This window comes from Polyodon spathula, chromosome 4 (assembly GCF_017654505.1).
Source record: "Polyodon spathula isolate WHYD16114869_AA chromosome 4, ASM1765450v1, whole genome shotgun sequence".
In the NCBI taxonomy this organism is placed as follows: Eukaryota; Metazoa; Chordata; class Actinopteri; order Acipenseriformes; family Polyodontidae; genus Polyodon; species Polyodon spathula.
Window position 1 is genome coordinate 3098692 of NC_054537.1, and position 144179 is coordinate 3242870.

General features: G+C 37.3%; 3 protein-coding genes and 1 long non-coding RNA gene across 8 annotated transcripts in view; 2 read left to right on the plus strand and 2 right to left on the minus strand.

Annotated features, from left to right (window-relative positions):
* Nucleotides 1–11068: 11068 nt before the first annotated feature.
* Nucleotides 11069–27809, minus strand: LOC121314059 (protein canopy-1-like). Of its 4 annotated transcripts, none has more exons than XM_041246869.1 (6): nucleotides 27725–27809; nucleotides 25208–25311; nucleotides 23968–24083; nucleotides 14730–14948; nucleotides 13296–13392; nucleotides 11069–11416 (listed from the first exon to the last, which is right to left on the minus strand). In XM_041246869.1, exons 2-6 carry the CDS (start codon nucleotides 25305–25307, stop codon nucleotides 11376–11378), a joined length of 573 nt encoding a protein of 190 aa, XP_041102803.1. In that variant the 5' UTR covers nucleotides 25308–25311; nucleotides 27725–27809; the 3' UTR covers nucleotides 11069–11375. The 4 variants fall into 4 exon arrangements, with proteins under 4 accessions (XP_041102803.1, XP_041102805.1, XP_041102806.1 ...); XM_041246871.1 differs by having other exon boundaries at nucleotides 25208–25308; nucleotides 27725–27803; XM_041246872.1 differs by lacking the exon at nucleotides 27725–27809 and adding an exon at nucleotides 27257–27314 and having other exon boundaries at nucleotides 25208–25308.
* Nucleotides 27810–43437: 15628 nt separating this feature from the next.
* LOC121314060 (RNA-binding protein 33-like) lies at nucleotides 43438–99475 on the plus strand. 2 transcript variants are annotated; one of them, XM_041246874.1, is made up of 19 exons: nucleotides 43438–43596; nucleotides 46507–46585; nucleotides 47509–47557; nucleotides 51001–51074; nucleotides 51791–52121; nucleotides 54027–54143; nucleotides 54989–55157; nucleotides 56195–56403; nucleotides 60351–60624; nucleotides 61423–61481; nucleotides 64592–64712; nucleotides 68666–68994; nucleotides 70666–70920; nucleotides 71166–71492; nucleotides 72993–73652; nucleotides 85415–85627; nucleotides 90194–90376; nucleotides 95290–95378; nucleotides 95546–99475. In XM_041246874.1, the coding sequence occupies exons 1-19, from the start codon at nucleotides 43578–43580 to the stop codon at nucleotides 95592–95594; spliced, it is 3606 nt and encodes a 1201-aa protein (XP_041102808.1). In that variant the 5' UTR covers nucleotides 43438–43577; the 3' UTR covers nucleotides 95595–99475. The 2 variants fall into 2 exon arrangements, with proteins under 2 accessions (XP_041102808.1, XP_041102809.1); XM_041246875.1 differs by having other exon boundaries at nucleotides 85418–85627.
* A 14671-nt stretch (nucleotides 99476–114146) lies between these two features.
* LOC121314061 (sonic hedgehog protein A-like) lies at nucleotides 114147–122886 on the minus strand. The gene is made up of 3 exons (XM_041246876.1): nucleotides 122510–122886; nucleotides 118372–118633; nucleotides 114147–115022 (listed from the first exon to the last, which is right to left on the minus strand). The coding sequence occupies exons 1-3, from the start codon at nucleotides 122813–122815 to the stop codon at nucleotides 114325–114327; spliced, it is 1266 nt and encodes a 421-aa protein (XP_041102810.1). The 5' UTR covers nucleotides 122816–122886; the 3' UTR covers nucleotides 114147–114324.
* Nucleotides 122887–142364: 19478 nt separating this feature from the next.
* Nucleotides 142365–144179, plus strand: part of LOC121313785 — a 6865-nt gene continuing 5050 nt past the window's right edge. Inside the window, exon 1 of the long non-coding RNA XR_005950038.1 lies at nucleotides 142365–142540. This is a non-coding gene — a long non-coding RNA (uncharacterized LOC121313785). The remainder of the gene's footprint in view (nucleotides 142541–144179) is intronic.

Consider the following 144179-nt stretch of genomic DNA (forward strand, 5'->3'; position numbering starts at 1 on the left):
TATTTTGTATTCCAATAATATGGTAAAAGGAAAGAGTTTGGTTTGTAAACTAGTTTAATAATGGAGTGAATAAGACTTTGCTACCAAATGTAATTTGCAAATTCGGTGATAAACATATATGTTATTTTGATCGATTTCATATTTACACGTCTGTACATCTTGTTTACAATACAATTTGCTTGCTATGCCTATATGCTTCAATTTCCAATTGGCCGATTGACGTCCTTATTTCTTTCTCATCTGGTCTCACAGAATTTGCAGTGATAACATTAAAATATAATGGTCTGAGAGCGGTCTAGGCGCGCTACAATAACTAATTATATTGCTTGCCAGGAATTGAAAAGAACAGGAAGCACAAAGGGACGAGGGCCTGGAAAGACTTCAGGGCTGCCTCTGGGTACTTCGACAAGGATAAACAGCGTTAAACCCCCGAGTCACGTTTTTAATGTTGTATAAACTGAAAAAGTAAAGGAAATCAAACTTAGTGAATTCAAATACTCACTGGTCTTTGGAACACGTTTCACTGTAAGGATCGTTTTAAAATCAATGCGTGCAGTATAGACAACGAGACAGCACAGTCATTTACTGTGGAGAGATAACAGCGTGGAGCCCTAGCGAGCCGCACCGCTTCTTATAATCTGTTTATTCTGGGGTGTTTCCACTGCTTATTTATCATGCAACAAGAACCTCTTTCTGTGAATGAAGGCGTTTCTTTCTGTTTGGGGCCTTTGCATGGAAGCTGCAGTTTGTTACTGGGAAAAATGAAGGTGTTTATGAATAGATCCAAGGTATTTATGATGGCAGTTCAGATGAAGGGTTAAGTTGCTAGACTATCCATACCAAATTGTGGACATTTTTTTTTTTATTATTATTATTATTATTATTATTATTATTATTATTATTATTTTTTTTGTTTGTGTGTGTGTGTGTGTGTGTGTGTGTGTGTGTGTGTGTGTGTGTGTGTGTGTGTGTGTGTGTGTGTGTGTGCGTGCGTGTGTGTGACTTTACATGTGGTTTTATATCTGAAAAGTGTGTATGAATTTTAAATCCACCAAACTAAACACACTTTGCCTTAAAGGTTCCTTTCAAAGACGAACTTTTTTTGAATTTCTTTATGATACCGAACTGTGCTAAGAAAACAAAACAAAAAAATATGATGTTAAATGCATACTAGTAAGAACAAATCGCCTTTTATTTTAATAGCTGGTGCGACAAAAATGAATTTTGAACAGTAAAAAAAAAACTATCGAGAAATATGTTAAAATATTTGTGTTGAATGAAACACAAGGACGTTTTATTTTATGTGTTTATGTTTTAAAGTATGCCTTCTTATAAAAAAAAAAAAATTATAATGTACATAATTTGTATCATGTATGTTTTAATTGTGTAATGAATTGCCTCTCATAAGTGGACACGCAAATAAAGGTCGAAAGTGATTTGCAGTACATTGCTGTCTGTGTATTGTCTTGCAGTGTTGATAACAGTTCAGCCCTCTGTGGCAAGCTGAAAAACTACCCGTTCTTCAAAATGTGCTTTTCCTATTAAAGAAGGTGTAAACCACAGTGAAAGTGCTGTGTGTGTGCATTCGCAACGCTATCGCTGTTCTCGGGTACAGATAGGGCGCCGTTGTTTGTTTGCTAAATTATTTAAAATGGGAACATGAAAAAGAAAAGAAAAATAAAGCATGTATAAAATATTAGCAAGCAATTGTAAGAACATATCACGAACGCGTACAAGCGTAAGAACATATCACGAATGAGTACAATTGTAAGAAAATATCACGAATGTGTACAATTGTTTCGTCAAGAGTTTTAAATTCAGTAGTTCGTATTTAAAATGTCAAACTTGATTATTTTTTGCCGCAGTTTATATTTCTATACAAACATGCAAGCCGCTGTTTTATTTTTTTTTTAATTTTTTTTTTGAGTGTGCATTTTCACGTCACTTCCCTCGCTACAAACAATAATGCAGAAATAGACTACTATGGTTTACGTGCGTATTTAACATTACAGTTAATGGTAGCCTGTTGTATTGGTAATTATGTAGTTTATTGGAACCTTCTATACAGTATATATGTAATATATATATATATATATATATATATATATATATATATATATATATATATATATATATATATATATATATATATATATATATATATATATATATATATATAAACATATAGGCAATTCATGGATAGTAGATCGAATTCGTGCATTTTACCATTGTGTTACAATGTGACTCATCATTGTTTACTGGCTGCTTTAATGTGATAAGGGTTATACCCATTAGTCAGTAGGAAGTGTTTACATTGAAATATCTTACATAATATCAGCTTATATTATATAGGCGGGTAAAGTGGTGTCTAAGGGAACCGTGATAAAGGCATCGTGTTTAACGTCATGTGATAGCAATGTGCTTCAATAAGGAAGATACAGTTGTGTATTCACAGAAGTACTATTTTTAGCTTCAAATTTCAGCAATCTATTAGGCTACTTGTTATTTACAGATTGTTTCTGATAGGTCCGTGCAGTGAAAACAAGAACTGCGCACTTTTAATAGAATGTGGAAAATTATGAAGAGTAATTGAAGGCTTCAGCTGCATTATGTAATTATTGTAATCTGGATTTGTAAAATAGTTTTTGGAAAACAACGGAACGTAAAGAATGACTCTTCTCATTAAGAAACATTACAGAGTGGCCTATAGACCAGCTCTAATAACCACCGTTGTCTGTGTAGGAACACACGAATATACATACATAGCTATACCGAGAGACAAGACGTGCGGATGATATTGTTGGGGTTCATGATATGGGTTTAACAATATATGTGGTTATTAAAAATACATCTACAAACAGATACATGAAAAACAAGAATAATAAAAACTTCGGTCCCTATGATAATAGGAGAAACTAGACAGACAGCAGGCATTTAGTCCAGTCTACGTGAACACGAACACTTCAAAAGCAATAGGCGGGATATTCTGCTTGCTTTCTGAAGTTGCGGTAGTTGCAGGCAGGTGTTTCGCGTAAAGCTAACGTGTTTTGCTTTTCAAATCCTATACATTCTCTTGGTATATAGGGCCCACGGTTTGTTTTTCAAGTCCTATACATTCTCTTGGTATATAGGGCCAATGGTTTGCTTTTCAAGTCCTATACATTCTCCTGGTATATAGGGCCCATGGTTTGTTTTTCAAGTCCTATACATTCTCTTGGTATATAGGGCCCATGGTTTGTTTTTCAAGTCCTATACATTCTCCTGGTATATAGGGCCCATGGTTTGTTTTTCAAGTCCTATACATTCTCTTGGTATATAGGGCCCGTGGTTTGTTTTCCAAGTCCTATACATTCTCTCGGTATATAGGGCCCATGGTTTGTTTTTCAAGTCCTATACATTCTCTTGGTATATAGGGCCCATGGTTTGTTTTTCAAGTCCTATACATTCTCTTGGTATATAGGGCCCACGGTTTGTTTTTCAAGTCCTATACATTCTCTTGGTATATAGGGCCAATGGTTTGCTTTTCAAGTCCTATACATTCTCCTGGTATATAGGGCCCATGGTTTGTTTTTCAAGTCCTATATATTCTCCTGGTATATAGGGCCCATGGTTTGTTTTCCAAGTCCTATACATTCTCTCGGTATATAGGGCCCGTGGTTTGTTTTTCAAGTCCTATACATTCTCTTGGTATATAGGGCCCGTGGTTTGTTTTTCAAGTCCTATACATTCTCTTGGTATATAGGGCCCGTGGTTTGTTTTCCAAGTCCTATACATTCTCCTGGTATATAGGGCCCATGGTTTGTTTTTCAAGTCCTATACATTCTCTTGGTATATAGGGCCCGTGGTTTGTTTTCCAAGTCCTATACATTCTCTTGGTATATAGGGCCCGTGGTTTGTTTTTCAAGTCCTATACATTCTCTTGGTATATAGGGCCCGTGGTTTGTTTTTCAAGTCCTATACATTCTCTTGGTATATAGGGCCCGTGGTTTGTTTTTCAAGTCCTATACATTCTCTTGGTATATAGGGCCCATGGTTTGTTTTCCAAGTCCTATACATTCTCTTGGTATATAGGGCCCATGGTTTGTTTTCCAAGTCCTATACATTCTCTTGGTATATAGGGCCCGTGGTTTGTTTTTCAAGTCCTATACATTCTCTTGGTATATAGGGCCCGTGGTTTGTTTTTCAAGTCCTATACATTCTCTTGGTATATAGGGCCCGTGGTTTGTTTTCCAAGTCCTATACATTCTCTTGGTATATAGAGCGAGTAGTTTTCCAACTGTTTTAAAAGCAAGACTGAAACGGTCAAGTTAACAATATGATCAATAACATGTTTAAAACACAGGGTTCATGAAGTAATTAAAACGTGTGTTCTTGGGTCCAGTTAGTTTTGCAATCAGTTAATAAAGAAGACGTGAACCCCTAAATGAATGAACTCATGCTGTTTCCCCCCTCAATAAACACGAAGTGAATAATAGCTCCAGGAATTTTACAGTTATGAGAATATGTATCTCATGTGCGGACCTATGATGAGCTGAATCAATAAATAATTGTCACTAGAATGACAACGTCTGAGAAACTAAATCTAATCACTGAAAGCAAAGCGTGATGATTTCTTTCTTATGACAAGTGAATTATACCTTAGCATCTTATGCAGTGTCAAGTAGAAGACATATTTAAAATAAGTGTGAACTAACGCAGCTAAACAGAAACACGCGCCCGACAATTCATTGTTTGTAGGCTGTGTGACAACCCTGCAGGTTCCACCACTCGTCAGGTGGAGGTCGCATTTACAGAACAGAGTGTGGGTTTTGTGAAGGAAACTAGCGGGAAAAAGACAGCCCCAGCAAATTAGATCAGTTATTGGGAAATGAACGTGCACCGAAATAAGTTTAAACAACAGGCAAGCATGATGTGCAGCTTTCGGTACAGGCACATTAACCTTAGAATATATTTCAAAGACATTAAGAAGTATTCAATAATCCATAAACTCAAGAAACTTGGGAAATAGGCACCAAAATCATTAAAACTTAACAACCACACCATTGAAGTGGCCTTTATAAAGCTATACCACTATACCAGAATGTATGTCCAGAATGGAAAGCCTATCTCTAAGCTTTGCCAAAGGTTATTGCTAAAGTTCAATATACATGCATGTTTACTCATTACTTTCTATTCGTTTAACAATTGCAGTGTATGAAAACAACGTATTCCCTCTTCATGAGCAAGAACAAAGGCGCAGCTTTGTGTACACAAACGTACATTTTAATGTAGATGCAATTTACAAAAGTTATCTCAACTACAGCATTCATTCCAAGCGTTTGAGATTTAAAAGTACAAGCGGCAAACATGTTGTAAATTGCATGGACATTATTTTATACCTACAACAATACTGTATTTGAAGCTTTATTATGTCCTTGTTTTGTGCAAGAATATTATGTTTGATTTTCTTTGCACCAAGTTCAAGTTTTATTGGCAGTCAATCTTAGGAAAGTCTGTAAACAGCATGCAGCGGGTCTGCATGTTCACTTACGAAGCTAATTACCGGTAAGATATGACTTTTCATTTTGTCGATCTCCAAATGTGCTATTGTTCGCGTTTTATGTTACACTTTGAATGAATGTAGTTGGTCTGTCTTCAATGTAGTGTTATTTGTTATGTGCTAAATTCTTTAACAATTTAAATTAAAATTAAACTGAAAGTATATTAAATGCATCTATAAATGAACTAGTTTTAGTTTTATTATTATTATTATTATTATTATTATTATTATTATTATTATTATTATTATTATTATTATTATCAACAGCCAACAACAACAACAACTTAACAAATGTTGTACAATCAAGCAAGTGTGGAACTCAATAGGGTTTGTTTATTATTGTCGAAATGGCTTCAATAAATGTATGCCAAAGTAACATAAGTGACCGAGTTTATTATAATTGTGTTATGGTAGACAGACAAGTTTACCTGCCCATTGTACAATTTGGAAAAATTGCAAACGCAAAATAGATCTGCAACAAAAGAGGCAGCCTGCGAGGACCATTTCCCAGCATTGACCTGCTCTTCAATGCTAAAAAAAATCAGATCTGCATTTCTATTCTTGCCCAGCTTGTATGTGGAAGTAACGCCCAACGGCCAGTGACTTGAAGAGCTCTGCGGAGAGAAAGGCCTGTGCCGCTCAGACACTCTGCTCTATGCGGAGTATGAATGGAGTCTGTGGCCTGGAGACCCTGGTGAAGGTCAAAGCCTTCTGTCACAGCGGCAGGTGGTTCATTTCCTCTCCCCCTGTCCGTCAGCTCGACACCTCTGAATTCAACACTGGCTTTTGAGGAATCTCATTGAAACCGTATTTTTAAGTTTTCAACTCCAAAACATTTTTTCTTTAAAACCGCAATTAATTAGCTATGGCAAGTTTATAAGCCCAAAATGTGTGAAATTGATAGTGGTGGAAGTTATCTGGAAACCCCCCCCCCCCCCCCCCCAAAAAAAAAGGTTGAAGCCTAGTAGCTTTCATGTATGCGTGTTTAGTTTAGTGAGGTGTTTTCATTCTCCACTTTTTTTGAAATATTTTCCCAGATGTAACCCAATGTTCATTAGCCACAGCCCATTAACACGTTCTATCAGCACCAGTTTTTTCTTTGCATAATATCAGCATAGGGGGTAAGAATCTTTACTCTTACATGCCTAAATAACTTTACTTTACTTTTTAAAAAAAAAAAAAAACAACATCAGGAGGATTGATGATCTGATTTTAATTGTATACACAGTAAAACGTTACAAAGGGGTTTACCTAAACCCCTTACAGCGATGTTTACAGGCTTCATTATAGACCAACTTAGATACTCGGTTTCTAAGATCGTTTTTTATTTCACAAAACAAGTGCTAAAGCTTTTCTTCAAAAACAAAAAAAAAAAACCTTAAGAATTTCTACACAATTCCACACGTGTGTTATCGTGAACACCATATAAAAACGGTTGTCATTAGGTAAAATTCAATAGAAATATTTTGCAGAAAAGTTTGTGAATCAAAAACACTTTATCAGAAAAACACTGATGTCTCTTGTCTGCCTTGAACACAAAAAGCCATCCTGTACCCTCCCCCACAGAGTTATTTATCCATAGTTTTTAAATGCTTCCTAGTCAAACTTGAATATGCAATGAAGCACTGGAGCTTTGTGGCGGAAATATAATTAAAGTGGTGAAAGATGTAAAAGGTGAAGAATGGGGATGACATCAGGCCAATTTCACACTTGGCACTCAGATGGCCAGGCCCAAGCCAGGCTCTTGCCATGCAACACAGATCAAAGCACACTGCCACTACCAAAAAGGCAAAGGAGACTTAAGTATGCTAATCCCCAGGACAAATATATTTTAATCTTGTTAGAATACAAGTTAATGCTGCAGCTCAGTGGTTGAACTGTGTCAGAGTAGAGAGAGCCACTTTCCTATAGTTCTGAATGAGGTAGACCTCCTGGTTCATTCATATTGAATTTAGGTAATTTTTATAAAAAACAAAAAACAAAATAGTCCACCATCCAGTCCACATCCCCCTTTTAAAGAATTAATTTCATTAAAAACTCCAGCAGGCAAGTTAAGTGCCTTGTTTGAAACCCCCGCTAAGGCACATAACATGCATAGGAAATGAGTATTTAGTGGTCCAGTTTGTAGAGCCCATATCAACAGCACCTTGGCAACCCTTGATCTGTCATGTATTTACATTGAAGCCCCGGACTTTGAGAAGAGGCTGTGCATACAATGAATTATTTAAACAAGTTACACATACAACATTGTGAAGTCAACAACAAATCACAACGCAAGTTTATACGGTCACATTGATATGGATGGATAATAACACTGATTCACATGCACATAACAGACTGGAATATTTATTTGGTTGGGGCGTGGGGAGCACAGCTAATGCTTTTCTTACAAGAGATACATGACCACGGCTCCATCTTTAAATTCTCGTTTAGCTCACTAATTTCATCAGAACAAATGATGTTAATGCAGCCCGCTTTCTTGATAATCAAGAGCATTATAAACTTTAAATCCAGATTTATAACATTTACAAACCAAATGCTGCTACAGTATCTACGCTTTAAAAGCATTGACATATTTGTAATCTTGTTTTTTGACAATTGGTATTTCTTCAATGCAAATGTTTCACTTTCATTCAAAACTAGCGTTCAAACTCTTAGACTCTGTAAAGGAGTTTACTTTTCATACAAGTAAGGCTAGATCCTTTATAATATGTGTATATTTTCTGTTCAGTATTACTTGATCAACTCATTTCTCAACTGCAAAACCAAATAGTTTTTTTTATATCCCCTCAGTCATCACATGCACAATTGTACCATGATAAGTTTCCTATCTATGGATCTGTTTTATAATGCATGTGTTTTTTACAAAGTTAGGGCAGGGCAACTTCTCATAGAGTTCACACAAACTCTTTAAAAATTTCAAAAATAAAACATACAATGTGTGATCAAAGGGGTTCTATCAACAGCATCTCAAACTAGCATGCCATATTCATCATCAACCCTAAACATTTTCTGATCTACCTTCGAAATAGGCTAAAAAGTGATGAAGCGAATAGTTGCAACCTCTGGTTTTAGAACTTAATGAGGCATTCAAACAATATTATTTATCCCCAGTGATTTGACTTAAGATATTCTACAGGGAAATTTGGCCTACCTGTAGAAGCAGAGCAAGAAGACTTCCAAAAGAAACAGAAGCCGTGTCAATATTCCTATGCAGGCACAGACAGGGACAGTCAAGTGAACACAGAGCTGTGTGTTTGTAGTTTCAGTAAATTACCAGGTCCGATCAAGTCAGCAAAGATCATTAACCCCTTACTGTCTTTGGCAGTTTGGGGTTCAAATATATTAAAGTGCATACTTTTGAGATGTAATTCAAGATGTTGCATCTTATGTATTTGTTTGTTCTTCTGCCTGCTTGTTTTCACTATGGTGTATGAAACTCTGCTATAATTCACAGTGATTTAGACTTGTGTAACAAACCTCTCAATTAAAGGGTTTCCCCCAGAAGTTCTGGCAGGTAAAGCATATCACTGGCTTTAAAATCTTACACTTGTTTACAGGCCTTATCCAAAAGGAATATCCTTACAGTGGAAGTGCAGTTTTGTACTAGGGGTTTGACTTACTACTCTTTTAGAAAGTTTAGAAAACAAAAGTGTGGCTTTACAATTTGCATTCTGTAAATTTAAATGTCTTATTCTACACATACTGCAAGTCTTATATTAACAGTTACACACACACAAGAAAATGAACCTGATTGAAAAAGTTATATCTAACACATTACAATGATAATGTATTCATTCCCCCCCAACCCTCATACAGACAAATATATGTGTTATTTCTCACAATAAATTATAAAATGTGTTCTGGATTGTAACAGCTGTTGTGAATTCTTGCTAGCTAAGTTTACAACCAAATTCTAAACACTAAACTAAAATGAATGCATCATGAAAACAGAAAAAGGAAATGTCTACAGATCTACCTTGAAATACAAAAAAGAAAAAAAGAAAAAAAGAAAATAAAGCTGAACACAATAGATTTCTAAAAAAAAAAAATACTAAGAAAATCACATTTTAAATTAACAAATTGTATTTAAAGTTTAAAAGAGAAAAAAAAAAAACATTTGTATCTCTTAATTTGTCATGTTATGAATGCCACCATTTTATTAATTTTAAACTAAATGCATTCCATTCTGGTATTTGAAGGTTCTTTAAAACACTAAAGCATTGCCAATTGGTTACATTTTTGCAGCCTTTTAAAACTTAAATGAAAAGATGTTTTACGATTAATGGACTTCCATGAATGCAAAGTTTAAAAAGTCCAAAGCTAGCAATCATTCGAAAGCAGCAATGCTTTGTGAACAATGGGATGAACATTTTAACCTTTGCATTGTCATTATTCCTCACCTTTCTTCTGCACTGACCTTTCTTCCTCGACTATGCCCTTATGAGGACATACTGTGTCAAGTTCAAAAATAATAGGATAATCGTGACCCAGCCTCTTCAAAACAGCTTTTGTATACACAAAATAAAATGTACATTTATGTTGAAAAAAGGTTTGACTTTCTTACAGTATTTTCATCTCATTTTTTTTAAAACACATAACATTAACAGCGTTTATCAGTACACAACTAGAATACTGGTTGATTGGTAACGATTCAATTATACACAAGCTAACACTCCTTTACTACTGATAGTACGTTCAATAACTCTTGGCAAATAGGAAAGTGCTATACTGCCTGAATACCAAACCCATTTCATGAATTAAACAGAGCTCAATGATTGCTTTATAAAGGAGAGGAAAATAGCTCTGGCAAAATTATATATCCAAGTAAAGCACAGCAAATAAATTAAATGCAGCATTTATTTATTTATTTATCTATCACGGTACTAATACATGTTTATTACGTAGTTGTAAGAAAGTTTACCACAGTGAGCATCTTTTTAATATTCTCTGGCTAAAAACGAGGGCTTACATTTTTAATTTATCCAATTAACTATAGTCTCCAAATTAGCTCACATCATGGGCGCTATTAAAAAGAGCACATCCTCAAAAAATGAACGTGCAAGTTAAACGCTTTGAGAAGAGGCTGTACCATTCTCTTCTCCATGCAGGGTCCCTGTTTGGTAGATGGATTTAATCATTTCTTTACACAGTCTTACAATATATTAGTTTAATGTCTCATCTTTTTCATCAATACTAGATATTTAAATAAATACCTGTTAAGGTTTATGAAATCGTAAGAATTATGGAATATACAGTTAAAAAAAAAGGTACTCTCAAAGTAATGTCAGTAAAGATGAAAGCCCCTATATTTGTCTAGTATTTTCTTAATTAAAATAACTATTTTAAACCCTAATCATCATCAGTCCTAGACCATTTTATAACCTGTATTGGTAATACAATAGGTTATATGTAAAAAAAAAAAATTGCGTAGTGAAACATACAGGTTAAGAATTAAAATCCTTTAAATGTTACGGCCAATAAAGACATAAAACAACTCAACATTTTAAACTTTTATTGAATGAACAAATCCAAGTTCTTTACATGTGGACATTATATACACGTCTATAACCATATGATCTATCAACTAGGTCAGCAATAACATTGTTTTCATGGTCAAGTTGTTTCTCAATATCATAATCATAACCTAGTGGCTAAATTTAAAAGCAGAAAACAAACCGCTTTTCAAAATCAAAATTCTGTATGTTTAAAAAAAAAAAAAAAAAAAAAAAGAGTTGGTCGTCATTAGAAGTCCTTTTATTTCTCTTTGCAGATATGCAACATTCTTTTCTTCTGCTTAAACACTCAGGATCATTTTCAGTACAATACCTGTGCATTATAATTCAGCGTGGACGGCAAGAGAGCCTTTACACAGATCTGAGAGAGGAGAAAACATACATAGATTATACTTTAATATGAAAGAAATACATTCGCAGGGCTAATAATGAAACAAATTATTATCTCTTTTCTATTTGCATTTTGTTTGAGAACTCAGTCTGCGTCAGGTGCAAATCAAGTGCAGTTAGACTTTTTTCAAAGATATTTTCAAAGAAATGAAGCATCATCAAATCAATTTAAAAAGCTCTGAGTTAGCAGACAATCGTGTAAAACCAGGTCTTGTACAAGACAACACCCACAATGTAAATATGGGCAGGAAAAATGGAAACAAAACTGTATGGACTAGGCCTACTTCAAAACAAATCCATGGACTAGGCCTATTTCAAAACAAATCCATGGACTAGGCCTACTTCAAAACAAATCCATGGACTAGGCCTATTTCAAAACAAATCCATGGACTAGGCCTATTTCAAAACAAATCCATGGACTAGGCCTATTTCAAAACAAATCCATGGACTAGGCCTATTTCAAAATAAATCCATATACTAGGCATATTTCAAAACAAATCCATGGACTATGCCTATTTCAAAACAAATCCACGGACTAGGCCTACTTCAAAACAAATCCACGGACTAGGCCTATTTCAAAAGAGTGGCACTATACCAATGAGCATTAACCAGGGCACTACAACACTGACTGGATACTACAAGGCAAGTCATGTTTGCTCTTTGATTTAACCATTCATTCATATGATACATTAAAGCTCACTGCATCAGACACCAATGATGAAATAACACATATCTTGAACAAAAAATATTGATTTTGTTACCCCAATAAAACACATGATATTTCCATAGAGAAGAAACATTTACAAGCAAGTCCCATATAGAGCGCTACAAATCTTACATGTAGATTCGTATTGTTACAGCATACGTTTTAACACAATATTAAAAAGTTAGAGTTCAATATATTAGGCATAATTAAAATGTGAAAGCCGACTGGAAACATATAAAAAGAATTACACAGGGTCGCCAACAGACTAGAAATATAGATTTTCATTTCTTCTTAATCTGTGGACCTTCACAATGTATTGGTTTCCCTCCCAATTACATACAGCAGTTATCTGTGTACCTGGTATGTCTGAGATTTGAGTCCCCACCCCCAACAGTACAACACAACCGCATTGTGACAGCAGTGCTTGTTACTTTGAAAACCCCACTTGTAGGGTACTCTAGAGAAGATGCAAGTTAAACACAATATAACCTCCCTTCTGTCTTATCCGTTTTTAAGTTTAACATGTTAATTTAGCAACAATATGTTATCAGTGTTTTACCACTAATAATAATAATAATAATAATAATAATAATAATAATATAAAAATAATACACCTTAAATGTTATTGGGCATATCTTTATTTTAAGATCACTTAGTACAATCACTATGTTAATCGCTATTCTTGTGTTACTATAACGTTTAAAGTCTGCTTTACATTTTAATGTATGAACTGTTTTTTGGTATTATAATACCAATTATGATTCACTAAATGTATAGTTTCCTATAAACTTTAAAAAAAGTGTGTATTGTTAAAATCTCACTGAAGTAAGAATTTGACAGCAGGATTTAAAAAAAAAAAAAAAAAAAAAAAAAAGATACCTAAATGTTCTAACATATATTACATGCACTGTATTTTTGGTCTCCTAATTTTAAATTCAATGCATTGTGTATAATATTTATTATTGCTCTTAACCAATTTAAAAAAAGGACAGATGGACATGGTTTTAAACCAGAACACAAGAAGCCAATATTTGGATTCCAGCATTTAGAGACTGGTTTCTGGTATGACGCTGCTAGTTCTTCATAGTAATACTGCAGCAGGGAAAAAGCACAGAGCTCAAAGAGAGCACCAGCATTGCATTACCTGTTATATCCCTGCACAGCTTGCCCACCACATGGTCTGCCTCTTGGGCGTATAGTGAAATGATATCATCTTCATACTCTTCTACTATGCTTTCACACTGTGAGGGGAGAATACAAATAGACAGATTTACACACTACAAGCCAGTGGAGGCGAATCATCTTCACAGGGTTGCTCTGAAGTGCGCCATTGCACACAGAGGGCATGTCTTTGCAACCCGCTGCCATTTTATCTCTGCTGCTGTTGAACCATTATGTTGGAATCAGTCTGCAGCATCAACAGCGCGCAGCACATTTTGCTGCTGCACAAAGTTTTTCTAAAACATCTGAAATGAATGTGCACCCAAAAAAAAAAAAACACACCTTAAATAAATAAAAACATTTAAACTAGAAACAGGAGAAAACTCAAACTCAAAACTAACAGGACATCATTGTGTATTACATTGCATTGACTATTATTAACATTATCTTTAGAAATCGGTGTAGTCTTAGACATAAAAAAATATGAATTGAAAGACCCCAAGACACAGTCTTTTATGCAATTAAAGCCTGGTTGCAGTTTCCCAGCATTAACAATGGTAAATTACAGCACTTCTTTGACTGGTATCCACCATTTAAACTAACCAAGAGGACAGCGAAACAGTTCAAGAATCGTGGTTCTCAAACTTGTGTAAATGCTGAAACAAAACAGCATATACCATTTGTTTCAATTGATTTCAAGTAATGGCTTTATTCCAATGTATGTCTGATTAAATAGGAACTATTGTCCTTATTAAAATATACACTTTATTAAATTAGCAAACAGGAAAACCTTTAAGACCACTAGTTTAGTGGACAAGAATTTCCTCAAAAATCAAGAACTTTATTGTTCTTTTGGAATGCATATTTTATTATGTCTCATGTTTATAAAAGTTGAATGAAATTCACTTCTTATAATTACTTTAATATATTATCTGCCCGATTTATAAATCAGATTACAATTATTATTTTAAATATATGCTAGATTCAGGAATACACATGTTGTAATAAATGGTTGAAATTAGAAAACTCAATTCAAGCATGTGTTATTACAAACTGTGTATTCTTTTACTCAGGCGTATATTTTGTAATGAAAGTTTGTCCTCACATTAACAGTGCTGTACCCTCATACCATGGTGCCAATATGGTAGCAGAAATTGTGTATTGCTTGTTCAAAAGGAAACTGGAGTTATATAATGGTTACATTTGGCTCTAAACAAACATTTTTAACAGTGATACTGTACTGGAAATGTATGTATAATATAGATCCATTACAAACAGTACAACTAAATACTAAAGACAATGTCCATTTTACCAAGCCACATTAAATCAGTCATTGATACAGTATTAAAAAGACGCATACGCAATATAAAATCAGGGGTCTCAATCCAAAAACTAGAAAATAAATAGAGATCCTTACCGCAAATTTCAAAGACTGTGAACTGTCTGGTCCATCACCAAACTGAAAATGTTGCAGGTTTCCCAGCATGCTTTTGTCAGGATCACCATCCCTTGGAGCAAATCTCTTATACAGTTTTTCTTTAGTGTCCGGGTCAACATACAAGGAATAATCATTCATATGATTGCAAACCTCTTCCATTAGCTCAGTTAAGTGAGTCTCTGACCTTGCAAATGGGACCTTGGTGGAAAAAATATGTAGCAATTAATGAATCAACACATCATTAGAATTAAGATAAAGAATAAACACTACTGTTCCAATCGCTTTGTAAACACAACTTTATAGATTATATCAATTTTAAAATCCATCACTATCAATTGTATTTTCTACCTAGATCTAAAACTGTTGAAAATAATACATTCATGCTCAAACTTCCAGAAGGAGAAATTATTATTATTACCTTAATTAATTCTCTACATATTTTATTTTTTTTATTTATTTTTTTATTAAGAGATGTGATCACTCCCCAGGGTTAGCACCAAGAAAATAAGTTTCCAAAATGTCACTTTTCACAGCATCTACTGATTCAGTTTGTATTGCTGAGCAGCTGGGTCATGTCTCTGCCCCCTCTCTTTTTTTGCAGAGTTTGTGTGAAACACATCCAGATACTACCTATACTCTCAGTGTGACTCTCCGAAACAACTGCACCAAAGGTCAAAGTGCACCCCTTCCCCCTGGTAGCAGGACAAAAAAAGTGTTCTGTCGTCTAGACAGGTCAAGGTGCAAGATGCCCCTGCCCCCGGAAGGGGGTGTCAACTGAAGCCAAGTGCAGGGTAAACAGAAGAGATGCATCCGCTGGCCTTTGAAGGGGGTTCATCTTCACCCTCCAGTGATCAAAGTAGGAAGTTCTCATGTCAACCCTGGTCACAGGGGCTGGATTGCGGATGAACTATTTCTGCAATGTAGATATATCCAGACTCCATTGTCTTCTTTCAGACACAGTGTGGACCCTTCCGGTCCCAGTGATTACATTATGGACACTTTCACATGTGTGCCTCATTTCACAAAGAGGTCTCTCCTTGCTTCACTACCATCTGGTCACAAATCAGATAAAGGCCCCAGCTTCAAAAATAAAGCACCGAGTCCAAAATTGTTTTATTATTACTTTTTATTTTTTTGGCAGCAATGAAACAAATAATATTTTACCCTTTTTTTTTTTTTTTTTTAACTGAGACGGATTAAAAGTTAAATAATTAAATTGAAATTACCACTCTAAGAAACGGATTTAATTGTTTAGGATATATGCATGACCAGTTTAAAAGAGATACAAATGTTTCTTAAAAGCGGCGCATTGTGTCAAAACTAAAATGCATTTACATATGCTGATATACAGATGCAGTGAATGTTTACATTTTCTCCGATCATAAATTCCTATAAATTGTTTACAGTACATTCTTCATATTTTCCTTGCAGCTTCCAATTTTTTTGTACTGCATCCTCTACTGAATTTTTAAGATCACGAAATCTGGAAAACGGCTGTGAATTAAATTCCTCTCCTTAACAGTCTGAAGGGTTTGAATAGGACCTGTCAATAAAGAATTTCCAGAGGAATAAGAAAGGGCTTGGATGTTCTCACACAGCAGAAAAGGCTTCTCAGAGATACTGCCCTCCATTGAATTCTCATTGGAAAGGCAGCCATTATGGAAATGCAACAAAACAATCCAGAAGCACATTTTTTGTAAATGCAAAGCCCTAATAGATAGTGTTTGTTCTGAATAGGAAACATATACAGAACTGTTTTACACAGACTAAAGGTTAGTCTACAAAATCGAAGAAAAGAAAATATATAACTACAAATTAATAAAAACAAAGACATTGCTAATGTGCCAGATTTTCAATTGTCTTGTCAATTTTAGCCATTTCTCCCACAATGTTATTAACATTAGTGCTAAAAGAAATTCACTAATAAATTAAGGAAGCTTTAAACAAAGAAAAGTTTTTGGTTATGTCCTTAATATAACACAGAAAGACTTCAATACTTGATGGGCATTCAACTTTTTTGACTCACAAATGAAACTAATTATAGCGCAGATTATCACACAATCAGTTTGATTTATTACACTGTACATCAAATTAATATCATTAACGCAACACTTGAGAGAAGTTCACATTTTGGGGTTCACGTTTTGTAACTGAGCAAGTTTTCTGCCTTGTATCAAGGGATTTTGAGATTCATTTAAAAAGTTCAACCAGCACCAAGAAATAATCAGAACACTTTAATCCATGTAATCTTATACAAGCACAGGGCATTCATATTTATACTACACTCTTACATGCCAATATAGAAAGAGTATTTGCTGCATGTGTCAACAATGAGGATATTGCGGGATGCATTGCTGAAGCACAGCTACTTTGCTGTAGGGTAATTCATGTGGAATATATGAATACACAGTCTCACTTGGGGATTTTGGGAACTATAATTAGCATTTATTTCAAATTAATCCACTGTGAGGAACAGTGTATAAAATTTCCTCATACAATATGCAAATCAGTTCAAGGTTTTTTTTTTTTTTGTTTGTTTTTTATTGGCTGATATAACTGGACAGAAATAACGTTTAAATTCCAGAGAGTCGTATATAACATTTAAAGAGATTTCAGTCTGTGCGTGAAATTAACAAGAACGGATGGAAACACCTGGTGCTACAGAACAAGATTAGTTTATTACATATAACATACTATACAAATGTACAACTGTAATTCCGTTGTTTGTGGAAGGGATTTGTGAGCAACAGTAGTTCTCCAATATGCAATTATGATCACACAAAATGCAATACTCTTGGGATATACAGTCTCGCTCTACTGTACAAAAGCAGTACATAATTTCATCAACAAAACTTTGACAAGACTACAGGGTCCATCATCTAAATAAAGTGTCATATTCTATTTTCATTCACAACGACTCAAATACACCCCCCACTCCATACATCGCTGGTGTCGGGGTCCAATAAAAATCTGCTATATATCGAGGGCTGCGATATAGCGAGAGACCCATAGAAAAAACAAATAGATTAATAACAAATACTGTACAACCACTCCCTCATTTTATCGGGGGCATCAGGGTCCAGTACAAGTCCTCTATGCACCCGCTTTTTCTCACTTTAGTATAAAAAGCAGCGCACCGTTTTAATTCGTACTGTGAAAGGCAATTGCTTCTCATCAACTTCAGTCTCCAATTAATTTCATGAGTCTTCCTCTCCTTTCTCAAATGCCCAAACCCGAGGCATTGAAAGAATCCCATTCTCAACACATGATGCTTGTTGTTAGGGAGCGGACGTCACAGCCCTGTGGCTTTTGCTAGTGTATTGCTGCTGCCACACGTGAACACCTGGTTGGTTAAAACAAAAACTGCTTCAACAAGTAGATATTTAATTAGCTTTATGTTATTACGCGTGTGTGTATATGATAACAGTATGGTATTAATGCTTTGTTTTTAATTGTTCTGTATATATTTGTTTGTGGTGTGCAGTATGAAATAAAACAAACAGTAACTCTAAATGAACTTGCCTATGTATGTTGCAGCTAAGGCATGCTCAGCAAGACTGTAAAAATGGGAAGCCAACTCCAGCACCGCGATATAGCTGAAACCGCAGTACAGCGAGGGGAGATATAACGAGGGGTGGGTGTATTTAAATAATAAAAGCAGATTAGTGCTATGGACTGAAAACACCTGTCAGTACTGGGCAATGTAAACAGGATCCTGGTCCACCCACATCGCCTGTGATTTCAATTCATTGGTCATCAAGGGCCCTGCCTCATTTCATTTACCCCTCTCTCCTGGCACTACTTTCAGTAGTTTCAATAAGAAAAACAATAAATAGCACATTTTATAATTATTCGAAGCATTCAAAGACCAAATCTTTGGTCCCTTGAATTTGTCTGCCAAACTTAAGAGCAGAGAGAAAAAGAAAAAAAGAAGTTTAGATTAGGTAATTTGACCATGGTGAGAAATTCACACTTGTCCTGAAGCCAGTCCTAGGTTTCAGAACTTCACTTGTTTAGGTATATAAGTGAAATGAACAGATGCCATTAGCAATTCGGCCCCTGCAAAATGTACTCATGGCACTTCTCACAGCATGAATAAATCCCACCCCAGTCTTCAGGGTTACCAATAGGAATTGTTCATGAATCTCTAGCAGTGGAACAATGTATTTAACAAGGGTCTGCTTACACAAACCTCCCATACTTCATTAAGAGTAGTGCTGAAAGCCAGGACTGAGTGCAGAGCTAGCGTTAGTTTCTAACATGTTTATTTTACATATACAGTCAGCACTCGGATATCCGTTACCCAGATACACGCGAGTCGCATTTTACCGCACCTGTATTAAGAAAAATATATATGAATGCGCTTACCCAGCGTACGTGATTTCCGACCCCGTCACCAGTTCTTCGATGTTACCATGTACTTGTTTATTCACAGCCACATGATGCCGCCCCCGACATTCCAACTCAGTCCGTCTATTGTGCAGTTACACAGTGAACGAGACAAGCTATGGTAATGTAAAAGTTAATCATTAAAACAGCTGTGGACGGTGTGATGCATTTTATTTTAAATCTGTGATATTTACTTGCTTATGTGTCATTTTTATTTGCAGGTGAACTGTGGCATTACGGCCTTATCACGCAGCACTCTATTCTGCACTTGTGAATACCGACTGGATACCACTTTAATTCTGGAAACTGGAGGTTTTTTTTAAATCTTTTGCTAAATTGCATTGCCTTTTACATTTTACGCAGTTCTATGCATGGGTGACGTTTTAATTTCCTTTTGCTGTTGGGTCGTTAATGGGGAATTTTACATACTGCTACAATACGCACCAGATTTGAAAGCATGTACTGTATTACAGTCCACAGCAGTCTTTTGGCAAATGACGATTTTCAGAATCATACCGTTCTGAATTAAAATACTTCTGTTAAAAATAGTACTGTACCAACAAAACCAACTACAGTACATCTAAATGGAAGCCTACTTTAAAACACAGTCCTTTCAGATATGTAGTTTTTGATATGGTATCTTTGTCTTCCCTGAAAAAACAGCCAAGGATTGGAACGGGCCACAATGAAATAACCAGATATGCGTCACACTCGTTTAACCATCACTGAAGTCAACATTTTATATATATTTATAAATTATATTCATATATAAATACATGGTATTACCTTTTGTGATTAGTGTATTCAGTTATATTAAGGTTAGTATCCTGGATTTAGCACGCTATCTCATTTTCATATGTAAAACGGCCCGACTGCAGAATTAGTTTATAAATGTTGGTATTTAGAAATTTTGATAATTAAAACAATATTTTGGTGATGTCACGATCACCCATGGCAGCATAAATCTTCAAGGAAAACATTTTAACCCCTAAATGGCAGGTGAATATAGTTGATTCGGTCAAAAATCCACATATACTTGCAATTAATAATGTGATCAACACAAGTGGTGTTTTATATTTGAAAAATACAATTAAGCATGCTTAAATAAAAAAAATTAAAAACACAATGAAATTTAAATAAAACTATAGTTTCAAAACACTAAATTCATTAAGGACATTCTCCTGAATTAAAAAAAGAAAGATATATCTATGTTTTCAGTTACAAAGTAAAAACAGCGATGTTTATAAGAAGTATAGGCTTCAATCAACTCTAAATGGGATAGAAACGTCCCTTTGGGTGTCCCTGAGGTGCATCAGTAAAGCTTTTATTAGTGTTAATCTTGTTTGTACACATCGCCTGGAAATAAAGACAGCCATCATATTTCTATTGCAGAGACAAAATGGATCCAGTAGTTTTGATTTCTGCACATCTGCATGCTGCCATCAAATCCGTGGAAACACATTCAGAGTTTCCAAAATACACATTGAGAAATAGTGATGTCGACCAGTTAGAAGCAATTACAGCTCATTTCATGTGCTTCAAGGAAACTACAATGAACTCTGTGTCTGCAGTTAAGAAGACTGAATAAAAAAAAGAAAGTAGACAATACGTTTGTTCCTCACAGCACAATTGCTGACAGGTTAGGTGTTTTTAACTGTAGAATTGGCAAAACTAAATACCGATATTTGAGTCCTCACTCAGAACATGGGGACCCTCATACAGTGACATACATCATACTGCCTGATTTCACATCAATCTTCACCAAACTTATCATAGAATCCTACCTCCTTATAGAAATATCAGATTTAATTTGGTTATTATCCAATAAATGTTCGACTTTATATGAATATTTTAAAACTGTTCTCATGCACTCCACAAAGACACATCCCTTTACTCCATAGCTGCCTAATGAGTGTGCACAACACATACTGCAGAGGGCAGTAGAGTGAGTGTGCCCAACACATACTGCAGAGGGAAGAATAGTGTGCACAACACATACTGCAGAGGGCAATAGAGTGAGTGTGCCCAACACATACTGCAGAGGGCAGTAGAGTGAGTGTGCACAACACATACTGCAGAGGGCAGTAGAGTGAGTGTGCACAACACATACTGCAGAGGGCAGTAGAGTGAGTGTGCCCAACACATACTGCAGAGGGCAGTAGAGTGAGTGTGCTACTGCAGAGGGAAGAATGGTGAGTGTGCACAACACATACTGCAGAGGGCAATAGAGTGAGTGTGCACAACACATACTGCAGAGGGCAGTAGAGTGAGTGTGCACAACACATACTGCAGAGGGCAGTAGAGTGAGTGTGCACAACACATACTGCAGAGGGCAGTAGAGTGAGTGTGCCCAACACATACTGCAGAGGGCAGTAGAGTGAGTGTGCACAACACATACTGCAGAGGGCAGTAGAGTGAGTGTGCACAACACATACTGCAGAGGGCAGTAGAGTGAGTGTGCACAACACATACTGCAGAGGGCAGTAGAGTGAGTGTGCACAACACATACTGCAGAGGGCAGTAGAGTGAGTGTGCACAACACATACTGCAGAGGGCAGTAGAGTGAGTGTGCACAACACATACTGCAGAGGGCAGTAGAGTGAGTGTGCACAACACATACTGCAGAGGGCAGTAGAGTGAGTGTGCACAACACATACTGCAGAGGGCAGTAGAGTGAGTGTGCACAACACATACTGCAGAGGGCAGTAGAGTGAGTGTGCACAACACATACTGCAGAGGGCAGAGAGTGAGTGTGCACAACACATACTGCAGTGAGTGTGCCCAACACATACTGCAGAGGGCAGTAGAGTGAGTGTGCACAACACATACTGCAGAGGGCAGTAGAGTGAGTGTGCCCAACACATACTGCAGAGGGCAGTAGAGTGAGTGTGCACAACACATACTGCAGAGGGCAGTAGAGTGAGTGTGCACAACACATACTGCAGAGGGCAAGAGTGAGTGTGCACAACACATACTGCAGAGGGCAGTAGAGTGTGTGCACAACACATACTGCAGAGGGCAGTAGAGTGAGTGTGCCCAACACATACTGCAGAGGGCAGTAGAGTGAGTGTGCACACATACACATACTGCAGAGGGCAGTAGAGTGAGTGTGCCCAACACATACTGCAGAGGGAAGAATGGTGAGTGTGCACAACACATACTGCAGAGGGCAGTAGAGTGAGTGTGCCCAACACATACTGCAGAGGGCAGTAGAGTGAGTGTGCACAACACATACTGCAGAGGGCAGTAGAGTGAGTGTGCACAACACATACTGCAGTAGAGTGAGTGTGCAACACATACTGCAGAGGGCAATAGAGTGTGTGCACAACACATACTGCAGAGGGCAGTAGAGTTATTAAGTTACATGGGGTCTGCAGTAAACTTAGTTTATTACACATCGTCACAACCAATCAGATCGCGCCATTGGAGTGGGGTATGTCACGATACACTAAAAATTTTGATTTTTGTTCAGTGCATGAAATTGAAGCTGAATAAAATATTCCATCACTTACGAAACTGTCCAGACTACTGCAGAACACAGCAAAGGAAAAAGCAAAAAGGTCTAGATTTATTCATGTATGCGAGAAAAATATGAATAAATCAAAAGTACAAACACGTTTTTATTTTTGCTTGTTTTTTTTTTTTTTTTTTTTTTTTTTTAGGCAATGGTATATAATTAAGCAATGAGTTGTTTTTAAATGCAGTGAACATTCAACATGTGGAATGTTTACCCATTCGCTCTTGAGAATGCCCATAAATGCAATGTTGATAATGCACTAACAACTGAGTGTGAAAAAGAATGCTCCAATGAGATTGTTATTTTGACCCAACAGAAGGCTGTAAGAACATGATACTTTGCATGAACTCTGACAGTTTGGTTCATGACAAAGTCCAACATATTAACCTTAAACAATACCCTATGTTTTATTTGTTTAGTCTGATATAACCCACTTTCACCTATATTCTGTGTATATGTGCAATCCCCCTCCCACCCCTAAAATACAAAAAAGACAAAAACTGCAAATCAGAGTTTATCTTCATCGTTCTAACCAGGGCCTGTACATAAACATTACATGAGCTGGGGTGACATTTGTCCTTCACATGGGGTTTATTTGGATTAAAAAAATAAATAAAAATGTATATATAAGTCAGATATTTATATGCATATAATAATATTAAATTAGCCAGTTCTCATGTGGTTGAGAACTACGCCAACCAGGGTGTAATAAACATAGACAGACAGGCAAGAAACTGAACCTTTTTGTCCTTGTCTGGACCAATCAACGGTAATGGAGGAGGGCACAGACAGATCCAATTACTGCTTTTACATCACAGGTCTGCCCACTGTAACAAGTGAATCTAGCACCAGCATATTAATACTGGGGAGCCTTCAAAGAGAAAAAAAAAAACAAAAAAAAACAACACCTCCTGGTATCACGTTTCTCCTCTGTATAAAAGGACTTTAAACTTTGTATTGCTTCATTTTGGTTTTTATTGGTTTTGATGCTAAATATGTGCCTGAATTCTGTAATAGTTTTCTTTAAACACCTACATCCATTTGTACTTTAGGGTCAAAGACCAAAAAAGGAAACAAACATGGTTAAACAACAGTGTATAGATACTAAAAAATTGGCCACGCCCCTCCCCCCAACACAAACACACAAAATAAAGAAATTCACTTTCATCCCAGAGGATGTAAATGCAATTTATTTTAGAATTTACCCCCCACAGGATTAAGGTTACCATATCAAGGACCACTGCTGTTTAGATAAGTGGCTAGTGGCTGTCCCTCATTTTATTCTACATGCTTGCATAAAATCATTTGTACCTCACTGTGTTTCTGGCTTCCATCTGGAGCAATTCTAAAATTTCCTACTTGGATTGTCTTCTTTGGATCCACTTGTTTTATGGAGTAGTTTAGCTCATCAACTATTGCCCTGCAAGCTAAAGAAACAATATATAATATGCTCCATTAGCACAAGGAACAATGTAACGGCAATGAAAACAGACTAATTAGGCAAAAGAAAACAATGCTGACTTAGCAATTGAGGCTCCATTGTTGTGATTCTTCTGTCAGTTTCTCATTGAATTTGAATCAGTGTCATTATGATAGAGTTCCCAGCTAGTGCACTGTAGCACCAACAGCCCCAGTAAAACAGCCACAAAGGGGTGGTGAGTATTTTGCTTATTAGCTGGGCACAGTAATGTACAAAATGCCAGGCTTTAACTGAAAGCCCTTAAATGTGCAAATGAGCGAATATAAACATGATCTAATATCTGATTTCAACTGCAACTCTTAATTATACAACCCAGAAAACATGGAGCAACACTACCACAAACAGCTGAGAATGAGGTCAAACCAGAAAAGGGGAGGGGGTTGTGAAGGAACAATGCACCTCTAATCAAAACGGTTTGTAAACATGAATTACAGTGGAAGGTACAAGGGGCATACTGTATGGGTACCACAAATAAAATCATGCTAACTTTCATATTTTTGCAAGAAGGTGGTCAAAACAGGTTTAATATTTCCCGACAGGTTAGAGCTGGTCATCCAAATAGTCATTTTCCTTGTGATACCTGAGTCACTGTTTCAAATGCTCAATTCCTTCTGTGCAGTACCTTAGAGGTTAATGGGTAGACATACTGGTACAGCTACATGGTTTCTAGAAATACCGGTATGTTACTTGAACGAAGGCTATCTGCACCTGGGATAAAAGGTCCCATGTAACATCTGGTCATTTTCTTTAAACCCTTATCTGTGTCAAGGTAGAAATCCATAACTTATTTTTAGTAGAACCTAATCATCATCCAGTGTGATAACAACCAGCAAAGTGGGCGTCTAACGACAACTTCCAATGGTATGGCTATTGTTTAAATATTGTACTTTAACTGGGGAAAAGCCTTTGGAAATTTTACATTTTTGAAGATTTCATCCAAGATATTGGTGCAGACCCATGTGAAAACACAACATCCATTGAGGCTGTACTAAAACAGTTGCACAGTACTAAAATGTACATTTATTGAACACAACAAAGTAAAAGCAAGAAAAATCTAATATTTTCACTTACCAGAACAATACAATACTTCGTCTTTTTTCCCTTCTACCTTCTCAGAAGAAAGACAGAGTACCATTAGCAAAATACCAAACTGAATTATGAAGGACTCCATTCTGCTGAAAAAAAAAAAAAAAAAAGGAAAAGAAAAAAGAAATTAGCATTGTGGCGATTACATTTATTTTTAAATGTTGTGTTTTTGGTAATGTCATTTATATACATGTTAGATAACCTGTTAAATTTAAAACAATTGTCTTTTCTAAAAGAAAAAAGTATATTATACTATAACACAATTCTTCAATCTCAAGAAAATGTGATTATTCCTTATGGCCATAAAGTTAAAAAAAACCAAAAAAACAAAAACTGAAGGTTGGAATATTCAACAAAAAAACCAAGACAAGGAAACACAAAACATCATTCTTGCAGAAAGCTGAAACGCAGTACTAATGAAGTGATGTGCTGAGGCTGGCAAAAGAACAAATAAGCATATCAGTGCAAGCAAGCGATAATAATTTGTTCTGTCAGAGTATATTTAAATTTAATGTGAGCACACCCCACTGACCAATCACTTTGCAGTATGTCCACTGCGTTCACAAGAGTAAAAAAGAAACCATTCAACCGTAATTGGACTGGTACTTTGTACTCTTTTTTTTTTTGTTAATGAACTGCTGCTAGAAGGAAGCCCCACACTTAACATTATAACAAAAAAGTAGCAAAAACAAACAAAAACAAAAGTTTAAGTCTGTTGTCAAACGGTTTTCACCATCAAGACCAAAAGCAAATGAAACAGGTATTAAGATAAAAAAAAAAACTTCTGCCAGGTACGCTATCATTGACACGAGCATGCACAGCAACCTATTTTTGGATCCGTTTATTTATGGATTTATATATTATTAGATGGCCTATCCTTGTGTTGTTTCATAATTCTCTACATATAGAATTGCCCAGAAATGTTAGAAAAATGTATTTAATAAACAGTAGATTGAGCAGAACAAGGCAGCAGTATACAGTGGGTCTCCCTGCGATACTAATGACTGGCACTACCAGAGCATGCCATTTGGTGTGCATGTCTACGACAGAGGCAGGTGGTGGATTTCACACCCCAACAAATCACAGGTTCAGCTTCCAGTCATTATAGGTCTCGGGGACACAGGTGCACACACAGCCTTTCTATTAGTGAAGGTGGATGCACTAGCGCCACCAGTGGAGTACCTACAGCCCTCTCTGTCTGAGACTGCATGTTTTCCTCGCGGCCAATTAAGCAGTCTGCTCCATTCACACATCCCTTCTAGGTTTGTGATAAATCACCTTGTAGGTCATGCCTCATTACTGTCACAGTATTCAGTACATTTAATAGCACATGGAGGCATTGCACTGGTGCAATTGCATTGGCGTGGGCATGTTTAATTTCAACAAACCTGTTAAACGGCCTTGGAGAGAGGCTGTACTGATTAATACAAGTAACTAATAAAACTAATTAAAAGTTGTAGGCCCGGAGACAAAGACAGCACTTGCATGAAGATTCCACTCTCTGTGTCACACTGTCATGAATTCCCCCCTTTAACACACACCTATTCAGAAGTGTCCTATTAACATTTTAAAGTGTCCTTTACAGAAAACTATCCTTTAGTATTAAAAGGAACCAAAAAAACAAAAACAAAACACAGGTAGTATGTTAATCAGATAATGACCTAGTCATGATGTACAGAGAAACATTCTATGTTTGGGGGATATGGAAAAGAGAGAGCCAGGTATCCATTGACAGTAAGACATGTTAATGCACCTGCACTCTCTACAAGCACTGGCACGTGTTTAAACTTAAAATACTTTTAATTTTTACTTATGATATATATATTAATCATGACTACAAACTGTACTTACTGAATAAATTACTTGAATACATTGTTTAAATAAATGATTTTATTATTATTATTATTATTATTATTATTATTATTATTATTATTATTATTATTATTATTCTGGACCTGGAATTACACCTCGTTTATATACATGTCGATAGTATAATGTATTATACATACATTCGTACAATATAATTATACTTACCTGGGCTGGTGTGACACAAACTACCTCGAGTCTGATAACAAAAACTTTGCCACTGCAACCGGTGAATTTATAATGAAAACAAAATCGCTCTTTTCTTCAGAAAACAAGCAAACAAAGCTAGGCTCGTTGGTCTGTCTGTTGTGTGTGTGTGTGTGTATGTGTGTGTGTGTGTGTGTGTATATATATATATATATATATATATATATATATATATCTCTATCTGGAGACCTGTATTTGCTATATTTCACAATCAGCAATGACACCAACCACAGACGCGCTCTACTCCTGCGTTGCCACGGCTATAGGAAGTGTCGACACTTGCTTGACCGACAACTAAAAGGTCCAACAGAATTGCAAAGCAGCGGCAGGTAACCAATTGAGATGAACACAGAGCGGGCTCGGGTAGTTAGTAAACTATCAAATGACCCGGATGCAGGCAAGTTAATACTAATCCATGTATGTACTTACTTTTCGAATTTAGGGTTAAAAAGCCTCAGTTCTTTCGACTATTAGTTTGTTCATTATTCCAGGATACTAATGACAGTCCTTCTGACCAACTGCTGAACAAGAAATACAGTATGGCGAAATATATCTTAAAACAACGAGGTTTCAAGTTTCAGTGTCGAGGAATGTTCTTAGTCCCTCCCTGGAGTGTATTTAAAGAGACAGGTACGAGGTACGCCTCAGGACAGGTTTGGTGCATTCATGGAATGCGGGTGCCTTTGAAAGAAAAGAGCGAAAAGGCGCTTGTAAAACGGCGCTGATTTTAATGCACTCAATCCTGTTGTGCTTGCTGACGCAACATTATGAGAATGCAATGGATTTCCTGTTGTGTAGGCTTAGTTTTGTCAGTTATACAATTTACTGGGAGCGTGTGGCAATTGCCAACAACACAACCTCTGCTGCAGATCTTTTCTTAAGTTTGTGAGAGGCTTGTTTTCAATCCAAAGTAAAGGTGAACCATTATTAAGACATAAAGATAACACTTTCCATGTACACATAAATAATGACACTTTACAGCATGTTGTTTATTATTATTATTATTATTATTATTATTATTATTATTATTATTATTATTATTATTAATCCTATTAGTATGCTAGGTATCAATGTTATCATCAGTAACAGTAATGATGATACGAATAACACCTGCCATCCTTTGGTAAACGTGTAAGGTGATAATATCTATACCTACCAATGAAAAAAGAAAAAAAACAAAGACTTTTTTTATAAAGTCATTAAATACATGATACAGTTGTGTATGTCACCATATCAAACGACTATGCGCTTGCAGGACACTTACCCAGTTGACAATACATCGTCTGCAGTGAAGCGGTGCCCATGGCAACAGATTGTAAGATACAGACACAGTGTTGCTGTGTAATGTGATGCTTCCTGTGAGCAGAAATACGTTATGCAGACCTACTGAATTGCATCCCTTTCCATCTGGATGACTGACCATCCAACGCCAGTACCGGTATGGTACGTAAAGTGTATAATGCATAGGCCTACAGCACTGTGCTAGAGGAGATTGCTCCAATTAAACAAAACATGGGCCTAATATAGGAAAACAAACATTTAAAAACATCCATTTGTTAATCATCTTTTTATGTTCTTGCACCTTATATTATTATTATGTTTAGTTTAGTTTTTTTAATTCCCAGTTCTGTGTACCTGTTAATACGTTTAGTAACTGTATTCCTACATAAATTCTACATTTCTTAGAGGAGACTCACCTGCAATGCTGCAATATGTAGTGCACATGTTTTAAGAGAATATATATATATATATATATATATATATATATATATATATATATATATATATATATGTGTGTGTGTGTGTGTGTGTGTGTGTGTGTGTGTGTGTGTGTGTATATGCATATTCATGTTTCCAGTAAGTTTTAGCTAAAGGTCAGGACAGAAGACCTGTCTTTTGGTAATAGGTTTGCAGGTGCTTCCATATACATTGGATGTCTGCACAGACTGCTACACATTGCATATATTATTCATATATAAAACTTAATAGCATTATCTTTTGATTCAGATGGATTATTGTTTTGATACAGCAACTGTATATGTGACTGTACCCAACGCAAGCACTTTGATATAGCAACTCTATCTGTGGCTGTACCCAACGCCAGCACTTTGATAGAGTAACCCTATCTGTGACTGTACCCAACACCAGCACTTTGAAAGACTAACCCTATCTGTGACTGTACCCAATGCCAGCACTTTGATACAGCAACTTTATCTGCGACTGTATCCAAAACTAGCACTTTGGTACAGCAACTCTATCTGTGACTGTACCCAATGCCCACACTTTGATAGAGTAACCTTATCTGTGACTGTACCCAACGCCAGCACTTTGATACAGCAACCCTATTTGTGACTACCCAATGCCAGCACGTACACATCATCTAACTTGTGATTGTTTGTGGTTTCTTTTAAATTTGTCCAGTCTCTAAGGACATTTCAAAAGGATCAGGTTTTCCCTGAGCTATGTATAGGCACACTAATTCCCTCACATTTACTGTGTGTCAGCACCTCAACACATACTGCAGCTGATTAGAATCAGCACCCCACCAAGCACTTAAACAAATAAACACCACTGGAGAAAGGGGGAGGTCTGTAGTGATACAGGAAAGATAAAGTGTCTTCAGATTATTAGTGGTGCTTTAATTATAGTGTCACTTATATGACAGGGGACTACTCATAAAGATGAAAGACATAATGTGTGCAGAAACCATGCATTTTTGTTCTTTAGAGAGATCCTAAAACAAAAATCATAATTATAAAAACATGACGGTCATCAGTTATAGTATCAAGTAGTATGAAAATCCAAATGAATAATAATAATAATAATAATAATAATAATAATAATAATAATAATAATAAATAATAATAATAGTAATAAAAAAATACGCAGCAACTAAGTAGAAACTGTGGGATTATTTAACCTTGGTTTTACCAGCATTTATTAGTGCACCAGAACATAAAATCTGTAACAGGAATTTTTCAGGTTTCATCTGAAACCTATACATGCAGAGCCCACTGCCTTCCAGCTGCTGGTTGAAAGTGACACTAAAGAAACAGCTGTTAACATGTTAATATTTTATAACCCAATCTCTTCTCCTGTCTTATCTTAATGAATATTAATGAACTGTATGTTAATAGAGATCCATGGGATGCCCTAGTAAGACATGTAAATGGCTGTGCTTTATCAAGAATGATACAGCAAATATTTTAACAAAAAAAATAACACCTCCAACCCTACTGTGACCATGAGCATGAACTAAATGAGTTCTAGAGTAAACAGCATCACATGTACTGCTTGGGTGTATGTTGATTTCCTTTTGTGGTGTTTAAATCTTCCTGACTGAATGTTTTCTTAGTTTTTTGTTTATATCTCATTTTGTAGCATTGCTTTTTTCATACTCTCAAGATTGTCTAAACTGGGAAGCTCAGAGTTCTCTCTACACAGAAACTTGTCGTCTTGCTCTGATGCACAAAGGGGTACACTAAACAGTGGTGAATCTAAGAACTGCCATCCCTTAACTCAGTATCCTGCTAGTGTTTTCCACCAGGGGTAATGTATCAAAATCAATGGCTACATTAAAATGACAGTGGGATTGGGAGGCAGGTTTATACATTTTAGAAAAGCTGGTTTCATTAGCTCTGGTATTCTCTGCAATGCTTTTACACACTATTGATGATCTTCACCTCCTTCTAATGTAATGCATCTAGCAGTGGAGCAGCGCAGCATATATCCCAAAGCACTGCGTCGCTGGCATTGCAATACCTTGAACAGCACAGCCCTGCTTCCCACTTTTCTGTTACAGACTGAATGACCTCTGGTTTTGTACTCTTATCCTCTACATCTGCATGGACTGGATCTCAAAGAATAGAATGATATCACTAGATCTATCAAAGAACCTTCCCACTAGCCACACAATCCACATTGCATTGTTATTCCTGTCCGTAGGGAGAAACATAATGTAACCGATGAGTCACAAAATCATTTTCTGTTTTATACTAAAAAATGTAACCATCCCTGCTGCCTTCAACCTGCTTGCCACTCTGTTTTGCTAAGAATAGAACATCTGGAATGCTGCTGTCACTGTACCGCTGCATTGCAGCAGTCAAAGGTTGGAAATGTCATCTATCGACTCTGGTGTAGCTCAGGTGAGCAAAACAAACATTAAAGTGGCCATGTCTAATGTACACTTTTGAATGAACACACACGTTACGACAAGCATGTCTGTTCATTTTAAAAAGAATCTGGTTAGTTAAGAACATGAATGAAGGCATTGCTGTGACTCCCTGTGGATTGTGTTCCTAGTGGCAAGGCTCTTTCATTGATCTAGTGATAGTATTCCATTCTTCATGATGTGCAGGTGGAGGATAGAGGAGTACAGAAAACAGTGTCTATAGCACAAAAGTGGGAAACAACAGGGCTGTTGCACTGCATTTTTGGTCATTATTCAAATTCCATAGTTATAGGCATTAATGACATTAAAAAGTGAATCAACATAACTCATTATTACCCACTGTATGTACATGTAAAAAAAAAAGTTTGACATGCAAACAGATTCCTTTATATATCCCCAGATTATGATACCCTCAATCGCATGTGGAAGTACTGTATGTTCAAATAACGTTTCATCATAAATGAGTGTCTCTAGATATACGAAATGTCCAGGGAGCCCAAAGCATTTTGGTGCCCCATTCTCTCACGATTTTCTACAGTTTAGCATCGTTGATAACTTTTTAAAGAAACTGCTGCATGAGCACCTAGGAACTGCTCTGATTGTGTGAGATGATTTTAAGTTTTTGTCTTGAAACAGTCATGTGTAAATGGGTTGCTGGCTTTGTAAATTAGAGCATTAATCTCAATGGAGAATTTCCCTGGTTAAAAAAAACAAAAGATATAAATAAAACTAGTATTGTACCAAGTGTAAAAAGAATAAGAGACTTGCACAACAGGTAGGCTTTATGGAATGATTCTGTAGGCTACAACCCCCTAACTGATAGTAAGTTGGTCTATGTTTCATTGTCATGTCACATGAATTCATTACTGATAGCACTAGCTGAGCCAGAAATCAGCCCAGACAGTTCTGCTGCAGCATGATCCACCACCGGTTACTGCTTTAGTTGCCCTTGAGGCTTGAGTATAACCATAGGTCCTCTATTGGATTATATTCAAGACTAATCCAAGGCAATAACTGTTGGTTTCTCCAGTGTCGTAACTACCTAAGTAGTGTTTGGCACGTTTTTCAATGTAGGATCTGAAATCGTGAACCAAGCAGACTTTCTCCACAAGGCAGGACATGATGAACCAGGATATTGTGGTACTGTGCTTGTGTCATTTTTCTGTTAATCTCTGGCAGATCTCAGAGTGGTTGAAAAACAGCTACAGACCATGGTAGAAGCTGCTGCCTGTTTGACAGCACCAGTGTGATCTCTGAATTAATACCCCTAGTATATTGCTTTCTCCCTGTTTCCAGCTCTTATACTCTCTGGAAAACAGCAACCGTTTTGCCTCTTCTTGTTTGGTACTAGTGGCTTTTGACTGAAACCCAGATGCCAGGCTGTGATCACAGACTAACACCCTAAACACTGGGTTTATTCACCTGAGGCTGCCCGTTACAATATATTGTAAATGCACATACTATATGAAGCATGTCTGAAGAGTATTAAAACACAATGGGGGTTGGCTTGTCATGGTTTCCAAACCAATAAAGAAGACTGTGGGTCCAAAAGCAGTTCAAACAGTTTCATTTTATTTTGTTTTTTAATTGCATTCATCTTTTAAATTCCTGTATGGGGAAATATCAGTTGTCTTAACTAACGTGTTCTTCTTGTTGTTTCGGTTCACTTTGTGTGTCATTAGTACTCAGAGAATCTTAAAGAAAAAGATGAACTTATGTGTATTAATAAATCCTACACATGGTGTTTCCTATGTCCACTAGGGGCAGCGTGTTGCAGGGGACAGGCTACACACTCGTGAGCCAGCTGCACTTGGAGAGAGGACATGTTTGAGGATGTGATGTCTGAAACAGAAATGGTATACAAAATGAAAGTAAACAACAACAAGAATACACTAGTTAACCTTTACTGCCCAGGGTTTCCATACCCGTTTAATGCATATTCTCTCAATGTCAGGTATACTGGACACTGGGCAGCAAAGGGTTAAGAAAATAAAGCTGTGATATTTCATACCTATACCAGATGTTTGCTAGGAGAGTGTTGGTCGCCACTTCTCAAAACTGACCTCTAGACTAAGAGAAGGTCATCAGATTACATTGCTCAGCATGACACTTCCGTGGTAAATGACACCAGCTGTAACCGACTCATCTTGCCTATTGAATGTTAACAGATTGGCAGCTTTATTATACTGCACTGAAAGAATCGATCTCATGAACAGGTGCTGCACTTGAAAACCAGTGAGACATCACGCTGGTTTATCAATCTGGTATTGAAGAATAAAAAATAATGCTGGCTCAACTTCTGATCCTCTGATACCTTTCAGCATCACAATTCACTGCCTGTCTTACTCCAGGAAAGTCCCTGTATAGTTTCCTAAATTAAAAATCTTACTTCTTATCCTCTTTATCCTTCTGGCTTATAGGTATTGACCTTGAAAGGCTCTGAAACAGCCTGTTCCATGCAGCGGATCACGTAGCGGGTTGAACACCACGGGTGTGGTCTAGTCCTCGGCTGTGTTTCAGCTCCACTCATATTCTTTGTATTTCTCTGTTCCTCCTGTGAGTTTCATTTCGGTTCAGTGGTCTTGAGCAAAGTCCCTTTAGTCGAGCTTAACGAACTCTAGCAATTTTCATTTTAGTTTGATAGCCTTCATAAACAATACCTGAAGCCCCAAAAGGCCAGAAATGTAAGGAATGCTGACACTGAGTAAATTACTTACTTGCCATCACTCCCTATAACCCTAGAGCTCAGTGTCTTTCCATACTTTCTGACGTGTTCTTGGGTTTAGCAGGCTTCATGTTCGACTGACGGATTGATGCCATGTAAATTGATACTGAATTCAAAATTAAATTGCAGTGTATTAGAGATGACTAGTAACCACTCTTCAAAGTTTTGTATATAATGTAACACTTGCAAATTGAAACTTGCAAGGATAAAGCCAAAGACCAAATTAAAAATATCAGTTAAAATACTGTTTGAAATGGTTTCTTACAAATTTCTACCAGTGATTGTAATATATTCTAAAAAATGTCCTTTTGCCTCTGCTCTTGTTTCAAAATATCCTACAGATCCCTGGGACTGGCATACATGCATTTCAACAGTGCTCAATTCAATTACCTTTTACCTGAGAAATGGTACTAATAGAGTTGCTTTGGAGCACTGGTTCCTTTTCAATTTAAATTAAGTCAACAACATGCAAAACATTGGCATCTGTTTTTTTTTTTTTTTTAAATCGCAAGCAGTTGTTAAATATCAACACTTCACATTGTTTTAAGATTTTGCAATTTGATAAACATTATACTGAATGTGCAGTTCCTTTTCAAGTACGAAATGTAACCATTACTGAATGGGTATTTCCCTCCTAAAGACTCAAATCCTGAATATTATATACCAAAGCTGCTCACTCAGCCTCTGATGCAGGCATGACCACGCCCCTAAAAGTACAGCGTGCAAAGATCTCAGTGCCATTTTTTCCTTTCAAGAAATGACCTGATTGGAAAGCCTTGTTCAGTTAAGTACTTTGTTACTTCTGTCACTTTATATTTAGCATTTGTTGTGTTTTACACAAATTATATTTAAACTAATTGCTGTAATAATTTTCTATTACATGTATTGTGTGCACTACAGCAGCATTCCTGCTAGGAAAAACTGCAGCCTGTCACAGGGACCTGTTGCTAAATATTTTACCGGTCACCACACAAGATGAACCGGCTATGCTCACTCTACACATACAGATATTCAAAATTACACGTAGAAAAAATCCTTGTGCATTCATATCTTTGATTAAACATAAATGAAAACCATTAAATCATTTGTTTTCAAACGTTATTGATATTTTAGCGTACGTATTCGCTAAACCGGTAACTTGGAATTTCATTTTGTGTAATCAATGTCACTGAGTAACCAGTTTGCTGCCTCATGACTGCCTTGCTTTATCGCAGTGCTTTTTCATGGTAGCTTGCTGCTTCAGTGTAAGTATAGCTAGAATATGGTCGCTGCACTTCCCTGTGTGCTGGCAGGGAAGAAACTTGCATATTAACAAAGCCTTTAGTAAATCAGTTTTTACATGCAGCTTTTATGCAAAACTGGCAAAATATTTTGTGAGTGCCATCGATATTTTTGTGTCGTACCCACACAAACTTTTTCTCAGGGTTGTATGATCTCTTTATTTTCTTGCTTGTTGAAGGCTTTGTAGTAGTTTCAATGTCTTCTGGATCTTCAGGCATGTCCAGTTATGTTTCTTTTTCACTTGCAGCTGTATTTGAAGCAGCATTTCTGAAAAATGTCCCTATCAGTGTCTGACGAGACATATCGTCTCACAGCAATCGGAATCGGTTATAACGCAGAAAGGTAATGGCTCCCATTTCCCACATAATGCAATTTGACTCACAAACATTGGGTGAACATTCCAGATATACAGTACAAAGCATGGCAGACAGCAAAAAAAAGTAAATTTGTTAAAATGAAACTCGATGCGGTGGACAGAGTAAGAAAAGGTGAAACTCAAGCAGTAGTTTCAAAAGATATAAATGTTGCAGAAGCTATAATTTCATGGATGGCTAAAAAGATAAAGATAAACTAAGGTTTTCTTGATAAGATTGACTCCAAGAGGGCTGCTGTAGGAAACAAAAAATGGGGTGCGCTAAAAACAAGAATTAGACTGCTGTATTCGCTTGGTTTCGGCAGGAGCATCAACAGGGAGGCAGGGGGGTGCCCACATCAGCGCAGGCAGAGCCGAGTGAGAGAAGCTGCTTGTTTGGGCAGGGCAGAGCCCTGCGTGTAAACAGGGGGAAGGGCAAAGCCCTGTTGGTAAATGTATTATTTTGTCTTTCATGACCAATCCTCGTCTCCAAGTCCATTCTGTACTGGTAACATTTCGGACTTGAAAGGGAATGTTAGGTTAGTATCGTAAACCTGGCTCCCTGAAATAGAAATGTACCATTAACCATTAAGGCCACTGCGTCCATGATTGTAGCAGGCTTGAAGGAAAAATGACGCTGAGATCTGTGAGTGCAATCCTTTTAATACCTTGGGGTCGGAGTTATGACTGCGCCACAGGCTCAGTGAGCAGCTTTGGTATAGAATATTCAGGATTTTGGTCTTTAGGAGGTAAATACCCATTCAGTAATGGATACATTTCTGTTTCAGGGAACCAGGGCTATGATAATAATCTAACTTTTTTTTTTTCTGATTAGGATCTAGGTTGGTATTGCTACTGTGTGTGTGGAAACTGGAAGAACCCAGGAGTTGGCCCTCACGTGCTCCTTTCCTTACCACCTCCCCTATTCTGCTCTTTGCTGGTGTGATAACTAAGCCTTTAATACTAGAAAAGATCATAATGATATTCAGCACAAGGCAAGGGGTTGTGATCAATTCCTGTTTTTCAATTGCAAAGTCCATTTCCAATTCCTTTTTAAAATAAATTCCCAATTCCAGTTCCTTTAATGGAATTGATATTTTAGAGACATAATAATTGTTGTGATTGTTCAGCTGCTTTCATTTGAAGCCAATTTAACTGACTAACAGTGACTTTTATTTAAGTAATGTGTTGCCACTGTGAGAAGCTAATTTTAAGAGAAAACTGCTAATTGCCATTTTGATTAATGATGTGTTGGAATTGAAAAACAGGAATTGACCCCCAGCCCTGATCACAATCCAGACATTTGTTAAATGTTTGTTCAGGTTTTCTACAGATTCACAATGGGATGCATCACTCTGAAATCACCAGAACAGGGGCGTCACTTAGAGTTCACCAGCTCAAAACGAGAATAAAAAATAAAATAAAAAAATGAAAACTACCAGTGGCGCGAGTTTAGCTTTTCGTTCCCCTCTTCGACTCAGTAACTTTACATTAGTTGAATGGGCACCAGCTATCATTTTGCAATTTTAAATCATCTTAGTTGCTTGACGTGATAGATCTTATAAGCTAGGCTATTCATTTTTACTGACAATTCACAAAACAAATCATAAACACTTGACCAGAAATGTTAGTAAAATGTACCTCTCTCTTTTGCTTTTTGTAACACAATGTACACAACAGCTGCTATCGTTAATTTTGAATTTCAACAAATGCTAATTATCGCGATAACTTGGGAGAAGCTGTTATGGCTTTTTTCTTCAGGCAGAACAATTTTAAAACATAGTAGCACTGCAGCTTTTGGCAAGAAAAAAGAGAATGTTTCATTCAACCACGTTAAAACTAAAATAAAAAGGTTTTTATATATACAGTGCCTTGCAAAAGTATTCAGACCCTTCCTATGGTGTCCCATTTTGTGAAATTACAAAATGATGCATACACATGTTTTTAAACTTAATATTTTATTCAAAACTTGAATGTTCAAACTGAAGACTTCTAAGGGTAAGATAAGTTACAGTAAATCTCAACAAAAACTAAAGAGAAAAAACTGAAATATGTTGATTGTATAAGTATTCAGACCCATCAACTCAATATTTGGTGGAAGCACCTTTGGCAGCAATTACAGCTGCAAGTCATTTTGGGTAAGTCTCTACCAACTATGCACACCAGCTTGGTGCAATTTGTGCCCATTCTTCTTGGCAGATTTGCTCAGGCTCTCTCAAGTTGCTTGGGGATCACTTATGGACAGCAGTTTTCAAGTCTTTTCACATGCTCTCAATAGGATTCAAGTCAGGACTTTGACTGTGCCACTCAAGGACATTCGCTTATTCTTAAGCCACTTCAGTGTAGCTTTGGCCTTGTGCTTTGGATCATTGTCCTGCTGAAAGGTGAATTTTTGCCCCAGTTTTAAGTTTTTAAGCAGACTGAAACAGTTTTTCCTTCTAGTATTTGCCTGTACTTTGCTTCGTCCATTTTTCCTTCAATCCAAACACGTTTTCCAGTCCCTGCTGAGGAGATGCATCCCCATAGCATGATGCTGTCACCACCATGCTTGACTGTAGGGAAGGTGTTGACTGGGAGATGTGCTGTGTTGGGTCTGCGCCAAAGGTAACGCTTGGCATTTAGACCAAAAAGTTCCAATTTGGTCTCGTCTGACCACAACTTCTTTTACCACATTTTTGCAGGATCACTCAGGTGCTTTGTTGCAAACTCCATGCGGGCTTTGAGATGGCTTTTCTTTAGTAATGGCTTCCTTCTTGCCACCCTGCCATACAGGTTGCTTTTGTGAAGTGTTCTGGATATTTTTGACTGATGCACATTTTCTCCCATCTCAGCCACTGATCTCTGTAGCTCTTTCAAAGTTGTTGTTGGCCTCACCCGGCTGCTCAGTTTGGAGGGACGGCCTGATCTAGGTAGTGTCTGGGTGGTACAATGCACCTTCCATTTCTTGATGATTAAGTAGACTGTGCTCACAGGGATATTCAGTGACTAAGATATTTCTCCTGATCTGTGCTTTTCAATGACTTTATCCCCTAATTACTTTGAACGCTCCTTGGTCTTCATGGTTGAGTCTTTGCTTGAAATTCACTACCTGACCAAGGAACCTCACAGAGACAGGTGTTTTTATTCTGAAATCATGAGAACCACTAATATTGCACACAGACAGAGGCCATTCAACTAATTGTGTGGCTCGTTAAGGTCATTTTGTAAACCTGAATTAATTTAGGTTTGCCACAGCAAAGAGTTTGAACACTTATGCAATCATGACTTTTCCATTTTTATTTCATATTATCTATTTATTTCTTTCTTTTTGTGTTTGCTTTGAATGTGTGGAGTAGGTTGTGTATAGAACACATAAATTCCTACTTGTGTCATGACTGCAATCTTTAAAGCCAACAAAATGAAAACTGTGTGTGTATGTGTATATGTGTATATATGTGTATAATATATATATATAGAGCGCTGGAAAAAATTAAGAGACCACTGCAAAATTATCAGTTTCTCTGGTTTTACTATATATAGGTATGTGTTTGGGTAAAATGAACATCTTTGTTTATTTCAATAAACTACTGACAACATTTCTCCCAAATTCCAAATAAAAATATTGTCATTTAGAGCATTTATTTGCAGAAAATGACAACTGGTCAAAATAACAAAAAAGATGGAGTGTTGTCAGACCTCGAATAATGCAAAGAAAATAAGTTCAGATTCATGGATAAACAACACAATATTAATGTTTTAATTTAGGAAGAGTTCAGAAAAAAATATTTGGTGGAATAACCCTGATTTTCAAGCACAGCGTTCATGCGTCTTGGCATGCTCTCCACCAGTCTTTCACATTGATGTTGGGTGACTTTATGCTACTCCTGGCGCAAAAATTCAAGCAGCTCGGCTTTGTTTGATGGCTTGTGACCACCCATCTTCCTCTTGATCACATTCCAGAGGTTTTCAATGGGGTTCAGGTCTGGAGATTGGGCTGGCCATGACGGGGTCTTGATCTGGTGGTCCTCCATCCACACCTTGATTGACCTGGCTGTGTGACATGGAGCATTGTCCTACTGGAAAAAACAATCCTCACAGTTGAGGAACACTGTCAGAGCAGAAGGAAGCAAGTTTTCTTCCAGGACAACCTTGTACTTGGCTTGATTCATGCGCCCTTCACAAAGACAAATCTGCCCGATTCCAGCCTTGCTGAAGAACCCCCAGATGAGTCCAATTTTCAGCTTTGCCCAACACCTGGTCGTCTAATGGTTAGACGGAGACCTGGAGAGGCCTACAAGCCACAGTGTCTCGCACCCACTGTGAAATGTGGTGGAGGATCGGTGATGATCTGGGGGTGCTTCAGCAAGGCTGGAATCGGGCAGCTTTGGCATGAATCAAGCCAAGTACAAGGTTGTCCTGGAAGAAAACTTGCTTCCTTCTGCTCTGACAATGTTCCCCAACTCTGAGGATTGGTTTTTCCAGCAGGACAATGCTCCATGCCACACAGCCAGGTCAATCAAAGTGTGACCAATTGTCATTTTCTGCAAATAAATGCTCTAAATGACAATATTTTTATTTGGAATTTGGGAGAAATGTTGTTAGTAGTTTATAGAAATAAACAAAGATGTTCATTTTACCCAAACACATACCTATAAATAGTAAAACCAGAGAAACTGATAATTTTGCAGTGGTCTCTTAATTTTTTCCAGAGCTGTGTGTGTGTGTGTGTGTGTGTGTGTGTGTGTGTGTGTATATATATATATATATATATATATATATATATATATATATATATATATATATATATAGAGTTTTTTTAAAAAATCTTTAACTCTTGTCTGAACCAAACAATATTCCACACCATATAAAGATACCGGTAATGTGCATTGCATGACTGAACTGTTTATCTGGCCTCTTTTTTTTCAATTTGAAAGTGTTTTGCTTGGAGGTATGGCAGAGTGCTATATAGTATATATGTTTTCTGTTGCTCTTCAAGTGCAAATATGTTTTTACCTGACATGTCCAGTTTGGCCACGATGGTGTCCCAGCCACCTTGCTTGTTTAGCTTATCCTTATAATCTGGACAGGTTGAGGGCATTTTTGTACCTTGAAAATCAGTCTTCCGTTCACCGTCTCTCATAGTGAGAATAACGTCACACAGCACTTCCGCTGATTGGTCTAGATCAGTGGTGCACAACTCAGGCCATGGAGGGTCGGTGTCCTGGTTTTAGTTCTAACCAGACCCTAAATTAGTTAATTGGACCAATTAAGCTTCTAATTAGGTCCAATAAAGTACTTTGTGCAGTTGGAATAAAAACCTGCTGGGACTCTGGCCCTCCAGGACCGAGTTGTGCACCATTGGTCTAGATGGAGATTTGCCATGCGGTATTTTCTATAAATCCTCTGGTTTCTATGCCATGCAGTTTTCCGCCGTGCCACCTTCCCGTTCTGCGCTCAGTGTAATTGCACCTATTCAAAACAATACATTCTTTTTTTTTTTGCCACACGGTTTACCGCTTTCCGCTACCGCGCCCAGTGTAATCAGACCTACACTTCAATGCTTGTAGTGTATTGAATTACTCAGCTTCTAATTTGTATATTCGTTCAGCAGTTATATAAGATAATGCATACCTGCTAAGCCCTGTGCACTGTTACACTGCACTAACACGTGAGCTGATATTCTTCAGGGGGAATGCTTTATTTTACATGTATTAAATTCAAGTGAATACATTACGTTTCAAAGCCTGGTTTTAAAGCCTGCCTGTGAATTGTAAGCTGCTTAAAAAAAGAGACGTTTGCATCTCAATGAGTATAATCCGGGATAAATAAAATAGTTAGGTCTTAACTGATGTCCATGAATGTAAAGCTAAATGTTTCAGCCAGTCCTTAGCATGAGTGTGTTTCTGTGTAGGCCAACACCGTGTTCTCAATAGAAGAATGGGATTATTAATCTTTGATGCTAATGTCTTTTTCTTTTTTGCTGTAGTGTGGCAAAATTCTCAAAAACACGAGCGGTACATTTTATAAAATGCATATCAGATTGCTGCGAATAATTCTGTCTGGAATTTGATAGCTATCACACATGCAGTTTTGGTATATAGTTTGGTAAATAAGTTCACAATGTGTATGTACTGTATACGTCTAACTTTCCATATCCATATTTACTTATCATATTGATCTGCCGTTTGATCCTGACATTTCCATATAGACATATCTATTAATAACTGGTATAAGCCATGACCTGGTTGATGCAATGTTTTTTGCATGTGGATAGAGTTTACCCTGGTATAGGTCAGGACAGTGTTGTAAAGAAGCACATGTAATGCTGAATATTACACATAACGAAGCATGAATGAAGAGAAAGACCTAGTAGTAAAACATCCCTTATTAAGTATGATAACAAATCACTACAGCTGTGGCCAAAATTTTAAAAGATTGAGACATCATTTAAAAAAAAAAAAAAAAAAAACAAACAAAAAAACCTATGTGAACCATAATATAGATATTTTATTTAACATCATGTAATCAAAGAAACTACAGTTATATTGTAAAAGTCTACTGGAAGCCATAACATTTCTACAGTACTTCATGTAAGATTTTGAAATGTCACATTAAGAAAAAAAAAAAAAAACTATATGGAAAACTACAAAGTGGTATGTAATTCAATATGTTAAGATCAAATTATTCAGTAGGTTTCAATCAACTTTTCTGAAACAAAATGATGCAAAACCGTTGGCCATAGCTGTACAGCAGAGCTGGCCAACCCTTGTCCTGGAGAGCCGGAGTGTCTTCTGGATTATGTTCCACTGAGTTCTCAATTGCTTAATTGAATCAGTTATTTTATTAATTGGTCAACACTAACATTTTTTTCCAGTTCTTTAGCCATTGACGATTTACAGATACCCAGGAAACCTGCGGGATTGTGGCTCTCCAGGACCAGGGCTGGCCGTACATCTGGGTCATTTCAGACAAGAGCTTGTGCCAATGTTTTATTTTACACCGAAACTTTAAACTAAACCATATCCTAAAATCAGAATAACGTCAAAGTGAATGGGTTTTATTAATTGGATTCATATTATTCAATCGCAGCCAATAATTGTTAAATTATACATATTTTTACTATTTTATAAAACAGCAATAAACAAGGACCAGTCAATCAGTGAACACATAAAATCAAATGCACTTAAAAAAATACACTTACTAGTCGATTTACCTCTCTCTTGTGAACATGCACCGCACAAACATTTACCTGCGCCCATTGTCCGAGCACTGGTGCCTTCAGCAGTTAATCATTAAATGAACTGAAGCATTAACATTCGAGACTGGGAAAAGTACATCAAATCAGTCGTTAAAGTGAAGACTCGAAGCAACTTAACAAAAAAGATGACTTGCTAAAATTCTAAATGCGCCTATATACAAACAAAAAAAAACAATGTCATTAAATTTTGAACTCAGCAGTCGAGCCTCGTACCGGATATTTCATTGCTTAACTGAACAGCACTTCTTTGAAGTAATTAAAGCCCTAGTTTATGCAACTCTGGATTGCTGTGAAAGAGCAACCCCTCTCCCAAGACCTGCGCACGCTCGCAGACTGCACTGCGCCTTCCCTGTCCCAGAATGCACCGCTGCCAGCGGCAGCCGGCCATGTTTAGGTTATCTTGAAACTGCGGTAGAAGAATATACACAAAGCCTCGAATACGGCTGCTTTTTGGTTTCCTTACTGTTCAGACGTCATTTTAATGCACTCTGGTGTTTAAGACGCCCTCCAGTAAAAATGGCTGCGAGTGCAAAAGGTATGGGTAATATTTCAATACAATATCATTTGTAAACAAAAGTGAAGATTAGACGAATGACCCGAGTGGCGACGGTCTCAAACAAGCAGGGTGAGGGCCTAGCGTTCAGCAGACGACTGAGCTCAGTTAGCGTCTTTCGGGTATTCGTAGCTTATGGTCATTTAGTTAGTTTGAATGTTGTTCAACGTAAAACACATGCGATGTACACTATATAAAATGTTTGCAGGTTGGGTTTAGTTTAGCTACTGCGAGCGTGCATTGCTAGAGTGCTACATTCTGTACAGCCTACCACAGTGTATGTTGTGAGGATTACAGTATCCTACTCGATTTTGACTTTGTGTATATTTGTGTTCGCTGGTTGCAGCTTGAAAGTTAATCTTATTTTACAGAACCTGAATTGACCCTTTTTGTTGCATGTGGGCTAAGCAAGTTTTTTGCACATTTATAATTATGTAGATTTTAACACCTGATACCTGGTCCCAAATGTACATTTAAAAAGTAGCATTACCAAAAATAAAAATAACAGCATTGCAGAGATGGAAATAAGACTTCCATTGCATAGCAGTTTGATCCATTCACCTCAGCTTGTTACCTACTGTGTCTAATCAAGCTTGTAGTAAAACCTAGAATGGGAGAAACTGCTATGCAATAAAAGCCTAATTTCCATCTCTGGTTTGTTTTTCATACAGTGAAACTCATTGCTCAGCAGTACTGTACAGGCTTTTGGGATGTAGCCAACAACTAGTTGCTCTATTTACAGATTGACGCTCTAGACATACTACTGTGGAAAGTATGTCTGTATATTTAAAGATAACAATTTATTTTGTTTTCAGTCAGCAGCCTAGACAGGGCTCCAGACTAGCATTTTTCCAGAAGCCAATGGCTCCAAGTCCAAAAAAAAAGGGTCGGCAAATACAACTGCCACTTTAAGAGCAAGTTGGTTGTTGTTAAGACACTAAAATGATACTAACACATTAGCTTATTTTACTCACTTGTTGAATAGGTAATCTAGGCAGCTGATGACTGTGATGAACTCTGCGTTTTATATTTGAGATATCTTGCAAGGGTTGTGTAGGGAATTGGTGACTACACCTCTAACTGTGTCCATTTGTATGGGAAGTGGCATGCTGCAGCTTGCGTGCGCAGTGTAGTGGAGTCCTGGTCTCAGTCTCATAAGAACATAAGAACATAAGAAAGTTTACAAACGAGAGGAGGCCATTCGGCCCATCTTGCTCGTTTGGTTGTTAGTAGCTTATTGATCCCAAAATCTCATCAAGCAGCTTCTTGAAGGATCCCAGGGTGTCAGCTTCAACAACATTACTGGGGAGTTGATTCCAGACCCTCACAATTCTCTGTGTAAAAAAGTGTCTCCTATTTTCTGTTCTGAATGCCCCTTTTTCTAAACTCCATTTGTGACCCCTGGTCCTTGTTTCTTTTTTCAGGCTGAAAAAGTCCCATGGGTCGACACTGTCAATACCTTTTAGAATTTTGAATGCTTGAATTAGGTCGCCACGTAGTCTTCTTTGTTCAAGACTGAACAGTTTTCAGTGAGTCATAGACATAGTCATAGACTCACTGAAAAGTTTCAGTGAGTCCATTCTGTCATTTACTAAAGTAAATACACCACAGTAAACACTGTATCATATTGTAGACTGTTATATTCATTGTTACAGTCTGGAAGCTAAGTTTAGTGAATGACAGTTTTTCTGCTGCAGTCAAGTAAGCTGCAGTGTATTTTTTTTTTCAGGAGTACCCTTCCTAATTACAGTCCCACCTATTTGTGTTTTGCTGTCACTGTTCTCAATATTCAGTTTGAGAAATAACAGCAACAGCTGACCTTGTTTTAGTACAAAACTCTTTAGGCACCCAACAGTTTGAGTGCCAAAGACATCATTGGTTTATTGGAGTTCACAAAGAGAACTTTTCAGCTTGATACAGTAAGCTTTGATTTTTTTTTTTTTGTTTAATTGATCTTTTGCTGCATTTCAGCCCTTCATTATAATACTGTTAATAGCATGTGTGTTTTTGTTTTTCGTTCTTATTAAAAAAAAAAAAAAAAAAAATTGAATGCAACATTTCATTTAAAGCAAATGTACTCGCACACGTTTGATCACCACCACAACTGGTGCATGAACCCGTGGTTCCCATATTCTGCTGGTGTTAATACAGAACCTCTGGACTTCCAGGCATTTGTGTTTGATCAGATTCCTATCTCATCCCTCTCACGCTTCAGTTTATGCATGCTTTTTTAACTTTTACAGACCGACATCATAGCGCATTCATAAATATTGACACAAGTATGGAATTAGTGCAACATAATCATGTTGTTTGGATCCAAACAATTCCTAATCTCTCTAGTTGCCCTAGCTGAAAGAGCACTGCAGCCATAATGGCCATGAATAGACATAGTCCATACATTTTGAGGGGCATTGCGGTAATTACTGTATGGCCGGCGTTCATTTTGAGCCGTGTGTGTATGTATATAAATTACAGATTACAGGATATGAGCAATTTAATTTACCAAGGTTTGAGAATTCTTTAGCTGTTGTTTTACTTATAAACCGCAGAGGTCACCCAAACCAATCAATCGATAGTGCTAGTATTATTCAAGGTGCTCGCTAAACTGGCCTTGTTTTTTGGTTTGAGACGCAATGTAAGGTTTGTAATACTTGCTGGTATTATTGCTTATATGTTATTCGCACATGCATAACGAACATGTTTCCAAAACGATTCGAGTGGAAACATAAGGGGAAACACAAAACATATGATTTTTTTCAGTACAAGTAAATCTGAGCTGCATCTTGTTTTAAGCAGTCACAAGTTAATTAAGGTTCAGTGTGCATGCTGCATGCAAAAATGTTGGTGATCCTGAATGTCAAGTGTCTCAAAACAGATTACTCTGTTTTACAGATGACGAGTTTGATCAGTTTGACAAGCCAGGGGCTGAAAGGTCAAGGAGAAGAAGAACTGGAGCAGGGGACATGGACAGGTAAAGTAAAATGAATTACTTGGCATAAGTGGAGCGGGTTATTGTTGTCATCCCAGTTCATTTCATGATGGAAAACATGTTAAATTCGACCTATGTTCCTGCATGTTTAAATGTGTGGCCTTAATGGATTTTTTTTTGGCTCAAGGACTTTCGCCAAGTTCTTGCTAAGAGTCACGTTGTGTGTAAAATATGAGGCTGGAATCGAGTGCCTAGGGAATACAACAGATCTCTTTAGATCGACAGTACATTAGTTTAGGGTCATCATTAATAAGATGGCAAAGTCAGATCTGTCAGCCAGTGATGATAACGTCTACTGCTCGCTGTCTGTAACCTACACTGAAAACATGAAGTCATTCAAAACTATTTTAAGCATATGTGCACGCCAAAAACGTATATATAAACTAAGCTTGTCTCATACCAATTAGAGGAATCCTAATGATTAATTCAACGTGGGACTTGTAGGCTATACCTATTATTAGGGAGTAAGGTGTCGCTTGACTCTAGGCGCAAAAGGCTGTCAAATTAATTTCAATTTTCAAGTATTAACAGTAGAGCACAAATCAATGCCCGTCTAGTTATTTGACAGTTTAGTGATACTTTGTTGTGGAAAAAGACCGAAATTCAGGGAATGATTACTTGACAATGTCTAAAATGTTTTTGAGATCAAGATTAAATCAAAATAAAGGCACTGCCATAACAGCTTTGGCAGTGTCATAAACTTTGATTACATTTATGACAAGCTTTGGTAGCGTCAAACTTTGAGTACAACAGGTGTTGTAATGATTTAATGTCCCAACTCAGATGAAAGGATTGAAAAGACTAGTTAATTAAATCTTTTTTTTTTTTTGTAGCTGGTGACAAGTATTTGTGTAAAAGAAACTTGATGTTATAGTTCTAATTGTCATGTATTCTTATTTTTACAGTGATCTTGAATACGACTTGCTTGATGATGATTGGCTTTCTACTAAAAAGGTTCGTTGCTGTGCAGTTTATTCATCAGCCTATGTGATTGTGCTCAAAGATCTAACATTTACTAGTGTTGATGGGAGCGGGGAAATAGTCAGGCTCTGCCTTTTCAGTAAAGCCTTCTCTGCCCCCAGCTGGCAGTGTCTTTGCCTGCAGCAGGTGCAGAGTCCAGGCAAGGCTGTGTGGACTCTAGATGGCACTTCTACTACTTAAGGAGTGGTTATACCTGGTCTTTATAAATGTGTATTTATTTGTTTATTTACAAGAAAATGTCACTAGAGCCGATATTTTCCACACAGTTTGTCAAAAACCCTATTGAAATATGGACAGCAGGGACATTACGCATTTAAAAGATTATTATTGTTATTATAAAACCCAAGATTATGAGAATCCAGTTATTCAACTATGTGTATTATTGTCTTAAGTTTATTTGAACAGACCCCATTGCATTAATAAAAAAAAAAAAAAGGCTACACGTTTACTTTGGAATTTAAATCGTAAACCGATCTAATTTAAGGCAAGAAAATGTAAAAAATGTAAATGTTTGTTTGATCAAGACAGGTTCTATATTAAGGCCCTGTCCACACTACATAACCGATCTCGAGAACCGTACTCAAAACTGTTCTCATTAATCCAGGTCAAAGCATCCACACTGAAGTACTGTTTCGTGTTTAGTCGGGCTTAACCCTTTGTGGTCCTATGTTGGACCAGATCTGGCGTTACAATTTTACCTTTCCAGTCCGATGTCGGACCCTGTTTGACATTATCAAAAAGACGTGAAGCACAGGTCTCTAGTTATTTTCTCTCTGGAAAACTCAGAGAAAACCTTTCAATGGCCAAGTGAGAAAAGGGTGTGGGGTGGGGGGCGTATCTCAGCAGTAGAGCTAGCCACTGCACCTTTGAGAAGTCAGACACATAACAAAGGAGGTAGCTGCTTCCACATCCAGCGCTCAAAGAATATCATGGACATTTGTAGAGCTTTTTGAGATGATATAGTAGCACTGTACTATCCCTGATAGTACTGATAGTACTGATCTCTGCAGTAGTGATCCCTGACCCCTGAGGTGGTCTTGAGTACGGTATTAAATGCTGCGTATTGTGGATGCAAACCGTATTTAGCACTTAAGCTGGTTTAAATGCAGCTAATATGCTTTAAAGGCATAGTGTGGACAGGACCTAAATCACACTGTCGAATTGTACCTCATTTCCATAGTCAAACCAACTTGATTAGCCCCCATGATTGCCCCCCTTGTCCTGCATTTCCATGTTTTTGTTAAACTCGAGAGTTTTGTTAAATTCGAGTGCGTACCTGAGTTCTTTGGTACCATTTTACTATGCAGGCTGGCCTGACCTTATTCGGGCTGAGCAGGAAATACGTCGCTAATCGTGGAATCCTGTGTCTTAGCAATAAAAGAACCCCAACATTTAACATGAACTTGCATAATCATGATGAAACGTTATCACTGATTACTGTTTGGAGAGATCAGTTCATTCAAAATCAGCTTCAATGATCTTCTTGAAATAAAAAAAGTGTTTCAAAATGTAAGTCAAGTTCTGCTTTCTGTGGTTGTGAGTAGGAATGTGATCCAATGCAGGGAAAAAAAAACGAGGACAGTGTCAATAATGATGATACAGTAACCTGGTTACCTGGTTACTATCTGGCCACCTCTCGCAATAACATGAGTGAGACTTGTCCTTCTCACGTAATAACTCGAACTCAGGAAACCCTGGAACAGCTACTTTTTTAGCCAACTCGCATTGCACCTCAACTCGAGTTTTGGAAAATTCAGGCTAACCCGGGAGCGCTTGAGTGCACTCGAGTTGGCTTGATTATGGAAATGAGGTATTAGTATTGATTGGTATTCAGTAATTGTGTAAATGAGGGAAATGTTTGTTTTGTGTTTTACAATTTATACTTTGTGTCTTTATTAAAGGGGAATTAACTTGGAAAATGAGTATCAGCACAGACCCTTGCACTGTACAGTAACTACTGTATAAACATGAAGACCAGCATTTATATTAACATACGTATTTCTAACAAAGATCAAACAACATTCTAAATATTTAACGTCTGAATAACTTATTAACTCTCCTAGTACTGATAAAATAAGGTAGTTTGTAGAAACCCTTACGGTGTAGTCATTCTTTGCACATTTCAAATCCCAAACAGTGAGAGTGCTTGAGACCCGATTGAAATGCATTTCTCTGCATTTATTTTCAGTCATTTTTGAACAGTACAATTCTGTGTTATCTTCTAACTTGCTGACCTGCATGACAGTTTGATGTGCCAGTGCTTAATCTGATGTGGTCAGAATGAAATTCATCACTGCCGCTGCTGCTGTCGTTGCTGCTTGTGTTATCCATGTTGTCATGAAACCCTAATGTCTGTGTGTCTTTGTAACCTCACCCTTACATTATCATATGCTGCTCGCAATGTATTACCTTCCTGACATTGTACAATTTTAGTACAGTACTCTTTTAATGTGGCTTTTTTATGTGATTTTGTGCCCATTTGTTTTTAATAAAGTAGGAATTGAATGCTGAACCCATGCATTGTTTATGATTTGTGTATCCGGAGGTATGTTAGATAGTCATTTTTATTCCTTATCTTTTAATGATTCTACATCAGATACTATATTTTAAACCTTGTGACTGAACTTGACTTGTTTACACAGATTGTGGTACATGTACTTAATTGAAGACTATTGTGTATTATCTTTAAGCAAATAGTGGTGCCTTATAATAAGTGACAAAAACATTAAATAATCACAAGATGCAAGAATGTAACAAGGTTATCTGTATTCAGTAAATATTCATTTATATTCGAAAAATGCTAATTAAATCAAACCTAGCCACACACTAATTAAGACTGATGTTAGTTAATGGAGAAATGATTTAATAACAGGCCAGTGCTTCTGAGATCTGCAAACTAATGCAGTGAATCCCCTGCCCAGGGTTTGAAATCAATCCAAGATTATATAAAAAGAGAGCATTTTCACGAGAGTGTTAAATGATCAAAACAATGCGGTTACTATATCAGAGTGCAGCATATTTCCATGGTAAAACATTATTGGCTATAAAATTCTTAGTAATAGCCAGCACTGGGGACTATTGGACTGCAATGTATGTAACAAACAGTGGATTTTTAATGGTTTAAAAAAAATTAATCTGGGTGATGATACAGTACAACAGATAGTGATAAAGTTGTGATTGTGAATTGGCATGTACAAGTGTTACTTAATGAGCAAGATGTAAAGCTTGGTTTGACCAGATTTTCCTATAACCAAATCATTTAAATGATTCATGCATATTACAGGCGAGGGAGACACTTGGGTGCCTGTCGCAGTAATTTTGCTTCAATAAGCAATTCATAAAGATGTTAGTTTTGTCTGTCTGTCTATCTACTTATTTTTTGTAGCTTCATGTAACCCTTTTTTTTTTTTTTTTAGAATCCGTCTGACTTTTCTGATGAAGAGTTGAATGATGACCTTCTGCAAAGTGATGATGACGATCAGAACATGAGGTATAGATTGTACCTGAATTCTAGGCACTTGAGAGAGGGAGAGGGAGAGGTATCTATATCTTGGCACTCCATGTTCAGTTTGTAAAACATTTGTACAGCCCCTGTTGAGTCCTGGCTCACTGCCATGAGTAAGGGCTGTGGGCTTCTTCCCAGACTACTGTAAAATGAAGTTGTAGTGCACTTGAGTGCAGCCCCTGCCAAACTGGAGAACGGGATGGTAAACTAGACCAGAGTGTGCTGCAGCTGCACTGCCATGTCATTCTGCGGGTAACGTGAGAGATCAGGGGCCACTGCATGCCCGGTACCTGCAGAACAGCAGTCACAGTATTCAAATAAGTAATAGGCTGGATGGATTGCAGATAGTTTATTTCTAATTGGAAACGCTTATGTTATACATTTTGAAATTTAATCTTAAACATCCCAAATGAGACTTCTCCTTTAAAACTTGGAAATAAGCTCTATAAAGCTCAGTTTTGCTGCTTATTACATCATATGATTTCACCATAGAGAGGCAGCTGGTTTTCAGATATGGTTGATGTATTAATGAAAACAAATACATTTAGACAAATGTTTGGATGAGCTGTCTATCGATGCCAATTTATAATAAAATTAAAGCTTATAAAATAATTATAATAAATGTGATAATACAGTGGGGTTGAATATTTCATAATGTCCATGATTCTGTGAGTAATTTGTTTGTTTGTTGTGTTGTACAGTTCCCAGGGAGTTGCCATTAGCCTCAATGCTACAGCCGGTCTGGTTACATCATTTGACGTTACAAAAAGTGATCACGACCATTCTTTGGATGAAGCAGAGTACAGAGAAAGCGGTGATGAAAATGTGGGTGCTGAAGACTATGAAGGGGGAGAAGGGTTAGAAGGAGTGGAGGGCTATTCTCAAGAAGAGTATGCAGAACAGTACGAAGCCAGTGACACAGAGCTGGCAGGGGACCACATGGAATACACAGGAGAACAGGCGGAGGAAGAAATGTACAGCGATGAAGTGTTAGACATTGAAATCAATGACCCTATGGATGATGAATTTCAAGTAAGTCCTCTCTATTGTATCTCTAAAGATAACATTGCTTTCCTGCCTAGGTTTAGGGCTAATTTCAAATCTATTTCTGTCCCATGGGAGGGGGGAAAATTAGATCCATTATCACTCTGCCAGTTTTTTATCTGCGCTCTGACAAAGTTTGTGTTGACAGCTTGTTTGGCGGTAGGTAATACTCTTCTGTCGGGTCAGAGCCTGCATGGAATTGTGACCTTGAGGGCTGTATCCTGGTGAAAAAAAGAGCTGCTTTGTGTGGTGGAGATAGGCTGCCAATTGTCAGAGGTGGTTAATGCAAAGGCTTTTATCTGGGCTTTAGACAATATCTGATAAAGTCCTGCAAAGGTGAAAAGATTATTGACCTCCTTTAAAGACATCTTTTAAGGTTTTAATATTGCTGAAATGATTGATGCTTTTCTCTATTCATTCATTTTTTTAAACCACATAACAAGCTGAATAAAGAGATTAACTCATAGATGTAGATGGTATATCAGGTACGGTCCATTTATCATTACCTACAAAATAATGCCAAGACCATTTTTGACAAAGATGTATTGCTTCCTTTTGCTATTTAAAGATAAACATTTGACCTTTTCACCACCAATGAACAAAACTGCTTAAAAGTAATTTTGAAAAGTATCTGTTGTGTGTAATGGCTCAGTTTACAAGGGCACCGAAGTGCTGAAGCTTAACGCTTCTGTTTACTGGTATTTAGAGGTAATATCTGGCACAGTTTAAGGGATTAAGCCGTTTTTCATAAGGGGAGGAGTGTACCCTTACTGCAGTGGTGTTACTCTTATTTGCCTTTCATTGCATAGTGTTAGAATAGTCATTACATTGAGTGTGTGTGGCACCTTACTTTGTCCTAATGCCCTACAACTTGAACTTCAAAAATTATATATATATATATATATATATATATATATATATATATATATATATATATATATATATATATGTATATATATATATTTATGTATGTATGTATATATATATATATATATATACATATACATATATACATATATACATATATATATATATATAAATATATATATATATATATATATATATATATATATATATATATATATATAAAATGTCCATTAAAACATATGTTCCTTTTGTCTATCTGCAGTCGGTTGTTCTCTTAAACTGAAATGTTATGGGTTTTTCATGCAGAAAGTGATAAACACAGCATTCTCTTTACCTTTGTGTAACTGAAGATGTATATTCTTGCGGATGAGAATAAGAGGTCTCTGTACTGTAATTCATGTAGGTTGTGTCTACGTTTACATCTGTAACTGGGATAATATATTTCCAACACCGTGTTGAATTCTTTGTGTACACTTTTTGTGGCAATGAATCAATTCCAGGGGATATGTGTAAAATGGAATTGGTATCTGAGATTTTCAGCATCTGTGAACTACAGTATTGGTTTTGTGTATATGTAATGACAAATCTCATTGAATCTCAATTATGGAAAGAACAAGTGTTTCAGTAACATACATCCCTCATCCCAGCTCAGCGATGGAAGACTCCCATTGCATTGCAATTGGATCCGTTCCTGGTTTTACAATGAGTTTAATAAGACACACTTGAGCTTGTTACCTGTACACCAGGGGTGTTCAAGCATGTATCAAAACCTGGAATTGGTGAAACTGCTGTGTAATAGTAGTCTTATTTCTATCCCTGCCGCTATACACCTTTGTCTGTTATTTGTAACACTTTACGTGTATCATCAACCACACATAGAGAAAACACCTCCACAGAATTTGTTCCACTTGAGCTGGAATGACCCTTATATGATTGCAGATTGATTTTAGTTTTAAGTTCTATCCATCACATCGTTCTAGAACTGATTTTTTGCAGCTCCAGTAAGTAGTGTGTTTGTGTCTCCAGGATGAGGACTACTCCCAGTCTTACAGTGGTCAGCAGACAGTCCTGGAGGTGGAAGGGGAAGCTGAAGAGCAGGAGATGCATGTGGCTGTTCAGGAGAGGGGCATTGAACCCGAAGAGGTTGGCTGTTAGGAAGTGTTGTGACTATTGTGGCGATTTACCATCTCCAGCACATATTTGAACTTTGGTACTTACCACACAGCAAGCTGTGAAATTCACTAAACATTTAAATCTAATTTCAGTTTTTTTTTTTTTTTTAAATTTAACTGTTACAGATCTAATACAGTCAATACCATCTATGTACACTAAACAGGTGCTGGCTTTGCTAATTGTCTAACACCAACAGTAGCTTGTTCAGCTAAGCAGAGATTTTTTTTTGAAGATAATTAATAATACTGAGATCAGATATACTATGCTAATTTGGTGGGAGGGAAGTAGTAAGTAGAGTGTAAACTGTTATTGCCCATGCAGTTGAGTGGTAACAAGTTTTAGATTGCTTTTCTGTGCTTGATTTAATGATTGGAGTGATCAGGGTTGCATATGGTACATTCCTGGTATGAAATTGTCCATGTTTGCATGGGTTACGTCAAAGCTGAACAAGCATGTCAGTTATGACCTCTTGCCTCTAAATTAGGGGGTCAGTAAGTGAATTCTGGGAGGTCAAAATAGTAACAGTTGCTGGAAAGCACAGTGGAAAGCAGCTGGTTTTTGTAAGGCTCATACAGAACAATGGGTAATAATAGCTATATGAACAAAAGAACAAAACAGAATGTGACACCTTGTCATTAGCTTCTAGGGGTGTAAGATTCAGTTTCTTTTTCTAAACCATACAACTTTATGATAAAACATATTTTATCTAACATATTTAGAAGTTTGACAATTGCTTAATGCAGAACATCACAGTTGTTGTACTTGTAGCTTGTTTGCAGCTCATGTAAATGTTTCAATATACAATGACTTGTCAGGTAGAGAACGAAACGGAACAGGAGGTAGAGGCCAAGGAGGAATCTGATGAGGAAGAAGATGAAGACGAGGAGTCCTGTCGACTCCGGTTTAAAACTGAACGAAAAGATGCAACGGTCATACGACTGTCCGACGCAGCCAGTAAAAGAAGGAACATTCCAGAAACCTTGGGTATGGAAAATTAAGACTTTAATAGTATTAAGTACTTTAGTCAGGGCAAAAGCAGTTCACTGGTTTATTTTAATGATTATTAAATTCCAGTTTCAAAGTGTGAAATGTAGCTTTAAGTCAACTACAGTTTTATTGTGAAATACTTTTTTGCACAATATCTTTGTCTTATTTTAATCTGCCATGGTATTGCTGTGTGTGTGTGTGTGTGTGTGTGCTGTTTTCATGGAACATGTGTTTTTTTCCATGTCATTTTTATTTGTTACAATATGACTGAAACCTTGGCTACACCAATAGAGACACCGCTAGAGCCAAACTAACATATGAGGCATGTTACAGGGGAATAAGAGAAACAACAAAATAAAATCTTAGTTTTGTAAATGAGGTTCAGTTACCAAATATTGTTGGGGCTGAATGCAAGGAATTATCTTGCTAATAAAAAGAAAAGAAAAAAAGACATGCCTGTTAAAGTATTACATCTCCCAAGTGTGAAATCTTGAAATAGCTGAAGGAAAACATTTAACAAGCCAATTGACATTTCAGCTAAAGTTACAAATGCAATTTCCATTTTGTCACATTTTGGTGACCTTGTGTGACAGCTTATTTCTATTGGAAGAAAGCACTTCTTTCTTCTGATTAAAGGTGTCGTCTGAAACCATTCTATTTCTGGGGTAGTAAAATTAATCTTGACATTTAGTGCAGGGAAAATAATTGCTGATTCAGTGTGTGTGGAGAAGAGCTTGCTGGACATGGTTTGAGTACAGAAGGCTTCTTTGTATATTTTTTCCCCCAGTCATTATATTTCAGTTTACCTTTGTCACTGCAAAAAATAAAAGATATAGATGTTAAATGTATGTGGTTGCGGTACAGTTATTGTACGCCACCTACAGGCAACTTAAGTATGTATATAAAAATATAAAAATATAAAAAAAATTTCTCTTTTGTTAAATAACCACCAGACATACATGAATGTTAATATGTCTAAAGACTGTCTGCCACATGTGGTCTCTAATCTTTACCCTGTTTGGCTTGAATTTCAGAGCTTTCTGAAGAAGCTAAAGCAACGCTGATGGACTTTGAAGAAAAAGAGCGTCAGCGCAAGCAGGGTCGCTTTGGGGGATGGGGAAGGGGGAGAGGGAGAGGAGCTTTCCCTGGCTATGAGCATGGGAATTTCAGGAGAGACGCTGGGGGCAGAGGAAGAATGAATGAGCAGAGGCCTCCATTGATGCCCATGCCAATGTCTTTGCAGGTAAAAAAAAAAAATAAAATAAAAAAAAAAATAAAAGCATTATACGCCAACAAATTTTCTGAATAATGGGTTTCTGAAGTGCAAATGTTCTTTGAAAAAATGTGTATCTTGATTTATTTCTTTCCCTATGTGATTAGTCATGACTCACACTTTAAATGTTATACTTCAGGTTAAAGGAGTGCATTTTCTATTGTTTATTGCATCATTTACTGGTTATGGAAGTGTTTCTAAGGATATACAAAATGTCAAAATAATTATGCAGTTAATTTCTAAAACCCTCCGTGGATATCCTCGGTGATATTTGCCTTTAATATAGGCTGCTGTTTGATTGCACGATTACATTTTGTCAGTCTGCTTTTGTCCTTCTCTTGGCATGTCCTTTTGGAACAGTACTGTTAGTTTGCTTTTGAAAAAGTCAATTAAACAAGGTCTTTCGCCCTCTTATCCGTGTTGATATATGGATTATACTAAATAACTTGGCAGTGGTCCATTACAGAAAGCATTACATGAAATTAAATTTGTACTTTGCCCAGGATTTAGTATCTTGTGCCTTTTTTTTTTTATTTTATTTTTTTATTAAAAATCTATTGGAGCATATAATCCGTTCATTTGGACAGTTCATGCACTTATCAATGCCTTTGAAGGGAGTTTTTGTAAACTGAGAGAAATGCATTTTGTTCACTAGAAAAGAGATTCTTGCTCACACAGAAGCATTTATTGTGGCGTTTAAGTTCTCAACGGCAGGCGAGGGTGGCATGATACGGAGTCATTTTTATATAGTTCTGTTAAATTTTCTGAAAATACTTTATCCTGAGAGATAGGCATTACTCAAAGACCAAGTGCTTTCTTTGATTCATGATCAGTCATGGGCAAGATTCTCAGAAAACCATGTTTTTTCAAATTTGATCTTTTGTTTTGTAACAAATAGATTAGGGTCTCAGTTCGGTTATGATTGATTTGTTTTTGTATCAACTCTTTCCGCTGTTTTTGACCTCCTATCAGTTTTCAGTAAAACCGAAATTAAATGCAAGGCATCTGAACATATCACTATTGCACACGTTTTAACTGTGACAAATAAGCTCAACACAGTGTTACTGCATCACTCATACCAGTGTATTGTACAATTAGACAAAGTGTAAAAAAATACAGTAATGTATTGATTGACACAAAACTTTATGTATTAATTTCTTGCAAGTCACGTCTGATTGGTGGTATTTATACAGTACATCTGGGTAAGGCACCTACCCTTGAATTCAGTTAATATGCCAATAGACATCAAAGTGATAGGACAAACCTAAACACATTTCAATGCATGCGTTTTCTTTCAATATTGTTGCATTTGGCTGTTTTAGCCAGTTTAAAGTCATTATTTGATTTTTACTAGGTCTACATGGAGTAATTTAACAGATGTGACACTCGTTTTTTCTTTTTTAAACTTCCAACTTCCGCTGTTCAATTCTTAGGGTGCATTTTTTTTTAACAAAAGGTGTAAACTAGTGAACACAGACTGAGTGTTTGCGTTTGCCTGCAGGGCTAGTAGCAAATGCATCGAGGGCTGTCAATCAGTCAGGTAGGTCTTGTCATAACTTGTGATTTGTTATGATATACAAATTAATGGAAGTAAATATGAACTGTCTACATGCAGAAAAGTGTGCAGTGGCCTCCTGAAAATGCCCTCTGGCATTGTGCAAAAAAACTGCAAATGCTTTTTCATTATATCAAAAAAAAAAAGGTTCGGTTTTCTATTTTATCTGGGTCATTCGGTTTAGTGTTTTATGCAAGCTTTGGTTCTGGAAAATCATAACCATTGCATCCCTAAATTGGACATTTAATAGAGCCGGTATCAAAACTTTTTAGGGAAATAATGGATCCCGTTGGAGATCTGTTCAGGTGATCCGTTGTTATATATTGCCTTATTAGTAATGAGTTTTTGCAAACTTTAAAAGGGAGGGAATGTCAACGAATGATCATTTTCCTAAGGAACTGTCATCATACTTAAATGCTGAAGTGCCTGTACATGTTCAAATCTATATACGGGTTTGATAGGTTACAGTGAAGGGACCTGTATCCTCATATCTCATAGCCGCTTCAAAAATAAACAAATAACTGACATAAAAGGCCCATGCAGTCAACCATCAGAATATATGCCTTTTTAGATGAACTCTTTGGTACATCTGGCAAGTCTATGAACTCTAGCTTTTCTTGCATACCTTTATACAGACAACAGTTAATTAAAATGTCCTTCACTTGTTTTTTTTCTGAGAATCGTTGGATAATTATGCTAATTTGCCCTTCATTTTAATGAATTTTGGTCTACTTGATAGGTACTTCGAAACACCACAATTTCTAGTGATAAACGTAGCGTATTTTACATTATGAATACCAACTTAGGAGTGAATTATTTCAATCACTTTTTCCTCGTGTCAGGCCAGTCTCTGTTTCAGGACAGATGTGAGTGAAAACTGTCTTGATATCAGATGGGTTTTCGGAACGTGAGTTTGAAATGGCAAGACTAAAATAAAGCATTCTGCAGGAACGTTGCTTGCTTGTCTTGTCTTCTGTTCCTAACATTATTTCTGCTCTTTGAGACAAGTAGATACGAGCTGTCTGACTCGCAGACATTTATTCACTGCTGTCTTCAGTTGATCTGCTCTGTACTGTGTTGCATGGTCAAGAGTCGAGCTTAATAATGCACATAGACAGCTCAGAAGAAAGTCATTTCCTGCGTATACCAGAGCTGGCCTTTGCTCATCTATACATTAAACGCCTATATATATATATATATATATATATATATATATATATATATATATATATATATATATATATATATATATATATATATATATATGTATGTTAACATTTTTATTGTCTTTTTACCTCAATGATGTTGCCAGTCATTTTTAACCCTTTAAGGTCAAAGGGGCATACATGTTCCATAAATAAAAATGATGCTAGCTTTCTTATTTTTCCAATGAGGAGCACGAAACAAGATTTAAAATTCACTAACAGGTTGGATCTGGTCATCCAAATTGTCAGTTTCCTCCTCGTGATACTTGAGTCACACTCAATTTGATTTTGATTTTTGACTGCTTGAACAACTCCTCAATTCCTTGTGTGCCTGAATGGGTTAAGTTGTTTGTAGGACTGCAGCGAAGGCTACGTTTTGACCTTCGAAGGCTTGGAACACATTACCAGAATTTAAAAATATGCTCTATAGAACAGTAGTCGTGTAAAAACAGTAGTCGTGTAATTTAAATAAAGCACATGTTGTTTATGTACACGTAATTGATGCTGCTTGCGCTAAGTACTGTAAGCTTGCATTGCAGTAGCACCTTTTTTTTGCGGCCAATAAAAGAACTGCAGCTGACTTGGGCAAATCAAAGCTCCATTGAACAGTGACCGTTCCAAGCGGCTTATATATAATAATGAACTTATGGTTGTCAATTGATCCCAGAGATTGGCTGTGCACAGTCTGCATTCAACTTTCAAGTAATATTCTTTATACAAATCAAAAGATCGAATTTTGTATGCGAGTGACATTTATTGTGTGATTTTATAGTATTCACACATTGTCAAATGGTTTCTGTTAAGAGAAAGAAAAAAAACATACAGTGCGTGAATGCCTCCTAACGAAACTTCAAAGGTTTTGTACTACCTTTTGAATTCCTAGGTAGCAACTGAACTTGTGAGCACAGCCCTAGTTGTTTGTAGAGCAATTAGTCAAATATTGTGCATAGTACTTAAAAACAACTGCCACCCTTCAAACAGAGCATATCAAAATTGAATTCAACACAATATTAGTAACATGTGACAGATGTAAATATGCCATTAGATATCACTATCAAAAGAAATGACCAGACAGGCTTGAGGGAAACGAGATACACCATTGATTTATGGAATGGTTGTACCTGCTGATTTTATTTTATAATTTCTTTTCCAAATAGCACTCACCCTCTAGGATGACCCACTATCAGCAGCTGCACCATCAACAGCCACACCACCAACAATCTCCCAGAGGCCATTTCCAGGAGCAGAGCCAACAGAGACAGTCCCCTCAGCCTCTGATACCTTCCCATCCGTACCACCAGTTGTCTTCTCCACAAGGAATACTCATCCGTCCACAGGCAGAAGGATCCTCACCTGCACATTCTCCACAGCAGCCCAAGAACATTCATATCAACCCGCACTTCAGAGGCCCAGTTTCCTCTTCTGTGCAAGGTTGGATAGTTTATTCTTTTAATAAGTCATGTCGATTATGACCAATGTGAAAATCGACTTGTAGCTTCTGGTTACATCTGAAGTACAACCATTTTTATCTTAACGTATTTTATCCCAGAGTATTTGCATGTCTAGAGAACTGTTTATTTGTAATTAAACTTGGCTAGGACCAGTGTTGAGCTTATTAGTCTGTCTGACAGTCTTTCTGTGTGGGTTATGGAACAGGCTTTAATATTCTCATCAGTTGTGAACCTTTCACACTGAAGTGTCCATCTGGGTAGAAATGCGAAGGGGTTAGGGTTGGGGGGTTCCTATAGGGCAGAAAGGCACGCTGTATTGTGTCTGCAGTAATGACTGATAAAGGGGGAGGATTTTTCTCATTTTATTATTCCTCCCTTCAATGAATATAAACCTAAGATTAAAGCCGTAAAACAAAACCATCCTTTTTTTTATCGGTTTGTAGACATTCGCTGATGCATTTTAGCAGTTCAAAATGATCAGACCTAAAGGTTTATGTTCTGTGACCCTTCTTTTTTTGGACGTGCATTCCCTTTATGTTAAAATTATATTAACCCATCCAAGCTCAGTGTTTGTATGTTAGTATTTAATTATTCATTTGTGCAGCTAAAACATGTTTGCTTGCTTTTGACCTCCCCGGACCCCTCTCCCCTCCTTTTTTAAAAAAAACAAAATAAAAAAAAAAAAAGCGGAATTAATGTGCAGTGAAATTAAAAATGTTTGTGTGCAGGAAAGGCTGAACTGTAAAGATATCTAATGGGCTCTTCCCTCTCATTGCAGTGCCCTTGATGCCTGTGCCAAACCAGCCCAGGCCTGCTGTGGTTCCCCAGAGATTTCCAGTGAGTAGCAGCTGCTGCTTCTTTTCTAATATGATATGGATTGCATGTGTCTTTTGTAAAGAACTATTATTATAGCAATTAAGTGACTGCCCTGGCTAAATACTGTTTGAGAATCTGTAAACATTGATATGCGAATGCACAACTGGAAATGTTTGATATGAGCTTTAGGCACTGATGGGTTTCGGGGGTTTAGTTAATGCTGCTTGCAAGTGAAGTCATGGGTCGGCACATAAAGCAACCTGCAGAATCAACCATGGAGAACAAAGAAATTCTGAAGGCTTTTTTTTTTTTCCAAATATGTCTGAAGCAAGAGCATATGTCATGAACTGCTTTTCAATAATGGTGGTTTAAAAAATAAAATAGTTATTACTCTAGCAATGCTAAACTATAAACTGATTACTGTATTTGAAAACAGATTACCAAATCTGCTGCAAATGTTCTTACCAGCTACCAGGGTGGAAGGCATCAGGTGTTGATTGACACATCCTGGGAAGAGCTTTTTGTAGTGATTTATGCAAATCAGGTTGAGCAGAGAATCTGCAGCAAATTGCATTTTATTCAGGTTATAGACCTTGCAGAAATTAGCTTGAAGTTTGTACTTAGTATTGCACTTTCATTTCGATTGTTTGCTTTTTTCACCAAATGTTTGCAAAGCCCAGTAATTACGGCAGCCACAGATAGCAAAGGAATGATGGGCATTTTCTCTTATCGGATCTTTTGGCAGAGGAGAGCAGATGCGGCATTAGATCCCCCCCAGCTGTCAAATGCTGTCAGGCTGGCATAGGAAAAATGCAATTTAAAATGCACGTGACAAAATACCCAGTATCTTCCATTTGCCAGTGGGCATCTGATTAATCATAATTACCATACATTATCATACTATCACATTTAATGGTATAAGTAGGTTCCCATCTGCAGTTGGGCTGTACAGTACTCAGTGTGTTGTCTTAGTGGAAGTGTTGTTTAGCTACGAACCCCGACTTCCAAAATGATTTCCTTTAAATTGGTGGTCTGCAAATAACTAACAGTATTTATCAATTTTCTCAAGCATGAAGTAGCAGAAATCTTCGGTAACTTCTAGTTTTAATATATAGTACAAGACTGCTCAAATGTGGTCCTCTAGGATTTTATAGGTATTATTTAATAACCTGATTAAGACCTAGATGTGGGTTAAAATGGTTATAATCTAGGCTACAGGTCGGACAAAGACAGGAGGCTGCCAGATGTTGAGGACTGGAATTGGGTACACTGATCTAGTGTATGGTGACGTATAGACCAGATGATTTGAGATGTTACTCTGTAATAGTTTAATATAATAATGCATTGGGTGAATTGCAGGTAGGGTTAAAATATTTTGTTGGTATTTGTGCCGGAAGACTTGTGAATCACAGTGGTACTGACCTAAGGCTGTTCAGTCTTTTCCGATCCAGGATCTTGTTCCAAGCATGCCCTTAATTATTGCATTGAGCAGTCCAGAGCCTTGTTCCCACCAGGTATTTGTTTGCTTGCTTGCATGGACTGAAAGAGCCACAAGTGATTATCACTGATGCATCATTACAGGATATATTATCTGTGTTTGCTCCGCGTCAACCATAGATGCCCCCTGTTTTACTGCAAATTTAATTGCCACATTTGTCTCAAAGCACCCTTTTGTTTCAGTTGACTCCTGTGTATTCCTTTTAAAATGTATGCAGGATTAGAAATGAGAAGGCTGCTTCGGTTATTATCAAATTCTGGAAATGTCTGCAGTATTGTATAAGTATTTAATTAAACTCTATTGTGAGTATGAAGCTGACCTTTTAAAAGAACTGATAAGATGTACAATAGCTATTTGATCCTCTTACTTGTCTAGCGCTTATGGTAGCCGATTAACTTTCTTAAGCAACTTATGTAAAGTTTTAGCTCTGTTTTCATTCCCAGCAAGAGTCATCAATTGTGGATGAAAAGTTGGATTAAGCTGATAGCATCAAGTAATTAACAGAAGGTGGGAAGAAGTAAGAGCAGAATTTGCGTAAGGATCATGTGAATAAAGGTTCATTTCTTAACTCAGGGATATTTAAGAGGATAAAAGAGAAAGCTAAGTGGCTCCTTATTTCTTGAAAGGATTAGAGGATTGTTATCTTATTTTCTTTGAGTAGGTAGATGGGATTACTCTTTGTGTATGTGAGCATCATGTTCATTGTATAATGAATGCAAGGCAAGAAAATTAGCAGTCGCCAGAAGCAGAATTGCTACAGGATGTTTGTGTATGCTGCACATGATCTGACATTTAGGGTTTTTCTCTCCTCTCCAAATGCAGTTGCTTTCCTGAAGGATATGGATATGATTCAGAAATGTGATATAATTATGAAACTGATACATGTTGCTCCTGCTCCGCTTAATTTTTTCAATAAATTGTATAGCCTAACTCACTGTTTTTATAATGTATGCACTGAGCTAAACCTTTAGAGTCTGTACCAGTGAGCCTTACATATCTGTAACATTAAATATATGTGGCAATGACCTTAAACTTGAGCTCATATTTCATTTTATGATGATAAACATTAACTACCTTCACTCTTATCAGAGTTCCCCAGCTGTAAATGTTTACAGAAGCCTGTACAGAAGGAACACTCCAGGACTAGAACATGACCATTGAAAACCCTATTTGTAGATATGCACTAGGCATTTGCTGTTGCTTAAGGCTGCCACACACTGTATAGGATGCGATTTCTCATGGTGTGACTCGACACTTGCTACAAAATATTACACACTAGAGACAACACTGATGATCAATACTGGTCTGTTTTTGTATCTAAGCCATTGACAGGTTTCCTGTGTAGACAGAAATTGAAGATACTTTATACTCATGTACAAAAGAATAATTTTTGGTACAATTTATTCCAATACTAGGAATCTTCATCTATTGAAGATTCTTGGGATGTGTGATTTACAGATATCGATATACATTTAAATTATCTCTAAATACACACTCCAAGTATATCCAGCTCTTTGGGAATGTACATTCTCCTTCATAATTCATAAATGTAAACACTCAACTCAGTTAGGGCGAATGTGACAGGTGGTTACGCGCCAGTTTACTGTATTTATTGTTGCTGTTTCTTTTCCAGGGTGCCCCAGAATTCCAGCCGCCTGTCTCTGGAAACTTTAATCAGCCCCCAAGGCACCATTCCCCTGAACCCTGGAGAGGACCCCCGCAACCTCAAGAGAGGGAGCCTTTCTTTATTGGAGGTAAGCTGAACACGCCTGCATGCTTGTCTTTGTTTCCCTGGCATTTGCATGTATATCTAGAGAACTGTTTATCCAGTTGTGGTGAAGTGTGGGATATGATATTGATGATTGATCGCACACCTAATTGAGAGTAACACATTATTAAGCGTATAGGAAAGTAGCGTTGGGATAAACATGTGTCTTCATGTAACCAAAGCCATTATAACACTGCATTAAAGTAAAAAATATCCCAAATATCCCGGTTGCAAAAGTCTTACTTTACCCCCATTGAATTAACTCCAAAGCATTTCAGACAAAAACAGTACAGCAAACATTTTTTTTCTTTTAATCCCTGCCATTGTTGTTTCTTTGCCATAAAAAGTGGCCAAAGACATTTTCATAAAGCAATAGGATCACTGAGGTTTACTCATGCCTTTTTTTTTAGCTGAAGCAAGTGAAAACTTGAAAATTTTACTTGAATAAACCCTTGAAATAAAATAACAGAAAATAGGATCACAATATAAAACAAAAGCAAAACATTGATCACTATACATAACATTTCCCTTGCAAACTGGGCCACTGTTGGAAAGCTTGAAGTATTTTGGAGTGATGTACCTGCACCTGTATCCACCGATTCTGACTATCTTCCCAAACCTGAAGCAGCACCTGTGACTTTAGTAGAGATCACTGTTTGGCAGCTTTGCTTGTGTGTGCATCCTAATCTGGACTGTTTACTTCTTACTGTCAAAAACTTTTTACATGGGGGATCAAGAGCATCTGTTGACATATTAATCCCTTTCATCACAGAGAGCTCTTTTTTCACTTGCCATTTTAGAAATTGTAATGCTAATTGTGGCAGTGTGTTAAATTGGTGCAAGGCAAAACCAGATGTGATGTGCATTTCTCATTTCTATCAATTCAGTCATTTCTAGCAGACACAGGCATTGTTTTTGCCTTACACTATTTTGATGTACTTAAACAAAACTATGGATGTGTCCCAGCACTATCAGAATGTTTTTGTAAATCTGCAATTGCTACAGCTTCTACAACTGCTTGGATCTCAAACAAAATTGTTTCTGATTCACCTCGGGCAAAACCTGATTGTGTCCTTCACTTTGACCTATGGGCTCAAATTACTGCTATAGTATAGTCATGACCCCCCCCCGCCCTGCCGGACTATAAAGATCTAACACTTTGAAATTCTGGCTCAAAACAAAGTGCTTCAAGATTGTGCAAGTCCAGGTCGGTCAGTCTGAAAAGAGAATTGAACCCCCTTTTGTGGCAGTAATTGTACAAAACTGCTGTATCACTACCATGTTGTCAGACTATTTAATCAGTGAAACAGTTATTAGGCAAAGACATCCCTAGTACATGTGACCAATTATTTCATTGCTGTATTAAAACTAGAGAATGTTTGTTTTTATTTCAGTTTAATACTGTGAACATATTTCATTTTCTAACAGCATCCATTACCTGCCTATATTGAGTAAGATGAGCCAGTTCTGACTAATCTGACACGCAGTGAATGGTACAGATGCTTATATGCACTTGAAAGCAAGGAATATCAAAAATAGATCTTTTACCTCCTGTAAACCAATACCTGGAATGGATCAATTAACTGAAATGTCAATTTTGTTTTCATTGATGGCTTCCTTTCTTCTTCCTTTATCTTGTTTTGTGTTTTTTTTTTTATAAAAGCCCCAGATCTTTGGACACACTTGTTATGTAGGACTCTTGACATTTTCAACAGGACCTCTGAAATTCAGAAAGGTGGGTTCTAGACCCTTAAACCAAATTCTGTAATAGTTATTTTATTAATCAATGTACATATTTATTTTGTTGTTTTGCTTTAAAATAACTAAAAATGAGACTTAAAGCTGCCCAACATGTGTTGAATCCTCTATATTCTAAAATGAGTAGAAACTGTCAACTATAATTTTTCCATGAAGCTAAATGCAAAATAAGTTGCAGTCAGATATATTATATATATATATATATATATATATATATAAATAAAAAAATCCCGACACCCAGCTTCTAAGCAAGCGATCTGTTCCTTAAGTTTCCATCAAGGCTCTTTGAAGGTTCGTCGGGCGGCATTCACATACTGTCAGTTTTTTTTTTTTCTGTTAACAACAACCGTTTGACAATGTATAAGTACTACAAATCACACATTAAATGTGATCTTTGTGTGTAATGTTTAATACTTAAACAAAAGTTGTTGTATTAAAATCCACTACCAGATCGTTATACATAGCACCTCTTTATCAATGACGCCGACGCAGTGCATTGGAGCAAGGTATAATGCCAAAGCACTGGGGGACTTCCTATAGCGGCAATATTACTTCAGTAAAATATATACTGAATACCTAGTGTACAAGGCGAACCAAGTGTTTGGTCGAATAAGTCTAAAACATAAAATATATGCTAACTATTTTTTTTTTTTTAGAAAACTGAACAGAGTAGGCTAAGGCACCACCCTTTCAAATTATAAATACCAGTTGAAAGGTCTCAGCAGAGGTAGACAGTGTGCAAGAAATGGGTTTCAGAAAGATACAGACAAAAAGACAAACCGGTGAACCTCTCGTTTATCTACAGTTTGCTACAAGGTGTTTTGGAGAAAATGAGCATTTATTTTCAAGACTGGGGTGGGAGCAGGGGAGTAAATGTTATAAAGGTACATTGGGGTACCCTGCATTGTGCAGAAAAAGTTGCATGTAAAAAAGTGTAAATGTTCTTATTTTATGTAGGTTAATAAATAATAAAAATAAATTAGCAAGAGCTGTATGTGAAGATCCCAGCCGAGGATTACAGTAACACCCGGTTTGTGTTTGGAACATGAAACTGTTCAGCAGCTGAGAACTGGAATGCATATTTTTTTAAACAGTTTTTTCTTTTTTTTAATTTTGTACACAAGTTAGCAATAACAAGACACATTACAAGAAATGTTAAGTATTTTATTTTTTCAGCCGATAATCATGATAATCGATAACACGACTGCGTTATTGTCCAGCACTACTGTATATGTATGAGTATCGCAAGCAGCATCAATTACATGTACATAAACAAAGTGTATTTTTATTGAATTAAAAAAAGTGATTACTGTTCTATATACGTATTTTTAAACTACCTGTTAATGTTTTATTCAATTTATAAGGATTGCCTGTACGATCATACGATTTTCAATTAAATTAAACTAGTAGCTATGGTGACGTCACCAGTAAATTATGAAAATTGGTACCTGTGAAGGTTTGAACCTTCCTTTGGTTATGTGTTCCGAACCTCCGAAGGTCTAAATGTACCCTTCGTTACAGCCCTGTTTCTGTAATTTAGTACTGTGCATCTGTCCAAATGTGTCATTGTGAACTGTAAAACCTATGTGTTTGGATTTCCCGAATGTGTACGCAAAGCTTGTGGATTTTAAAAGTATTTTGGATTTGCCACTGCGTTGCCTGTCTAGGACACTAGAATAGCATAGCGTAGTACTTCCCTGTCTAGCTAGGTAGCAGCTAAAAAAGACAAGAAAAAAGTAGCTGGTTGTGATCAAAACGAGAACTTTTTATTGTACTGCTGCTGTTGTATCTGTACTGCTTACTAGTCAAGTCTCTGAATACTTTAAAGATCATTCTAACTGCTAAGATCTTTGTTTATTCACTTCCCGGTTTCCTTTCTGGTTTCCTTTGCTGCACTGTTGTGGTTGAATTACTGATTCCTTTCAGTCTTCTGTTTACCAGGACACTTTTGACAATGTGACAAAATATATCTCGGGAGACTTCTCCCGGATGAAACCTTCTTTAATTAAGGAACTAATTTATAATTAGCCTTTATGCCTAGCTGATGGTAATGCATACAAGATGTACACATACTGTATGTTTCATTGTATTCAGTGCAACAGAAGTAGAGATGTCACGTTTGATAAATTGAAGCAGAGCAATATGGCACAGTGTGTTTAGAAGCATTTTTGTTGTTTACAGAGCCAAGGTTCCCAGGACAGCATATGTTTGAACAACAGAACCCCCCTCCACTCATGAATAACAACCACCCTTTGCCTGGCCAGAATCCCATGCCTTTCAGCCAGCAAGGGCCTGGTTTTAACCAGCAAGGGCAACAGACAGTGTTTCAACGCGAAGGACCCATGATGCCAAACGTCCATCCTCCGGGTCCCATGGGCATGTCTCACTTCACCCAGCCCGGACCTGCCAATCCCAGACCTTTTACTCCTCCGAGACAACACTTTCCACAAGGCCCTGGGCAGCCCTTCCCATCACCACATATGCAGCTTGGAATGCAGGCACGCCACAGAGTAAGTGAAACAAAGTAAATCAGGATTTAACATTGGTGAATAATGAAAATGCTTGTTTGTTATGTATTGTCATATATTGGTCAGATGTTACTTCTGGAAGATTTTTGTTACTCCAGCTTATAGTATATATAGATACTTCAACTTTTATCATTTTATTGAATAGTTCAGTTGCTCCAGTATATATAATCAATTAGTCAATCAAGGTTGGCATTATCACTTGTTCCTGGTAGTGATTACACCTGCTTCTATAATTTACCAAGAAGCATTTGGTTCTGACAGATTTGAAAGGTCAGAGTATCATAAGATTTTTCAAGAACCAGGAACAAGACTAGAGCAAAACGACACGCCCCTGAATGATTGCAAACACAAAAAAGCAAAGTAGTTTTTTTTCTTCATCTATATATATATATATATATATATATATATATATATATATATATATATATATATATATATATATATATATATATATAAATATATATAAATTAATATAAATATAAAAAATAAATAATTACATTTGTATGTCTTCAGGAATGGTGTACCCTTTATTGATGTGTTCAGGTAAGTATTTTGTAGAAGTGCCATCCAGTAGGTATAGACTGCCCTCTAGTGTTTGTAATTGACACAGCAGGGGTTCTGTGAGAAATCCCACTGTTCTAGAAGTCCTATAATTTGTATCAAATTCCACACCATTGTTCTGCTTGCAGACTGTACTGTAAAAAGTTAAACATTGGAGGAAAAGTTTTTTTTTTTTTTTTCGCCCCTTCAAAAAATGGTGTCTGTTAGGGCAATAGCACTAGAAATAGCATTGTTTTCAGCCCGGCATACACGTACCCCTGGGGCTTAATTGTTAGATATCACAGGCGCAGTCCGCACACTGATTTCGTATTAGATTATCTTGTAGACATTTATCAATGATAATCGATGCATTGATGTTTTAGTTTTCAAAATTAACAAATGTTATTTTTATAACAGAGGTTCTGATAACTAAAAACACCATTGTGCATAATAGTTCAACAAAAAGTTGAAGTTTTACGGTACTTAAGATTTGTCTTTTCTAAAGCGTAATGTAGGCTTGAAGCGTGTATCCTAGCAACACGCAAATCTACCGTACTAGCACTAGAAGGTTTTAATGCAAACCGGCAACAGGAGACTTAAAACTGGGTATTGATTTGATGCATCAGTTCACCAAAATGTAATCGAAGCTCAGAAAAATTTAAGTGAATGTGTGTGTCTAAAGAGATTCTGTCTCTTACACTGATATACTGAGATACTGTCTTTTGACTCTGAGTCTGTGCACTCAGACTTACAGTTAAAAGTTTTAAAAACTATTGTTTGTTTGGTATTCTGTCCTAAACCAGCAGTTTGTCAGTCTCAAACTTATACATAAATTATATATCAAATAAACAGCAAGAGATTAAATGTGTTAATCAGATTATCCTGCCTTGTATTGAAACTGTGGTATCATTCAGTGCGCTACAATTGTAAAGGGGTACTTGAGCAGAAATCGCTGGACAGAAGGGGTACAGTTTCAAAAAAGGTTGAAAACCCTAACATAACCCATTCTTTTCTTTACCTTTACTAGGAACAAAAGTTTTTTTTTTTGTTTATTAATTAAAAGTGAATCTGTTAACTAGTGTGAATTCCTAATTGTATCGTTTTGTATTTAAGGGGCCGATGCATCCTCCTCCGCATTCTCAACCCTCACACCATGAGCTGCCAGCTTCACACCATCACCATCATCAGCAGCAGCAGCAGCAGCAGCAGCAGCAGCACCCCCTGCACTACAGCCACCCAGGTCCACAGCGCCCCCTGCACCCCAACTCGCAGTCTTACTTCAGACCTCAGCTACAGAACATGCAGCAACAAATGAATCTGCGAATGCAGCGCCCCCCGCTCCGCACAGGCCCAATAAAACCCAGACTTGTGAGTAACAGGGTTTTAAAATAACAGTTTGAGAAGCGGTCATTCCAACTTTAATTGTGCATTGTAAATGTGGTGGTTCTTTTTGCGTGATCGTGTCAGATCATCCAGTTGTCAAATTTTTTCACTGTTTTTATGAAAAATATTTTAAATTAAAAGCTCAAGCAGTCTTAATGCAACAAGAAAGTAACATTTGTTTTTTTAGCGCAGATGAAGTTTTAATTTTCGTGGTTTTGTTTTTTCCTCAGAACACACTGCCTCAGTCTGTAAATAAGCCTCCAAACCAGCAGGTACAAGCTTTGCCTCCACGCAACAGTAACCTGCGTGAGCTCCCTGTAGCACCAGCTAATGTGAACATTCACAATAACCGTCCGATGTCGGCTCCTGCTGCGCAGGTGAGGCCTGTTGCCAGGCATATGCAGAATGCCAGGTCAATGTCCGGAGCCAAGGTGATGCCTACTGCCAGGCCCCAGCCTACTGCCAAGGCCCAGACAGTGCCCAGAATGGCAGCGAAGAATGTAGTCAAAACGGATACTCCAGTGGCACAGCTTAATCCTCCACAGACAAGTGAAGTGGTCAGTTTTATTTTCCCATTGATCATTTTGTGGATGATTGGTTTTACAAAAGGCATGCATTATGCAGCACACTTTTTTGTTTTTGTTAGAACACTTTCATGTTCATTCCCATGTAACATAGCTGTCTATATGTTGCACAGTTACAAGCAAAATGTTGCAGGATAGACATTTAGAGTTTAAATGATCATCACAGTTTTTTTTTTTTTTTTTTAATTCACACTGGCTGCAAATCTTGTTAGCTTAGGTAGTCCACAGTTAAGACTAAAATGGCTGGTTTCATAGATCCAGAACAGCACTTTTAAAAAAAAAAAAAAAAAAAAAAAAAAAAAAAAAAAAAAAAAATGTGTTTTGTCCAAAATGATTGCAGTCTTTGTTTTGTTTTTTTCCTCATACAAATGTGGTTTTGAGATTCAGTTAGCTCTTTGTCCTCCATGTTTGGTTACTGAGCAGCTTTGTAAGCAATCCAGCCCAGGGGAAATGGATGTCTCCTCAGCTAGTTACAGAGAGGGTATACAGAGGTGACTTAAAGCTGAAGGAATGGCGTTTAAACATTGCACAGCACTGCTAGAATGTTAATACTATCTTTAACAGTAGGCAATGGATACTGTTAAACTCAGCAAATAAAGTTCAAGGTCGGGCAGATTGAGTGAGTGCTGGTCATTAGACCCAATTATTAAGTCACAAATGAGATGGATCTCTGAGAATGCAGTTAGGAAAATCAATAGCTCTAGTCACAGTTGTTTCAGGTGGAGTGTCTTCTCAATGTGTGGCTTGTCAGAAACATGAGGTTTGCGATAGTTTTCTTTTGTTGTGTTTCTTGCACACCTTGCAGGCTTTATATAGTAGTTTTTATTTTAGCGCTTTAATTCTGTTTTGATGTGACTGGTATAAAGGGTTTAACCCTTTCATGCGTGAATTGTTTTTGTCGAGCTGAAGAATGGAAAATGAGGTTATATAATTAAAAAAATAAGTCCTTTATTGAGTATACATGACAACAGGATGAAACTTTTTTTAAACATATGTATTGGTAAGTGGGATTTTAATGTCCTGTCAGTACTTTAAGAACTCTAAACCCCACATAGTGAAAAATAACTGATTACGGTGGAGGAATGTTTGGCCTCAAACATCAAGACATGTTTTTTTTTTTTGTCACTTATATAAACGTAGAGCTGATGCAAAGTTTTTCTTGTCTTTTTATCACTGCAATACAGAACCGTTATGTTAACATACGGCACTAACATAAAGCGGGACCTTAAGGCTGTTGCCTTCGGTATAACGTCTCTTAAGACATGAAACACACTGGCCAGATTTTTTATTAGTTAGTTTCAGCACTGAAACTTGTTACATGGCTTTGTTTCCTTACCAAGCAAGTTTCCGAACAACAGTAAATCCATTTGCTATGTACCTTTTTACTTGAACCAAATAAGTAGCATTGATGAAAATGATTTGCAAACACGGAAAAGTGTTTTTCTAAAATTGTCTGTTTTGTTTCTTTATAAGAACCCGGATGAGGATGAAGAAACAAGGGTATACCGTTTAAAAATAGAAGAACAAAAACGGTTAAGGGAGGAAATTCTCAAACGGAAGGAGCTCAGAAGACAAATGCAGGCTGGTGTAAGGAAGAAAGAACTGCTTGAACGCATTACACAGCAGCCTCAACCACAGCTAGCAATACCGCTACAGACACCACCGCCACCTTTACCACCCTTTGTACAACCACAACAGCAGCAGCAGCAACAACCAGGCTCATTGCAGATACCTTCAAATGGCGTTACACAAACACCCCAGCCTGGTGCTCTACCCCGGCCAAACATAAAGAACCAGTTTCCGATGAAAAAAACACAGGCTCCGGGGCTTGGGGTTCAACTGCAAAATGTAAGACCCCAGCAAGCTGGGCTCAATCTACAGAGGAGAAACGTGAATCCGCTAATTCAGAACAGACCGGGACCCCACTTCCAGACCCCGCAGGCTCAAGCGAGACCTGCAGTAGTGGCAGCTGTGCCAGGACTGCAGCAGAGTGCTCAGGGGGTGTTTGGACAAGGCAGACCCCAGGAATTGAAGCCTGGTGTGAAAAGGACTGTAATGCAGAGATCCAACAGTGGGAGCGGAGATGGGCCACATGTTGGTGCCAAAGTCAGGGTGGTCAAGCTGTTGGGAGTGGTAAGTTCATTTTTGTGTGTTTTTGTTTTTTTTATTTATTTTTTATTCACCAGTGGTAATATCGCATCAAATCTAAGTTCTAGATTTGTTATCACATGCTTTTTTTGTGTTTGATACAAATAGGATCATGTTAAATTTAACGACAGTTCGTTATCTTTTTTTTTTTTTTTTTTTTTTGCACAATTAAAGTCGGATCCTATCTGTTTAACCTGTAATTGGTTAAATGTATGTATGAAAAAAAGTAAGAAAACAAATAGGTGTGATATAATATGTCTGAATTTATGGTACAGTTACATGAATGTTCTAATTTGATTGCAGCTAAAAAGTTTCAATTACTCCAAATCCTGTATGGATCTTACATGGTAACGCGGAGCTGGAATAAAATGTAGATTTAGAACATGATTACAGTTACGGAGCAGCCCATTGCATATGATTGCTTTTTGGCTTGTCTCAACTATGTGATTAGATTTTGAGGGCCGGCTATATGCTCTGAACTCGCTGATTCCTTGTCTTATTCTTGTATATAGTTATTGTCTATTTTTCATTTAATTTATTTATTTATTTAAACATTCTCTAGACAAGATAGACAATGTATTTGAAACACCTTGTTCCAAAAGTGAGTTGAAATGTTAGCTATCCTGTGAACTCCTTTTCGTGCAATTTGTTACTTTAAAAAATGGTGACACATTTTGGTCCGTTTATAAAGCACAGTGGTAACGTTAATGTTGTGGGATATTATCTTGAAGGCGAATTGCATTGAGTGGGACGTACATGTTAATAAAACTGGAAATTCTATTTGGTAAAATATGTTTAGCCTACCTTCTATTTTAATAAAACTGCATAAAATCTGTCAGTACTGTCTACAGCAGTGGTTTTCAACCTGTGGTATGTGTTCCAGTACTGGTATGGCTTGCAACAGGTTCGCACTGGCAGCTGTTCTTTTATGATGATATGATTCCTCAACCACAACACCACTCCCTCAATCACACTATCGCAATGTATCCACCTGTTTATACCACTGAATCACAGAGAGATGAGAAATAATGCAGGGCTCCAGACTGTGACTAAAATGTTTGCAAATGCGACTGTAAAAATGTGTTGACAACTCTTTTTTCGGGGTTGGAGATAAAAATGCTGCCTGTACCTTTTAAAAGCATGTGTCAATATTTAAAAAACAAAAAACAAAACGCATATCACATTTTAATAAACTGAAGTGCAAGAAGGACGGTAACAATTTAATCAAATACAATGCTTGTAAGTGCAGAGAGGTGCTGTATTAACATTAACAGATTACAGGAACCCTGGTTTCTTGCAAAGTTGTTATGGTGACAAAAATGTGTGAGCACTGTTGTGTAAAAAATTAGCTTTAACTGAAAAATTGCTTTTAAGAAATGTACAATCTATAATAAAAATACTCTTAAGGTGCAAGTGTTTTATATGTGTTGTTAACAAAAGGCCCTGGAAACTTAATATAAAGAAAATAATTAATGAAGAGCTGTAATGCAGCAAAAAGCTCAACAGTTAAAGTTACCAAGCTGAAAGAAATTGTCTTTGTGAACTCCAATAAACCCATGTTATCTTCAGTTTTGAGATAAAAACAAACTGATTTTTTTTGTCTGTTGCATCTTGCATCCTAGAGATAGCAGATTTAGTTAAATTGTTTACCGTCAGGAGTTTAAGGATGATTTAATTGTGCAGCAGATTCTCAGTTAGATGGTGACCAGTGAGCAAAGAAGCAGGCACGGTAATTTAAGAGTACCATTACCATAATTTAAAAACAGCAATGCAGTGTGAGTTCTGTATTGAAGCAGGGTCAGCTGTTGCAGGGAAAACTGAAGTTTATGACCGTTTAAGAAATGTGAAAGCAGAATATACAGAAGTACTTGGGACTGTAATTAGGAAGTGTACTGCTGAGAAATAAAAACAAAATAATAAAGGGAATTAAGAATGAAATGTACTGCAGCCTACTTGATTGCAGTAAAAAAAAAAAAAAAATTCTGTTTGCTAAATTTAGCTCAGATTGTGCTGATGAAAATATCTGAAATATATGACAATATGCTTGCTGTGGTGTATTTAATATCATATATATAGCAGAATGAACTCACTGCAGTTTAAACTTGTTTTTACTGAAAAGAAACAGTAACATGTAATCATAAGAGCTGTCTGTTACATGCTGTCAGATCAGGACTTCACATGGTAGCTGCAGCATGCTATTTCCCATATTACCGTTAAAGGTGTGGTCACCAATTCCATACACAACACTTATAAACATAATGCTAAAATATAAACGTGCTGAGTTCATTGCAGTCATCAGCTGCACAGATTAATTCAGCAGAATGAGGAAAGAAACAACTGAGAACAGACACAAAAAACCTGGATGTAATGGGGTAGGTCTTGGTTTTACAACAGCTGTTTAAGATTGCACATAGTTACTGGTACACCTCGTTGTCCCTGCTGGAAGCACTGGTACTTGAGATGAAAAGGCTGAAAGCCACAGGTCTAGATGATAGAGGGTGTATTTGGCACAAACGGGAAAATTGGTGGTAAAATATAGAAAACATATTGTAAATATTTTTAAAAAGTCATTTTAATGATGCAAAATCAATGTTGGATGTAGTTCCCCATTAAGATAATGAAGCTAAAAACCTGGATTAATTTGTTTGTAAGGTAAATTACACATTTTTAAAAAAATCTCCTTTATTTTACAAATACCTACGCAAACTTGAGTCCTGGATCGGGTCGTAATGTGTACTTTTTCGCAGTGTGGGTCAGAAAGTGTCATGCTCAGATGTGAAAATGAATTGCTGAAAACATTGTCTGTCCTTTCTGCGTACTTTTCTGTAGCCCTTTCCCAAATAACATATTAGAAGTAGTGCTGGGACAAACACAGGATTTTCATGTTTGGATATTCGCTCATAATTTAAATATTTCAGATATTCATCCATTTTCAAAAAGTAATGAAAGCAATTATGTTCCTCGGAACGCAGGCAGACAATGTAGCAGCAGGGGTGTGTGCCCCCTGAGTGTGTGCCTCTGTTTTCCTGCAGGCCGTTACAATTTGTAACACGTTAAAATAGAAAAATATCCCATAAGTAAAGAATACGTTGTGTAGGCCTTACTTTACCCCAGTGAATTAACCACCAAACAAAGGATTCTAAATAGCCGCTCAAGTTAAACGTTGTTTTGTTTATTCCGGAAATAAACAGTACATAAAGCTGACACTGCATTTTATTTATTTTTTTGTAACTTTTCCATTCCTTGCCATTGCTGTTTCTTCACAGTAAACATTGGCCCTAGACAGACAGGAACATGGCATTGTAAAATGAAGGGAAAACAAACTCACCGTTTTGGTTCTTGTTTATTACATTCCACATAATGAAGTTGCAACTAAAAAAAAAAAAAAAAAAAATATATATAACCTATCTAAAAGTCGCTACACAGCATTTCCAGCAAGCTGGGTACTGTTTTTAAATGAGGCATTTCAGAATGACGTGCTTGCCTTTTTTCTGTCCCATGAGACTTGCTGTAAAGAAGGATAACGCTTTTTTGACTCAAGTGGCCATACATATTGATCACTGTGTGCGCGTGCATAATCTGTTTTGTTTACTCTCTGCTGTCTAAATCTATCGGATAGAAGATCAAGAGCTGCTGTGTTGATTGTGTGGTTTTGAAACTGTCACACAACTTCATTAGGTATTTTTTGTCATTTTTAGTGAAAACGAACATCCGGTTTAATTTTTATCCGAATACATGTCAAAAATATTTGTTAAAATATTCTGATATTTGTCCCAGCACTAATTAGAAGGTCAATCTATTTGCTGCATCAAAGCAAGAGGCGATTAGGGAGGACTGTTCTTGGTTTGTACTGCTGCTTGTTTGATACGTCGCAAGATGCTTTTGTCTACTTGGTGATTATTAAAAATTCCTGTGGACGAGGTGAAACAACAGATAGCACAGGGTTTATATCGTGGTGGATAGTAGTTAGGGAGGTAAATCAGAAGTGTAGAATTATTTTGGAATCCTAGCAAATGAAAATAATGAACATGTGACTGGATTCATTGCTTGTAAAACTTGTACGACACCCACAAAACTGGTACATTTGTGCGAAAGCACAGGTATAGCTCCCTTTCAGCCCTTTCAGGTAAAGAATAAGCACTTGCAGGTCTCATAAAAGCGGGGCGGGAAGGACTCTGACACAGACATCATCATTGCTTTTGATATATTGTATCACCTAATACCCAATGTCTGGTAGCTTTATTTACATTTTATTTTTAACCCAAATTGGTGGAATTCACTTCAACAAGAACTCTGAATAGTCAAACACTTACTCTGCAGTGAGAGTGCTGTATATGGTACTGGAGATTATATTGTGACCGGAAAGCACAATGCAAATACAATTAAAGGACATTTTAAAGCTGTAAAATAAAAATGTATTGCAGTAAAAAGTCAAGCACTTAATAGAACATGTTGATTAGTGATTTAAGTAACATGCACCATGGTGTTCTACCTTTTTGTATCCTGAAACATTTGTTTTATTGCATTGCAGTAAACAATAGTTAATCATTATTGCAAACATTGTCAGCAGTACTGTATTTTAGCAAATTAAGTATGTCACGTGTTCTTCAATATGTACCTAATAACTGCAGTAAATATATCTGGAGTAGTTTAAAGTAGCAGCAGTGTAATTTACGTGTTTAGACCTAATTACATTTCTTTCAATGAGCTCAAGCCTCTATATCATTGTGGGCATAATGCAGTAAAACCTGAACTGTTGTGCTGATAGAGATAACATAGTGTCAGTTTCAATGGATGCTTATGCAGTAATATCGGTAGGCTGAGGAATCAATGGCAGTACCTTTGACAGTGAAGTATAGCCTTGTTGAAAGGCAGATTCACAGGATGCTGCTCTGGGATGCTGTTCTGCTGTCGTTCTCGGCAGGCTGACAGTGTTATCTTTCCTTTCAGTTTTGAGTGTCAAATAACTTTCAGGTGTACAGAAATTAATGTCATCCGACGACATCAATTAATCTTTTAGTGGGGGTCCATAATACCTGTTAAGAAAGAGGTGCCAGTTTGGCGGATTTGGATTTTGGAGCTTAGCCATAGATAAGGCAAATTAATTTTTCATCAGGAATAATACAGGCTAGCAGGACCACAAAGCCTGAGGAGAAATGGACGGGGAATTTGTCAAGTGTTGTCATTCTAGTATAATGCTGCTTAACATTTGCTGGGTGTAATCAAGGCTTGTGAATTCTATAGAGAGGGATTAATCAATTTGCACTCTGCTGAATGCAGGTTGGTGATATCACTGCATGCTGGGACTGAAGAATGAAAATAAGATTTGATCTGTCAGATTTTAAAAGGACTTTCGAAAGACCATAGCAATAGGAATTTTAAGTGACTATAAATAAAAATGACCTTATACTGAATACATCCATTAACTGCTGGTATAGCACAGAACCTGCATAAAAACAAAATGATTGAGTAGATCATTTGATTGAAAACATTTACTTTTGCCACAATTTACCAATTTTTACTGAAATTTTTACTGAGAAAATAAACATTGAAAAGATTTGTCGTCTTAGAAAAACTGTATTTAAGCTAGATAGATAGATAGATTCACAGCAGTGGCACAAATTATGGCAACAACAACTGATTTACAGAAAGACTAGGGATGGGGATCACTGAGACCCTTACTAACTGTCTTGGTATCCCTGAATAGAAATCGTCTCCTCTTTAGAAAGATGTTAAGTATTTGAATGGGCAAGTCGTCTCAAGTTGAATGGTACCCTGCAATGTTCTCCTTTTTCTAGGAAGCAGTACAATGGGTGATGGGGAGTTTCTTTTGCTGGATAACTTCACTCGGACTACTTGCTCACTAAATATCTTGGTTTCTGTGAAAAGATAATTGTCTCCTCTTTAAGAATATGCTACATGGCTCATATTTGGTTTACCACAGCACTCTTGGGAGAGGCTGTTCTAGAGGTGTGCTGAGCAATTATTTAAATAATCAACACAAATACGATTTATAACTGATTCATCGATTTAATCAATTAATTTAGATTCATTTTAGATTTTTTTTTCATTTAATAATGCAGAAAAAAACATTAAATAAAAGGCACCCCACTATATAGTAGAGTATATTGTGTAGCGTTATTAACTATCCAGTACTGGTTTAGTTGTCTTACTCTGTTGATGGTCTCTGTCTAAAATAGCAAGTTTAACTCGGACAACAACACATGACAACATTCTTCTTTTTTTTTTTTTTTTTTCTATTTAACAGTTTTATTAATATGAAAGTGCTTTCTCACAAATAACTACAGTACTGGATTTGCTCCTGAATTTTTGTAAATCAATTGTAGAACTTTATGTATGTATATAATTACAAAAATGTCAAAACCTGACAAGGGATAGGATAGTTGTGGAAAACACTAGTAAAACAAATATTCTTCTCATTCAAACCTACGTGGAATTTTTGCTGTTTGCTGAACAAGTGGAGCAAAAATCTTTGAAAGTCAACTCATTAACCTTTTAACAAGTCAGTAATGCAAAATAGTTAAGAGGTACAGTTCACTTAAAACAAAAGTGTGTACTGGTGGGTCTTTTTTTTTTTTTTAGCGTTAGAGAAATACTGAACCTTTTCTGTTTCCTGAAAACTGCTCATTATTTCATTCTGTTGTCACATGAACTATTTTAACATAACACAACATGTTGAAAAACAAACACGTTATGCCAAGTTGCTATGTAAAACACCAGCATATCTAGGGTTAAGTCTGGCACTTTTCTTGTCACTATAGCACCAGCTGCTGAACAAAGCCTTTCAGATGGAGAGTGGTAGCAGGGATACAGAGAAACCATTTAGCTAGTTTGGCCAGGCAAGGAAGGTGATGCATATTGTTCTTCCACACCTGCAAAGGCTCAGTATCTTTGTCACTAGCCTTCTCACTGATGTATTGTACTACTTTCCGCAAGGCTTGTTCTTCATTACTTTCCTCTGAGTCAGAAGAGCTGTCAGTGCACTGTCCTTCCATCATAAACATCCTGTCTAGCACCAGTTATGGGTGGTTTAGATCAATGGGTTCATCTGGCTGTGCAGCACATTGCTGGATGAATGATGACGCTGTTGTTGAACTTGCATTCCAAGTGCGAGATGAATAATGAGCCTCTTCTTCATCTAAAACATTGCTTTGAGGTCTGCCTTCATTCTTCAACATCAGCAGCATCACTTGTCGTCGAGGAGGATGAGGTTGATGAAAACCTGTGGATGTTCCGACAGTGTCGGCCTTGGTTGTATCGGCTGCATTGGTGGCAGCAGTAGTGTAATGACTGGATGTATTCACGTCATGTCCTTGAAGACAGAGTGTCCTCTCAATCTGCTCTGTGCTACATTGCATGATATCCTAACATGGTATCCCCACTCGGGTATATTGTGGCAGTCTCAAAAGGCTGCAGAACACTGACCAATTCTTTAAGTAAGGACCACTGATCTTGACTGAGCTCCAGATGACGTACTGCCCTTGCTGATTTCACAGTAGGGTCAAGGAACACAGTGCAGTTGTTGCCACTCACTCTTCTTGAAGTGCTGTACAACTGACTGGGCAGCACCAATAGCACGTTCAATTGTGTTGCCTTTCAGAGCATTGTTGATGGTCATCTGTAACGAATGACTTGCACAGCTGACAGTAAGCCATCCATGCAACTCTGACAACTTATTTGCGGCAGAAACCACAATGGATCCATTATCTTGAACCAGTGCAAAAACTTGAGCTCGGCTAATCACAAATTTCTTTTAGAACCTCTTCGACCCAGGCCACAGTGTTGTCGTCTGCATCCTCTCTGTCAGTGGTTTTGATGTCAGATTGATAGTCTTCATTGTCCAGGCTGGAGTAATAAAGTGGGCCATTACGGACAGGTAAGCCTCCGTTGCAATGCTAGTCCAGATGTCTGTAGTCAGGGCAATGCTGGATGTTGTTGCTAACTCCCTCTTTAAAACATCAACCGTTTTCAACCGAGTACTTTTTTCTATCACCTGGGTAAAGTACTTTCTGCTGGGTTCTTGGGAGGAAGATTCAAGAAACTGGATGATGTCCTTAAGTGCAGTTCCCTCCACCAAAGAGATTGGGCGCAAGTTTTTCACTATCGCTGTCAAAATGGAGTGGGTGATGGAATTGACACGCTCTACTGAACAGGGTTTAGAATGCGTTACGTAATCAAAAAGTTGGTGTTGCTTTGGCTTTTTGCCTTTGCTGTCGCCACTGCCACAAAAAGAATCGGAAGCAGCTGACGGACTCAAGCTGAAGCCTGTGACGTTGCCTGCACACTGTGATGGTGTCTGCACACTAATGAATTAGAGAATCTGCTTCACTGATGGTTGGGAACTGTCAGTTGTGGGACATAAAGCTCTTTCCCTTAGTGTTGGGGAAACAAGGTGTTGAAACAACTAAATTATAGTTTACAATGTACAGTAGTCTTGGTTTAAAATATGCTGCCTTAAGCCAGTATGCCAGTGCTGCAATACAGAAGCTAACCCTATCATGTCTGCTAACAATTATTTATTTTTAGCTTAAACTACACACAAAAAAAGAAATTACATAATAAAACCAAAAACAATATATTTGACAAGTAATACAACTGTACTTCATGTCCATAAGGGACCGCAGAGTGGTACTGACAGTCTGTGGTACAGATCAATTAAAATATAATTATTCAGATTTTTATAACTTATTAGTGTAAATAGCTTCAAATTACATTTTAACAGCTTAACTTGTGGTGTTATTGTGGACATTCAGTTCTGAGCTTTGTTGTCCATAACTGAGTATTAAAACACCAATGTTTAGACTTAATTTACATATATATATATATATTTATAATATATATATATATATGATATAGATGTGTGTGTGTGTGTGTGTATCAGAATGTCAGGGTGCCTTGCCTTTGAACTTGCTCCAGCGGTCAAACCTCTTGAAATCGTTTGGAAGTGAAGGCAAATCAAGGCACAGATAGCTAGAACAATTATTAACGCTTATCTGTGGACCAATAGTAAATATTATACAGATTTATACCATTTGAAGCTATTTAAGTTTAATTTGGAAGGACATTTAAAAATGTCAGATTTACTTTTTTATTAATGTTTTTTATAGCTTTTAAAAACATGTAATAAAAGTATAATTAACACTCCATACAGGTAATAACTGTCCAGAATCAAGTTTAAAACAAAAAAATCCTTGTATCTGGAGTAACAACAATTGGGTTTACAAAATCCCAACAATGAACAAACAAAATTGTAAACAGTGTTTAATACGGCATAAACTAATAGTGCTGTAGAGGATTAATACAAATTCAGCTTCGCACTATATTATATCGGCGGACTTCTTGTGTGAATGATATTACTTATGAAGTGAGAAAAGACGATTGGGTGCCTCCTTTTTAGATGTTGCAGCAAAGCTGTGGTGATATTTAGTCTTTCCTTTGCATGTGCTGCACTGAACCTGTGAATGGATAGGTTGGCCAAAGAAATCCCACAAACGCTTGCCTCCCACATCCATCACTTTAGGAACTCCTTTGCTTTCCCCGGTCTTCTGTACCAAGTCTTGTTATGTGAATCCACCATATTGCTGTGTTCCCGCTTGCCACTCTCAAGACGGCCCCACAAAAACGTTTTGTTTCGTTAAATTTTTCACCCAAGGAAAGCTCTTTGCCAACATAACACCACTATGTAGACTGTAGGCTCTAGCTGGAGAATAGAGGTCTGAACAATATTGCGACAGTGATGCTGCTTGTAAAAATAATAACAAGAAACAAATGCCCACAAATTAGCAAAATCATGTTTCAAATAGGATTGCGTGGGGATTATTGAAGAAATAGGTCTGACTTGCAATTTGATGCAAACAGGTTTTATTTATCAGAGAGAGAACAGGGATAGTCACAGGATAGCAGAAGTTGTATATATATGTGTGTGTGTGTGTTTTTTTTTTTTTTTTTTTTAAACACAAAAAAAAAAATGCTGCCATTTTTTTCTATATTTATTATTTTTATTTTTTTATAGTTTTTTAATAAATCACCTTCACACTCTCAACCAAATCAGTAATACTGATCTGCTGTTCCGTATTTCCGCCAAGATCAGACTGAGTGAAAAGCTGATGGGAATTATTTGAGAACGCACTGGTGTGAATGTAGCTATATATATATATATATATTATATATATATATATATATATATATATATATATATATATATATATATATTTGCATATTAGGGCAATTACTGTAATACCAAAAAGATCGTCAAGTATTAAAATAATCGTGACAACTAAAGTAACTCTATTCATTATCCCAGCTCTAGACTGTTCTTTTAAACCTCTTGCATATTTTTAAAGGAGACAATTTTCTTTTCAGGAATAGCAGGATATTTAGTGAGCGAGAATTATCAGTGATTTCTCCATATACAAACGCCCCATCACCACTTGTACTGCTTTCCTGGTTAAAGGAGAACATTCCAGGGTACCATTCTACTTGGGAGATATCTTGTGCAGTAGTAGCACATTTGTAATGAGGAGAGGGTTACTGTTGCGTATTGTGAATCTTTTAACCACTAAATGGCAGAATATTTAAACACTTTACATGTTTGTTCATTTAAATGTAGATTTACAGCCTTAATTGAGACAGAAGACTGTAAGCTGTGTGTAGGAGTGTACCAATTAGTCTCCCAGCCAGTGGGTGGCGCTGTCTCCTGTTCCCTCGCTGCTGCTATGCTGAAGGTTTGTTTGCTTGCTGATGTGTCTGGGGAAGCAAAGTCCCCTTCATTTTCCTTTTTGTTTAAAGTACCTGTCAACACTACTCAGAACAGAGTCATACTCATGTCTTTCTCCATTGTGCAGAAAATAACATTTTCCAGATGTGCGTCAAGCTCGGGCACAGGTATTTTTTTCTAGGTTTCTGTGCTCTCTGACCTCTGTTAGATACACTTTTACCACAGTTGGTTTTCTTGGATGCGTTTGTCTAGCATCGGTGTCGGATGGGTGTTAAACGGTACAACATGCTGAGTTTGTGAGACAGGCGCTTTTTGCTCGAGCTAGTCTTGATTTGGCTTTCAGCATTACCATTTTGTTTGTCTATTGATGAAGCAGTTTATACCTACCAAACAAGTTATTCCAGGGCCTGTAATTTGTTGATGCTTACAAGATTCTCATTAAGGTTTTACAGTAGGAGGTTTCACAGCAGGTAGTTGATGCCATATGTAATGCAGGAAGGTCATGAGGACAGTAGCACATTGTGGGAGTGCGAGAGGGGAGTTTAGGTCTGCTAGAACTTGACCATATTTCCTGAGGAATAACTAGTTTTAATTTCCAGATGGGAATAATAAGAACAACAAATGTTTGCTAAATATGTGGGAATGCAATTTAATGCTTCCGCATTGCAGGACAAAAAGGGTTGATATAACCCCTGCCACTGCTACAGTACAGCCTGGATGTATTTATTACACTGAAAAACAATAACGCTAGATCATGGCTATATAAATGTTTATTTTTTAATGAATCAGTGTCATATATTTATTGTATAGAATTTATTGGTATTCAAACTTATTAACAAAAGGAGTTTCCAAAGTTTCCTGAGTCACTTTGTTTTGGTCCTTTTCACCTGTAGAGAAATTCTTTATTAATGTATTTATTTAAAGATGTGTGGGACTGTGGAACTGATTAATCCAGGTGTAAATACAGGTTTACAATATCCTCTGACAGTGGGCTTTGGGGTTTTCTCAGCAGGAGGGAGAAGGAGTTGTCCATGCTTCTCCAGTGGGGCAGCCTCAGAGGGGCCAGCTACCACAGCAGCAAAGACAGCAGCCAGCACGAAAGGTCACGTTGGGAAAGGCAACAGTCCAACAGCAGCTGAAACAGCAGCAAACACAGTTTTATCAACCACATCCAGAGCCACACGGAGTGAGAAACAACCTTGGAAATCAACCACAAAATAGGGTGAGTTATTTTAGGCAAAAAAAAAAAATCATTTTTATATATAGTGCTGTGCAAAAGTCTTAAATATTTTGCAATTTTCTACTCAAAGCCCCCACTAGTGTTTTCTACTATTATCACAACCTTGACTTGCATAAAGAAGGAAAAACTTTGAGTGAAATAGCTCACATCACTCGATTTTCAAGGTGTGGTATCCGAAGCATAATCAACAAGTACAGAGAAACACCTGTAATTGACAAGTCCAGGACTAGAAGACCCAAAAATCTAACAAGGATGAGCAATAGTTGAAGATAATATCCTTATGGAATAGTAAGAAGACAAGTGTTGACAACATAAATGGCAGAATTGTCCATCTATCAACTGTCCAAAGCACTTTGACCATTGTTCTATAGTCCAATTTCTGTGTTCTTGTGCATATTTTAGCCTTTTAGTCTTGTTCCCCTTATTGCAATATATCCTTTAAGTCCTGATTAAGAGTGACCTTCATACTGTTAATTTGACTGATTTGATTTGTAACTTTTTTCTCATCCACAGAAGCAAAGCTTTTGCTACAAAATATCTTCCCTAAAATTATTTGTTTTCAAGAAATTTCTAGAAATTATAAATTTCCATTATGTGGCATGTAAACTTATGACTACAACTGTATGTACAGGTAGTGGACAAAAAACTGAAACACCTGGATAAATGAGGGACACCAAGTATATTGAAAGCAAGGGCTTCCACACATGTGTGGCTCATGCGTTAATTAAGCAAACATCCCAGCATGCTTAGGGTCATGTATAAAAATGCTGGACAGGCCTGGTTGCCTATAATTATGGCTTAGCATGGCTGCAAGAGGAGACCTCTGACTTTGAAAGGGGGGTGATTGTTGGGGCATGTCTGGCAGGAGCTTCAGTAACCAAGACAGCTCAATTTGCTGGTGTTTCACGAGCAATGGTGTGTAAGGTCGGCATGGCACTTCGAGGGAAAGCCATCATCAGCAAAGGGCAACAGTGGGCAGAAGCACATAATCCAGGATTGTGATATCCGTGCATTAATTCGACGTGCAAGGCAAAAAAGGCGAGCAACTGCAGATCAATTGACTGCAAATTTCAACCTGGGGCGTGAGCAGCAAGTTTCATCAAAAACGGTCCGCCAAGAACTCCACAGAGCGGGATACTATAGTCGGGTTGCAGTGCACAAACCGCTCGTCACACCTGTCAATGCATGTTTGTGAGTCCAGTGGTGCAAAGAGCATAGGCAATGAACTACCGAGTGGTGGAGAAATGTGATCTGGTCAGGTGGATCATCCTTCACCATGGCCTTAACAAATGGAGATTGCACGTGTGGCGCCAACCTAAAGAACTCTACAGTCCTGAGTGCTTGGTTCCAACAGTGAAGGGTTCTGGTGGTTCCATAATATTGTGGAGCACATTTTCCTGACATGGTTTGGGTGCACTGATTCACTTAGTAAGCAAGGTCAATGCTAATCGATACTTAATGGTACTGAGTGATCATCTTCACCCCATGTTGCAGCATTTCTTTCCTGCCGGGGGGGTGTCTTCCAGGATGACAATGCCCCTATCCACAGAGCATGTGGTTGCCCAATGGTTTGATGAGCATGACACTGATGTTATCCATGTGTCATGGCCTTCTTAGTCACTAGATCTGAACCCAATCAAACATTTATGGGATATTCTGGAACGACGCCTGAGACGGTGTTTTCCTCCTCCATCAACCAGGCGATTTGACTTTCTCGTGGAAAAATGGTGCCGCATCCCTCCTGCAGAATTTCAGAGGCTGGTAGACTCTATGCCACGGCGCATACAGGCTGTACTGGATGCACCTGGTGGCCCAACGCCCTATTAAGTGACTTTACGGTGGTGTTTCCATTTCTTTGTCCATACCTGTATATGTGTTTCATATTTTTTGTTTTGGAAGACTTAGATATTATCTATTGATATACAATGTTTATATTGTTGCCCATCCCATACATTATATATATATATATATATATATATATATATATATATATATATATGTGTGTGTGTGTGTGTGTTTCAACCCCTACACATTAGTATTTGTAGAGCCACCTTTCGCTGCAATAACAGCTTTAAGTCTTTTGGGGTAAGTATGTATCAGCTTTGCACACGGTGTCGGAGTGATTTTGGCCCATTCTTCTTGGCAGATTTGCTCCAGGTTGTTCAGGTTGGTTGGACAACGCTTGTGGACTGCAATTTTCAAATAGTACCACAGATTCTCAATGGAATTGAGATTAGGACTTTGACTGGGCCACTGTAGGACATTCACCTTTTTGTTCTTGAGCCACTCCAGTGTTGCTTTGGCCTTGTGCTTGGGATCATTGTCCTGCTGAAAGGTGAATTTCCTCCCAAGCTTCAGTTTTTTAGCGGACTGAAGCAGATTCTTTTGCAGTATTTTCCTGTATTTTGCTCCATCCATTCTTCTTTCAATTGTAACAAGATGCCCAGTCCCTGCTGATGAGAAGCATCCCCACAGCATGATGCTACCACCACCATACTTCACTGTAGGGATGGTGTGTCTTGAGGCATGGGCAGTGTTAGGTTTGCACCACACATAGCGCTTTGAGTTTTGGCCAAAAAGCTCTATCTTGGTCTCATCTGACCACAAAACCTTTTCCCACATCGCAGCTGGGTCAGTCTCATGCTTTCTGGCAAACTCCAGCCGTGCTTCCAGATGGTACTTTTTGAGTAATGGCTTCTTTCTTGCCACCCTGCCGTACAGGCCAGTATTATGCTCTTGATATGGTTGAGTGGTGCACCATTACTCCACTCCCAGCCACTGAACTCTGTAGCTCCTTCAGAGTGATTGTTGGCCTCTCTGTGGCTTCTCTCACAAGTCTCCTTGTTTGAGCGCTGAGTTTTGAGGGATGGCCTTTTCTTGGCAGTGCCTGGGTGGTGTGATGCAGCTTCCACTTCCTGATTATTGATCCAACTGTGCTCACTGGGATATCCAAACACTTGGATATTATTTTGTACCCTTTCCCTAATCTATGCATTTGTATTACTTATCTCTAACTTCTGTAGAATGCTATTTGGTCTTCATTTTCTTTCAGATTCACAGCCTAACCAATGATCCTTCAACAGTGGGGTTTTTATCCCAAAAAAATGTGACAGCAACTTTAATGGTTCACAGGTGGAGGCCAATGGTAAGGTAATTGTGTCCTCATTATGGCAATTTCTTTCATCCATGCAAACTGGGAGCTTCCACAGTACAGGGGTTGAATACTTATGCAAGCAAGATATTTCAGTTTTTTATTTTTCTTAAATATTTCCCAACATAAAACCAATGTCACCTTACAATAATTGATTCTGAGTTTCAGTGTTTAAAAATAAAATATGAAACAGATCAAAATTTCAATGTACTGTTTGTATATAAATACTTTTCCAAGCCACTGTGTGTGTGTGTGTGTGTGTGTGTGTGTGTGTGTGTGTGTGTGTGTATATATATATATATATGCTGTAGTGATATTCTTCACCTCTAATGTTGGAGGAAATACAAACTATAACCATATTTTTTGCCCTTGAATTTTAAGTCATTGTTTCTGTCATGGGGTGGGGGTTGTATTCTAGGATTTGAAAGACTGAATACATTATTTAATGTGGACATTGGTTATCAACCGTCCGTCAGGTTGTCAATTGACAAATGTGTAAAGTGCTTCATTTCCATAGGGGCACTGGCGCCTGTGTGATACTAGTTTTCTGTTTACTCTAAATTCCCTAATGCCTTGTAATCGCCGCAAGCTGGACTCAAACTGGCACAGAAGTTGCTTGCTTCTCCTGGCAGGCTGACCCCCTTTTCTCTGCATCACATTGCTCTTCTCTCTCCTCCCTATCCTTGTGGAAGTGCTTCAGTGGTTGCACAGCAATGGACCTTGCCCCACAATGCCTTGCTGAATTGATGGACCTTGGTGTGATGACAATCTAGTTAGACTGATATTTTGAAACCTTTATCTAGGCATCCTAGTCCCCTGGTCCTAGGACTGGCCATGTCTTCTGCTTTGGGATGCTCTCCACTTTGCACTTCAGTTATTCTATATATTAAAGAAAACTCTTTCTAAACACATTTGTCTATGCTTTCATTTTCCCACATTTGCTTCCATTGCCAACACCATTAATTACAACAGGCCTGACTTGCATTGTCAGTGTGTTAATGATCTCCTCGGAGTGTTAACAAGGGTGTCCTCTCCTGTGGAAAATGCATATCATTGGTGGCAGATATAGAGAAGCTATTTTAAGTCCTATTCAGTTACGGTTGTTGAATGTTGAATGCGAAATTGTTAAAACAAAAGGACCTTTTTTCAGTAACAATATTTTACCAATCATGTTCTTTGTATGTGTATGTCCAATATGTCACTAAAGAAGAAAACAAAAGAAATCTATAACCTGCTATAGTTTAACGTGCCCGTTCAAAACAAACTTGGATATTTATTTGCTTCTGCTATACTTGGCGTCATACTGCTTTTAATAGTTTCTTCTGTATAAATGCTATCAGACAGCAGAAGGGCGAATGGATTTGGCTGACTTGCTCCCTGTCTTGTGCTCTCGGCAGGTTGTTATGCAGGGGCGAGGCAGAGCAGCAGCAGGCCAGATGGGCCGTGGCCGCTTGATGCCAAACAAGCAGAACCTGCGAGTGGTGGAGCCTCAGCCATGCGTCGTGTCAATTGAAGGGCTTTCTTCATCAACCACTGATGTCCAGCTGAAAAACCTGCTCATGTCAGTGGGACCCATTCAGGTAGGTCACCTTTTTTTGTCTGCTTCATGCTGTCAGATGTCTTTCAGCCAAAGAAGGTTGATGATAATATCAGCACAATTTACTGTGAAACTGGTTAACCCTTTTATTCAAGGTCTCTCTCTCTCTCACACTTCAAAACAGAAAGGCTGCTCTTTTTAAATTCACCAGGTTTGGTGCATTAACACTGTAGCTTAATGCAAGACCTCTGCAAAACCTGACAATAGTAGCATACTGGTATTTATTTTTAAATTGTAGATTGAGAGGATTCCCAATGTTGCACAGTACACTATTGTAAAGTAAGCTAGCTAACACTGCGCAGAGCCAGAAAGCATATGTGATTGTAACCTTTTTTTATTTACAAAGTCCATTACTTGAGTAACTGAAGTATCTGGGCTGACTCCAAAAGGAATAACCCTAAAAGAGCTTTCCAGTTCCCAGTGCAAAAGTCCCTTCTTTACTGCCTGTAGATCCCAATAACCCTCTGCAATCTGGACACTTACTGTACAGCATATCCAGAGTGTGGTTTAAATAAATAATACATTTGACTTTGTATAGTTGTCTGAATGTATTTATTTATTTATTTTTACACTAACCTAAACATATACATAATTGAAAGTGAATTGCTTAATCCTATGGAAATACCTATGTGCCTAAATCCATCCCAGCACTAAAATTAACTGTAAAAGTAATTGACCAAATGACAACTGTCTTGCATTGTTTCAAAGCTTATAAAAATGTATGGTTTGAATATGTTACTCACATTTTTTAAAATCTATTTGTATTTTTGTATTTAATTCCCTCAAAATTGTACTTGTAAACTACATAAGAATTGTTTGAAGTAAAAACAAATTGGACGCCATTGGTAGCAGCCACATTGACAAGCAAAACTTATTTGCCATGTGCCACTTAAAGTGCATTGTTTGTAATACAGACCCAATTGAAAATATGTTACAGGGAGATTCGAGTCACTCACTTTTTTTTTTTATTTTTTTTTATTTTGGATGTAAAGCTTAGAAACTGCCTTTCCAAAAATATGATGCAGGCTCATCCTTATCTCATTTCCACTGCTAATAGAAAAGTGGCTGAATGCACCGTTCTCGTTTGCCTTGGATTTAGCAAGTGTATTACCACAGGCAGCAGGTGCAGGACTTCGCTTTATAACATGTAAAGAAATTACAGCTTCATATTAATAGCTTTGCTGTAGATTTGTGCAGTCATGTAAGACTGCGTTTCAGTGTTCTGTCTCGAATGCTGGTGAAGTCCCTGATTTTTATATATTTTTTTCCACTCCTGATATATAAAAAAGGAAATTTCTTCACTTAACAGCACCCCAGTGTTTTTATTTTCAAGATTAGATTAGTAAATAATATTTGTAACCTCTCAATACAAAACACAAGTCGGTGTCTTTCTATCTCTGTGTCCCTCGCCCCAGTCCCTGTGTTTTCTGTGTCAAGCAAGATGCTGGCTGCAGCACTACAGCTTGGAGGCAAACAGAAGGACACTGCAGCGGGTCACTTGTTTTTTTTCTAATAAAAAGGACTTTTTAAAAAGCACCAGGCTAATGGAAGCGTAAAGCTTTGGTCACAAGACCCAGTTTTACCAGTAAGAGCACAGCCTTTCTAGCAACAGCTTTTTTACATGCTTTCTGAGCTGTAAATGTTTTATATACAAGATATTCCTCATGCCGTCACCTTGCACTGAACAGGAATTGCGGAATATTCTGACTTCCGGCCCCGTACAGCTCAAATAGACCCCTTCTGTTTTAGCAATTTAATTGCCAATTGGACATGTGTTGACAAAACTAATTGTCAAACACTTGAACGAACGAATTTGAATTGTCTTTTTGATCTGAGAAACAGTGTGTCCCCTCTGCTGCAACTCTGCTTTAAATGAACGTTAAGTGCACTGTCTGGTGCAGAAATCATGAAGTGCAACTTGAAGTCAAAAAGTACAACAGGGTACAATGTACTGTATCACCACCGTTCACATTATTTCCACATCGCTTTTTGGCAAAACTGTTTTATAGACTTTTTCGGCACTCATTTTCCTTGTGTGTTTCAGATAATTTCAGCAGTGTGTGTTTTTATATTGTCCTGAGTGATACATCTAACTAATAAATGAGCATTTGTCCAGCAGCATGGAAAGCTGTCAGCTGTGTTCTTGGTTTCTGTTTGAATGAGTGACTTCTTTTTCATAGTCATGCACATCCTGAAGCCCTGACAAACAGACTTGTATTTGACATGTTTGTCGTATCTATGTGTCAGTGTTTATTTTAGAGTTTATCTTAATTTAGTATAATGCATGAGATTGTGGGGCTACATTTTTGTTTTTCCAACTGGAATATACTTAAATAAGCTTGGGTCAGGTTTTTTTTAATTTAATTATTCATTTATTTAATTATTTATAGTTTTAAAGTTTAGGACATTAATCATAGTCTAACATTGCTAATGGTCGGTCTACATTAGGTCATCCAAATCTAAGTGAAAATTGCAGATTGTTTACCATACGACAAAATGGGTAAGTTGTCAACATAGTGTAGAAGTTAGTTAAATGCTGCTGGTTCTCCCCAGGTAAATATTTTATATGCAATATGTAATAACGTTTTGGTGCAGTGATGATCATTTTAATTAGTGTGTCTTTCATCTTAGCACAAATATGTGGGAGAACAGAGAGAAGCCAATGCATAGTAAATGGAACAGGATGAGATCAGTGATTTAGTGAAGAGAGACCTGACATTTTAAATGTCATCTTATTTCATAAGTGTGTTGCAGGATACACAGCACTCTATGAATGACATTAGTCACTTGCTGTAAGACTTGAACTCAATGGTAGCTTATGACGCATAGTAAGACTGTTTATTTTTCTTATGCGTATGTTTAAATAAATTGATAAACCTATAAATGAAAGTACAGAATGAATGGGGGCAGTAAGTTTTAATTGTACATTCTCTTATTTCCCAATGCTAGAAATTCTTTGACACCTAAAAAAGATAGGGATATTGACCTTGGTAATCATTTCAAGATCAACCCCTGCCCCCTTTGCCTTTCTAAACACAGGAAAGGGGCTGCTTGACAAGTTTGTGCTCCAGTCATTGTGGTGATGGGAAAGGGGCTGCTTGACAAGGCTGTGCTCCAGTCATTGTGGTGACGGGAAAGGGGCTGCTTGACAAGGCTGTGCTCCAGTCATTGTGGTGACGGGAAAGGGGCTGCTTGACAAGGCTGTGCTCCAGTCATTGTGGTGACGGGAAAGGGGCTGCTTGACAAGGCTGTGCTCCAGTCATTGTGGTGACGGGAAAGGGGTTGCTTGACAAGGCTGTGCTCCAGTCATTGTGGTGACGGGAAAGGGGCTGCTTGACAAGGCTGTGCTCCAGTCTTTGTGGTGACGGGAAAGGGGCTGCTTGACAAGGCTGTGCTCCAGTCATTGTGGTGACGGGATGATTAATTTCTGTTTATTGATTGATTCTTATCTAAACCGCAGTTCATTGTTCATCTTTGTGCAGCATTTGTAGGCCCTCTGTAGCGATGCAGGCTGTGGATAAAATTAGGTTTAGAAAGAGTATTATTAAGGCAGCTAGCTGGACTAGCTCAAACCTACACCTTAAGTTTAACTCCTTTTTGTAATTAAGGCCAAAACACAAATACTAATTGGTTAGTTAGCCTGAATGCCTCATCACACCCAATACTGTTATTTCTTTACTGGTTTGTGCCCCAGTGCTGTGTTTGTAGATCTTGTGTTCAGGGAATTGTAGCCACTGTTTTTTCAAAGATTTATTCAAAGTCCACCCTGTTTTTGTTCTATAAGCACTTTTAAATGTGGTGTTTTTTTTTTTTTTTTTTTTTTCTATTGAATGTTATTTTATGGGGCAGAGATGAGTGGTTATTTTTTTATTGAAAATGTTCAGATTTTTGTGGAAAAGAGAAGTTATGGTTCAAATTGCTGATTCTGTTGTTTTTTTTTGTTTGTTTTTTTGTTTTTTAAACCTTGTGTTAATTACCTTTTTGTTGGACTGTCAGTGTGCCTTTTGTTATTGGTTTAAGCAAGGCTATCATGCTTAAATTATTGCAAACATATGTCAACTTAATCATTATTGTGTAATTAGAACTATTCAGTTTAATAATGAAATTCATTTATAATATCTAAACCAAATCACTACATTTATTCCCAACCTGTCAGGTTTTTTTTTGTTTTTTTTTTAAACGCTGTGTTGTCTATTAAAATATGAATCGTTTCACTTAGATTGTTATAACTGGACAAAACAGTCCCCATCGGTTCATAAGCCATTATATTAAATCATTAATAAGTCGTACTTCTAGGCGTACAGTAAGTCATCATGTAACAAACCTGATTCCAGGAGTTTGAGGCAACTTTGCTGTATCAAACCCCAAGTCTCCCCTGGTGTGCCATGCAGTGGACTGAACCCTAGTCTCCTGAAACCAAGTTCCAAGCCAAAAAGTGGCTCTGTGTTCCCTCAGCTTTACTCAGTCAAACCAGTAACTTACAAAAGAGAACTACTAATAAAATACACTGTACACTATTTTTCAATGCAATCCTATCACTGATACTAAACATTGTACTTCTGTTTCTGAACAGAGACTCACGCTGCATTTAAAGAAAGGTGGTGTAGTGCAATATGAGGCATTGGCACAGGGGGCAGCACAGGTTTGTGCTTGTTACTGTTGAAATGGGTTTCCATTAAGGTATTAAAAACATTGGTTTAAAAATGTATGGGACTGGCACATTAAGTTTTGAATTAAGAATATCTTACAAGCCTTGATAAAGGGTTAACCAGATCTGAAATGCTGCTTGTTCTCGTCTGTTTTTTTTTTCCTTCTTTTTTACTGTCATAATTAAATGCACAATCCGGTTTAGTATAAACAGTAGCCATAGTAAAAATGTAACTTTCCTTTCCACAGATGTTACAAATGCATCCACAACTAAGGAAAGCTGTAGCAAGATTCAACAATCCCCTGCATGCTACCACCTTTCAGCAGAGGTTCCACAGGTAAAAGGGTTATTATATCTTCACTCATCATCATTTCTAATTGTATGGTCTTTTTATTCTATGGGTGGTGGGGGACGGGTGGGACTTTTAACCAAGAGTACCCATATATCTGTTAAATGTCCAAAAGCGCTTCCTTTAAATGCAAGCTTTCTTTACATATTCCACAGGCACATGATAGATTTGTCGCATATCAATGTGTCGCTGATAAATGACTGATAGATCGCCGCCATGCACATTGAGCCCTTGGAGTAGTTCAGATGTAGCATTGGAGTGGAAACGGAAGTGTCATTCAAAGGAGATCACAGACAGACACACACCAATCTAAAACTGAGTCGTGACGCAGGCTTGTGGAACACCAGGACTCTGAAGGCATCTTTCAAGAGGAAGGGGTGTTCACCCATCGCACTGAGGAAGAGAAGCTTTTTCTACAGTTGTTTTTTTTCTCTTGGCTCAAGCTCTTATTAATAGAAACAGATGTGCATGTCAATGCCAGACTTTGTTCAAAATTGTGGTATCTATTTAGCAGCAATGACTTAACAAGGTAGTCAGATCAAGACATGCTTTCCCCAGTACAAAAAAAATAACTTTGATATTGAATAACATTAGATAATGGTTGCTCTTACCTTCTCAACATTTATAATCTCTCGTTAATCAGAAATTAACTAGTCTTATAAAAGAAAACCAGGTTTGTAGTTTTGGTAAGGCCAGACCCCTTAGAAATATCGAAGGCAAAAAAGTTAGGCTTTTTATTGGTGATCTTAAGCTCCTCTAGTTAGCACCAAACCTTTCTGTTCTGTTAGTTTAAATCTTTAATAAAACAAATTGGCTTGCACTTTTACATTTGTGCTTGGCTGCAGTGCTTTGTGGAGCCAATAGATGGCAATATCGAATCACTTTCCTGTCACCTTCTGTTTTTTTAAAAAAAATTAATTCATGAAATTCATTTAAAGAGCACCATCTTCTGGATCAAAGTGGAATTGTGCAAGCCAGACTACTTTTATTTCTAAAAAAAAAAAAAAAAAAAAAAAAAAAAAATTTACTTAAGCTTCCCAGGTGGAGATTTAATTTGTTGGTTACATTTCTAAACAGGAGATGGTACATTTAGCCTAAGAATGCAGAGTTTCCCAAGACGGTAATCTTTCTCAACATTGGATCCACGCTGCTTTGTTTGATTTATGACGTGTCAGTTAGGCTAGTAATACAGCACATGGACAGCTGTACAAATAGTGCTTCTGTACTGACTCCTTTAAATGTGTCTTGAAAAAAGCATGACATAGTGTTCTGTTTTGGTCGTTTCAGATGAAATGTGGACTCTCTGTGTATAGGGCTAGCATTGCCAGCACAGTATTTCTGGGATTTGTGCTGTGGTAGACACTGCTGTCTGTTATCATTTGAACGATTCGATGCTTATTGGCATCCTATTTCTTGACCATGGTTTTTGTGTAATACCCTCCTTATTATTTTATTTTTGCTTTTCCGAATGGCCATTCTTCCTGATTTATTTACTTCTTTCATCATATGCAGAGGTGTCCTGTTAAGTTTTTTTTTTTTTATAATGACCAGACAGAAGTTTTGAAATTTGCCACCTGAGTGTAGTCGTTAAATTGCCATGCGACTATAGTTCAGTTGTTAGCTAGTGTTGGTATTGTCTCGTAATTTGTCACTTTTGTCTTTTAATAGAATTACCATAGGCCAGAGCAAGATAATTTAGAAAATGCAATGCATCAGGATGTCTTTTAGCTTTAATTTTCAGCTGTTTATTTTACTTTTGTTTTGTACGTGTTCTGTAAATAACAGAGGCTGTGCTTTGTGTAAAGACGCATTCCTTAGGGCTGTCATTGTAGTTAATGCAAAGTAGTAGAGGTACCTAAAGGAGTTGGGATTTTATAATATAACCCACTGATCTAATAAATGCAGCTTTACTTACTGTACTCTTCTACTGTTTAAAATAGAGACGCCTACTAGAATCCTTTTAGTACACATTTTACAGCAGTACATGTTGTGGACAGGTACATACTGTAGAGTGACATACAGGTCTGTATACGACATTTGGAAGCTGGTCAACAACGCTTTCAGGAACTGTATTTTTTATTTGTGTTATTTTTTCAAGTGATGTTGTGTTTTTTGCCATTTCTGTTTTGGAATTGCATTTTACTTTATATATGTAGATATAACCCAGACTTCTAAACTGCAGAAACAAAACCATGTCTTAGATAGGAATGATGTTGTGCATAAGAGCAGTAGTGTGAGACTATCCTGTATAGAATGGAAATCTTGAACTGTTGTCAGCAACTAGAGATATAGCCAAGCTATTAATGTATGATTTCTAACAATTGTGCATGTGAGTGGATTTGAGAGACATGGATTTTTCAGCTGAAGGGTTTTTCAAATTAAATATTTGGACCACTGTATACAGCTAAGGATAAAGGGGAATATTTGACTTTCTGTATAATTACATAGCTTAGTTTTTTAAAACATAGAAACATTTCAGTAGCTTTAGTGCTGTGTTCTTCCTATGGTTATTGTGGTCTTGACATTAATTAGTGGTTTTGTGTGCTTCTTCCTATGATTTGAATTGATTGATTCTGGTCACACCCACTCAGTCTCTGCTCTAGTATGTTCTGGATGCAGTAGATGTAAGGGAGGAGGCTGGTGTGCTGTGATCAGCACACACTCAAGAGCAGAGCCTTTACTAATAGGTCTTAACCCAGATCAATAAACAGGACAGTCAGAAATAGAATAGGGACATTACTCAAGTTCATATTCAAAAGGGTTTTAATGTTATGAATTGTGTAAACGGTGTGTTCCAGTTACTTTGCTCTTTCCATTCAGTTTCAGTGACAGCAGTGTGTTTTCAATAGACAGAACGTGTCAGTGGTACAGCTGGACACAGTATGTGTGTGTGTGACAGAGTGTGGTAAACCTGTCAATGATTCTGGCATGCATACCTGCTGCTGTTTAAAAAAGAGAGCAAATCAGAGGCCGACATTCAGAATGTCCAGTTCTGTGTTGGGCACGATCAGACCTGGGTCAGTTATAATGATAATTACAGTTACAGCAGAATTGTTTACTCAAGTTACAATTACAATGCTATGTTTTCATTTAGTTACCATTATGCTGCAGTAGCTGTAATTATAATTACAATTACACTAAATAGCTGCACACTAACTCTGTTTATTCTACCAAGTAGTAATTACAGGCACAAATACAGAAACACTAACGTTTCTTCACACAAACGCGCTCACAGAAAGTGGTTGACAATACCAGAAGAGTGTTGGCATGGAGCTGTGAATGATTAAGCTTGGAAAGGGGTGTCATTGAACTGTAATTGTTCAAATTGTATGGTTGTAACAATTAAAATTGTGCAGGTGGGCAGTATATAGTTTTAGCCTTATTTAGCAGCAAAGACAATGTTTGTCTTCAATAAAAAAAAAAAAAAAAAAAAAAAAAAAAAAATTCCTTGCTGGACTCTGATTAGGTGTGAAATGACCTAAACACTTTGTGCATATTTATATAAATAAATCAAATTAGGCCCATGTTTCGCAAATACGAAATGCAAAAATATCATCTCAATAATAGCTTTGTTATAATCAGTTAAATGTTAATTGAAGATTACAATCATTTTATTCCTTTCAGAAATGTGGGTTGGTAATAGAGAGGTTTTCATTCAGTCCAAGCGGCGATGTTTAACTGTAGTAGCCAGAATCATTTAAATGTTGGAAACTTTTGTTTGCTTAAATGATTCTGGAACTAAATCATAAACAAACTGCAATATAAGTTTTAATTAATCCATGAAAGCATACTGTCTTTTTAAAGTGGTGCACCATGCTGTGTGCATTTACCACAGTGACACATGCAAATACTGCAGATACAGATCTTTCAAATGGATATAGGAAGTTTTATCAGTGTTAATTTATTCAAACAGACTTTTGTTTTTATGTAGGAATACTAGTTTTAGTTTTACTGAAAACTGTCTCAATTCCTAGAAGGTCTGCAGCAACCATAATCTGTTTATTCTTTGTCATGAAGATGAAAAAAGTTGGATAAATTATTCTCTGTTACCATGTAAATAGAAGTTAAAAAGCCCTGTGGATTCACATGCTTGGACATTTGATCATTTATTTGAACCTTCAGTTTACTGTAATGTGTATTTAACCTTTAATGGATGCAACTTCCTTAGAAGTTTGTTTTGTATGTATCACACTTAATTTTATAAAGATGATGTGTCACGAAGTACATTTCACTGGTGTATTATTTGTATTTACGTTTCAGGGTACTTTTACTCAGGGTTCAGCGTAATGAGTATGTGGAGCCAAATGCATATTCTCCCTATTGAATCAATGCATCTGTTTCTTTTTATGTTTTATGGTAGGTTGATAAAAAAATCACATTGTCTTCTGCTAGTAGTAAAGTAAGTTCATTTCTTGTGTTTGTGTTTAATAGTGGTGCATTTCTAAAGAGGTTAGAAACAAAATGGTCAGTGTCATGCAAACAGGAGACTTTTTATTTATCACTCGGTGCAACTACATGTTCTATAGCACAAATTGTTCCTATTTTGGTATCAAATATGTTCAAATACATATTTGATATATTGATACAATGTTATAGAATGGAGTTCATTTTAAAAGGTGAGCAATTTTGTCAAGTCCTTATTAATGAGGTTAATTAATGGTATTCATTTGGATGACAATCAAAGTAAGTTTTAAGGTGTAAAACCTACCCGTTCCTTTTTGTGAATGAGATGCAATTATTTCCTTAACATAGCAAATGTTTTTTTTTGTTTTTTTCATTCTTCAGAAAATGTAAATTTAATGCTAAATACAAACATTTTGTATGCATATTGTAATTGATACACAAGAGTGCGTTTTGTGTATTTATAAACCTACCCATACAATTAATTTTTAATATGAACAGTCTGACTTGTATAGCTGTTGCTCTAAACTGGGTAGTGGCAGCTGATACTCTAGTAAAGCCTTAATGTTCTGGATTTTACATCAGATTGCGTTTGCACTGTTGGTATCTGTTTATTAATGATGCATCCTATTTTAAAAACAGTACGTACAAAAGGAGGCATTACTCTTGTTAATATATTAACACACTTTTCATAAATACAAAAAATTGCTTGAAGAAAGTTTTTTTAATCCATTTTTTGTCCTGTTGCTGTGACCGTACATATTTGTTTCTTTGTTTTTGGTTACTTTTGAATTCTTAAGAAATGCACCAGATGTTTTTCCTGCCCTCAGACAAGGTACTTTTACATGACCAGGGAGGTAATGGTAATCGTTTTGTGGCTCCCCCGCCCCCTCGTTTTAAAATTATCCCATGTTATAAATCTGTTCTTCTCTCATCTGGCATACAGCTTTCATGCCTGTCACAATCCAAGCATGCTCATGCCATGCCCCTCCTTTAAAGTGAGCTGTGCTGTGTTTAAGAAGTGTCTGTGTGTTGTGCTGTTCTGTCTTCCATTGCATACCTGTAACATTCTGGCTTCACATACTCCTTACAAAGCATTACCAGCATTAACTAATGAGGAGGTCTGGAGGAGGGGTGGCGGGGAGAAAGTACCGTCTCTTGTGGGTTAAAGTTTACAAAACCTTCCATCTAGAACGTATACAGCAATTATTCACCACATTTTAATCTTTATTTAAAAAATGGGGTTTAACATCAGGTCTGTAATGATTTAACATGATTTTGTTTTTATTTTTTGTATATTGTTTTGTGTGTGCCATATTGTGTTTTTTTTTAAACTGACTTAAATATGTTTTATGATATTTTCAACTTTAGGTATTAAATCCTGTGGATTTTAAAGAGGTATGTTCAGCTTAAACAAGGTAGTTACAATATTTATAACTCATCTGAAAAGGTAACTTATCATAAGCAAGTGCTTGTGTTTTAAAACAGATTCATATTGAATCTTGATGTAGCTTTTATAAAATATGGTTGGGAAGGATCATTGTACATAACCATTATGTGTTTTGGTACAAGTGGATTTATTTAAGATTGGTTTATTTTTCTATAGCTGAATTTGATTTTTATTATTTGGTACTACAGTTTTGTCATTTATATTAACACATGACCATGAAATGTAGTTTGTTAACTAGTTTTATTGAAGCCAAATCGACATGATGGTGTTTTTTCAGTAATGTTATGTTATTGGTAACAGGTAGAGAAGTTAAACTGTGCAATTAATCTATCCCTAAACGAGGATGGAGTGTAACAGTTATGTTGTAAAGAATGTTACATATTCTCATTGGCTTTCAAATGTTTCTGCAAATTATCAAGTTTAATGAGGATTTATAACATGTCTAATTCTAGCACAGGGTTTTAAGTGTGGTTTTGATCTGTAGATGCATTTATCAGTATAAATCTGTTTTTATCAAATTAAATTTCTTAAATAGAAACTAACATATCTTAAAATATAATAGCTTACTTTAAAACATAAAGCTGAAGTGCAGAAGTGATTGAGTACCTGATGAGAAATAAGATCCCTTCTCTTTAAAAAGCTAGCTTTGTTCTGTTTTATTGTAGAACTGCTTTTGCATCGAAGGCAATTGCAGAAATAATTATTTTTTTTAAACTTTTTTTTTTTTACAGAAAGATGGAGATATCCAGGTTACAAATGTTAATTTGAATTTTTATTCTTTTTTAAATGATATTTTAAATCCCTACAGGTGTAAAGATGGGTTTCAGACAGACTGATCACAACGAGGGTTGCTGCAGGTGTCGTGTGCAGATCCAGTGTCACTCTTGTTGGAATGATATTAACATCTATCTTTATTTCCAGGAATGACAAGCCAGACAAAGCCATTCATTCGTGTGTGTCTGTGTGTGTGTTTATTTTTCCATAGATCTGAAGATTGTGGAGGTCCTGATCCAGCAGTAAAGAACAGTTATTTTTATTTCATTTCTACAGTACAAGCTGCTGTTCTACTTGGTGAATATGACCTGTCAATTTATTTACAACACTTATATTCAGTGGATGGCTTAGCTGTGGCTCTCCCTGTCACTGACTTGGTCCTTCCTAACCAGAAATAGTGTGCTGATCCTTACTTGGGTTATCGGAGTACTGATAGTTTTAGGATGATGTTACGAAGACTACTAAACCATTATGTATTGAATAGGTGCCTGGATTTCTGTCGTTTGTTAACGCAAATGATGGAGGTTTGCGTAGCAGAGACTGCATCTGATATTGTTCTGACCATCAGCATTCTCTATCTTTTTCCATTGTCTTAATAAGTGAGAACAAATTGCAAGATTTGTGTTGCATTTAGAATTCTGAATGTTCATTGAAGACCATTATTCCACTGATTTCAATGAGATTTTCTACCTGTATGCATTAACAGTATAGAAATATGTAAATGAAGAAAACGTCAGTTGTTACTTTTGTAAATGAAAACTTTATTCCTGTATAAAAAAATATTTGTTTTTAATAAAATGCATTGATGTAAAATCCTTGTGTGGATGTGTGTTTGAAGTTGCCAATCTTAAATTCTTACTCAGTGGTCTTGCTGTCAGTCAGTAGAAGTACTTGCTTTGAATGCATCTAAATGTTAATGAATTAGTTCAAGAGTTTAGACAAGATAGTGATGGGACTAATTGGGGGGTGGGAAACCTTACAGGGTCACACAGCAAGACTGCAAGTATAATTGTATACTGTAAAGTATATTGCAACCAAAATATTTGGTTATATTATACTATTTTGCTCCAGAAATGTTGGTGACCTGTTGCAATATACAAAGTATGTATTGTTAGAGGAATTTGATTTTCTTGCCAAAAATATTTGCTTTTTCCATCTGTGAAAAACGCATAATAAAAGGCTCGCAAATATTTATGGCTTTACAGTATACCCCTATAATGTTCTATTTTAGATTTTTATACTTTTATGTAACAGATTTTAAGCATTTACTTCCAGGAACAGCATTCCTGACCAGCAATGCTATCTGTTTGAAACCCACAAAGTTTCATAATTAAGATATTGAAAATTTTACAAAGTTCATCACATCAAGCATGTTGGTATGTACTGGCAATTGACTACATAATATAATGCCTGGTTATTTCCCACAATTAAATATTAAGTCATCTTATCAAAAAATATACTTAACTGTTTATAATGCAGGACAGCATTTCCATGTTAACTTTCATCTTGCAAAGCCCAGATAAATACATAATGAATATGTTCTAAATAGACATTACACAACATGTATTTAAAAAATGGAATGGAAGTCTACACAAATAATTTCAGGCATGTATTGTACAAAAAATACAAAGGATGTAGGTGGCTTGTTTTTTAAACCAGAGCAGAATTACACCCACCAGCAGCTTGAGGGAGTAGCTGTCCAAGGTGCTGCAATCCACTAGGCTCACACTCCAGTGCCCAAGTGTTGTATCATATTGCATGCAGTGTGCCCTTTGCCTCTGTGTGGTTCTTGTGTTTCCTGTAAGTCTTTTTTAAGGGAGCCGAGTTCAGAAGCTGCTCTTCAGTATTCCTTCAGAATTCATCTTGCCAAAACCATACCATTTGGTTGCAGTATGTATTGACTGTACAATGTCTAGAGATGATCCATATGTTTATCATGTAGGGGAGAAGTGCTGCAGCTTCACAGTTGGGAGCTTTGTAACAAATGGAGTGTTTTAGTGGCTATTTCATTCAGACATGATGGGGCTAAATAAGCAGACGCATCAGAGAGAAGCTAGGCCTGACTCCCTCTTGAAAACAATGAATTGCATCCCAATATCAGAGCTCAAGACATCCCCACCTAATTAACTGTCTGATACTTATCTGTTTGGATTGGATTTTATTTTGTATGTGGTAAAAACTAAAAGTTGCATGTATTTTTTTGAATTAAATAAAAACAATAATAAACATGCTATTAAAAAAAAAAAAAAAAAAAAAAAAAAAAAAAAAGCCAACAGAGGGCCTCCTAAATCACAAATCAAGCCAGTTCCAAAGCTGCCCTTTACTCAACCTCTTAGTTTTTTGCTTTTGGTTTTGCTGCAGATATCCAGTTATTTAGAACCAAACCATTGCTTACCACTGCTTGGATTTGCAACACTGGAGGCTGAAGTAGTCTATTCCTTATACATGTCGTCCTCTAGCAATGGAAATGTAAGCCTCCAATCATTGGCCTGGAAACATGTCTCAGACCTGCCCTGAAGAGAAGAGGGTTACAATCCTTCCCGTCACACAGTGCATTCATTTATTCGTTAACATTATCTGGCAAGTCATTGCACAGCAAAACAACACATTTCTTACAGTTTTCTATGTGTTGAGCGTCATTAAAGCTCACTTTTCTATGCTGAGCTTCATGGCTGGCATGACATTTCACTGCTACCATTGTCAAACGTGCTTGGGATGCATTGCCCTTTGTAATGACTTTCTGAATGCGACCCACAGCACTATATTTCAAAAGATTGTTTTGAGTAGCTTTAACTGCCACTGTAGTACACTTTATTTTAAGTGGGCACCACAAAAATATTTCCAATTGTAAATTTCTAACTTATTTGGTTGTGCTGTATGTAAGTATTTTATTGCACAGTTAACCATCCAAACTTTAACTTTGATGGTCTTGAAAATAGAACCTACGTTATCTGGACTAATACAGACACCTTGTGGACAAACAGGGGAAATGACGCCAAAATACCCAGATTAGCCACCAGGTGTCACTTTTACATAATTTTTAGTGAGGATAACTTTTTCCTATGGCAGACGAAAAGTGTCACTTAGTAATAATCTAAGAATCCCCAGTTTTTTGAGTCGTGTATTTCAGTGTTTAAATCTGTTTTTTTATATACTGTATATTTCAGTGGTTCATGAGACACAGTCTTGTTTTGTGAAGCACAGGGTTTGTTGTTGTGCAGGACAATCTTAACAAGCTCCATATAGGCATTCTTTGTAGACACAAGACTTTAAGTCGCATGTTGTGGTAGTCGTGGTCTGGAGCCCAAAGGACTGCTGATGTTATCTAGCAGGTCTACAGGAGTGCTTCAACTCGGAGTGCCTTTGTACTGGAGTAGTCCTGGGTGAGGCCTACACTTCAGTGTTGCCTTTGTGCTCCATGTCGTCTGTATCTTAATGTTAGATTTTTAAACATCACTTTTTAAATGTTTAATTTCATATATCAACTGGGCAATACATTTCTCAACGTTCACTCCGTAGCGTTCCCCAGGAGATAAAATATACTTTTTCTAAGGATCACAGTGTATCCAGATCACGCTTTCTCCTGCAACAGTGCATCTCTTCTGTTCCTAGGAGGGACCATGAACGGGAACCACTGCGATGTACAAATCTCCATCTCCTGTTGAACATTCCCAAGTGAAAGCTGAAAAAAGTCATTCCCAATTTGATTCACAGATGTGCGTGTGAATACAAATATCTAAACAATTGGGATTCTATTGAAATACATTTTTAAGAAAATACTACGATATGGACAGTACAGGATACAGCAAAGGTAAAGCAATGTGTCTTTTAAATCTAAAAGGTAAAGCGATGTGCTGCTGGTTACCTCTGCAACATTTTAAGCAAGTTTATCCAAGATGTGTCCAAGTTTAGTGCTGATGAGATTTGAAGTTCTGGATGAATCTTCAAATGTACATATTTTAATGAGGAAGTAAAGTAATGACTTATTTTCATGGACTGTATTTATGGATTTCCCTTGATCTTTCAGATGATGACCCTCTGGTTAGTTATGTAAGAATGGATTCTGTAATTAAGGTAAATTACATTAAACACTTCTGCATTTCAACACCTTTTATCAAGCGGATGAAATTAAAAACTGGAACTAGGTCCCAAGTACTATAGATATGAGAGGTTTAAGGCAGTGTTACTAGTCCTGAATGCTGTTTAAAGGCTCTATGACTAATAGCCATTACTGCTCAGTCCTGTGCGGTCTTTAATAACCACACTGAATAAAGGGACCAGCGAAGAATCTCATCATCTTCACTCTTCTTCTTGGACAGAAGAGGATGGTGGATCCCTAGTCCATAGATTGCAGTCCAAGGTAATGGCTACACATCTGTCTTCTATAACTGCACCTCACTAGTTACAATCCAGAAGGCTAGGGCAGTCATCAACTGGTCCAGTGAGCTTCAAAGCAATAGGGGGTCCTCCCAAATCCCCATCTTAACCCAACTGAATATCTATTAGATACCACACACATACACCGGGCACTCTGCTGTGTAAGGGCTGGGAGAATCACTGCAAAGCTGTTGCACACGCATTGATTTAATGCCAGGATATGTAGCTGCAGTCCTGCTCAGGCATCTGGTCAGCAAACTATCATAGGAGATGCTCCTGTCTGCTGTTTATACTAACAGGGAAGGAAAGTGTTTAAAATGATTTATCTATTATACGACGGTTTGCTTCATGTGAACTACAAAACAAGCAGAAGTTTATTCCAAAGGGAATATTAAGGGCCCTATTCAAAATATACTGTAATCCCTTTTTTTCTATGAGATTGAAATGCTTTCTAACAAAAGTGCTCATCTAACCAAGATTTGAAGGTCTATTTTCCTGTCTCTTATTAGCACTGGTCTCCTTTTTATTCTGTTTGCTTGTATTTTATACTTGAATTTTGAATGTAGATTAAAGACAGGTGCTGAATGCTTTGTAATTCAGAAACGCTCCGGTGGTCTGGCTGCAATCAGGCCAAATGATGGAAAGCAAAAGTACCAGGATACAACTGGGAATCTGTAGAGTTATTGAAACATTATCCTAAAAAATACATAAATAAAATATAAAGTAAAGAAACTAAAGATTATCGCACAAGAAAATGGGGATCAGTTATAAATTTAATAACGCTAATATAAAAAATTAATTTGAAAGCATTGATTATTATTTATTTAACTCAAGATTATAACCCATGGTTATAGCAAAATTTTCACTAATCTTGTACTAACTAATATTATTATAAATAAAGCTAATGAACTAGTGCTAATCAAGGTCTGTGAAACCAAGCTGTTAAAAACCAAAGAGTTTGCACTGAAGAAAAAGCCTTGATTGTTGTAATTGTGTGAAAAGTTCACAAGGCCACTCTGATAGAAAGGATTACTGGCAGGGGAGATGCAGAGAATTGTGATCCTTAAGGGAGGCAGCGTATTCTTGTGGTTACAACTGAAAACCAGAGCCAGGAGCCAGCTTAGCCATGACTGGGACAAGACATTCTGTCCATCTGCAAACCATTTCACCCCATGGTAATAACTGGTAAGAAAATAAGAGATATACAGGAAAGGAATGACCCCAAAACAGTTCTCAACTTTGAGAGACACACTAGAAATGTATATGCCTAGGACAGTGCTCTTCATCTCAAGTACCAGGCATGAGAATGGCTTGAGAAACAAAGGGAATTGAGATCTGATCTCAGCCTGCTTGGATGGGTCTAGAGCAGAGATGGCCAATGTTGGCTCTTCCAGTTCTGGTATTTGTTCCAACCCTGTTCTAAACTGTTTAATGAAACCAATTACTGCATCCCAGACTCATATTACCTGTTAAACCTGGAGCGGAATATCCCCCAGGACCGGGGGACACCCCTGCTCTAGATCACAAAAACTGTCACCATGAATGGTGCCCATGAACACCTATCCATGGATACCAGCAAACTGCAGCACTGTGTGTCAGCCTTTATTTTCTAAAGAACTTCAAGATAATTCTATTCATGAACAGCGCTATATAAATGTTATCATAATGTCAAAACGCTTAATAAAAACACAAGGGACAAATTACATTGTAAATATTTCCAATCACCATGAGAAGAGGGGTGCAAAATTAACTGGAGTGAGATTAGGAGGTTCAAGATGTTTCAGTGCAGAAGTGACAAGCTTCTAGAGCAGCAGAGCAATGGTATGGATGCTTCACAATGATTTGATGCATTCAACTAATTTTGAGGATTTTTCTGGGATCACTGGGGAATCTGTTTTGAGGGTCCATAAAATAAATCATTTATAAAATACTGTGTATTGATCTAAACACTGCTATCAACTGAGTAGACCTATGTTTGTAATAATGCTGCCACCAGCAACCATCTTGAACGCTGCGTTCTTGGAATCAATGTTTTGTCATAGAGGGTTAAACATCTTCTTCGACAAAACAACGTCCTTCCCCCAATGAAGGAAGATCAGTGGGAAACCGCTTTCAAACAGCAACCAGGCCTGGGAACAGAGGTGGGGCAAATACTTTTATTACTCTGTACTAACGGGCCAAAGCATTTCACACTTGAAGAAAAGCGCTTTCATTAGATGGGGATCTTTCCATTCTGTTCCATTGCTACCAAGTGGAAGGTAATTGATGACGTGATTATCCAGGGCACAGCATTCTGAGCAGCGGGTGCCGTTTCCCCAAAAGTCACTTGAACCGAAACATCTTAAAACCATCGTACGATCAACGTTTCAAAACCGTAGTGTTTCCCGAACACCATCGTAACTCCAGTAGCTCTTGAACTCCTTCGTGAGTTGACAAGTGGTCTGCGGTAATTGTGAAATATTCGTGGAGGTTTATAATGCATCGCAAGACCATCGGAACCAAAAACGCAACAATTCAGCAATTGAAACATGACAGCTATACACCGAATATTGGAGTTAAATAATTAAAATAATAGAAAAAACAACCATATGTACACTTTCTCTCTCTCTCTCTCTCTCTCTCTCTCTCTCTCTCTCTCTCTCTCTCTCTCTCTATATATATATATATATATATATATATATATAGAGAGAGAGAGAGAGAGAGAGAGAGAGAGAGAGAGAGAGTGAGAGAACTTAAATAGTCCGACAGTATTGCTCACTCTCTCTCTCTCTCTCTCTCTCTCTCTCTCTCTCTCTCTCTCTCTCTATCTATATATATATATATATATATATATATATATATATATATATATATATATGAGAGAGAGTGTGTGTGTGTGCAATACTGTCGGACTATTTAAATGTATTGCATACATAAATGGCTCTGTGACTCTGCAGCACCAGCTGATCCCATGGATTTTCAACTTCCTCTAGGATTTTCGGTCTAACTTTGTGCACTCGACTTGCTTTAAGCAGAAATTAAATTATTTTGCTTGTAAATAAGGATATGATTAAATGAAAAAGGTCCTGTGTAAGTGCTTTGTTTTCCTCGTCAGGGTTTGTGAAATATGTTTCGAGGGCTGTACATGTCTATAGTTTATTGTTTATCAGGATCGTTGAGTGCTGGGGTTGCTTCCATGGGAGAGGGATTTGACTGGCATCCTACAAAATGAACATAAAAGGTGTACAGGTGCAGAACATAAGAATACACGTGTTGGTGTATTTATTTTACTGACTGTGAGCCACAGCTGCAATCCCACCCACACCCACCTTGTCCTTCTGCCAAGGAGCAAATACGATGCCTCAGCAACTGCCTGCTGCTTTCCCGTCATTTCCAGTTTTTTTTTCTTTCTTTTTTTTTTAATGCAACAGGTTCGTGATGTTGCTGTTGCTGTCGCGATAGTATTTTTTCCCCCAAATGTGTGTTACTTTTCTCCAGTATGTCAATGTCCTCGCATTCTATTGTGATTAACTCTGGACTGCATCCACAGGTATTCTTGTTTTTACGTTTCCGTTTACCATGTACCGATGGCTTGGACAGAAGTACTCTCTCAGGTGATGACATTGCCACACGTGCCGCCACCTGTCTACAGGCGCTTCATCTCGCGTTTCTTCCCTCTCAGATACGTCAACATCAGCAGGGAATTCTTGGCCAGGCAGGTGCTTTTTAATATCTGCAGCTTTCCGTTTCGCTAAGCTAGCAAAATCCTACCATTTCTTGCGGAAATCTTTTCCTTCTCTTGGAGCGCCAGTATTTCAGGCATTCGTTTTCTGAGCGATACTGATTTTAGCTTGCTAAATAAAATAGATTTATTAGCTTCCACCGCGTTCACAAATATTTATATTTCTGTTTTAGTAAATTCATGTTTTATTCTTTAGCTGTCATCACTTAACACCTTTCCCTTTGCGTGCGTTTTTATTCTCTGCAAACAAGCATACGCTTCTTTGCACCAGGTGTGTTTCAAACGGCCTTAATTGATAATTGTCACGATCATTAGTTCAGTTGGAGTTTCACGCGGGGCATTGGGAAACACACTTGAAGATCGACAGTAAACAGCTAAAGAGAATCGTGAGATTTGTCTTGAAATGCAAAGTTGCATCGTTATCGGGAAACGGCTCCCAGAACATTGAAAATGCTCCACTGGCTTCTGAGCAAAGTTCCCATTCAGTTTTGAAATGGAGGCATTGTAACTGTTGAATCTTGTCCACTTTCTTGTGGTTTAGGGAAGACCAGTCTTCCAGTTTCCTTTGAAAATAATTTTGGAGCATTTGGTTTGTGCGTGGCCGCGTTGCTTTGAGAATCAGTTTGAAATACTGGTTTGCTTGTGGACGCGTTCTCGCGTGTTTCAATTCCACCAGCTGCACCATCAATTGAGGAGAGCTCCCAGAATAATTAAAAAATATATCTCAAAATGGCAGAAAAAACAAACAAACATAAGCTTAACAAAAGAATGTAACAAGTTATCGATGTTTTATTTCTCTGAAGAAACTGCTTATAATGGTTGGAAACATCTGTATGGTTCATTTTTAGATTCTGCTTTTGTTACAGGTTTGTAAGTATAACCGACGTTGTTTGTGTGCGTGTGCGTGTGTGTGTGTGACGGCTTTGCTTCACACTACAATTTTGTGCAAAATTATGTTCTCACTCACGACTCTGAAGCCCGAATAAAATATAATCACTAGAGGTCGCAATAATACCAGGAAATGTTTCTCTGCAAGGTAGGGTACTGTATTATTTTCGCTGACGAATACTTCAAAATATCTGATAAGGAGTCGACTATAGAAAAATACAAAGTGGTCTGTTTTCTATGTTTTGTATGTTTAAAAGGTTGCTATTAAACGTTGGCACAGTAAAACATTTAAGGAAAAATGCCTGTTTTAAAATAATAATAATAATAATAATAATAATAATAATAATAATAATAATAATAATAATAATGTAAGAAACGTAATACTGTTTTTAGCCATTATTGGACTTGCGCAAATGATTTACAGTGTCAAGCGCTGGTTATTGTTGACCTCTATGTCATTTGAGGTGCATCATGGGAATGTTATTCATTTGTATTTGCTTTCTTTTTGGAGTGTTTGTTTGTTGTATGTTTTGAACGTGCGGAATGAAATGGTTTAAACAGTCGTGTTCTGCAGCTGCTTCTTACAGCTCAAGCAGCAGGCATGCTTGGGAACGGGGTTAGCTTCTTGATAAATGGAACACTGTATATGATCAATACAAAATAAGCCGTAGACTGATGTCCTTGCACATATAAGAACGTGTCTGAAGTCGTGGTTTATGCGTTTTAAAGGCTACATCCCAATGATTATTTATTACTATTAGCCTCAGTAGGAAAGCTGTGACTGACCCAGCCTTGAACAAACTATATAGCCTACGAGCCGCTGACATTGTGTTAAAATCCGATGTCGTTGAAGTGAATCGTTTCATTGGCAATTTTAATTGAACTGTACCAATACATCTGTGAAACTTTTCATTTGAAGTGTGTAAAAAACAAACAAAAACAACAATAAAAAAACAAATTCAGTCAAACAAACATGCAGTTTCCTCAGCAGAGTCTCCGGGAATTTTCACTTGCATTTTCTAACCCTGGGTTTGTTGTGATATTGGGGTTTGTTGGGACCCAACACCATTTATATATAATAACCCTCCATATATATATCTATATATATATATATATATATATATATATATATATATATATATATATATATATATATATATATATATATAGTAACTAAACAGAAGCATGTGATTGTCTTCGGTGTTTAATCTGTCAGTTATGCCTAGCGAAGGGGTCCTGCAAGGGTTTAAACGTGTAATCTAACATCGAGCCTCGATTTTCCACGGGTAGACATTATAGAGTTCAAAGCCTTGCATAGTTCCAGCTGGAAAATATGTGCCCGATTCTTCAAGCTGTTAGAATTCTCATTTGTTTGCTCAAACTATACTTTGAATTTAACTGAACTTTCTTTAGAAATCAAGCAAAAAAAGAAAGAAAGAAAATCAAGCACTACTACTACTACTACTACTACTACTAATAATAGTAATAATAATAATAATAATATAGGAAATCGCTTTAAATGTATGTGTTTAAATGCTGGTCTAATCAACACAGTGCTGATAAAGATGTATATAATTTAGACAACACGAAGAATGTCCTGCCCCCCTACCCCCTCAAACAAAAACCTGTTAACAGCCAGTTTCACTCCACATGCACAGAAGCCTGCGCTTTATTTTGTTTGTGATGTATATTCTGCAATGTAGCTGCTCTCACTAAACTGGAATGAATTAATATAGGACATGCAACACTTAACACGAGACTGAATAGATTCCTGTTTCACATAAAGACGACAGCATAGGTCCGTCTAAAACTATAGTGAAACCTGACAGATTTTATAAGGCTGTATTCAATCGCACATAGGCTTGGGTTGTAAGAGACCCATTCACCAAGGCTAAATTATGAAAACAAAGAATCCATAAAACTGAAGTCAATATTGTATTGAAATTGGACTGAAGTGCTTGGAGGAATTATTATGCGGGTGGATACAGGATTGTGGAAGTGTAGACGTGAATATCATCTGATCCGATGCGTGCATGGGAAGACACTGTAATAAAAGAAGCATGTGTATGCGTTGATAAAATGCGTTTAGGCCGTCACAAAAACGTTTGTATGCAGCACGAAAATGCTGTCAAAACAAACAAAACTATGTACATCCTTCGGTTCTCGGTTTATTTGTTCCAAATTAACACAAGGCTGTGCTTACACCAGTTTTGGTTTATTGGGGTACGTAATGTGCAATAAAACAAGACGAAATGCCTTTCCTTTTTCATTGTACAAACGCGTGTTTTGTTGAGTCACAATAACAGGTGTATAGCAGGTGTCATATGAGTATTTCCTGTATCTCTTTTTTGTAATAAAACATAAATAATGAAATCTAAACATATCTTTCGACACATCGCCTCGTTATGATAGTTAGATGGCATGGACACTTTAAGTATTATATATTCAAACTGTACACCTGGCATGTCTATAAAACTATTGAACTGTTACAAAATATGCAAAAAATACATTTTAGTAAATTTACAGCAGTTATTAACTTTAATCCATCATCTGAAACATCTTGTTTATCTGTACTACCACTTTATCGTATTATGAAATCGTCAAAATGTGCACTTCTTAAAAATATTTTCTGAAATTAAAAAAAAAAAAAAAAAAAAGGTTTACAGAGGACAGTCGCATTTTTACAATAACTTGGCCATTTCCAAACAGTTTACAAAATAATATTAATAAAAAACAATAATAAACATAAACACAAAAACAGTACAAGATAGCCAAGACTTTATATTTTTGCAATTATTTAAATTAAAATAATATATTCTCATATCTTACACTATTTCAAATAACGAAATGTGATTCAGTAAGTAACGATCTGTCAAAAATCTAATTTACAATTCTGTGTATAAAAATATAATTTATAGACCCTCACGAAGTACAGTATGCCCCCCCCCCCCCCAAATTAACAGTCAGTCGCACACATTAGGGATTTTTGTTTGTTTTGTTTGTCTGCTTGTTTGTTTGTTTGTTTGAAACATAGAAAAATAGATTCAGCACACCTGTCTGGTCTCACAACACTGAAATCCTTTCATTCGGGACCAGAAACCGTTCACATGAGAATTAATTATTCAAAGATACGTTTAAGGCTCTCGAAGGTCCATGTATTCTTTTTTATTATTATTTTTAAAGAGACACTAAATGTCAGTGAAATAAATATTCCAGAACTTCTTGGGGTCTCTTTAGTTCTACGTTCGTGTTTTGTTCTAAATAAAAGTCTTAGTTCGTTTTTTTCTGTTTTATTTTTCAGTTTGTTTTTTTATTTCGCTATTTCAACTAGAGTTTATTGACATCCCAAGTGGGTGAAACGAGCCCTTATCCAAGACCCAAGTCCCTATTTGATACAGCGCGTTGGAGTACCAGTGGACACCGTTGTCTTGTACGGTGCTGTTGGTGTTTAAATGTTCTTTAGAAAACAACAAAGACGCGACCCCGTAGGAGATTCGTAGGGGTGCAAAGGCCCAGTGAGCCCATCTGTGCTCTTCTATTACAGCGTAGCAAGAGGCCAATACCTGGTCCACCACAATGGTTCCCTGGGCGGTGACGGGGGCAAAGGAACCTTCATACTCTTCCAAATAAATCCTTTTCACCGCGACAGGTTTCACTTGGTTGCCGACGCCTTCAGTTATGAACACCCTCTGGCCGGGTTTAACTTTGCTAGCAAATGTTGCTTTGACGGAATGAAAACCAGCGGTGGTGTTGCTGTCGGCAACGAAGAGGAGGTGAGCTGCAGTGAGGGCGATCTGCTTGTGGGGCTCCTCCGTTTCAATCACGTAGAAAACTCTTCTGGATTCGGGGTCTTTGTCTATGAACATCATAAAGTCACTGAGGACTAGGTTCCCTTGGTCATCGGCGGCCAGCACTTTATCTCCAGGATTGAGATCTTTGACCAGCTTGTTTCTCCCATCCTGCAGAATTACCGAAGCTGACCCGGGGAAGCAACCTCCAGATTTAGCAGCGACAGAGTTTTCTAAAATAGAAGGGAAAGAAACGGCTATTAATATTATCTCTTTATCAACCTGTTCAATGTTATATCACATTGGACACTAAAATGCATATACGAGACAGCATCACAACTACCTGTCAAAGTTTGTGAAAAGCCAACAGTGCTTTGCTTTGTTCCACCACAATAATAGATATCCGGTTGATAATCAGATTGCAAAGCTGTAACATTACAAAGAAAAGCCCGAGTATTCCCAGGAAACAGCTTTCTAATTGGAGTGGGGCGGTAAAAATTAGGGTGGTATTGGTTTATTAATGGCTTTCTGTAGCTCCCGGTTAATCAGAACTGCAAGCGTGCTTTCACATAGCATAGACGTAGCAGCGGCAAACACATTACTGTTTGTGTTGTGGATAGTTCCAAGGAGAACCAGCTACCGTCTAAAGTCATAGTTTGAACAGTATTTGCATTTGCACGGCTCCTTGAATACAATTCTTAGTTAAGAAACTCTACAAATACGCCTGTGAATAGAGCGAGGTGTGAAAACCCCTCTGCCTTGAGAAGCGAAAGCTGAGCTGCTCTAATTAAAAACCAATAAAGAGCGCTCATTGTCATTCTAATTCAGCTAAGAGATGGAGCCACTCTTGCACTAGAGGACACTTACACTTTTCCCAGCTTCTTTCTCATATTTACTCAGGTGCAGAAACCCCTATGTGCCAATTCGCACACATACCCTCCAAAACCAGAGCATTGCAAGCACTGTTTGCACAGCAGAGCCACTTCTCCAAAGCACTCAAGATGTGTATTTGAATTTTAAATGAAGGCAAAGTCTCTAAATGCTCCGAGCAGACCTTCATCAATGTCCTTTTTTTTTTTTTTTTTACCTCCAATGCCTCTCTGTTGTCTACCCCGATGACAATAATGCAGGCCTTGGGAAAGCGTTTCTTTGCATTCCAATCTCCAGGATCATACTTTTAGCAAATAGAGATGTAGAGAATGGAATCTTCCTGCACGGAATTTCAGCGTTTAATCTTCTCATAGGATTCAGGGGCATGAAATGGGGGTGGGACAACTGAAAACCAGCTTTTGCTGACAGAATTCAACATTGCGCTGTTCAAATCCATTTGGTACAGTCACACGACCTTGCCTGACATGGACTAAATATGATCTAAAAAGCTCTACGTGTGTTTTGAATGTTAAACAGCAGATTTGCCACTCAATACTTAATACAATATGCGTGGGGTGGGATTATCCATTTGGTGTTACATAGCTGACCAAAATGCAAACAATACAATAATTTAGAACATAGCTAGAGCTCCTCTTACTGAAATAGCATTATCCCATTCTTTAGTCAAATCTTATCCTTACAACAATTGTAAGATGAATTCCCTTTAAGATAATGTTTCTATCAATCCACGGCATTCATCTCAGGACAGTGTATGCTTCTTGATGGTCACTCGAATCAGAATCCCAAATCTAATAAGACTGATTCACGTTATGGGTAATGAAGTGACTGGAAAAAAAGAATGATTTAAGAATAATTATCCACACATTCATCCTTTCGGATTCATTTTAAATGATGGTCTTTTCAACACAGCTGAACAGAAGAGCGTTATTTTTAAGTAACGTGCGACCAATTTTAAAATACCGGCAACTTGTGGCTTGAATTCTAACCCATTTCATTTGTTTCCAGCTGTACTTCACCGAACAAAGCCCATGTTCAACTAGTTTTAGCAGTAAACGTCGGGAACATTAACTCAACACTCACATTTCAACTCAGTTTTGACATAGATATTTAAGACGTTACATTAAAGGGCTTTCATTTGAAAGTGTGGTTGCATTTTGAAGCCAGTGTGTGGCGTTGTAGAACGCAGAACGTTCAGCTGCAGTCCGCTGTAAACCGAATCACTAGGGCGCCAACAGGTTTCCTTACAAATTGTTGTTAGGAATTTAAAAGAAATACACAACACTTTCAGATCAATAATCTGCTGACATATAGTTTGCTTTAAAGTATCTGAAACTTTCAGAATATCGAATTTCACTATAGACAATGAGTAAGGATAAACAGGTGCGGGAGAGTTGAAGGGAGAGTACATAGACAATATTAGCCTCCCATCTATTTAAAAATAATGAAATCAATTTAGTATAAACAAATCCAAAAACAAAACAAGAATCGCATTTCATTACATTTATTTTGCATTACCCATAGTGGTAAAAAAACAAACAAACAAACACACAAACAAACAAAAAACTAGGTGGTTTATGAATGGATGCTTTTTATTTTTTTGTATTTTATTATTATTTTTTTTTTAACAGATCTCAATCTTGCGTTTTGTTATGAGAATGCTATATATCCCATAAATGACCGGCTGTAACGAATATGAATGTGGTAAACAGCTGGATTCAAGGACTGGATTATAGACCTTGTTAAAATGCTTTACACAGACCTCTGGCGTCTAAACTATAATGTTGGTTTATTTAACCGGTTCTCTACTGATCTGGTAGACATGAAACAATATATACATTTGTGAGATGTTTATTCGTGTAGCACGCGTGTCTAAATAATACATATTTAATGAAACGAGAAGCTGTGTGTGGAGTGGAGAGTCTCCTCACTATATGTGTTATCTTTACAGCAAATCATGTTACTTCTGATGCCCCTTACAATGATTGGAAACCAGGACTTAGTTATAAGGCTTTCAGGGGGTAATATCACTTAGACTTGTATGGTCTATTATCGCAATATCTAAACTATGCGAACGATAGTAATACATCCTGGTATTTGTCAGGTCTCATGATAGTATTTATCTATATCTTTCTATTATTTATCTGAAATGCATCACGCTTGTTAAAAAATAAAATATAAAAAAACCCACTCATTCCTACAAGATTTTTTTTTAGCTAAATTAACTTGTAAACGTTCGCGCAATGTGTGGGTTTATATGCGAACATTAACTGAATACATCTGGCGCTATGTTACACAAGTGATTATAACCGGTGACGGGTGGGGATTGATGCTTTGAACTTGCTGTGCTGTATTAATACAGAACAAGATCCTGTGCGGTGCAACTGGGGTAACCCATTACAAATGTGTTATTCAGCATATTGTAATGCCGTTGTGTTATATCAGCATAATTATGTGTTGCGCAAACAAGGTGTGCAAACCAACACCTGTTTCTGTTTCATTTAGTTATCCCAGAATGATCGAGTTGTTTTTAACACTAACCTGTGCTGTTCCGATTCACCACAGTATACTTGTGTTGGAATGGGTAGCATGCTTTTGGACGCATTTCTTTATTTATGTATTTATTTGTATGTTTATTTAGCAATGCCACGATGATTTTAAAGATTATCAGCCCATGGGTGAGAAATGTCTTACCTGCTTTAACAGAGCAATGGATATGGGCTTTGGATTCGTAGTAGACCCAGTCGAATCCAGCCTCCACTGCCAGCCTGGCTAGCATGCCATACTTGCTCCTGTCTCTGTCAGAGGTAGTGATGTCCACGGCTCTCCCCTCATAATGAAGAGATTCTTCAGAATGGTGCCCATCCTCGTCCCAGCCTTCCGTGACCCTCAGCTTTACCCCTGGCCACTGGTTCATCACTGAAATGGCGAGAGAATTCAGCTTGTCTTTGCATCTCTAAAAGGAAAATAACAAAATACACTGAGCATTACACATCGAATACCTGTTGAACATAAATAATCACAATAGCGTTAGGGCGCAGGGCTTTTCTGTAATAGCAGTTTAGTGTGTGCAGGGCGATTTGTCAGACCGACAGACATATGGGATTTTGCACATTTGTTGTATCCACAAATTCAATACCGTCACGCGAACTTTCCTGTGCACATGAGCAAAGACAGAACGAGACATCAATGATATTGTCACCAATTTGTTTCTGATGCGGTTATCCGCTCTCACACGGTTTAGTTTTACAAATCACTTAGGAAGCTGCAAGCTGCAATTGTTTTCAATGAACCTGTGGTTAACCCTCAAAGATTAACCCTCAAAGGCTTTATGTTTCATACTGTACATGTGCATCAAAGTTAAAGTCGCCGAAAAGTAAATATAATTGACGAACATGATGTTAGCTGACTTTAACACTGATATTAACCCGCATACTCGCCTTGCCTGAGCAGGCGATTAATATTTCATAATCAAGTCTGCTAGAATCGGTTCAGATATTTAGATCCCTGTTTTAAGGTCAGCAAGCCGTCTCTCGCCAATCCAAACAGTAACATTTGTTCTCAGAATGGCGTTTCAAATCGATTTTTTTTTTTAATGTAAGTGTTTTTTTTAGAGGGCATTTATATAATATCTTCACGTTGGTTTTCTTGGACATCACTTTCAATTTAATGATAATAACGTGTTGGATTGATCCATTAACACATTCGCCTGCTCTTTTGATTGGCTATACCCAGGACTTTTATAAAAGCGCCTATAATTAGGGGCTTGCACTCTAAGACTCAGAGTTGAGATGCCTGGCCTTCTCCGGGACAACTGTGCCCAACACTTTACCAATATGTCAAATAAAACACAACAAAGACCCTTTTCACGGCTCTCGGAATGGGAAAGAAACTTTCATTATTCTTGCAGAACTACTTTTAGAGACGTGACTGGGTTGCGTAACCAGAACTGCAGAAACAGGGCATTTACAATCAGTTTCAAAACGATTAAAGCGAGATATTTGCTCAACTAAAATATATATTTTTCAAAGACTGTACCACAACATTTTTAAAATAATATTTAAAGCGAAGTGAATATATAAATACGAAGTTTTCCTCTCAATCGGCCACTTGTCTGTTTGGTCTTTCCCTAACATGTATGTTACAGACTGTGATTTTTTGTGACTAGTGTGTGCAACTATTGATCATCAACTATTGAACTATTGATCCTATGATCGTGGCATCAGAAGCGTCTGTACTTATTCCAAACCGACCCGCTCCAGAGATTATGGAACATTAAGATCAAATGCATTGAAGATTATCCTAAGAACTTGTAGCACGCAGAAAGCAAGAGCCGTGCCAAAAACCTCTCCCTTCACATTCTGAGCAGGATTGCCACTCAAAAGCCGTGAAGACCAAACTCTTTATTAATTCATGGGGTCGTGTGCCGCAAATCAAACCCAGTGCTGTGCAGTCGCCGTGAAGCCCAGCAGGGATCCCCCTGCTTACGCTTTGTGCCGCCGAGACAAAGTTGTTCAACAAGCAGTCGCTGCCAGCTGGTAATCTCTTCACAAATGACTTGCTTAGAGGAGACGCTTAACAGGTACCTGTCAGCGCAAACGACCTTGCGGCTATTTCAATGCGAGCGCGTTTCCAAACCGGGAGCGATATTTGGCTGCGCTGCACTGCGGTGATGTTTGTTCAGAAAGAAGCCCGCTTGTGGTTTAACACACAAACTGTTTCTTTGAGGTGATCGCCTTTTAGTTTCAGAGAAGCCTACGAGATAAGTCTTTGTAGTTAAAACGGTTCCCCTGTAAACTCCAAGCTGATCCAACTCATTATATGTACACCCTCGGGGTATTATGCGTTTATTGCCATAATAACTTGAACTGGTATATGATTTACATTTTAGGAACCCACACCAGAAACGAGTTTTATCTTCTGTGAAAAGATCCCCGAGGCTACCCGTTTATACTAACATACTTGGATTTGTTTTTAAACTATTTCTACAGGAAGACCAGCTGTGCGTCCACAGGTATAGGGTTCACATCCAAAGCAAACGCCCGAATGCCACCTAAACATTTTGAAATAGTTCTAAAGAGAGCATTCGACAATTTTATCTTAGCGACCCCCTCCCGAGTGTAACGGTTCGCTTGTGTATATTAGTACTGTCACGTTTAAGTCCCACATTAGCGGCATTTTCTTTTTAGAGATGTTGTCTATTTTACACCGGTGACAACAGTCGTGTATCTGCGAAGTAAACCACTCCGTTTCTATTTCAATTGCTACAAATATTACTGAAAGAATACACATTTGCTTTTGCTTCTTACATTTTAGAGACATTGACAGAAGGTCATAAGTTCAAACGCTTCCAGCTAATGCAGCGAGAGTGGCTAGCCGAGTAGAAAGACAGCCTATTCCCAAGGAAGTGACTGCGCTGTGCAGCAGCCTTTAATAAAAGCACAGCAGACAAAACACGTGTCTTTACAATAAAATTAACGCAGCGCTTTTTGTGCGTGCTGTCTTCATAATACAGAGCATCTTAAAATATATACGATATATTTATACTGTTGCATTTGAGAACGAATTTAAAGGTTACAATCGTGGCTATAAAACGAATAATCTCAGAGACGGCGCTTTCGGGTTGCCATTGGTATAAAAAAAGAAAAGATGCAAACCGAAATCCTAGCCGTTCCGATCGATGCAAGAGAAGTAAGCGGAGCTGAAAATGCACGATGCGTTGACTTGGTGCAGATCACTGTCTTGCAGCTTCCAGTCGCGATGACCGAGGGCTATGTAGGACTGAGCTGACTCTTCAATGATGGAACAGAGGCTCTGTCACTCACAGGGCTAGAATAATTTGAATAGAATCTTATCAAGATATAGGAAGGAGGTACGCAATTCAAATATATCCTTGACTGCACGCACCGCACACTACAGGGTGAATATTTAATTGAAGCTCGCGCATCACTGTGCTTGAGAGAGGCAGGCGCGCGCCTCATCACACTACTCCTGGGTCCTGTAATATTTAAGGAGGATAGCCACAGAATTATCGTTGTGTTTATTAAATCTCGTGAATGCTGAAAACATCGTTACTTCTCGGTAAAATGCACAGCGTTTACAGCAGGGACATATTCACAAGCCAGCAATAAACGCTGGACATATTACCTGCAGTGATCATTTCTGACCCATATTTAATGTGAACTCGTCTATGCAAGCAGGTCACACAGATGCCATCTATTCAAACACAGAGCTCCCTGGTTTTCCTGAAGCACTAATACCATTTACCCCGTTTGGTGTTGTCAATGGATTATCATTACGATTCACTCCTCGATACTGACTTGCAAACAAAAAAAAAGCCTTATGCAGAATAAAACAAGTCTGAGTTGCAGGCTTTTAGTGCAGTGATGTTCAAGTCCCGCCCGTCATGAAGTAGCAATGGTGTACAGAATACCCTTAAAGAAATAGCAGTATTATCATGCCCTGATGAACGCAACTGCGAATGGATGCAGTATGAGACTCCTCCGATCTAAAGACGTATAACAGAGAGCGCTCGGTTTCTCTCGATCTATATTTAGATAGCTTTTAATTGGTATACTGTGTAATTGAGCCTTATATGTCAATTACATTTATATAATACAATACTGGAGAAATAACTCTAAGCTATGTCAAGGTTGTATTGCAGTTGTAGTGACCGAGAGTCCTGACTGATCAAAGTGCAACACTGGGGACACCTATAAACACAATTTCAGACCGTATAAAAATGCAGGCACGCCAAAGGCAAACTGATCTAAATACTAAAGCAGCACAAGACTGTAAAGTTTATAAGTTATATAAACGTGTTTCACTCTACCTGTGTCATGAGCCTGTCAGCCCCAGTGTTCTCTTCATCCTTAAATATAATGTCAGGATTGTAATTGGGAGTCAGCTCCTTAAACCTCTCCGAGTTTCTTGTGATCTTCCCTTCATATCTGCCACTGGCCCCAAGGGTCTTCTCGGCCACATTGGGGATGAACTGCTTGTAGGCTAAAGGAGTCAGCTTCTTCGGGTGCCTTCTCCTTCCATAGCCCCTGCCTGGCCCACAAGCCAGCCCAGAGGACACCAAAGAGCAGCAGATCAAGCACACAAGCGTAATTCTCAACAGCAGCATTTCGTCCATTGAATCTAATTATTGTACTTGAAGCGTCACTGTCTATCCCTGGTTCTCTAGCTCTCTCTCTCTCTCTCTCTCTCTCTCTCTCTCTCTCTCTCTCTCTCTCTCTCTCTCTCTCTCTCTCTCTCTCTTTCTCTCGTCCTATGTCCTTGTCTCTCTTCTTGTTCTGTCTGTTACTATCCACCGATCCCTATCGAGGCAGGTGCGGAATGACAGGCTTCAGGTCCTTGATAACGGAACACATCGAAGTTGGGTCGTTGTAGCGAGCAGAAGATAAAAAGGGGGTCTGAATGGCATGGTAGGCAGGCGCTTGTGAGAAGACTCTGCCTGTACTGCTATGTATTATAGCTGCAATCTATGGCAGGGGCGGGAGCTGATTGGCTCGAACAGACAAACCCTGCTGATGTTATCCCACAAAAGACAAAACATATTAAAAGATTCCTTTTTTTTTCACCTGAAGGGTTGGAGTTGAGGGGAGGGACTGCACCTTTCTGGGAAAACATCAATTACAAGGTTTTTTTTTTCTTTTCTAAAGCTTGTCTTGGCGTAAATATAAATTTGTCAGGCACTGTGAAAGATTTAACTTTAAGATTATCTTCCCTGGTATGTGAAACCGCTATATTCAGTGTTTAATTACACACACACACACACAAACATACACACACACACACACACACACACACACACACACACACACACACACACACACACACACACACACACACACACACTTGTCGGTTTATTTAAAAAGCAAATACACGTTTTAAACTATACAACTATTTAAAAAGCAACATGCCAAACGTTTATAAATTAATACATTAATACCTGAAGGAAGCTATTTACCCAGAATAGTAACTCTCAGGTACCGTTTGGCATATCGCTGAAATGATAAACGTTTCCTATAGGTATTGAGCCTGCAGGGTACCTATATATTTGCATTTTCTGAAAGTAGCCTATTTGTTGCAACAAATTAAAATAGTCTACTACTCATGTACACGAAATACACAGGCTACTAAAAACTGAATTAAAAAAATAACATTAAGTCTGAATACAAAATGTATGTTCTTTGAGTATTTGATTTAAAAAAAAAACAACTAATAACAATAAAAAAAATACTTCATAAAGTGTCTGGCTGTTGTTTTTTTCTTCTTTTTTGTGATCATTGTTTATGCTGTAACAATTTTTTCAGGAAAGCCTAGTGTAAAAAAAAAAAATAGCATTTGAAATTACAACTGCTGTCAATCTGTGCAAATGCAGTGGATGAGGATGAGTTTAATGTTATTAACTGCTGTCTAGCAGTGTCGCAAACGGTGACATTATCTCAGGAACCAAAGACTGTTCATCGGACTGGGCTGCTGATGGACAAGTAAACACATAGATTGGGCTGATATGGGAAAGGTAAGGCGAACAAGTCGGGTAACACATTTTAGAATGGGGTTGCAGTACTTTTTAAAGAAGTATCCTTGCACTGTGTAAACTGATCAAAAAGTTGTTTGAAGGAGATTGGGCGCAGCTGGTAACAGAATTTTTTAACTTTACTTTTTCACAATCACATCTTCCTCTCACAAAACAAATAATTAAAGTGCTCCACTGTTTTATAGCCCAGATAACAGAGTATGCATTTAAAGTTTTAAGATCTTACTTGGTCTTTAAGTCGTTTTATTTGCTAATTGTAAAACTGGACAGGGAATTAAGACGATTAAGCAATTAGATTTGTGTGACTCCTGAAAAAAAAAAAAAAAAAAAAAAAAAAAAAAAGTTTTAAGACTTGCTACATGACAAGAAACAAAACAATAATTTCAAATCTCTTACAAAATGTCATTTCTACCCAACACGGTTGCTGCTCTGTAAGAAGAAATTACTCGTTCAATTATAATAAAAACAACCCTTGTGTACGTTATTACAACTATCTTAATAACTCGCACACGTATTTTGTAGTAAGATAATATGTTAATTGTGTATTCGGTTCAGCCTATTTATGTTTGTGAAATATACAAGTACGGGTACTGTAGTTTAAAAGTTATATTTCTAAAATATATTTAACAACTATAAACTGCTTGATATGGAATCCCCAAACAACACATGTACACTCGCAGCAACATCTTTAAAAAAACCAAACAAAAAAAAACCAAACAAAAAAAACTTTAATGGTTAATAACCTTTTAAAGTTTTTAAGAAAAATGTATTCATTTTGATAAAAGTTTTGTTTTCTGTTAGTAGTTTAGCCTGATCAGCTTGATGTCAGTGGGAGTTGCTAATAATTGAATTTCCTATTATCTTATATATTTTTTTGTATCTGTTTTGCATTGAGTCATTCATCTGGTGGTTTTCAACCCAGTATCTGTATGTACTGGATCCAGCGTTCCTTGTCTACTGCTTATGACAAGGTTACTTAGGTAAGCGAATACATTCCTTTATTTACTTGGAATTGTTTAGCATTTACGGCACATTTCCAAGAAACACTATAGTGCAACTGGGATAATATCCGTAGACCTGTGGTATTAATATAGGAACGTGTTGATTTTAGCCAATGCCCTCAAGAAATGCACTATGAATTATAGGACTGCAGTAGCCTGTGCTATGCGTAGCCTACACTACACGGCGTGAATTGTTTTTCACAGTAGGAGCACAGCATAAAAGACTAGGCTGCACTTCACCAGCAACATAACGAAAATGCAACGTCGTCTTTAATTGAGCTCAGTAGAGAGTGCTGAATTCAAACCAGGTAGTTTTTGGAATCAATGAAATATGTCATTTCTTGGAAACTTAATTTTGTTGGCTAAGCAAAATCTGAAGCAATCATTGGATAATAATAGCACAGTTAATCATGGACAGAACTAGTATTTTCTTATTTACGTATATCTCGAACCACTGAGACTCTCTTGATTGGGAACCAAAATACAATCATCAAAGACAATCATACTGGGCTGCTCAATGAACACAATTATTTTTAAATTATCTGTGGAAAAGAGTAACGCTTTGTAATGAAAGTGCATTAGGCCCTTTAATATAAAAGTGAACGTTGAATGTTGTATTATGTGTTTTTAATTTCTTTTTTATTATTATTATTATTTTTTTTTGTAATTTTAATATTTAAGGTATTTAAGGTTTCAGTTATATGACAAGTGCTAAAGGCAGCCAAAAGCACTCAAGCAATGACTCCTCTGTTGAATACTGGAACTGGATTGTCCAATGTATACAAACCTGCTGCCTGGATCGGAGCTCTCTGTTTGGGGAAAGATCAGACACAAAGCCTGGCCCCCAGAGTCCACTTCATAGCCAGATCTAGCCATGGTAACCACTGTATTCACTAGCCCTAGCAGCAGGAGAGGTATGTGCACAATTGTCTTACTTTCTCTTGTTTTCATACATTTTCTGACTATTTTTAAACACAGCAGAGATATTTTTCTTTTTTGACATATTTACACCCAGACTTAGTTTCATTTATTTTGTTTACTGCTCCTCAGACCTTCAGGGAGAGTTTATCTTCTCAGCAAAGGGATAAAGGAGAAACATTTTTTTTTTGGAGGTTTATTTTGAAACTGTAATGGATTTATATTCATATCATCTCCTTTGTTTTTCAGTATCCCCAATAGTTCTAGTGTCATATTTGTATGTTATCTAATCTTCATTTTGATAAGTCTGTATGTGTGAATGATTTATTGTTTTATTGGTCAGTAGAAAAAAGGTTAGCACTGTTTTACACTGCATGGAAAAGTAAATAACAAGTAAAACCAATATATATTTATAATAATATATTATTCAGTAGCTGCACAACCACATAATGGTTGAACTGGTGAGTTAATGGGCTAGCCTTTCACTTGACCAATATTTCAAACCATCTTAGGTCACCAATGAAATTAGTATGGTAGTCCTAAGTCATCCTTCAATGGACAACAAGTTCATGCCCCTAAAAACACAACTATTGGGCACATTCTGCACCTTTTTACAGTTTCAAGTAAAGATGCCAAGTATGAATGGGCATGGTGATGAACATGGAGACCAGCTGCTCTCTTATCCCTCTACTACAGTCTCTCTAGGAAAGATTTGAGGGAAGTTCCATGGTTACTTCCTGTGTTATCCCTGCTCTCTGGATAAACAGATGATTTCACTGACAAACTGCCAAAAAGTGTAAGAAAATTCATGAAAAACAAACAACACTTTATAATTTGCATAGATAGAATAGCTGTCTACTATCTTATTTTGAGGGAACACGAAGCCACTTTTGGCTTGGAACTTGGTTTTAGGAGACTAGGTTTCAGGCCACTGCACAGCACACCAGGGGAGACTTGGGGTTTGATACAGCAAAGTTGCCTTAAACTTGGTCTCCTGGAATCAGGTTTCTAGTCACTGTTCCTGAAAATATGGCTTTGTGTTCCTTCGTCTTTAGAAAATTTCTATGAACACCTTCATTGCAATCAGCTGGTTCACATCACGTGATCATATAATACTGCAGCAGAAGTAGCCATCAAAAGAGGTTGTCAAACAGTGATAACCCTTATTTAAACTGAAAAGGCTGTAATCTTGCCATGCCCGCACCCTGAGCATACAGGTGTAAACAGTACATGCTAAGTGTGGGCAGGGTGGCATTTGACCATTTAACTTGAGCTATGAAGTTAGAGAAATACAAACCTGACCTTGACCTCTTCTACACCAAGTTCAGTAGTCAGCCCATAGAATAATGTTACCCAGGCAATCTTCCAGAGATCTCAATTAGTTATGCACTCAATGAAACAGATGATGAAAATATAGAAGATAGAAGGGCACAGCTATTTCATGTTTTGTATGGTCTCTATTCAAGACGGGAATGTACAGAGTTTGAATCAGAACAACAACAAACATTAATTTAATTTTAAGGGACTTTTCACATGAAAAGGTGACAGATGAGGGATGCACAAACCGATATAGGGAGAGATGGATGGCCAGGATGCTATATAATGCCAGCTAGTCTTTGTGGTGGCAGTGTGAACAGAGGCTCAAGGCATTGCCTAATTTGTGTCCATCTCTATATACGGTAGTGTGCACATGTATTAGAACATCACATTGCATTGTTTGTTTGATCTGTTGTACTTATGAAAACAAAAAACTGGAACTGAAAATCTTGTGCAATTGGCAATAGGCAAATTAAAATAGCAAGAGAAATGGAACACATAACCACACATTTTAAAAGACATGAGACTTGTTACAAGTTGTTTAAGATGTCTAATTAAAGCACAAAATGGTCTTTTCACACATTTCACACATTTTCACAATTCTTCTACTTGTTCTTGGTGAAAGAACCTTCTTTCTTCCAGACTGAAGGAGTCCTGTGAGGGTACCACGAGTCTTGTACTTCTTGATAATAGAAACAATTGTTGAAATTGGGATACTCAAATGCTTGGAAATTGTCTTGTATCCATCTTCAGGTAGCTCTTTAATTTCCTCCATATTGACTTATTGTTAATGACACCAATCATCCTATGCCTAACCCTTTTATACTGTCTAAAAATGTTCACCTACAATCCAGCATTTTCTAGAATTAGGTTCTGCATTATCATATTGAAATTTACAGCACCTTGTAGACAATACTATCATAGCAAAAAAAAAAATGCTGAAATAAATAATTGTAGACATCTATTTCTTGTAACTTTTCCTCATCCACAAAAGAAAAACCTTTGCTAAAAAAAAGTTTTTTTCCTATAATTATTTGTTTTTTTCGAGACTTTCCGTTGGGAATTGATTTTTTTTCTTTCTGTTTCACCATCTTCATTTGATTAACCTTGATGATCAATCACTTGCAGTTTGTTTTCTTGGACATAATAGTTGTTAACATTTAGAAATAAACAAGCCAGGAGTCTGAAGGCAATGCTGCTCAGGTACTTTCTTTCAGGGTTTAAGAGGTTTTATTGATTTTTTTCTAAAAAAAATAACACTAGCGAATGTTAAGTCTACAGTTTCGACATTATCCAAATGTTAAATGGTTTGAATTTTGTATAAATCATTATCAGAAATAAGTGTAAGTCTTTTTCAGTTCCACACGCACATTAGGCTTGTAAACATCTAGTCTTATACAATAGTATAGTCATTGTTGTGCAACTCTGTTGAGGTATCTAAGTGATTTCCAACATTCAAACTAGCTACAAAGGATATTGAAATGTTTAAACATGTTCAATATTAAGTTTAAACATTTAATTAAGTGGAATCTAAAACCACAACTACTACTACTATTACTACTACTACTACTACTACTACTACTACTACTAATAATAATAATAATAATAATAATAATAATAATAATAATAATAATAATAATAATAATAATAATAATAATAATGGTAGTTTTGAAGGAGTACAAGCTTAAGTAGTTAATTCTTTGAATTGGATGTCACACATACTGTATATCTATATAGCCTGAAATGTCGCCTTATTCAAATTCAACATTGAAGTTTTCCATATTGCAGTTGTTCCAAATTGCTTCAATACCTTTTGTTTTAAGCTTACAGTCTGCAAAGATTTTAAAAGGGTATGTAAAAGTTTTTAAGAATGCTGAGACGAGGCAAACTGTTTGCAAAGCACAGAGCAGATAGCTCCTTAACAGTGACAAAATAAATATACAGAAACCTCATTAGTGTCTAGTAACAACAACAGGATTACCTCCTTCCCTATAGAAGCGGCATTAGACATGAACAGGAAGTCATTCATTTATTTATTAAATACTATTATGAATCGATTTCTTAAATGCATTATTTATTTGCTTTAAAGGGTTATTGAAGCTGATCTCCTAAAACCTATAAAGGCCCTCTAGGGGGGGATTTGGGAACAACTGTAAACTGGGAGCTAATTGGAAGAGTCCAAACAGCATTTGAGAATCTGTACTGTAGGGGTGTCCAATCCCGGTCCTGGAGGGCTATTCCACTCCAGGTTTAACATGTGAGAAAATGATCTACTTCAGGGCCTCTTTGTCCAGAATTCTTATCCTTGGTTTAGTTCATGCTTATCCTTGTTGTAGTTCATCCTTATCATTGTTTTAGTTCATGCTTATCCTTGTTGTAGTTCATGCTTATCCTTAATTTAGTTCATGCTTATCCTTGTTGTAGTTCATGCTTATCATTGTTTTTGTTCATGCTTACCCCTGTTTTAGTTCATGCTTACCTTGTAGTTCATGCTTATCATTGTTTTAGTTCATGCTTATTCTTGTTTTAGTTCATGCTTATCCTTGTTGTAGTTCATGCTTATCCTTGTTGTAGTTCATGATTATCCTTGTTTTAGTTCATGCTTACCCTTTTTTAGTTCATGCTTATCCTTGTTTTAGTTCATGCCTATCCTTGTTGTAGTTCATGCTTATCCTTATTTTAGTTCATTCTTATCCTTGTTTTAGTTCATGCTTACCCTTGTTGTAGTTCATTCTTATCCTTGTTGTAGTTCATGCTTATCATTGTTGTAGTTCATGCTTATCCTTGTTTTACTTCATGCTTATCATTGTTTTAGTTCATGCTTATCCTTGTTTTAGTTCATGCTTACCTTGTAGTTCATGCTTATCCTTGTTGTAGTTCATGCTTGTCATTGTTTTAGTTCATGCTTATCCTTGTTTTAGTTCATGCTTATCCTTGTTTTAGTTCATGCTTATCCTTATTTTAGTTCATTCTTATCCTTGTTGTAGTTCATGCTTATCATTGTTGTAGTTCATGCTTATCCTTGTTTTAGTTCATGCTTATCCTTGTTTTTGTTCATGCTTACCCTTGTTTTAGTTCATGCTTACCCTTTTTTAGTTCATGCTTATCCTTGTTTTAGTTCATGCTTATCCTTCTTGTAGTTCATGCTTATCCTTGTTTTAGTTCATGCTTACCTTGTAGTTCATGCTTATCCTTGTTGTAGTTCATGCTTGTCATTGTTTTAGTTCATGCTTATCCTTGTTTTAGTTCATGCTTATCCTTGTTTTAGTTCATGCTTATCCTTATTTTAGTTCATTCTTATCCTTGTTGTAGTTCATGCTTATCATTGTTGTAGTTCATGCTTATCCTTGTTTTAGTTCATGCTTATCCTTGTTTTTGTTCATGCTTACCCTTGTTTTAGTTCATGCTTACCCTTTTTTAGTTCATGCTTATCCTTGTTTTAGTTCATGCTTATCCTTCTTGTAGTTCATGCTTATTTTTGCTTTAGTTCGTGCTTATCCTTGTTTTACGTCCTGTTTCCTGCAGTACTTTGTCAAGGAACAGACCTTGTTAGCGGTCTTCCTGGTTTGCATAGGTGGATTTAGATGGGTACATAAGTTTTTTGTTCTGCTACAATGGAAATAGCTTCTCATGCAGTTAGGCAAAACAATTGTCCAATTGGATCAGAAAAAATGAAATAAAAACCTGAAAAAATGAACTTTACAACATATATAAACATCTAGCACAGGACTTCCCAAACCCAGTCCTCATGACCCCAGTATCTTCTGCTTTTCATTCCAACCGAGCTCTCAATTACTTACTAGACCCTTAATTGAACTCATCATTTGCTTAAATAGACCCTTTAAATTGTTTTCAGCTCTTAAACAGCTGGAGATTTCAAGTTAATTGTAAAATGTTAGAAGTAACATGAAATCTGCAATTTTTAGGAGCTTAAAACAATTAAAAGGCCTAATTAAGTAAAGAATTAGTTCAATTAAGGGTTTAGTTAAGTAATTCAGAGTTCAGTTGGAATGAAAACCAGAAGACACTGGGGTCCCGAGGACCAGGTTTTGGAAGCCCTGATCTAGCATATATTTATAATCATAACATTAATTTAATAAAATAAAAATCATGTTGATATAGGTAGTAAAAGCATGGAAAAACATTTTAAAGCACAGTATAATATTTTTAACATTAAAAAAAAGTTAAATTACCATGCCAGTCCTGTACACGAGTTGGCACATGTAATTGGTTGCATAAAATATTAAATTATATTGATCTTTTTATCAGATTAAAAATGAGAGCACTGACAAAAATTGTGTGTAAGCCAGCTTTTGCATTTAGTTTGATTGGTTTTACCTAAATGTTTCCTAGAGTATTTAGTTCTTATCCACTGCTTGAGTATTCAGTTCTTATCCACTGCTCATTTGCCAGGGTCTCCCTGCACAGCATAGAGATGTTCTTCCACTTCCTCCTCCACCTCTCTCCTATTTAACCTGCATCAGCCCTGGACATTAGCGGCTTTCCATTCACCATGCACTTTCAATGATATTAACCTGGGACTCCTCAGGCCTGTCTCATACACCGACTCACTACAGCAATCCATTACTTTCACATTGAAAACATGTTATAAGACAAGGGAGGTTATTTGTGTAAAAGGGTGTAGAGCTACAAGCTCCACAGAAAGCAGCTACATCTGGTCTCAGACCAACCCATTAATTCATCAGTTTTGTACAATGTATCTAACTTAAGATAAAGTGATCCTTTGGTGTGGCGTGAGAAGCTTACACTATGAATGCCATTATTATGTGCTTTCAAAGTCTCTGGCACTAAAATAAATAAATAAATAATTCTAACAAATGTACAACTCATATTAACAGCAAGCTCCTATATATTTTGAAATAGAAAGCCAGACCATATTCAGTCCCTCAGTACAGTACAAACATACATGTGGCTTTTGAAATATATATTCACACATCTTGGGACTGCATGGATCTCTCCAGTCCTCTCAGCAAATAGCAGATTAGAAAAACCCTAGGCTGTGCCTTCACTTATAATGTGATGATCACAGTTTGTTTTTAAAAAGGTGTAACAAGTGGAGGCTGGAGGAGAATCAGCGACCCAGAGCATCGCAATTTAGCATCTTAACCACATTGTAGAAGAGCCGGACTCTTTTGTATTGCAGATAAGACGTTAATTTGCAGAGCACCCAGTCTGCACTTCTGTTACATTTTGCCATGACCTGGATCTCAACCTCAGCCTATCACCTATTAAGTCGGCCAGGGTGTCCTCGGCTTACCGTGCACCAGTGACCCCTGAAGTCTGGCTGGGCGCCTGCGGGCTTGCCTGTTCGCTGCCCGGGAGCTGCGTTGTCCTCCCACGCTGTAGCTCCTGGGTGGCTGCATGGTGATTCCACAGTGTGTAAAGAAGCGGTCGGCTGATGGCACACGTTTCGGGGGACAGAGTGTGTTTGTCTTTGCCACTCCTGAGTCAGTGCAGGGGTGGTAGCGGCGAGCTGAGCCTAAGTAATAATTGGCCATTTTTCAAATTGGGAGAAAATAAAAAAATAATTGGCAACGACTACATTTAAAAAACAAAATAAACAAAAAAAAACTCTCTCTAGTCAGCTAGTGTTAACAAACTATTGTTTTTCATCCCTTATCACACCCACTTTTTAAAAACTGCATTTCATCAAAGGGCTGAACTCGATAGAAACAACTAACTCTGCAATGTATATTATTTGGAGCAGTTGGTTATAGTGTGACAGGGAGTAGCTAGTTTATATGCACGGCTGTATCCTAGATTTCAACTGCAACAAGAAAACCAAGGACAATGCATATGTGTCTTTTAAGAAATATCCAGCATCCTTGAACTGATCCGTCTATCAGTTTGTGAGGGAGAGGGGAAGGCAAGGGATGCAGAGGACTGTGATTTCAGTAAAGTATCAATCAGTATGCAAAACAACCCAGTGACAGATAATGAATGAATCCAAGACATAAATCTCCCTCCTGACCTGTGAGGGCGCTTTATAACAGGAACACTGTGCCCCAGACTGGATAGGTTGGCAATTCATTCCAGGGAAAGTTGGAAGTTGGCCATCGGGAAAGGGGGCGGAATCACAATACCAAAAGTCATTGCCTAAATGCGGTCAGCGATGTAGCAATCATGGATTGGAAGAAAAGAGATTGAGCTCGCGACAGAAGGGGGTGTGACTGAGGGCATATCAGAGGATGTGGTGAAGCAATCTGTTCCTTGTTATGGTCACGAAAGGACCTGTAAAGGAGAATCGTAAAAGAACCATGAGTGTTTTGTGTTGTCTTGTCTGTCTCAATAACTGTTACGTTTGTCATTCGTAGACGGCTAAACTATCCGGGAGCAGTCGCTAAAAGCCAGCACCAACCCCAGACCACACTACATTACTGTTGTATAATTCGTCACTTGCACTAGGAACACTCACTTTTGAAATTGTGATTGTGTAGGTGTGTGACAGGGTCTTGCTTGTGTCATGTGTGTGGGTAGCCGCTGATTAAGCATACAGAGAGACAACTGGGGGTGGAGTTGAAAACGTTCTTGCGTGAATGCTGGAAACCTAACCCTGGTTAACCCATGCAGTAGTTGGCAGTCTCCAGTTCTCTCCAGTAGGATTCCAGACCTCCGTAGCACCGAGTCTCATGGCCTTTCAGCAGCCTCGAGCCATCTCCCGCGGATGTTTTTGAACTGATGGACACTGGGTCAAGACCCGCCCACCTACTGATTGAGGACCAGCACAGCCAATCATTTGCTGCCCTTCCCCTCAACCAAGCTTAGCAGACAGCAAATTTCAATTGTGCGCCTGTCTGTAAACAATAATTCATTCATAGAAATCATCTCCAAGAAGACACACAATAAACCCATTCCCACATACAAATGACACTAACACTAATTACCTATTGTGCAGGGCAATCACCCTGCCACAGGTCTTTAAAGTGTGTGTTGTAATTATTATTTTAAGAACATAAGAACATAAGAAAGTTTACAAACGAGAGGAGGCCATTCGGCCCATCTTGCTCGTTTGGTTGTTAGTAGCTTATTGATCCCAAAATCTCATCAAGCAGCTTCTTCAAGGATCCCAGGGTGTCAGCTTCAACAACATTACTGGGGAGTTGATTCCAGACCCTCACAATTCTCTGTGTAAAAAAGTGTCTCCTATTTTCTGTTCTGAATGCCCCTTTTTCTAAACTCCATTTGTGACCCCTGGTCCTTGTTTCTTTTTTCAGGCTGAAAAAGTCCCTTGGGTCGACACTGTCAATACCTTTTAGAATTTTGAATGCTTGAATTAGGTCGCCACGTAGTCTTCTTTGTTCAAGACTGAACAGATTCAATTCTTTTAGCCTGTCTGCATATGACATGCCTTTTAAGCCCGGAATAATTCTGGTCGCTCTTCTTTGCACTCTTTCTAGAGCAGCAATATCTTTTTTATAGCGAGGTGACCAGAACTGCACACAATATTCAAGATGAGGTCTTACAAGTGCATTGTACAGTTTTAACATTACTTCCCTTGATTTAAATTCAACACTTTTCACAATGTATCCGAGCATCTTGTTAGCCTTTTTTATAGCTTCCCCACATTGCCTAGATGAAGACATTTCTGAGTCAACAAAAAACTCCTAGGTCTTTTTCATAGATTCCTTCTCCAATTTCAATATCTCCCATATGATATTTATAATGTACATTTTTATTTCCTGCGTGCAGTACCTTACACTTTTCTCTATTAAATGTCATTTGCCATGTGTCTGCTCAGTTCTGAATCTTGTCTAGATCATTTTGAATGACCTTTGCAGCTGCAACAGTGTTTGCCACTCCTCCTACTTTTGTGTCGTCTGCAAATTTAACAAGTTTGCTTACTATCCTAGAATCTAAATCATTAATGTAGATTAGGAATAGCAGAGGACCTAATACTGATCCCTGTGGTACACCGCTGGTTACCACACTCCATTCTGAGGTTTTTCCTCTAATCAGTACTTTCTGTTTTCTACATGTTACCCCATGGGTTTTGACTGCGCTTTACACATTACTGTGTATAGCCAGTCATATTATTTAAGCAAAATAAAGCTTATTTTCACCATTGAACTGTGTTGGGTCGTTATTCTATTGCACTGCAGCATCACTGCACCTGAGCACTGCAAACCACTTTGCCACAAACCCACACACTGAATGCTGGCAGTGAGCAAGCTGTGTGGAAAAATACTAAAAATTGCCCCCACTTTCTACCTTCTAGTCAGAGCTCTGTTGTATCTTCCTGAACTGTAAGTGAGTTTAGTGCTCATGCAGCCACGTTCCACTGCTGGTGAAGATCATATCTTGAACTAAGAGAGTTTTTTAACTCTGTGTGTGTCCAGTGGTTTCATACATATATGGGTGTTGTTTTCATAATATTGTGACACAGAGGGCGCAATTAAATGCGTCACATGAGGCTCCACCCCTATTGGACTGATGATGTTACATCTCCATCGCCTCACAATCACTGGAAGTTTGCAATCAGGTACAAATGGCTTTTTGCTTCTATTTATTGGTTCAAAATGCATCTCATTTAAGTTTTCGTATAGTATTTTCAGGTTGTGATTAATTCAATATGAATGATGCATGCATTTTGCACAGGTGATTCTACTTTGTACTGTACATATTTCAACATACACATTACATAGCAACATTGTTATTGGCAAGTATTCTCACATGCCTTCTAGTGACTCCAATAGAAAACCGTAATTGTTATCCCTAAATCTGTAACCAGTGCGTTTTAATAGACCAAGTTTACAACTGGAACTGCAGACACTTGGTTTGTTAATTTGTTTGGAATTTTCCAATAAATCGTTTCTTTAATATATCATCTGTTATTGTGTAACTTTCATTGCCAATTCCACTCAAGGGCTACTTAAACATCAAAACTGTTCCAATATCTATGAGTCACAACAGAAACTAAAGTAGGTTCACAGGTAATACATGAGCCAACATTCTTCTAAAGACAATGCATACCAACCCTGCTTCTAGAGTCATAGTAATTGCTTTAGTTTTGCTGCACACTGGCTCTCCTGAGGGGAGTTATACACAGGCACGTGGACTTGTTTCATTCGAAGCATCTAATTATTTTTGCAGGAAAATATCTAGCACTGTTATATTTGGTATGCACTCATACATATTGTATCATACGATGAAACACAACAGCTTGGCTGTAGTCACATGGACTTTTTGCATTGCTCTTGTTGAAAAACATTCATTGTCCAAATTGAAGCAGATCACCCTTCTAGAAGTGCTTCAAGAGCCATTCTGTACATTACGTGTTCTGCGTTTTTGTATCTTAATCTTTTGATGGCAAAATGTGGTCATATTGAGCAATGATTACAATACAACTTCTAGTACACACACTGTGACAACAACAGCAGTATGAAATGACCAGGTGACTTTATAGATGTACTTACACATACTTCTTATCCCTTGTTCAGGGATTAGCTAACCCTTAAACACTGGGTCTATGCAGCAGATGAGCTGTGAACAGATCACTTCATTTCAGTTGTTTGACATCCCCATCCCCTTCTAAAGTCCTTTTAGATTCTTCTAGCATACTCCTGCATAGGGTTATTTAGTTATATTGACTCAATGTGCCCTATTCATAAACCAACCCTTAGAGATCTTTATTTAATGAATAAAGCCTATTCATGAAAATAGGCTTTAAAAAAATAAAAAATAATAAATATATATATAAATAAATACCTTGTGAGTTAAACCTTTGTTAATATCTTAATAAAAATCATACTGCTATCAGAATCATACTGAAATTCTTTATGAAGAACAGTAAAGTACTGTAGGAATAATGCACACTCAATGACTCAATCATTCTGTGTGTGTGTGTGTGTGTGTGTGTGTGTGTGTGTGTGTGTGTGGTGTGTATATATATATATATATTATATATATTCCTCTCTCTCTCTATGAGAGCCGTGTGAGATGGTAGCTATTTCCTAAAATTTTGCAAGTAACCGTCAAAATAGATTCTTTCTAATTAAGAACAGAATATTGTGGATGTAGACACCCAAAATACATGCGGGTGTTTTATGTTGTCTAAACGTCTACCATAAAACCGTTTTCGATGTGCCCCGATGTACATTTAGTTTTTTGATCCGCTGTGTCCCGTCTTCTGGTTGTAAGTTCCCTGATTGCGTGGCTATTGAAATTCATCTAGAGACCAACCTGTTCAAGTTAAAAGCTCAGCAGAAAAGCCTGACTGTGATAAGTGTTGAAGGGTGATGTCAAATGTTGATGTGGAGGATGCTCTGGTATGGTATGGGTTGATTACATAGATAAAGCACTGTCCCTATGTTTTGCTTTCTCATTGAACCTGATCATTCCTAACCCATTGCTGAATAAAATCATCTCACTCCCTAATACTTTAAAAGACATCCACATGATTAGCATTGCAAAGCATGCCAGCATGCAAATCATCCCAATCTCAACTTCTACAAGCTTTCAACATTAAACTGTCCAAACAAGTTGTGGGATCCATCTACAATGGATAATAAAAACATCTGTCTCCAAACAAACAGTTACCAGACCTTTTATATTATTTGCTTAGGACTCCATGAGTATGTTTTAAATTGTATTTATTTAGTTCTCTGAGTTAATAGCAAGTCTAACTGTAATGTACCCAGGACAACAATCTATGTGTTCATGTTTGTGTACCGTACATGCATTGGAACTCCTGAGCACAATGGACAGCTTTGATGTTGGACTTTTTGTCTAAATAGGGTTCAAACACAGGGAGCATGTTGTGGCGGTGGCTTGCCATGGGCTCAGCGAGAAGAAAGGAAACACTTTCAAAGATTTCTTTGGTGCTGGAAAGTCTGTTTATTGTAGAAATGGACTGGCGCTGATAAGTGCCGTTGTTTTAGAGAAATGGACTGGCGCTGATAAGTGCCGTTGCTTTAGAGAAATGGACTGGCACTGATAAGTGCCGTTGCTTTAGAGAAATGGACTGGCGCTGATAAGTGCCATTCCTTTAGAGAAATGGACTGGCGCTGATAAGTGACGTTGGTCTTTAGCCCTTGCTGCTGTCCTCTCTCAGCACCCTCACTGTCAGCCCGCAGGCGGCAGCTTTCTATAGGGTCTGCAGGCTGGAAAGAGCGGACCTGATTGGAACCAGGCTGCAACAGCAACATGTCCCATTCAGCGGGTCCACGAGATGCAACGCAATACTAATACTAATGCTAATGATACTACCACTACTACTACTGCTACTGCTACCACTACTACTGCTACTGCTACTACTACTACTGCTACCGCTACTACTACTACTGCTACTACTACTACTACTACTGCTACTACTACTACTACTACTGCTACCGCTACTACTACTACTACTACTGCTGCTACTACTACTACTGCTACTGCTACTACTACTACTGCTACCGCTACTGCTACTGCTACTGCTACTGCTACTACTACTAATGCTACTGCTAACTGCTACTGATGACGATGACGATGACGATGATGATGACTGACGATGACGACTATGATGATGACGATGCTATGATGCTACTGCGATGGCTCACTATGACGAATGATGCTAACTACTGACTACTGATGACGCTGATCGATGATGACTGCGATGCTACGATACTACTGCTACTGCTGACTACTGCTACTGCTAGCGTACGCTACCGCTACTGCTATGCTACTGCTTACTATACTACTGTAACTGCTACTGCTACTACTGCTACTGCTACTACTGCTACTGCTACTGCTACTGCTACTGCTACTACTGCTACTACTACTGCTACTGCTACTGCTACTGCTACTGCTACTGCTACTGCTACTGCTACTGCTACCGCTACTGCTACTGCTACTACTGCTACTGCTACTACTGCTACTGCTACTACTACTACTACTAATAATAATAATAATAATAATAATAATAATAATAATAATAATTTTGTTTTTCTTTGAGTATTCATTCTTTAACCAGGACTAACCTCATTGAGACTGAAGCCTCATTTACAAAAGTGTCCTGGCAGGATGACCCGAAACAGACAGCAGTAATTTCACATTCCTAAAAACAACAACATGCCTGTAAAAGATAATCTCATCATACATTAATTCTGGGATCAGAAACACTTGTGCTTCCACAATTCCTGGAACCTATTTGTTCCCTAATTGTTTTGCACATAATTAATATTTTTGTAAAATTAGCAGTAAACTTTTACACATGTGCAAACACCACAAGTTTACAGCCTTACTATTTAGAGTGGTTGCCACTCTAGTTGATAAATACAAAAGTGTTCACAGACCTCCCCTTCCGACAGAAGTGTAAGCCAACAGCAGATCACAAGGATCTCCATAGTCCTCACTTTTAACTGATCAAGAACAAGAAAAGGCTGCAAGGTTGTAAATAAAACATGGAGTGATATAACAAATTACTTCAAACTTAACTCTGAGAAAAGAGAGAAACAGAGAAACCAAAGAGAAATGGAGCACAGCTCACACTACTGTACTTTACCTGAGAAAACAGAGAAATAGAGAAACCAAAGAGAAATGGAGCACAGCTCACACGATTGTACTTTACCTGAGAATATAAAGAGAAACAGAGAAACCAAAGAGAAATGGAGCACAGCTCACACTACTGTACTTTACCTGAGAATATAAAGAGAAACAGAGAAACCAAAGAGAAATGGAGCACAGCTCAACCTAATGTACTTTACTGAGACTATAAAGAGAAACAGAGAAACCAAAGAGAAATGGAGCACAGCTCACACTACTGTACTTTACCTGAGAATATAAAGAGAAACAGAGAAACCAAAGAGAAATGGAGCACAGCTCAACCTAATGTACTTTACTGAGACTATAAAGAGAAACAGAGAAACCAAAGAGAAATGGAGCACAGCTCACACTACTGTACTTTACCTGAGAATATAAAGAGAAACAGAGAAACCAAAGAGAAATGGAGCACAGCTCACACTACTGTACTTTACCTGAGAATATAAAGAGAAACAGAGAAACCAAAGAGAAATGGAGCACAGCTCACACTACTGTACTTTACCTGAGAAAATAGAGAAATAGAGAAACCAAAGAGAAATGGAGCACAGCTCACACGATTGTACTTTACCTGAGAATATAAAGAGAAACAGAGAAACCAAAGAGAAATGGAGCACAGCTCACACTACTGTACTTTACCTGAGAATATAAAGAGAAACAGAGAAACCAAAGAGAAATGGAGCACAGCTCACACTACTGTACTTTACCTGAGAAAATAGAGAAATAGAGAAACCAAAGAGAAATGGAGCACAGCTCACACGATTGTACTTTACCTGAGAATATAAAGAGAAACAGAGAAACCAAAGAGAAATGGAGCACAGCTCACCCTACTGTACTTTACTGAGACTATAAAGAGAAACAGAGAAACCAAAGAGAAATGGAGCACAGCTCACATTACTGTACTTTATTATATCATGTACTTTATTATATTTATTAAATAAATTATATCACAGGATTGCAGTATTGCTCTACTGATTGTGTTATTGTAGTTGTATATAAACATATTGGTTTCATCAATTATCAATTACTTAAAATAAGACACATTTTCCTGCAAGGTTCAGGTCCATTCTGAGAGGGTCTACCACATTCAGTCTTTTGTGTGCCCCACTTATCATGTAACTTAAATCAATAATCTGACAACAATTACTAGCAGACTAATACTTGCCATTGAGGTGTTTCATTCGTTGTTTTTGTTCTGGTTGCATCATCAACCTTGTAAACTGGTCTTGAGTTTTGCTGTTAAGGATCACAATAGCTTTTGATTAATAATTACCAGCACAGAGTATTGTGTACCGAGACTCTGGTAAACAGAAACCAGTGGAAAAAAAAAAAAAAAAACATACACTCTCCCTTTGCTAGCTGTAGAGCTGTATTGTTATAAGTGTATAGGCAAAATCATGCTGGGATTTCTGGTAACCCATTTCTTTATTTCTCAGCTCAGTAACAGAAATCAAGCCGTGCGTTTTTGCCAGAAACTCTTGAAGACAAGCCCAAGCTCCAGTGGCTCCAATTCAAAGAGCAGCTATTGATCCCAGGCTGTTTCTATTGATTTCACATCACTTCTGTCGTTAATCATGTTCTCCTTGTTATCCTTTCGCACTGCTTTTCTATTGACTGACTTCAAACCACAGTCTAGGCTTTTGAGCCTTATTCAAAATAAGTAGATATTTTTCTGTTGCAAAGAAACAAATCGCTTTTCCAAACCATGTGTTTTATAAATCAATGAATAAACTCAGCAACAAAAGAAAAAATAGAAACTAATTCATGTGAACATAGCATTACAGTACAGCAGCTCAGTGGGAAGGTTGTGAAGTAAATGGTTCATTCTGTATGAACAGGTTAAACGCTCATTCAGAACTGATGCTTACATGCAAATGCTTCTCTGTAAGTCAGGAAGGCAATGTTCTTGGCTAATGCATCCAATAGTTTGCATATCTCTATGGGTTAGGAAGGGCTGCCCTCATCTATTTAAAATGGACAAAATTTACCCACTGATGATGTAACGACAGACAATGCCATTGATGAAGGCATTATAGCTGAAACATTTGCGTATTTGACTTAGTTTCTTATATATTTTATCCCCAAGGTATTTATCATAGGTGACAGGATATTTCATAAATGCATCCTACGGTAGATTTGGAATTAACAAAAGTGAGTTTGGTGTTTCATTTGTTAAATTTTTCTCTTTCAAGTGCTGGAAGTGTGGGAAAGTGTAAGGTAGGACTTTTCACTCTGTTTTATTGATCAAAGGAAATTCCTCAGAGTGAATCAACACCCACTGAAAGGAAACAATACTGTACACACACAAAACGGCACAGCTTTTATTGAATGACCAAACCTAGGCAGTGTAGGAGCAATGTATTTGTTCCAAAGGCAGTGCTCTGATAGGAAAAAAGCCCCACCTTAAATACAACAAATTCAGTACCATGAGTCTATACTGAAGTGAAGAAAAAAACAAACAAACAGTACAGATCTTACAACATAGGAAAGACTATATTTCATTGTTCAGGAAGATGAGAATCCAAGAGGACAGCAACAGCAGGTAATTATGAGAGGGATTTTGTTCGTTCTTTGTTTAGTTGGGTAAACTCAAGCCTTCTGTTTACTCTTGCAGCCATTTTAACAGAGACCTGCTTAATCAGCAAGGGCTTCTCAGCAAATGTAATCATTTTTCCCTCACCTTTGATGTACTGTAGCTTTCTTGGGCTGTGATGAGGGCTGGATAGACAATCTTATGAAGCCACCGGAGGCAAACACAAGGCCACAGACAGGTCAGATAGGAGCCATGCATACAGAACAGAGATCCAGCGCTGTTTTCTATGCTGCTCAATGGCAACTGGCAACAGAAGGTCTCTCATTGGCTGTGGCTTCATTGGGCATGTCTATCAAACAGCATTGTGATGTATAAGTAAACACTGCATGTTCCGTGCAATGTTTTGCAAGATGATAACACTATTCTGGAAATGCCTCAAGACACACGATTTAAATATCTAAACACTGAAGTGGGACAATCATGGAAAATCTATTGATGAACTGTGGAAGGCCCACCACTATCCACTGATAGTGGGTTATTCCAGGTTCTCTAAAAAGCTACAACATGAAGGCAAGGAACACTCCCATACAAAGTGCACCAGTCTGGCACAGAAGGGTGTTTCAATGATTACTGGATATATGTGTATCTGCTCTAAGTCAAGCTCGCTCTTACATCTAATTATCTACTGCATTCCTTGTGCTGCTCTTATTTCAAATTGATCTTACTACTGATTTTACTGTACTTTGTAACTGCTCTTATCTGTAATGGGATATTCAGTAATGTGAATGAAAAAATGGCTGAATGAAAAAACTGCTGAATGGCAATTCTGTGACCAAACAGAGAATGAATGACAGAACATGCTACAAATGAAAGAAAAAAACTGGCTGTATGAGCTTCAAAAACATTTTCTGTTATTTATTTATGTTATTTAGTTATTTACTTATGCTGTTTCAACTATATATAAACAAAATACTGTTGTTACCTCCAGAGAAGACAATTATTACCTCCAGTGTGCAATGCCCTCAGCCTGCAGCTTCAGGCATTAGAGCCCCCTATCGGTAACAATAGTCTTCTCTATATGTATATAGACACAGACTAAAACTTATCTTATAATTGAACTAATATGGTATATTTGAAGCTGTTGCTACTCCACCACTAGCTGTAAAACTGGGGGCAATGTTTTCCACCCGTGTGCTTTTGAAAGAATCGCATGCATAGCTGAAGAAGGTGTGGGGCTACCTCCTGTGATGGAATGTGTACAGCTCTACTCTCCTCCTTCGATTTAGTTGTTTACCTGTGAAGAGAACAGAGGCGAGCCAGCATACTTTACACCTGATCCAAGAATTCCGCAAGTCTGAAAACAGACTTTGACAGTGCAGGTTAATGATTAGACAACAGTATCGACTGATTTTCTTTTAAAAAATAATATGTATTTTAGACCTCATGTATAAAGTGATATGGATCATTTTTGTAGAGTTTCACTGCCACATACAGTATTGTGCAAATGCATTAGAACACCCCATTGTTTGTGCTGGTTTTGGTTTGTTGTGCATATGAAATCAAAACACTGGAACTGAAAATCTTGAAACATTGTCAACATAGGCAAATCTGTGATTGTCTAATTTAATTGATGACTTTAATAGACAGA

What these genes read in the sequence shown, in the direction of transcription:
- LOC121314059 (XM_041246869.1), bottom strand. Translation starts at nt 25,307, where the DNA reads ATGGAGTCCTTCATAATTCAGTTTGGTATTTTGCTAATGGTACTCTGT. An exon ending in CACAGTCTTTGAAATTTGCG is followed by an intron (nt 13,393 to 14,729) that starts GTAAGGATCTCT and finishes CTCCCCTCACAG; the next exon opens with TGTGAAAGCATAGTAGAAGA. An exon ending in GCTGTGCAGGGATATAACAG is followed by an intron (nt 11,417 to 13,295) that starts GTAATGCAATGC and finishes CTCCTCTCTCAG; the next exon opens with ATCTGTGTAAAGGCTCTCTT.
- LOC121314060 (XM_041246874.1), top strand. An exon ending in CTATGGATGATGAATTTCAA is followed by an intron (nt 52,122 to 54,026) that starts GTAAGTCCTCTC and finishes TTGTGTCTCCAG; the next exon opens with GATGAGGACTACTCCCAGTC. An exon ending in GGAGCCTTTCTTTATTGGAG is followed by an intron (nt 64,713 to 68,665) that starts GTAAGCTGAACA and finishes TGTTGTTTACAG; the next exon opens with AGCCAAGGTTCCCAGGACAG.
- LOC121314061 (XM_041246876.1), bottom strand. Translation starts at nt 122,815, where the DNA reads ATGGACGAAATGCTGCTGTTGAGAATTACGCTTGTGTGCTTGATCTGC. An exon ending in CTGACAGGCTCATGACACAG is followed by an intron (nt 118,634 to 122,509) that starts GTAGAGTGAAAC and finishes TTTTCCTTTTAG; the next exon opens with AGATGCAAAGACAAGCTGAA. An exon ending in CCATTGCTCTGTTAAAGCAG is followed by an intron (nt 115,023 to 118,371) that starts GTAAGACATTTC and finishes CTTCTATTTTAG; the next exon opens with AAAACTCTGTCGCTGCTAAA.